Source organism: Adiantum capillus-veneris, chromosome 18 (genome assembly GCF_014529385.1).
Source record: "Adiantum capillus-veneris isolate H3 chromosome 18, ASM1452938v2, whole genome shotgun sequence".
NCBI classification, from domain to species: domain Eukaryota; kingdom Viridiplantae; phylum Streptophyta; class Polypodiopsida; order Polypodiales; family Pteridaceae; genus Adiantum; species Adiantum capillus-veneris.
Genome location: NC_140948.1, coordinates 141,079,509 through 141,223,687, shown reverse-complemented (window position 1 = coordinate 141,223,687; position 144,179 = coordinate 141,079,509). Strand labels below are relative to the sequence as shown.

The 144,179-nt window shown below is 42.9% G+C and overlaps 1 protein-coding gene and 1 pseudogene across 1 annotated transcript; one reads left to right on the top strand and one right to left on the bottom strand.

Annotated features, from left to right (window-relative positions):
• Positions 1-45,735: 45,735 nt before the first annotated feature.
• Positions 45,736-47,033, bottom strand: LOC147436539 (pre-mRNA-splicing factor ATP-dependent RNA helicase DEAH1 pseudogene; annotated as a pseudogene).
• Positions 47,034-47,722: 689 nt separating this feature from the next.
• On the top strand, positions 47,723-101,578 carry LOC147436538 (Coatomer epsilon subunit). The gene is made up of 7 exons (XM_086489410.1): positions 47,723-47,986; positions 48,131-48,220; positions 100,309-100,460; positions 100,620-100,755; positions 100,890-101,045; positions 101,142-101,221; positions 101,310-101,578. Exons 1-7 carry the CDS (start codon positions 47,822-47,824, stop codon positions 101,401-101,403), a joined length of 873 nt encoding a protein of 290 aa, XP_086345536.1. The 5' UTR covers positions 47,723-47,821; the 3' UTR covers positions 101,404-101,578.
• Positions 101,579-144,179: the final 42,601 nt, after the last annotated feature.

Sequence of the window (144,179 nt, the reverse complement as noted above, 5' to 3'; positions counted from 1 at the left end):
CCCTCAAAAGTATTAGGTCTTGAGTTTTGGATAGATTGTTGAGGTCTCTTGGGATTGTTCCTATGACTTAAAAAATCTCTTCTTCTTCTTCTTCTTCTTCTTCTTCTTCTTCTTCTCTCTCTCTCTCTCTCTCTCTCTCTCTCTCTCTCTCTCTCTCTCTCTCTCTCTCTCTCTCTCTCTCTCTCTCTCTCTCTCTCTCTCACAAACAACCACTCTACTACAAAAAAAACACCTTGTATTTTCCATGTTTCCATGGATGAACACACGGCATCCTTGCAAAACACATGAAAGCACATACAAAATATCGCTTACACATACCAAAAAATCTGACATAGAGGGTTAAAAAAGTAATTAATTAAAGGGTTGAAAGATGTTATCTTCGGTCCGTGAATGACTTGACTTGCCATATCCAATCGAACCTAAATAATTGCATAAAAATTCCCACAATTGTGATGAATATTGAATGTTAAAAAAAAAAACATAGTCAAATTTGAAGGTTAATTATCCATGGAGCATCCTACATCATGTGTTAAATCTTGAAAGATGATCCAACGATCAAGAATGCTTTGACCATGTTAACCATACAATAATTATTGTTTGATGCAACATAAATAATATCATTATATTAATGAAATGGGTAGAATAGTTGTATGTTGTTTATTTGGATTTGGTGTTATTAATGGTGTAACGAGGATTGAAATAAGTTTTATGATCACATTTATGGTGTTTTTGTTTAGCTAATCATTGAATGGTGTTGGATGGTTGGCGATGGCTTTAAGTATCAATGCGGACCAATTCTTATTATAGCAATTATATGTTGTAAATATTGTATCTAGCCGATTCCTACTTTACCCAAAGTGGATTATAGTTGTTTTGAGCTTACTCATCATCTATAAATTAAATACCTGCAAAAAGAAGAAGCTCACTTATGCACAGGGGAGAGATTGTAACCAATACTTGTGCCTCTTCTTCTCTTCTCTTTACTTCTCATCTCAACCTTTGTGTGCATGCAAAGCAATCCAATTATAGAGGTGAGCATGGTCTCTCTCTCTCTCTCTCTCTCTCTCTCTCTCTCTCTCTCTCTCTCTCTCTCTCTCTCTCTCTCTCTCCTAAGCCAATATGGAGGCAGTAAGTTGCCCTTGCAACCTGCAGTTCCTACCCTTGCAACTTGCGGCTCCTTGGTACGAGTTCCTTGCCCTTGCAACTTGCAACTCTTGCCCCTACAACCTTGCAAACCCCACACTCAAAGGCCTTTCTGCCGTAACATGCGGCTCCAATTTGCAATCTCCAGTCTTACTCTATCAAGGGTAATATTCCTCAAGAGTTGTTCCCCACTTAGTCCAAATCGGGAGCATTTGCAAGTCCCATGGTACAACACAAAGGGAGTATCCTCGACACAGACATGAACCTGATCCTTTGTGACCGCCCCCCCTGGGTGGACCCATTCAATTGTATCCAAGCCGAACTCAAGGAGTTGAAGATAGAGAATGCAGAGCTCAAGATACACCTCACCGCCCTCGAAGCATGGATCCAATCTCTGGAATCTCAGAAACAAGCAGACACAAACCACATTCTAGCCAAAACTAAGGAGGTAGAGGACACATTTATAAAAAACATGGCCTTATTAGACATTCAAATTCACGAAAATGCTACTGCCATCCCCTCCAAAGTGGAAAAGTGCTTGCAAGAACATGGCCGTCAAGAAGGTCTTGCATTGACCGTTCGCATCGGTAGCTTGCCTCCCACTTGGTGGGAAGAGGGTGAAAACTTTCTTTCCACTCTCTAGTCAAGCTCAACAAGGCCATCCAACCCATCAAGTTTTATGCTTCCACCACTAAGTGTGTACACCACGATCATCCCATCAGTGGCTTGCCTCTCACTTGGTGGGAAGAGGGTGACAACTTTCTTTCCACTCTAGTCGAGCTCAACAAGGCAATCCAACCCATCAAGTTTGATGCTTCCACCATTGAGTGTGTACACCACGATCACCACACCAACCAGGGGAGCCTTGTCTTTAAAACCAAAGAGGACCGCATGACACTTCTAAAGCAAACCTGCCTTCTAAAGGGCACGACGATTTGGATTAGTGAATCCCTCACGCCCATGCAACTCAAGATGAAGAGACAGAAGTAGGGCCTTATTTTTTGTGGCATTTTTTTGTTGGAATTTTGGAGCCTCTAGGCCAGTGTTTTGAGATGCAGGTGGCAAGGAAGGGCTCCTAAGTGCGCCTTGAAATGCACATGCTCACGTGAGGTGATTTCATATGGAGACACAACATTTTGATATGCGTCAAAGCAGAGGTAACTCTACCTCTAGCGGACTTGGGGGTGGCTGCAAAGGGCATTCTGAAATGCTAAGAGTGCATGGAGTAGAAATTCCTTGCGTTATGAGATGCTGACTTCAACAAATTCATCTCCAAGAGGGGCATTGTAAGACGCAGCCTGACAGGGGGTGGTGTGGACCCCATACCTTTGTAATCCTACATGAAGAGAAAAGTCGCTTAACCGTTAGCGTTTTGAAATGCCTAGAAGAGGAGCCAAGTGGAGAATCTTTAAAAAGCTCTTGGGTTTTGTTTCCCTGAAGATCAACACCAAAGAAGAAGAACTATTGGCTATGGAAAGTAGATGTGCTTGCACCTAGTTAGTGGCCTATGCTCGCCCAAAGTTCTCACGGAAGTCATCGCTTTGTTTGGCTTGAGATTGCAAAGTCAAATGCAATTTCACGAGACCCGTTGTTATAAATGCAAAAAGACACTTTGTTTGGCTCAAGAATGTGAAGGCAAAGGCAAAAGCATGAACTCACAAAATGACAAAGGCAAAGATAATCTGGAAAAAGATAATGGTGATAAAGAATTGACAAAGGAGATCGGCACGCACTCATGGTGGTGACCATATTGGCCATGACACCAAATTTCTAGTCAGGTGGTAGTTGCCGCAACAGACTTCAACCAAGGAGAGGCTTGTGAGCGGCAGAGAGAGGCAAAATGAAGCTCCCTACAAATGATTTGGACCCATGTGTTGGAGTTGAAGTTATCGGTGTTTGTTGAACTCTTGGGTCAAAGTTCAATGCACATGCATCTGGCAAGGAACCAATCAGATGTATCTAAAACACTATGGATGAGTGCACCAATCCATTATTGTTGGCCGGATTATGGACAGGATGTGTTTCAAAGTTTATTGTCTAGGAAGGTTTGGGTGTGATGTGTTCACAATTCACGAATGGGGATTCTTGGACCTAGGGTGGTCTACATTTCAATTTTCCATAAGGCAAACGATGCTCAAGATGGCATACTTCTAAGGTAAAAAGATTGGTGAAAGCAGAACCAAGGTGCATCTTCAGTGGAGTGTACAACTGCTAGGGTGTCCATGGTAGCTTCGTCATCGACTTGGTTGTTATAACATCTCAAGTGAATATCCCAACGTGAACCCAATATTTATGTTGGCATTACGTATTTATTTTACTTATTTGCCAAATCCTATGCAAAGCAAATTTGCTAAGGTGAGTATATAAGCACCACCTTGCCCCCTTTGTATCATCATCGATTCATTGCCAAGGTTGGTTGGTTCAACAGTCTCTCTCTCTCAGAGGACACTTGAGATGCAAATAACACGTTTGATGCAACTTGAAGAGGAAGTCAAGGAATGTAAACGCTCTCTTGTGGACTTGAATGCTTTGAAGGAGTGCATAAGAAAAGTAGAGCATGACCATGTATTGAAAGAGGAAAAATTTGACACCATGAGCTGGGATGTATGCGACATGAAAAATGTATGCACAAAGAAGTCTTGGGTTGATGTATGTGGTAACCATGTGGTTCCTAATTCCTCACTCGTGCAAGCTATGGCTCAAACAATGAATGTTGAGAATGTGGATGTTGAGGAGTTGAAAGAACGGGAGCGACGTTCCAAAAACATTGTTATTCGTGGAGTTCTCGAAGAGAAATTAGAGACACCTCTTTCTCTTGCCATCGTTATCAAATATTTCTTCAAAACCCACTTAGGCATGTCTGGAGTTATGGTCTATGGAGCACATAGAGTGGGTAAGCAAGGAGCTCCTCACTCGAGAGAACGGCCAATTGTATGCACCATGCCGGATGAGACCAAAGGAAAGATTATCCTTGATAATAGTTGGATCTATTTGAGGGATATAAAATGTTTTGTATGTGAAGATCGCATTATCAAGCAACAAAACATGCGTCGCAAGGCATATGAGGAAAATAATAAGAAAAACAAGGAGGTTTCTCACGAAGAAAATATGCTCGAGGAGGAGGCAAGTCCCTAGAGCAAATAAGGATGCGGGATTTATGAGGCCGAGTTACAATTGAAAATATGCTTTTGGAATTGCAATGGATACCCATGGAATGTGGGGGTTGGCATTGATGAACTAACAAGCAAAGCCGATGTTGTACTTCTTGTTGAAACTTGGGAGCATGATACACAAAGGATTAACGCCTTGGAGGATTACAATGTACATTCATTGATGTGGTCAAAGAATCTCAAGCAACAAAGAGGGCAAGGAGGGGTAGCATGTATGGTTAAGAAAGGATTGAAATATTTTGTATCAATTGTGAAAGAAGACAAGTACAAACGTTATGTATGGCTGAAAATTATGACACCAAAAAGAGCACCCATTTTTGTAGCCGGTTGCTACATTCCTCATCATGATTCCCCCTTTTTGTAGCCGGTTGCTACATTCCTCATCATGATTCCCCCTTTTATGCTTGCATGGATAGAGATCAACTATTTTTTTATTTAGAAAAGTACATTGCTTATTTGAAAGGCGGAGGTGATGTTATTGTATTGGGGATATGAATGCTCGCACAAAAACATTGCAACATGATACTCAACAATTTGATATGCCATACACTTCAAGGAAGTTGGAGGAAGTTCACTTGTATGTTCGTACATCAATAGATGAGAAAGAGTTGGATCACTATAGAAAGTTATTTTTACACATGTGTAATAGCACGAGTATGATCATTGCCAATGTGGTATCTTTGTGGAGTCGAACCAATGGATTTACATGTAGGAAACATAATGGGGATAGTGTGATTGACTATATGCTACTCTCTGAAGCCATCATGTATTTGCATAAAGAGTTTTGTTTGGCCAATGGACCCCGTAATCAAACCATTGGACCTTATGTATTGACCTTGCATGTGGAAGGGAAGAGAAGTTATCACTATGTATGGATTTCGAACGGGCTCCAATGTACATTGAAATGGTTGAGAAAAATTTATGGAAGACAAAGCTTTAATATGACGCACCATTAGAAACTAAATTTATGGAAGACAAAGCTTTAATATAACGCACCATTAGAAAAATTTATGGAAGACAAAGCTTTAATATGACGCACCATTAGAAACTAAATGGGAAGGTTTCAAGAAAGTTATTTTTTCTTGTGCCGAAGAATAATTTTCCATAAAGCATCTCCATGGTATCAACAAATATAGATCACACAAAAAGTGGTTTGATAAAGAATGCCAAGATTCTCGAAAGTCCTTTATAAAGCTTGATGCAACTATGGACAAAGACAACTATCAAAGTCATTTGTGTTAGGAAATAAGACGTAGCTAAATAGATTTTTGAGTAGATTACTTAATGGAGAGAGATAGATTTCACACACAAGAGATTATAGAGTAGAGAGAGAGAGAGAGAGAGAGAGAGAGAGAGAGTACACACGATATACGTGGTTCACCCAATGTGGGCTACGTCCACGGGAAAGCAGCCACTCAATGGCTTTAGCACTTCAAAAGAAGAAGTAGTTTACAAAGGGATTAAACCCTTAATAGAGCTCCCGCCTTGCTTCACTCTCACCACCTCACACTCACCTTGTTGGATGAACTTCACACTATGAAATGTGTGTAGAAATGGCCTCCTTTTATAGGCCAAAAGGGCTGCCCTCTCTCATGAGAGGCAGCCATGTGTAGCCGCCCTTGTGTAGATAAGTCCAAATCGGACCCTCCAATCCGCCCATGTGTGGCCGCCCTTGAGAAGACAAGTCCGCTTTTGAATTCGGCCACCGGCCACCACCGGCCATTGACTTCCGACCACCGGCCCCACCGGCCATTGTCTACCGGCCACCGGCACCGGCCAACCGACGGTTGTTTTCCGACCACTTTCCGTCCGGCCATAATATTCCGGCGAAAATGAATATTCCAGCGAGGGGGAAAAAAGTGTCTCAGGGGGCCTCTGCCCCCGAGGCCCCTAAAGCTGCCCCTGATTCTTGTCCGTGAAAATTTTGGTTTCCGGTGAGTGATTTTCCTTCACGCACGATGGCTTCTCCTCATAATGGGGGCCTTACAAATGTGCGCTTTTACCACAGAAAATTACAAGGGTAAATCAGGCTCCATACTTAACAATTTGCATACATACAAGGCATTGATTCAAAAGAAGAGAAGAAGATGGGAAGTAAAGCATAACTTTTTCAAGTACAAGAAAAAGCACGTGCATGTGAAAGATTTTGGAGAAACTTAAGTGGCAAACGGGTTGAGAGATAAGGTAACTAGAGTCTTGTGGATATGTACACACATTGTAAGCAATTGTATGAGCAACCAAATGCTGAAAGAATGTCATTTTATGGTTCACTTCCATGTATGCCCTCTTTTTTTACTTTTGAGTATGTATGTGGTGAGCTTGAAAATTTAGCCACTCGCAAAGTAGGAGATCTTCAAAGTATCAAGCCGAAGATGATCAAATGGACGCGAGATTTTACCCATGAGTGGATGTGTGATATATTCAACCTTGCACTTCAACATGGTATGCCTTATGATTGAAGTACTAATTGGGTTAAGCCTTTGCATAAAGGAGGGGAGATAAAGAATGTAAATAACTACTAGACTATATTGATTGGGTCTCTTATGGCAAATTTGTTTGGGTGCAAAATGGAGATGAAATTGAGTGATTGGGCTGAAGAGAATGACAAGCGTGCAAAAGGACAAGCGGATTTTTGTCGATGTCATAGCACCACTGATCATCTTGTCACTCCTTGTGTTCTCGTGGAAAAAGTCGGTTGAAAGGCAAGCGATTATATTGTTGCTTTGTGGACTTTAAGAAAGCCTTTGATACAATTCCATGTAACAATTTGTGGAGAAGGATGAAAGAACTCCAAGTGCCAAGTGAGTTTATGCTTGCGGTTTCTGGAATCTATGAGAAGGTGATATGTCAATTGCGCATGGGAAGAGGGAATTCGGAAATTTTTGTAAGCACTATTGACGTTAAACAAGGATGTCCGTTGTCACCAACTCTCTTTGGTCTATGCATCGATCAATTGGAACAAATGGTACTTGACTTTATGCAAGAAGAAGGCATTGAAGAGGCCACTATTTGCAATGCAGTAATCATGTTTTTTTGTATGCGGATGATGCAGTGCTTCTAGCACACACTTTAGAAGATACACAAAAGCTTTTGGTGGTCCTTGAGAAACTTTGCTTGCATAGTGGGCTGATTGTGAATGAACTTAAAACAAAGGCTATGCTTGTGAAAACCAACCATAAGGAGAAGCCATGCATTGTGTACAACAATGAGACACTTGAAGTTGTTGAGAGCTTTAAGTACCTTGGCCTTGAGGTTCCGTCCGATCACAAGTGACATGAATGTGTTATGCGTCATTTCGAATCGGGAAAGAGAGCATATTATGCATTTAAGAACATGTGTAATGCAGAAAACATCAAGTGGTGGGTTCTCAAGAAGTACATTTTTGATGCATTGGTGACACCGGTTCTTCTTTATGGAGTTGAAGTGTGGGGTGGGAGAATCTCAAAGTCTACTTGGAAAGAGTTTGAGAATGTCCAAGAGCATTTTCTTACAAACTTTCTGCAAGTCAAGACACAAACACCATAAATGCTCCTACTTCTTGAGTCGGGATCTCTTCCAATTAAGGATATGGGCATGGAAAGGGTTGTGGAGTACATGATAAAGATGCGTCAAAACCTCTCACATCGCCTTCCTACAATTGCATGGGAAGCAAGCAAAAAAGTCCAAAAGACGCATAAAAGCAAGATTTTGAGCATCGGATGGATGCAAGACATAAAGAAGTGGTTTGGGAGATGGGATGCATTACAATTGCTATATAATGCTTCAATTAACTCCCAAGTGAATCAAGCTTTTCTACAACGCCAATGTATTACGGCTTGGGAGAAATCCGGTGGGTCACGCCTATACATTACACCACCCATTTTGCCCCCAACTACAAAATCATGTTCTTTGCTAAAAGAGGAAACGATACTCACACTTACATGCTTGAGTCTATCCCCTTGTCGGTGATGTGCATTATCACAGCCATACAGCTTAGCTCCCATTCCTTTCCATGGGAAACAGGGTGTTGGGGCAATGGGGAAGAGTCAAAATTGACTGTGCACATAATGCTCACTGCAAGTTCGAGAGTCTGAGTACCACACACTACAAGAGTGCTCAGGTTTTGGTCACATTCGAGCTTGCTTCTCTCACATTTTCAGCCATGACTTAGACCTACACACTTTTCTCTCCCAGCCACAGCGTGGGCTCTCCATTGCGACTCTCATCACCACAATTTTGGAGCACGAGAGTCACTCATCAGCCATACACATACTACATCACATGTAACTTTGGTCACATAGGTCATATTTAACCTCCGAGGATGATAATAAAATCTCTTTCTCTCTCTCTCTCTCTCTCTCTCTCTCTCTCTCTCTCTCTCTCTCTCTCTCTCTCTCTCTCTTTCATGTATCCTTCCCATTGCTCTAACTTCTGCATAGTTGACTTTGCTAAAGTTATAGCTTCCCAAATGAATAGCCCAATGTGAACCCAATATTTATTTTGGCTTTAGGTATTTATTTTACTTATTTATCAAATCTTGGGTAGGGAAAATTTGTTGAGGTGAGAATATAAGCTCCATCTTACCCCCATTATATCATCATCAATTCATTGCCAAGGTTTGTTGGTTCAACAATCTCTCTCTCTCTCTCTCTCTCTCTCTCTCTCTCTCTCTCTCTCTCTCTCTCTCTCTCTCTCTCTCTCTCTCTCTCTCTCTCATGTATCTTCCCATTGCTCTACACTTCTGCATCGTTGACTTGTTAAAGTTATAGATTCTCAAGTGAATAGCCCAATGTGAACCCAATATTTATTTTGGCTTTAGGTATTTATTTTACTTATTAATCAGATCTTGGGTAGGGAAAATTTGCTGAGGTGAGAATATAAGCTCCGTCTTACCCCCATTATATCATCATCAATTCATTGCCAAGGTTGGTTGGTTCAACAATCTCTCCCCTCTCTCTCTCTCTCTCTCTCTCTCTCTCTCTCTCTCTCTCTCTCGGGTATTCTCCCCATTTCTCTATGCTTCCGCATCATTGACTTTGACATATTGCCCTTGTATCCCTCACCATTTTCTAGAAATCCTTCTTGCAAGGGCTAACAATAAGGCATGGACAATGGGCAGCTTTGCCCTCTTTGTCCCAAACACTAAAGGCCTACTCCTCACCTTACTCAATGATAGGGACAACCATCAACGGATTTATATATATATATATATATATATATATATCTATGAGGACTATGGCAATCTGATAGTCATTTTGGCAAAATATGGAACGAGGTCGAAGGAGGCCTCATGAGCTACCTCGTCATATCTCCACATGATGTTCCTTCATGCAAAGTACCTATGGAAGATGCATGAAGGGACAAAAATAATGACCAAATAAAAGGTAAATCCATAAGTCGAGCTTATTAACTTCAATCCAATAGTGCAATGGCTGCAGATTTGAAGAAAGTGCATGAAGAGAGAATATGCAATAGCAAAGCGGATTTTACCTTGGGAGAAGTTCTTGGAATTTCTAGTCATGAGTTCCATACAAAAAATTTTGACAATATCAAGAGGAGGCAAAAATATTGGGAGAATCTACCTATTTGCACTAATAGAAAGACCATGAGACCTTAAAATCACAAGGGATTCAAGGCTTTTAGGAGATGGAGAGGGCATAGGCGCATGAGAAGATGTGTTAGGAATTGTGGCATTTTGCAACCAGGTTCCTTGAAATGTAAAGCAAGATTTATTTGAAGTATGATGAAGAGATTTAAGTTTTTCATAGAATCCACTTTTTAAAAATTCATTGGGCCAAAGCTATGATAGAGTGTCTAGTTAAGGTGTGTGATCTTGAAGAGCCATATGTTGCATTGATAGATCATGGTTCAATAATTAATCTTGTGTCAAAAGTCTCTACACAAAGGGAAGTAGCCCATTGACACAAACCATGGGTAGAGAATTTGGGCCGGATTTAACTCATGAAGAGATATATATGATGCTTGGATAGTCACTTGCCATGGCTGACAATAACACATACATTGATGTTTGCTACATTTGACGATAAATTGGATGTTTGCTGCTGCTATCGAGGATAAACTGGTTGGGGATAACTACCCAATGTGGACTTACATGGTGCAACGTGTTCTTGTGTCAAAGGGTGTTTGGAATGTTGTGTAGGGCACTAATGAACGTCTGCCTTCTATGGATACAGGTTCTGTTGAGGATGTTGCATGGTTTGGTGGTAGGATTTTTGCTTCTAGAGTTGTTTACCCTATGACTGAGAAGTCTCGTTGGGATGTTAGAGATGCGGAGACTCATGCATTGATTGCATTATCTATGAAGCACACTATTGCTCCTCACATTCACTCAGCTAAATCTGCAAAACAGGCTTGGGATATTCTGGTTGGTCTTTATGCAAGTCGCAATGAGGCCAAAATTGCATTGTTGTGAAAGGAGCTAGAGTCAAAGATTATGCATGAGGCAGATGACATGGAAAATTTCCTTGCTGGTATCAAGGATATTAATGAGCAACTCATTTTTGTAGGCGAAGTCATTTGTGACAGTTCCCTTATGCAGACTGTTCTTGATGCTTTGCTAGATTCTTACCAAATATTTGCTAGTACTTGGAGACTTATGACCCAAGGAAATCTTGATGTTGTCAAGTTTGATGCATTATGTACATTGCTATTGCAAGAGTCACTTTCAAGAAAGAACAAGGCTAAACAATGTGCAATTGAACAGGCGTTTATTACTGTTCAAAGAAAAGGTGGTAACAACAATGTAGCCACTTCTCATGGTTCTTTAGCGAGTGGCAAATCACCTGTTTCCAATGCTTCTCTTAGCATTACCTCTTTTGGGAAGTCTGGTAAAAAAGGCAAAACGAAGATGTGTTGCAACTATTCAAAGCTAATGATCACTTGATTAATTAGGAGTGTCCTAAATTGAAGGCAAAAGAGGCCAAGAAGAAAGAGGTTGGTTCCACTACACATGCAGCTATTGTAGAATCTTCTGTGAAAGGAGATTGTGATGCTGATGTAGAAGTAGAGTGGGCATTTAGTGCAAAGTGCACTTATGATCCTTCTATTTATGATGCATGTATGTCATTTTCTATATATTCACGTGTGTGATACTTTGATTGTGGTGCTACAAAGCACATTACTCCACATTGTGACTTGTTTACCTCTCTCGAGTTTGTCCCTCATGAGAATACAATCTCTTGTGCAACCAATGCCTCTTATTCGGTCAAGGGAGTTTGAAAGATTGTACTGACTACTGCAAATGACAGTTCTTTCATACTTGTTGATGCACTTTAAGTCCCTGGGACATAAAATAAGCTTTTGTCTATATTTGCCCTTGCTCTATAAACTTGGACTTGTTGTGAAATTTGTGGATGACAGTTGTAAAATTCATGATCTTAGTTTTGGTGATGAAATTATCGCATTTGGAATTTTGTGTCGTGGGTTGTATAAGCTCACTTTGTATGACAAGTGTGGGTAGAATTTTGCAAATGCAGTCGTGGATTCAAAGGCTATTTTAGATGAAACTTTGGCATGCATGTGTTGGGCATCTGAATTTTGCCAGTTTGTTGCGTTTGTAGATCTTTGGTATGGTTGCTTATTTGCCGCCTCTTGAAGCACCTTTGAAGCATGTTTGTGAAGGCTATATTTTGGGTAAGATGCATCATTTGAAGTTTCCAAAGGATGGTTCAGTAAGGGTTACATGTAGGTTGTAACTTGCATAGTGATGTTTGTGGGCCTATGCAAGCTCCATCCTTAGGCAATCACTTGTACTTTGTGACTTTCATTGATGATTACTCCATGCATGCATGGGAATATCCGCTTAAAGCTTTGTATGGGTTGAATCAATCTCCTCGTGCTTGGTACAAGAAAGCTGACACACGTTTGGTCAAATGAGGTTTTTGTAACATTCCAACACAAAAGATTCTTTCATAAAAGTCCAACACAAAGCACATTGTATGTCAAGCGTGAGGGCGATGTAGTTCTCATCGTCGTTCTGTATGTTGATGATTTGTTGATCATTGGACCAAATGAGACACATATTGCTGAATTTAAGGCTGATTTGAATGCTACTTTTAGGATGAAAGACTTGGGGCTTTTGCATCATTACTTGGGCATATAATTTAAGCAGTGTGATGGTGGTATTGCCTTGTGTCAAACATGCTACAGAGAAACATTACTATGTAAGTTTGGACTTGAGAACTGTAATCCTATTGCTACTCCCATGGAAAGAGGTTTGAAATTAAGTCTTCTTGATGCTGGTGATCTTGCCGATGTCACTCTTTACCAAATTATTGTGGATGTCTTATTTATGTACGCAATACAAGGCCCAATATTCAATTTGCAATCTCACAAGTCTGCAGAATTATGCATAGCCCAAGGTCTAAGCATTGGTAGGTTGTCAAGAGGATTTTTTGCTACTTGAGTTGCACTTTACATCTTGGCTTGTTTTATCATAAGGGGGATCATTGCCACCAGATTTTCATGATTTTTTGGATTGAGATTAGGCTAGTTGTTATGACACTCGAGTGTCCACAAGTGGTTTGTGTTTCATGCTCGACAATTCATGCATATCATGGTTGAGCAAGAAGCAACCCGCTATGGCCACTTCTAGTTGTGAAGCTGAGTATAGGGCATTCTTCACATCTATGGTTGAGTGTGTATGTCTCAAATGCCTTATGGATAATTTGGGTGTTGAACAAGACACTGCTAACATAATCTACACTGACAATAATAACGCATTGGCAATTGCAAGCCAAATTTTTCATGCTCACACAAAGCACATTGAGGTCTATTATCACTATGTCAAAGAGAGATTCTTAGTAGGAGAGATCATCTTGGCTTATGTGCCAATGTAGGAAAACCTTGCAAATCTTTTCACAAAGGCTCTGCCTTGTGAGAAGTTAAAAGCTTTTCGCAAAGCTTTGGGCTTACTCCCCTTTGTGGATTGATCATGTCCTTAGGGTGTGGCACTTCCCTATACATTATGTGCCAGGTCTCATTCATTGCATCACTCCTAGGGGGGATTTGTTACCATATTTATGTGGTAGTGATGTGTGTGAACACAGTTAGGACCGTCGGGACATTTTTTTCCTCACTAGGAGGTTTTTCCCCCCATGCATTGTTTATACGCCATCACTCTAGGACTAACTTATCTTTCCATTGTGCACTAAGCAATATACTCTTTGTTGCGTTCCTTGAGCTTATTCGTCTTCTCCAACCTGTGTGTTTTCCCTGCAAGCCTATTTCCAATAGCACACTCAATAATACTACTTCTTTTGTGTATGCTCTTGAGTTTGTCCTTCATCTAATCCATCTTTGCATGCATTCCTACTGTCATACTTCCAACACATCAAAAGGAGTACAAGATGCCTAAAGAGTGCATGCAGTTCATTGCTCAGTACAAGGAAGACAACAATTTCACATGGGCCAAAATTTCTCAAAAAGCTATAGGTGTTTATCAAGGAAGCTGACAAAAAAATCAACAACAAGTCGATCGAACTGGAAACATTTTGACAATACTACTGCTTACAAATTAATTTCCAACAAACATGTCAGGCACTGCAATGGCAACATGCTCTTCTCAAGAAAAGTTACCATCAAAGTTATCTTGGGAGCTTGTAGTGGCTAATTCTATGCAGGTAGACTGTCTGGTAGAGAGGAATTCATAGGTGGAGCACTAGACTACGAAACAAAGGGGCAAAGAAAAAAATCTCTACAACTTTTTTCCATGAAGATTGGATTCTAATAAATCTATTTGAAATATCCATGAGGTTAGTAGATAAGTTTTAACTGTGCCATTTCCAAAAATTGGCAAATGCACAAAGTTGGATTCTTTATCAGTAGCACCAACACCATTGCTTGCCATCAACAATTGGGTCCCTGCTTAAAAGTTCTTTATCCCACTCACTAAATTCTACTTGCTCAATAAGGCACCATTACAACTCTTCCAACTAGTAAAAGGATTTCACCAGCCACATTGGCTAAGTAAAGAGCATGTTACTTTATGCAACAAAGATTTATAAAATTCTTTTGAAGCCCTACAAGTTCATAAAAATATCATGTTCTAGCCGTAGCTACTAGTCCACTGAAATCACCTCCTCCTACCTATGTGGAATTATGGGATAATTTATCCAAAGGTTGTAGATTGTGTACAACCAGCTAGCAAATGTTGATTTGTTAAGTGTTGCACCGACAAAATGAAGAACAAGTTGTTCAGTTTTTTTTGGCATTGGAGGCCGAGCAAACTTATGCAGAGTTGGCTCATCTTGAGAGTCTCAAGCCTATGAAGTGGCACTATAGCAAAAGCAACAAGCCACAAGGAGTCGATAAGTTGAAGAGAGGACTAAGCTACAAGCTATAATTGAAGGCCTATGCCAAAACAATGGCAAATGCCAAAGCCAAAGGTTTTAGACTCACCAAGCAATAGTAGCACATTAGATGGGAGTACAAGTAGTTTGTTCACAACCTAGTGCTAAAAGTGAGCTCCTTGGAAACCAAATGCAACATCTTAAAGGCCAAGGTAGCCACACCCAATGCCGATAGTGCAATAATGGTTGATGCGTAGTGTCTACAAAATTTGATATTGCATGTTGGAGAGATGCAAGTGGCTAATCAAATGCATGAAAAAGTTTGTTCAAGCTTATGCCCTGCCACACCAACATGTATGCTCAAACGGAGCTTGATGCTGAAGATGAAGACGAGTCAAATTTTGAGCATGCTTCAGCTGGATCAAGACAATGGGTGTGCCACTGATGCCCAGAATGCGACTATCCCTATTCCTCTAGCTCCATTAGGATAGAGCCAACAACAAGTATATAATATTCATATGGATTAAGATGTTGAAGAAATACCCGACGATAGCCAATAGAGTATTGGAAGCAACTACGAGCCCTACTTCCAAGCGAATGCCCAACCTTTCAAAGCACAATATTTCTCAAAGCGTAAAAAAGAGAAGTTCCATGCTAAAGTGGATGTTGTTTGAAACCTACTCACAAAGATGCGACTATCTCTACTCAAGTTCCATAACTTGGATTGTGCCCCTCAACACATGGTCGCATAAATATTGGAGCACACCACCAAGCTCCAAGTGCTCACTAAAATGCTATGGAAGTGCATGCAGCATGCCATCATGATAGAAGGGATTATCTCTCATTGCATGAGAATTCCACGAAGGAAATCAAGAAAGAGAATGAAGAGGAGATGGTTAAGTTATAGAAAATGTTCAAATAACTAGATATGCAGAATGCCAATTTGAAAACCAATGTGAAGGAGCAGGCATAGAACCTCAAGAATCTATCAATGAGCCACAAAATGCTAAATATAAATAAAGACTCTGATAGAATACAACATCCAAAAATTCACCGTGCTCTTTTGTTGGTGCAATTACATTCCCCCAATGGACTTTTGTACAAAAATTTTCATTCATATGATTTAGCATACTAAAGAGTTTTCTCTCCATGTGCAATGCCTTGTCTTTATCTCCTTCCCCTCATCATTTTAGTTGTGAGAGATGCATGTCACTATGAGTAATATTTGATTGCACTATGTTATTCCCCATACCACAACAAGGCTTAGTCGAATGGTCTCGATCTACACTATCAAGTTTAAAAACCTACAACCAAAATTAACAATGGTCATACAAAAATTTCAAAAGGTGTTTTACATTGATGGAGTGCATTGTGTTATTATAAGAAAAAATATGTCATTGTTGTTCCAAATTTTGTTGGTGATGAATTTATAACATCAAAGGTGTTGGAATTAGGGTTGCAGGGATGCACACACAACTTGTAGAAGATGAAGAAGCTCAAGGCACGCAATAGAGAGTGTATTGCTTAATGTGCAAATTAAAAAAAAAGGTTAGCCCTAGAGGGATGGGCCTATATACAATGCACAAGGGAAAAAGTTTTTTAGTGAGTAAAAAAGTGCCTCGGTGGTTCACATCCACCACATTGATGGTGACAATTCCCCTTGAAGTGATGCACAAGAGATGACACAAAGTGTATGTAATGGGAATGCCTATGAGCTTTGAGTATAGTGGAATTAAGAGAATTAAAGTGAGCATTTTTGTGAGATCACTTTGAGAACATAGAGGGTGAACTTAATTGATGGTAGTAACATAAACATAGTACTTAATTAACTCGGCATGAATAATACTTTTGCAAGAGAGAGAGAGAGAGAGTATTAGAGAACATGACAATAGTTGAGGACCGGATTTACTTGGAGCTGGTCCCCCCTCCAAAAGGCGTTTGTATTATAGATTCTCCCATCAAGAGAGACTTGGTACAATACAATCTTTGTGTTCTTGTAACCTTGGTGATGCTATGAAGATGGAAAGCTTCATGCATCACAAGCATAACATAAACTTTGCAAAAAGCATTAACTATCCCAAGCCTCAATCCCAAGGCCTTCGAAGGTGGAGAGAGCTAGCGAGGAATGAGGGTAGAAAAGAGGAAGAAGAATCATCCATAGGAAAAGAGAAATAGTTCCTCACTTATCATCACTCTTCTTGCTTAGCATAGCATAATAGCGTAGTAATGAAGATGAAGAAGATGGCAAGCTTAAGCATTGAAGCATGGCTCTTGGTTGGATTTGCATTCCATAGCCAAGGGTGTTGGTGTAGGCTCTCCATTTCTCAACAAGCTTGGAAGGAGATGGAGCTCTTGCACTTTGCACTCAACACAATGAGAGAGTATGTGTGTGTATGTGGGAGAGTATACCCCCTCTCATGCTTGATCCACCTCTCTCTCTCTCTCTCTCTCTCTCATATTATTTAATTATATCATTTGGACATGTGTCCTCTTTTTCCTCTTTGAGAGAAAAAAGTTAATTATTTATTTTTATGCATCTAAATTCTCATTGGACCCCTTTAAAGCCTATCCAACAGGATTCAAGCACATTACGAGGGTCACATGTGGAGGATATCTTAACATGTGTCTTTTATGCTTCTTAGGTCATTTTGTTTGAATTGAACACTTCAAGCACCTAGTCTTTTAACAATGGAAATCGTTTATGCCTCTTGAGAGTTTATCTTTGAATTGAACACTTCAAGAACCTTAGTCATTCAAGCATAAAAAACACCTGAAGCTTTGGGCAAGGTTCCCACAAAAACTTTAAGCACTTTAGTTAGCAAGCCGACAAGCACCTCATACTTGGGTAGGGTTCCCACCTCAAGGTCAGTCCTAGCTTGCCTAAGGTCAAATGACTTTTTAACAATAACTTTTGGAGGTCTTTAATGAAGCCAACCCTAAGGTCTTTTAAGCTCCATTAGATGCACGTTGCTCTTTGATAGACTACCTCCTTTTGGACCCCTATTGAGATGTAACCATCTCTCCTCTTGGTCCCTTGCTCAGGTAAATTTAAAAGCACATATTGCACATTGCTCTTTGGTAGACCGTCTCCTTTTGGACCCTTATTGAGATGCAACCATTCCTCCTTTTGGTCCCCTGTTGAGATAGGTCTAGAAGCACATATCTATATCCTAACTCTTGTTCCCCTTTTATCTTTCCATATTAAGTAATCAATTTAATATGAGAAAATAATTTGGTAAAGTTAGATACTATATTTTATGACAGTGTATAGGGGACTACCATGCCCTAAGGACATGATCAATTTCCAAAGGGAAGCAAGCCTAAATCTTTGTGAAAAGATTTGAGCTTCTCACAAGGAAATGCCATTGTGAACAAATCCGCAAGGTTTTTCTATGTGAGCACATAAGCCAATCTTATCTCTATTTGCAAAGAGTCTCTCCGCGACATAGCCTCAATGTGCTTTGTGTGCGAGCATGTAAAAAACTGGGTTCCTTTCAACTGCCAATGCGCTCTAATTGTCAGTGTAGATGACGTTGGCACTGTCTTGCCCAACACCCAAATTAGCCATAAGGCATCTGAGATAGTAGCTCGGAAGAATATCCTATACTCAGTCTCACAACTAGACGTGGCCATAGTAGGTTGCTTCATGCTCAACCATGATATGCATGAACTACTGAGCATGAATCAAAAACTACTTGTAGACACTCATGTGTCATAATAAAAAAGCATGCAAATGTGGTAGCAATGATCCCTCCTTGGGATAAAACAACCAAAGATGTAAATTGCCACTCTCAAGTAGATAAATATCCTTTTAACAACCTGCCAATGCTTAGACCATGGGCTATACATAAGTCTAATGACCTTTGAGACTACAAATTAAATATCTGGCCTCATATTGCATACATAAATAAGGTATCCAACAACATTCTGATAAAGAGTGACATATGCAAGATCTCCAGCATCATGAAGACTCAATTTCAAACTTGTTTCCATTGGAGTAGGAATATGTTTGCAGTCTCAAGTCCAAAGTTACATAGTAATATCTTGCTTGATGCAAAGCAATACCTCCATTGCACTGCTTAAACTATATGCCCAAGTAATGATGAAAAAGGCCCAAGTCTTTCATCTTGACAGTAGCATAACCTCGAATTCAGCGATGCGTGTCTCATTTGGGCCAATAAATAAAAAAACATCTACATACAAAACAACAATGACATATGCATCACCCTCAAGCTTGACATACAAAGTGCTTTCAACTGGAATGTTAAGAGAACCTTGTTGAACCAAATGAGTGTCAGTTTTCTCATGCCAAGCATGAGGAGACTGCTTTAGCCCATATAAAAATTTCTTGCGTTTGCACCCTTTTGTTTCTTGTCCTTCTTTGATGAAACTGCGAGGCTGCATTACATATACTTCCTCAAATATATCACCATTCAAGAAAGCAGTAACAATGTCAGTATGATGTACATTCCATCCAAAATGACCAATCAATGCATGTAGAAAACAAACATTAGACATATGACAAGTGGGAGCAAAAGTCCCTTCATGAGTCAATGCCTTCTGTTGTACATAATCTTTTGCAACAAGTCTAGCCTTCATCTAGCTTACATTTTAACTTGTACACTCACTTCATACCAATGGCCTTTCCGTTAGGCGGCAAATCACATAAAGTCAGTGCATCATATTCTAATTGCATTGCAACCATCCAATTTTTTAAATTATATGCTTCATCAAAAGAAAGAGGTTTCTCTTCACTCTCTCTTCATCACATAAACTAGAAATAGCCAAAGCATAACAATTTGATGCATTGTGAGAACCTGAACAATTATGACGACATAGGTGAATCCGATTTATGATAACGTAAAGTATGCACCAACCAATTTTGCATACCCCTAGCCTCTTAATTCTTAGCCCTTTCCACATCAAGTACATCATGTACATATGCATCAGTAATAGGCTGATCTGTAACATTTTTTGAAACCTCCATAGCTTGTAAGTGTAACATTTGCCTAGTTAGAACTTACAATCAAGTTTTCACCATTAAAACAAGGCAACAAAGTGTCATAAATATCCGATGATCTTACATTATTGTCTTTGGTACATGACAACAAAGGCTGCATTGCTGGGGTTTCCAATTGGCTGGAGCCATTACTAACCTATCACCTAACATCTAACCTCATTTATTGATACACAATAGAATAAGGAGCGGTGAGGCATTTGTTATCCTCACTCTATGCTCCACCCAAACTTTGTGCTCATGCTTCTCCCCCTTCCCCACATGCACACATGCATTCTCTTCACATGAAACAAAATCTTCCACAAATACAACATCTTCTGAAACGAAGATACGTTTTGTTTGTGAATGGTATAACCTATAACCTTTGCTTTCAGGATTGTAACCAACAAAAATTGCATTTGTTAGCCTTATCAACCAATTTCCTACGCTGCTTTTGTGGCAGCAAAGCATAAGCTAAACACCCAAAGCACGCATGTGATCAATAGATGGCTTCTTATCATGGCATGTTTCATAAGGAGTCTTGAACTTCAAAGATTTAGTAAAACACCTATTAATTAAGTACATAGGTAGCCACAAGCAAAGAAAAATGTGGTAAAGCTGACTCTTGACCATACATCATGCCATCTTCGTAAATAGTGACTCTTCCTCTCAGCACCACCATTTTGCTGAGGTGTATACGGTGGAGAGGGGGAATAGGAAACACACTCAAAACAAACATTCATGCCTCTCTATATCCTAGGGTATCCAAAGCACCCCTATCCTCTCATAAATACCTTAAAAACACATGATTCCACTAGCAAACAAATGGTTGCAAATAACTCAACACACACATACGCTTGTAGGAAGAACAACTTGCCACACACCCATATGCACACTCCAATCTTTGCTTTCCCTTGCACACAACATCTCTCTCTCTCTCTCTCTCTCTCTCTCTCTCTCTCTCTCTCTCTCTCTCTCTCTCTCTCTCTCTCTCTCTCTCTCTCTCCACAACACCAAGGATCGAGGGGCAAACGTGCACACACAACCAACTTAACCACGCAAATGAGTAGTAGAGAGGAAGGGAATGGGGGGACGATACAAGAGAAAAACGGCTTTCAATGAGGGACTTGCTTGCTTGCTTCCACTACAGGGCATTACAAAGAGCTCTCCTTCTTAGTTCTCCTTGTACAAGATCGGGGGAAAAACTCATATACATAGTTACAAAAAGGCCCCTTATATGAGGTGTTTCTACATTTTTAGTAAGTTCTCTTGTATCAGGCACATGTCCCACTTCTTTAGAAACCTTGCATGGTGATTTTTCTTTATAGAGCCGTGCCCCTTGTCGACTCTCTCTCTCTCTCTCTCAACCTCTCTCATGGGATCCCACCCCTACCCCATGAGCACTAGCGAGGTCGCTAGTGGGGGGGGGGGGGGGGGGGGGGGGGTTCCTCTTGCTTATCAAAAGGGGAGGTCCTTATACCCCCTATGTGTGAATCAACATGAATCAATCACCACCACTACGCAACCACCGCCTTCAAGACCCACCGCACAACCAGCAAATGCTGCTGCGCGCGTCAATGTCGCCCAATGTAGCACCCCACCAACAAGGAGGAGGTATCCATAGCTCTCTCTCTCTCTCTCTCTCTCTCTCTCTCTCTCTCTCTCCCTCAAATACTTCAATACTAGTCATGTCATAAAACATAATATCTAACTTTACCAAATGATTTTCTCATATTAAAGTGATCATTTAATAGGGGAAGATAAAAGGGGAACAAGAGTTAGGATATAGATATGTGCTTCTAGACCTATCTCAACAGGGGACCAAAAGGAGAAACAATTGCATCTCAATAGGGGTCCAAAAGGAGACGGTCTATCAAAGAGCAATGTGCAATAAGTGCTTCTAGATTTACCTCAGCAAGGGACCAAGAGGAGAGATGGTTACATCTCAACAGGGGTCCAAAAGGAGGTAGTCTATCATAGGTCAACGTGCATCTAATGGAGCTTAAAAGACCTTAGGGCTAGCTTCATTAAAGACCTCCAAAAGTTAGTGTTAAAAAGTCCTTCGACCTTACGCAAGCTAAGCCTAACCTCGAGGTGGGAATCCTACAAGCATGAGGTGCTAAGATGCTTAGAGTGGTTGTGGGAACCTTGCCCAAAGCTTGAGGTGATTTTTATGCTTAAATGACTAAGGTTTTTGAAATGTTGAATTGAAAGATAAATTCTAGAGAGGCATGAACGTTTCCATGCTTGATTGAACGGCTTGAAGTATTTAATTCAAACCAAATGACTCAAGAAGTATAAAAGACACATGCTTGATTGACTAAGTGCTTAAAGTATTCAAATCAAACCAAGTGACTTAAGAAGCATAAAAGACACATGTTCGAAAAATTCTACACGTGTGGCCCTCATGATCTGCTTGAATTCTATTGGATAGTTTTTAAAAGGGGTCTAATGAGAATTTAGATGCATAAAAATAAATAATAAAGTTCTTTCTCTCAAAGAGGAAAAAGAGGACACATGTCCCAAATGATATAATTAAATATTACTAGAGAGAGAAAGAGAGAGAGACAGGTGGACCAAGCATGAGAGGGGGGGTATACTCTCCTATACACACACACACACACACACACACATTCTCTCATTGTGTGGAGTGCAAAGTGAAAGAGCTCCATCTCCTTCTCAAAGCTTATTGAGAAGTGGAGAGCCTACACCAACACCCTTGGCTATGGAATGTAAATCCAACCAAGAGCCATGCTTCAATGCTTAAGCTTGCCATCTTCTTCATCTTCATTACTACGCTATTATGCTATGCTAAGCAAGAAGAGTGATGATAATTGAGGAACAATTTATTTTTTCCTATAGATGATTCTTCTTCCTCTTTTCTACCCTCATTCCTCGCTAGCTCTCTCCACCTTCGAAGGCCTTGGGATTGAGGCTTGGGATAGTTAATGCTTTTTGCAAAGTTTATGTTATGCTTGTGATGCATGAATCTTTCCATCTTCATAGCATCACCAAGGTTACAAGGAACACAAAGATTGTATTTTACCAAGTCTCTCTTGATGGGAGAATCTATAATACAAATGCCTTTTGGAGGGGGGACCGGCTCCAAGTAAATCCGATCCTCAACTATTGTCATGTTCTCTAATACTCTCTCTCTCTCTCTCTCTCTCTCTCTCTCTCTCTCTCTCTCTCGCAAAAGTATCTCTCTCTCTTGCAAAAGTATTGGTCATGCTAAGTTAATTAAGTACTACGTTTATGTTGCCACTATCCAATTCAGTTCACCCTCTATGTTCTCAAAGTAATTTCACAAAAATGCTCACTCTAATCCTCTCAATTCCGCTATTCTCAAAGTTCATAGTCCATTTCCATTATAAGTCATCTCCCTATATCGCAATATATATACTCCAGTCTAGGACCTCTAGCACCCGCATGTGGGCTTTGTTTGAAATAGGGTTGCAGGGTCACACACACAACTTGGAGAAGACGAAGAAGCTCAAGGCACACAACAAAGAGTATTATAATTTAGTAAGTTAGCCCTAGAATGATGGGAGTATATACATGCATGGGGGAAAAAACTTCTTAGTGAGGGAAAAAATACCCCATCGATCCTAAGTGTGTTCATACACATTACCACCACATATATATGTGGTGACAAATCCCCCCTTGGAGTGATGCCGTGAATGAGATCTGGCACATTGAGTATAGGGACGTGCCATGCCCTGAGGACATGATCAGCCCACAAAGGGGAGTAATCCCAAGCTTTGCAGAAAGCTTCGAACTTCTCACGAGACAATGCCTTTGTGAAAAGATCTACAAAGTTGTCTCATGTTGGCACATAGTTGTCTCATGTTGGCACATAAGCCAAGATGATCTCTCTTTATGAGAGTCTCTCTCTGACACACTGGAAACCATCCAATTGCATTGCAACCATCCAATTTTTTAAATTATATGCTTCATCAAAAGAAAGAGGTTTCTCTTCACTCTCTCTTCATCACATAAACTAGAAATAGCCAAAGCATAACAATTTGATGCATTGTGAGAACCTGAACAATTATGACGACATAGGTGAATCCGATTTATGATAACGTAAAGTATGCACCAACCAATTTTGCATACCCCTAGCCTCTTAATTCTTAGCCCTTTCCACATCAAGTACATCATGTACATATGCATCAGTAATAGGCTGATCTGTAACATTTTTTGAAACCTCCATAGCTTGTAAGTGTAACATTTGCCTAGTTAGAACTTACAATCAAGTTTTCACCATTAAAACAAGGCAACAAAGTGTCATAAATATCCGATGATCTTACATTATTGTCTTTGGTACATGACAACAAAGGCTGCATTGCTGGGGTTTCCAATTGGCTGGAGCCATTACTAACCTATCACCTAACATCTAACCTCATTTATTGATACACAATAGAATAAGGAGCGGTGAGGCATTTGTTATCCTCACTCTATGCTCCACCCAAACTTTGTGCTCATGCTTCTCCCCCTTCCCCACATGCACACATGCATTCTCTTCACATGAAACAAAATCTTCCACAAATACAACATCTTCTGAAACGAAGATACGTTTTGTTTGTGAATGGTATAACCTATAACCTTTGCTTTCAGGATTGTAACCAACAAAAATTGCATTTGTTAGCCTTATCAACCAATTTCCTACGCTGCTTTTGTGGCAGCAAAGCATAAGCTAAACACCCAAAGCACGCATGTGATCAATAGATGGCTTCTTATCATGGCATGTTTCATAAGGAGTCTTGAACTTCAAAGATTTAGTAAAACACCTATTAATTAAGTACATAGGTAGCCACAAGCAAAGAAAAATGTGGTAAAGCTGACTCTTGACCATACATCATGCCATCTTCGTAAATAGTGACTCTTCCTCTCAGCACCACCATTTTGCTGAGGTGTATACGGTGGAGAGGGGGAATAGGAAACACACTCAAAACAAACATTCATGCCTCTCTATATCCTAGGGTATCCAAAGCACCCCTATCCTCTCATAAATACCTTAAAAACACATGATTCCACTAGCAAACAAATGGTTGCAAATAACTCAACACACACACACGCTTGTAGGAAGAACAACTTGCCACACACCCATATGCACACTCCAATCTTTGCTTTCCCTTGCACACAACATCTCTCTCTCTCTCTCTCTCTCTCTCTCTCTCTCTCTCTCTCTCTCTCTCTCTCTCTCTCTCTCTCTCTCTCTCTCCACAACACCAAGGATCGAGGGGCAAACGTGCACACACAACCAACTTAACCACGCAAATGAGTAGTAGAGAGGAAGGGAATGGGGGGACGATACAAGAGAAAAACGGCTTTCAATGAGGGACTTGCTTGCTTGCTTCCACTACAGGGCATTACAAAGAGCTCTCCTTCTTAGTTCTCCTTGTACAAGATCGGGGGAAAAACTCATATACATAGTTACAAAAAGGCCCCTTATATGAGGTGTTTCTACATTTTTAGTAAGTTCTCTTGTATCAGGCACATGTCCCACTTCTTTAGAAACCTTGCATGGTGATTTTTCTTTATAGAGCCGTGCCCCTTGTCGACTCTCTCTCTCTCTCTCTCAACCTCTCTCATGGGATCCCACCCCTACCCCATGAGCACTAGCGAGGTCGCTAGTGGGGGGGGGGGGGGGGGGGGGGGGGTTCCTCTTGCTTATCAAAAGGGGAGGTCCTTATACCCCCTATGTGTGAATCAACATGAATCAATCACCACCACTACGCAACCACCGCCTTCAAGACCCACCGCACAACCAGCAAATGCTGCTGCGCGCGTCAATGTCGCCCAATGTAGCACCCCACCAACAAGGAGGAGGTATCCATAGCTCTCTCTCTCTCTCTCTCTCTCTCTCTCTCTCTCTCTCTCCCTCAAATACTTCAATACTAGTCATGTCATAAAACATAATATCTAACTTTACCAAATGATTTTCTCATATTAAAGTGATCATTTAATAGGGGAAGATAAAAGGGGAACAAGAGTTAGGATATAGATATGTGCTTCTAGACCTATCTCAACAGGGGACCAAAAGGAGAAACAATTGCATCTCAATAGGGGTCCAAAAGGAGACGGTCTATCAAAGAGCAATGTGCAATAAGTGCTTCTAGATTTACCTCAGCAAGGGACCAAGAGGAGAGATGGTTACATCTCAACAGGGGTCCAAAAGGAGGTAGTCTATCATAGGTCAACGTGCATCTAATGGAGCTTAAAAGACCTTAGGGCTAGCTTCATTAAAGACCTCCAAAAGTTAGTGTTAAAAAGTCCTTCGACCTTACGCAAGCTAAGCCTAACCTCGAGGTGGGAATCCTACAAGCATGAGGTGCTAAGATGCTTAGAGTGGTTGTGGGAACCTTGCCCAAAGCTTGAGGTGATTTTTATGCTTAAATGACTAAGGTTTTTGAAATGTTGAATTGAAAGATAAATTCTAGAGAGGCATGAACGTTTCCATGCTTGATTGAACGGCTTGAAGTATTTAATTCAAACCAAATGACTCAAGAAGTATAAAAGACACATGCTTGATTGACTAAGTGCTTAAAGTATTCAAATCAAACCAAGTGACTTAAGAAGCATAAAAGACACATGTTCGAAAAATTCTACACGTGTGGCCCTCATGATCTGCTTGAATTCTATTGGATAGTTTTTAAAAGGGGTCTAATGAGAATTTAGATGCATAAAAATAAATAATAAAGTTCTTTCTCTCAAAGAGGAAAAAGAGGACACATGTCCCAAATGATATAATTAAATATTACTAGAGAGAGAAAGAGAGAGAGACAGGTGGACCAAGCATGAGAGGGGGGGTATACTCTCCTATACACACACACACACACACACACATTCTCTCATTGTGTGGAGTGCAAAGTGAAAGAGCTCCATCTCCTTCTCAAAGCTTATTGAGAAGTGGAGAGCCTACACCAACACCCTTGGCTATGGAATGTAAATCCAACCAAGAGCCATGCTTCAATGCTTAAGCTTGCCATCTTCTTCATCTTCATTACTACGCTATTATGCTATGCTAAGCAAGAAGAGTGATGATAATTGAGGAACAATTTATTTTTTCCTATAGATGATTCTTCTTCCTCTTTTCTACCCTCATTCCTCGCTAGCTCTCTCCACCTTCGAAGGCCTTGGGATTGAGGCTTGGGATAGTTAATGCTTTTTGCAAAGTTTATGTTATGCTTGTGATGCATGAATCTTTCCATCTTCATAGCATCACCAAGGTTACAAGGAACACAAAGATTGTATTTTACCAAGTCTCTCTTGATGGGAGAATCTATAATACAAATGCCTTTTGGAGGGGGGACCGGCTCCAAGTAAATCCGATCCTCAACTATTGTCATGTTCTCTAATACTCTCTCTCTCTCTCTCTCTCTCTCTCTCTCTCTCTCTCTCTCTCTCGCAAAAGTATCTCTCTCTCTTGCAAAAGTATTGGTCATGCTAAGTTAATTAAGTACTACGTTTATGTTGCCACTATCCAATTCAGTTCACCCTCTATGTTCTCAAAGTAATTTCACAAAAATGCTCACTCTAATCCTCTCAATTCCGCTATTCTCAAAGTTCATAGTCCATTTCCATTATAAGTCATCTCCCTATATCGCAATATATATACTCCAGTCTAGGACCTCTAGCACCCGCATGTGGGCTTTGTTTGAAATAGGGTTGCAGGGTCACACACACAACTTGGAGAAGACGAAGAAGCTCAAGGCACACAACAAAGAGTATTATAATTTAGTAAGTTAGCCCTAGAATGATGGGAGTATATACATGCATGGGGGAAAAAACTTCTTAGTGAGGGAAAAAATACCCCATCGATCCTAAGTGTGTTCATACACATTACCACCACATATATATGTGGTGACAAATCCCCCCTTGGAGTGATGCCGTGAATGAGATCTGGCACATTGAGTATAGGGACGTGCCATGCCCTGAGGACATGATCAGCCCACAAAGGGGAGTAATCCCAAGCTTTGCAGAAAGCTTCGAACTTCTCACGAGACAATGCCTTTGTGAAAAGATCTACAAAGTTGTCTCATGTTGGCACATAGTTGTCTCATGTTGGCACATAAGCCAAGATGATCTCTCTTTATGAGAGTCTCTCTCTGACACACTGGTAATGTACCTTAATGTACTTTGTGCAAGTATGGAAAACTGGGTTCCTCACAACTGCCATTGCGCTTTGACTATCAATGCAGATGATGTTGGCAGTTTTCCGTCCAACACCCAAATCAGCCATAAGGCATCTAATCCATACACACTCAATTGTAGCTGTGAAGACTACCCTGTACTCAGCCTCACAACTAGAAGTGGCCACAATAGGTTGCTTCTTGCTCAACCATGATATGCATGAATTGTCAAGCATGAAACAAAAACCTCTCGTAAACACTTGTGTGTCATAACAACCAGCCCAATTCGTGTCCAAAAAAGCATGTAAATCTGGCGGTAAAGCTTGACTCTTGACCATACATCATGCCATCTCGGCAAGAGAGCTGTTTTTCATTTCAGCAACACCATTTTATTGAGGTGTATACGGTATTGTACATTGGTGTTTTATCCCACGAATAGCCAGAAATGCATTAAACTCAATAGACATATACTTTTCCCCTTATTTGAACGGAGGGTGTCCATAGTACATTTCATAGTCAAAAATTGCTTGAAGCACACAAAAACCCTAGAGTTAGCTTTAAGAGGATACACCCATGCGTGCTTGGAGTAATCATCAATGAAAGTCCTGAAGTAAAGGTGATTGCCCAAGGACGGGAGTTTGCATAGGTCCACAAACATCACTATGCACAAGTTGCAAACTCCATGTATCCCTAATCGAACCATCCTTTGAGAACTATGAATGTTGCATCTTACCTAGAATATAGCCTTCACAAACAGGCTTCACAGGTGCTTCAAGAGGCACAAAGAAGCAACCATATAAGATTTTTGCAAAGACAACAAACTGGTAAAACTCAGATGCCCGAAACGTGCATGCCAAAGTTTTGCATCTGAAACAACCTTTGAATACACAACTGCATTTGCAAACTTTTGCCCACACTTGTCATACAAAGTGAGCTTAAACAGCCTATGGCACAAAATGCTAGATGCAACAATTTCATCACCAAAACCGAGATCATAAATTGTACATCTGTCATCCACAACAAGACCAAGCCTAGCAAATGCAGATACAGACAAAAGGTTATTTTTTATCTCAAATACATAAAGTGCATCAACAAGTGTGAAAGAAGTGTCATTTGTAGCAGTCCAGCACGATCTTTTCAACTCCCTTGATCGGATAAGAGGCATTGTTGGCACAATTGATTGTATTCGCATGAGGGACAACCTCAAGAGAGGTAAACAAGTCACGATGAGAAGTAATGTGCTTTGTGGCGCCACCACACATGAGCATCTATAGTAACTCACATACATGCATCATGGATAGAAGGACTATGAGTGCACTCTGCACTAAAAGCCCATTTTGCATCAACATCAACATCACAATCTCCTCTCACAAAAGACTCAACAATAACTGCACTTGTAGTGGAACCAACCTCTTTCTTCTTAACCTCTTCTGCTTTCAATTTCGGACACTGCTTGATCAAGTGATCATTAGCTTTGCAATAATGGCAAATGCATCTTCTTTTTGCCCTTTTCATCAAAATTTCCAGATGAGGTGTTGCTAATAGAAGCATTGGAAACATGTGATTTTCCACTCACCAAAGAACCATGAGAAGTGCCTACATTGCTGTTTACCACCTTTTCTTTGAGCAACAATAAATGCCTATTCAATTGCATGGTGTTTAGCCTTGTTTTTTCTAGAAAGTGACTCTTGCAATAGCAATGTGCATAATGCATCAAACTTGACAACATCAGAATTGCCTTGGGTCATAAGTCTCCAAGTCTCTTGCCCGACGGTCCTAAGTGTGTTCACACACATCACTACCACATATGTATGGTAATAGGCTTAAGATTATAAACCAACCTCTGTTTATGCATAAATGACCCACGTTTATATGAGTATTTCAAAGAAATTACTAAGTCTCCAAATTTTGGAAAATTTTGCTAGAGTTTTTCCTATTCTTTGATAGGTTTTTATTAAAAAAACCATATGTCAAATCATCCAAAATGACCTCACAACAATGAGGACTTTTTGTTATTATTTTCTTATCTTAAAAAGAAAAACCCTAAAATCTCATAATGGACTTAATCCATCCAATCATTATAGATGCTCATAATTTAAAGTTTGGGGTTGATCCAACCAGGCACATTACTACTCATTAGCATATAGTATTGTTTTCTTTAACACATAAGCTTGTTGTCATAAGATCCTATCACATTCTAGCTATGTTTTGTTTCAAATATGTTTTCATTAAACAACTCTTGCTTGTTTAACCATGACATGCTCTTACATGCATCAATCTATCTTTTTGGAAACTATCTAGGTGTAAAGCCACCATTTTTATTTAACCAACTCGACCTTTTTATGGGATTTTTAAGTAAAAAATTACATGCATAACCGACCCATGCTTCTATGAATGCTTGTTGACCGCTGGGTCAACAACACAACATAACTCAAGTTTCGTACCAAAGTCTTATCTTTTGCGAGTTATGAAATGCTGCGGATTATGGCTATAAACGTCATTTGTAATGAGTAGTTATTCTAGTTTCAGAAGCCGGGGTGCAATGGCACTTCCAGATTGTAAATACAAAGCCATTTGACCCTTTCAGCCCCATTTTTGGTTAAACCTAAGGTAGCCTTAGTATATAAGGTACCTAGGTCATTTTGTAAAAAAGACTTTTAATCATAATCAAACTTTAGCGCTACCGTCTACTGTGTGTGAGAGAGAAAGAGAGTGAGCGTGAGCTTCATCCTCTCGCTACGCCCGGCTAGCTCAACGCATTGGAGATCCGACTGCACCATTGTTGTAGGCTCGAGGAGAGCTACGCGCCAATGCCAAGCATTCCACGCGAGACAAAGCGCACACGCCGACGCATCTACGAGCTATTTGTGGCCATAAGTGTATCAAACGATGTCTGTTTTCTACGTGCTAGTAGTCTATAGAATCGTGGCGACATAAGCTACGCATAGGTATTCATAAATTTCAGTTTCGGACACTTTCAGAATTCTGCTATGTCATCCTACGTGTTTTCCACAGATGGGTTTTGAGTGAGGATTTTGAGTGTAGAAGCTTAGGGACAGGTGTATCCTAGTGAGGGGATGGTGTTCCTTAAGTTTCGTAGGAATCTGGCATGATTAGGTGAGTTACCTTTCGTATGTGTGTATGTGGCTAGGTGGTGTAGTTGAGAGCAGTGAGGTTCTTGATTGTGGTTTAGTTGGCCTTCCAGAGTGTTGTATGTGTAGGATGGTCTCAGCCTGACAAGCTTAAGAGATTTCCTCCGTGTGCCTATCGTGTCATCTGTGTCCTCGATTGACATTATGTTGATCTAGGTAGTGTTTGCATGCACTTCATGGGTGTGTGAGTCACTCTCCCGTCCAACATTGGCGCCGTTGCCGGGGACACAAGGACCTAAGTAGGTTTCCTACTAACACTCGTGTGATGGTTGCTTGATTTAGTTTCGGCTAAAGAAAGCATTTTTCTTAAGTGGATCCGGAAGAGGATATTCCGTGATCAAGTGGATAGCCAGGAAGCGTGTGTCTTACCGAGGGTCTGCGACTAGATAGGTTTAGTTAGGATCTGTGGATTAGAGTAGTTGTTGGTGGTCGAGTAATTTGTGAGGTGATAAAAGCGTTTACTAGTCCGTGTGTGACAGTGAAGCGTTTTTCTACTCATAGATGCAAAACCCCATATGATTTGTAGAATAGCTTTAGGTAAGTGATCCGATTCTGATCTAGAGCTATTCATCATTGAATTATTTGCTAAAGTGCTTGATTGCATTTGAAATCACGGAAAAGTGTGCTTTTGAGGGTAAAAATGCATTAAACAATCTTTTGTGGATATTTTTGTATGACTGACTAATGTTGTGCATATAAAACAGCATATGCAAGGGTTCTGTGAAGAAAACTTGCAATTTTGTAAACATAGACATCCTACGCGTAGGATGTCTCAAGAGGGTTCTGGAGACCAAATTTTGAAATTTTGAGTGCACCAGTGGGTTCAGAGGTAGGTTTTACCCTAGTAACATATTGACTTGAGTGTTTTTCCCTATTTTTGTTGACCAAAAGCCAAAAGGTGGAGTCAGAAAATGCAAAATTTCAGAAAAGGCTTAAATTGAGTGATTTTTGCATGTTTTTGCAATTGTGAAGCATACTTGCACTAGCTGAGAGCATAAGGAAGCATCAGGGACACTTCAGTCTCAAAAAATCAGTAGTAGACATCCTACGCGTAGGATGTCTACAGGGTGATCTGGTGGAAATTTTGAAAATCTGAGGTTACCAGTGTGTTTAGAAGGTAGGTTTTACCCTATTTTCACCTGAAAAGTGGAAATTTGACCAAATTTTGACAGATCAAAGCCAAAAGACGAGAATTGCCAGACATCCTACCTAAATTGTGTCCAAGGCATAATTTTTGAAACCAAGCCATAGGATGACTCCAAAGGCATGTTCTAAATGTTGTATTGAGTGCATGTGATCAATTTCATCTCATTTGGGTCATTGAAAGGAAGATTGAACAGACTTTAGCACTTTTGACTGAAAAAGGCAAGAATAGCTAAAAATTGGGACTTTTGAAATCCAAACCAAAATCTAAGCATACCACTGTGTTACTGACATCAAGGGGAAGCTGTGGGACAAGTCTGGGGTCAAACAGGACAAAAAGACATCCTACGCGTAGTATGTCTTCTGTGTGATTTTGGACTTTAAACAAAATTTTGAGCATACCACTGTGATCAGCACCTTAAGGAGAGTCTGTAGTTCAAATTTGGGTTCATTCTAAGCAAAAAGACATCCTACGCGTAGGATGTCTCCTGCATGATTTTGAGACCAAAATTCTACTTTGACCATACCATGCTGTCGTATAGCCTTAGGCAAGGCTCCTAGTCAAATTTGGTCCAATTTGGAGTTGATTTGACTTAGGAATTCATCAGAACAGACATCAGGCTTTTGGAACAGATTCTTGATCATTTGACCAACCTATAGGTGTCAGAATCAAAAAGTAAAAATAGCTGTGAGTTAAGCACATCAAGGGGAAGCTACAGTGCAAGTTTGAGATGAAACAGAGCAAAAAGACATCCTACGCGTAGGATGTCTCAAGCTTGATTTAGGACTCCAAACCAACCTATGAGCACACCACTGTGATCAGCACATCAAGGAGAAGCTGGGGTGAAAATTTCAAGTCATTCTGAGCAAAAAGACATCCTACGCGTAGGATGTCTCAAGGCCATTTGTAGGTCCAATTGAAATTCTGAGCATACCATTGTGTTGCTGGACTCAAGGGGAGTCTCTGGACCAAATTTGTTTAAATTCTGAGCATATAGACATCCCACTACGCGTGGGATGTCTCCAGGCCAGATTTAGGGTCCAACTGTACTTTTGACCATACAGGAGTGTTCACAGTGTCACAGAGATCCCAAATATTTTTTCAAAATTGAATTTGGACTCATTTTGACCACTCCAAACTGCATTTCACTGTTTTGGCCATAACTTTCACAAACGGTATCGGATCGGAAAAGTTTTTATATCAAAACGTAGCCTGAGAGCGGCTCTACAAATCATAGAGCAAAACATCGTTTAAGGCCTCAAAATTCATCCGGAAGTCAGGGGTGTCTAGAAGCGACAATTTGCGAGAAATGTGATGAAACGGTTGCGGTTTTGGACATAGTTTCGACTTTTTCCTAACCAAAGCACTTGAACACAGTGGACTAAGTCTACTTGAACCAAGAAAAAGCTCTTAAGCCTAGAAATCATGTCTACCCTAGATTCAAACGTAGCTTACACAAGCTTGGAGATCCCGACAATAGAGGAATATCCTCCCACAATGGATCTTCCAAACTTGCAATTGATAAAGACCCATCTTGTTGAGAGAGTTTGGATGATTGGCCATGAGAGTGAAGGACTATATAGATACATTGACGACAATGAGGTCAATCTTTATAGGTGCTCAGATCCATACCTAGAAGAGATAAGGGATTACAAGCTCTTATATGTCTACACATACGGAGTCGACTGTCAATGGAGATCTATAGTTGTCGACAAGTATGGACGAGAATACAGAGTTGCAGAAAGCACAAATCCACACACTGTTCTAGAAAGAGGAGGATATTTGGTCAATGAAGGACCACAAATGCCTCCACCAAACACGAGAATACCTTTAGAAATTCCAAGAAGAGAGCCACCAGGATTCCCTTCAAGAGCGATAACGAGAGAAGGATTGGGAGAGTCTTTGGTTAGACTTGTAGACAATCGACGAGTTAGACCATCCCAAGTCCAGAAATGGGTAAACGGAAAATACTCTGGAGATAAAGATCCGAGAGATCACGTAGCGGCTTTCAAAAGAGTGATTAGAGCAAAGGAAGTTTCAGATTTTGCGACACAGTTTGCGGGATTTGGATTGACTCTAGAAGATGATGTAGCTACTTGGTTTGACTCGGTGGAAAAATGGGATTTTGAGACCCTAGAGGAGCTGTTTGAGGAGTTTATTGAAGAATTCTCGCCAAAAGTCATTGCTCACAACACGGTCTCGCAAATCCATAGATTCAAACAGAAAGAGAATGAATCAGTACGCAAAGCATCATTACGGCTCAAGAGATATATTAAGCTCTGTCCGAGAGAGGAATTACCTACGCAAGCACGACTGATGCTGATCTTTATCCAGGGAATGAGACTTGCGGGCCTTCAGAAGGATCTGCATATGATAAGGAGGATGACGCTAAACGAGTTGATCAAAGAAGTTCTTTATCTAGTGGATAACTGTGAGGCATACAAAAAAAAGGACTTAAAGAGTCAAGGAGATGACACATCCTCTCAGCACAATGTTTCACAGATAAGTGATTCCATTGCCAAGCCAACGGCACCTATTGATCAAGAAAAGCTTATCGACGACTTGGTCAAGAGGTTGATTCCTCTTGTAAGGTTTGATTCGAGAGAGCCGAAGTGGTGTGAAATTGAGAGAAAATGGACGAACCATACGGGGGAAGAGTGCTATTATAGCATGGAAAATGCTAGAGAGAGGTATGTACAACCTGTTCCAGAAGCACCTACTCCACCTAGATACATTACGGGGAATGCGCCAGGACCAGTAAGAGTTTTAAGGCCACAGCTTGTCTTAGGACAACAACCTCCCCTGCCAGGTGCTAGAATGCCGGTAGACATGAGATACATGCCAATGATGAAAGCATCAAATAAACCAATGCCAGTACCAGCTACAATGTGGAATAGCAACCAAAGTGAGTACTACCCTTCGGAGCAACAAAATGTGAGAGAAAAACAGGGAGTGGTGAGGCCGGTACAACCTCCACCTCCTGGGTTTCAGTCGAAAGAAAGAAGGTATGAAATGGACGAAAGGACATTGCGATTCATTGCAAATAACGGCTTATCTAGGTCAAAGCTTGCTTATAGCCAAGAGGAAATGCTAAAAGAATCTCCTCAACCACAGACAGATTGTCACAAAAGTCGTGACAACCACTTGGTCAAACAATGTCCTCATACAGAGATCACTGAAGTAAATGCCTATTGTCTTGAGTGTGGCATCACTCACTTGATCCCCGATTGCCCGAAAAAACCAAACCAAATCAGGAAAATCACGACAAATGTATCAGGGATTGTTCAGCTACCTAGTAGCTCAGAAAATGAAAATGTTGTACCAGTTCAAGTAGTTACGAGAGCACAAGCTCAAAAGAAAGCTGATGAGAATCCAGAGACAAAGAACACGGAAAGTGACACGAGTCCAAAGACAGATGATGGACCAAAGAAAGACGCACCTAGTCAGAAAACAAAGAGCAAACGAAATAGTTGGAAATCTAGAAAGACTAGGATGAAAGCTCGCAAGGAACGAGAGCAAAAATCCCTAGCTGAGAAGCTTACCGAAGCTGAGGAGAAGATAAAACAACATGAGGAAAAGGAGGCACCTTCTCTTACACAGATGGCTAAACCTCTAGAAGAACCATCCACGGATGAGAAATCGAGAAGTGCTAGTTCAAGAGGATCTGTGTTGGCAGAGAAGGTTAATGAGACATTAGATGCCCTCTTGAAAGCCTATGATGCGAGGCTCAAAAAAAACCAAACCCAAGAACAAAGGTGGATGACATATCCCTATGCGGCATTAGGAAAAGCAAAGATTGGAAATGTCCATAAAAAATTCTTCAAACACCCCTTCTTTACTAGAACCACCAGTTGCAAAACCTGAGGATGTGAGCCGTGTCATGCCTAAACAATGTAATCCACCAAACCAGGAACTAAAAGAGCAAATTCTAGTTATGAGCACAGACCAAACCTCAAAGACGCAGCATTAGAACCAAGGATAGTAATGAATACACACGGATAACTCTCTTCTGAGGGATTTCACCAAGCTATACCTGCGGATTGTAAAGAGATAGATGGTCTTGACGAATTGTGGAAACAAGTCAGAGAGGCCAATGAAACCGATGACCTAAGAAGACGAGTAGACAATACTGGTGATGAACGAGGAGTGTTTCTACCACCATAGAGGAATTTGAGACTGGATCTCAAATGAATCTAGATGTGCAATCGTGTTGGGGCGACAAGAATCTGTACAATCTATGGATAGTCAACCCCATTCGCTAAGAACACTACCGTCCTACATGGGAGAGTACGAGACCAAGTCAGATGTGGGTTGCAGTCCCATCACAGAGGACTGTCTCCCAACAAGGCCATCGATTCAAAGGGGCTAGTAGATATTCTATCTACCCAGTCACCTGTACAATAATGTTAGCCGAGTTGCTTTAGAATAAGACCAAACATGTGGGCTAATGTGGGTAAATGTCTAGAGAAATTTGGTGTACAAACCCAATGACTCAAATCGAGGAAGGCATCAAAGAGCTTGAAATGCCTCAACTAAATACTAGGCCAGTGCCATTAAACAAGGTAGGCGAGTATTCGAGGGAGAAGATGGAAACACCACCCTTCTGTGGAGTTCAATGGTGTAAAAACCACGGCAATCCTTGACAGTGGAGCTGGTGTGTCCATTGCAACCAAAGAGGTTTGGACAAAATGGGGGAAAACCTGCCTTGATATCACACGAATGACCCTGCAGCTTGTAGACGGACACAAGGAAAAGCCCCTAAGGACTGCTAGAAAAATTACTTGTTACTTCTTGTGGCATTGAATATGACACACTTTTGCTGTTGTTGACTTTGGCAAGATGAAACAACTATGACATCATTCTGGGAAGACCATTCATGCGACAATTGAAAATGGTCCAAGATTGGGGTTATGACCATATATACCTGAGACATATGGAAACCATAACAAAGGTAAACTTTGAGGGAATAGCTATAGGGATGGTGATGTGACGAGAACACCGATTGAGGAGTTTGATTCCGCCACAGTAGCAGGATCAGAACTTCCAGCTTGGTTAGGTAAGCCTAAAGAACTGTGGATGTGTGGAGCTTCACAATGTGGTAGCTTGAAACGTGAGGAATGTATCCTAGAGCGGGCTATAGAGGATATGGACTATATCCCAAAACCATTTCCTGAAGAAGAGTTAGAGCCTTTTGGATGGGAACACATCTTGGCTGCTCTAGACGTGTGCGTCGTGGAGGATGCTCCCACAACAAAGTTTTGTGATGAAAATGGCTATGATGTCGTTCCTTATTTTGCAGTGAGTGTAATCCAGGAAAACGAAGAGAACCATACATCAACAAGCTCTCGAAATAAGGATCAAACAAAGAAATGTGGAGAATCAAAAGATGAAGAAGACGACGAGTTCTATGACTCTGTAGAACACTTCGAGCTTCGAGAAGATCAACGACCCAAGAATCAATGTCATTGCTACACGAATAAAGTGCATCAAAAGTGGATTCCAAAGTCCTCAATGAAGACACAACCACCACAAGCATCCTCATACAGGGCTCCTAATAAGGATGCAAAGACTCGGCTAGGAGGAATACGACCAGAGCAACGAGCTAACAATGCTCTAATCAATGGGCTAGAAAAGTCCTCCAAGAAACTACCACCCACGAGCAAACAGGCAGTAAATTTCCACTACCAGCCAAAAAATCAAGGGAAAGTACAAGAAGTCAACCTTGCTGAGGATAGTAGCGATAGTGATGAATCTTACGACATCCCCTATCATCAACTCAGACCATCACTATCACCAACCCCTTCAACAACAACCATGACAGGTCAAAAGAATAGGACAACAAGTCAAAGCCAAAAAGCTTGACAAATCTGGATACCAAAAAGCCAGATCAGCCAAAAACAGATATGGATCAAGAAGACAAAGATCTCTAATGACAAATCACAAGATCCAACACCAAAACAAAAAAAAGGAAAGCGTGCACGAATGGGTAAGAATATCACAAAGTCGCAAGCTTTCACAAGTGAGGTTTGGGCTCCAAAAAAGTTGATTCAAGCACAAAAAAGTCAAGAATTCATTTGGATTCCAAAACAACCACAATATCAACTTTCAAAGCCTGAATCCCGTCACCAACCAAGCGTACAAGGGATGAAGCAAAGACCACTGTCGACTCACACAACAAAAAGGTGGATCCCAAAGAAGTCTCTTCAAACACAAACGAAGCATTCGCAAGTATGGGTTCCCAAACGAGCGTCAGCAACAAAACAACCAATAATCGCAAAGAAATGGGTCCCAAAGAAGATCAACAAAACTGCTGTCAGTGCATCGCCGCTTGAATTCTTACAATTCTTCCTACGATTACAGTACAATTAGAAGAGAGCAAGTCGCTTCAATCAAGCAATGATATAGGAGCTTCAGAGACCATTACATTGCTTAGAATAGGAAGCCTCACCAACAAATGCCAATAAGCAAATTGCTTATACCCACATCTTGCACAACATAAATCTTTTCCATGCATTGACTGTGTATGCATAATAGGGCTACATTACAAGGCCTGCATAGGCACAACTTTTTGCCCAAGCACAACACATACCCTTTGCGATACCCTGTCGTAAAGGATGACTCCAAATAGGAAGGGGGGAGGCATTCTGAATGCGGACCTAACATTATGACTATTAGAGGGCAATGTTTTGTGAGATGCATGGAATTTTTGCGTTTTATTGTGATATTTATTTTTTATTTTTTTTTAACGAAATTTAGAGTATATGCCCTCATAGTAGTGCTACAGAGAGTATATGGACAAAATCCATATATGAGCCGCTAGGGACATGTGTATAGTGTATATAGCATTTAGATTTCTATTTGAATTATTTTTCTTTTGTTTAGTTGTTTTAAGATTTTCTTTGTTTATTATTAAGAAAAAAAATAAAAAATCCATAATCCACGTGAAGAAAAGACTGACGAGAGGCCTGAGCACTACAAAGAGAAGAAGGTACAGGAAAACGATGAAACTTCACGAAGTATGTCTCAACAGCCACTACAATAGCCGAAGAACTTGTCACAAAGCAGTGTCAACATGCAACCGACAAGTCATACAAGTCAGAGTCGAGTAGCTATGCCACAAAATGAGTGAGGTGTTAGTCCCAAAGCTTCAAGTAATATTCTCTATGGTCTAAGCGTCTTAGCTATTCTAGGTACTGCTCAAGCTGGAAGAGTTGAGCATATTTACGTTGTGTCGCTCATGCTGGTATAGGTGAGCAAAAGAGTCGAAGTCTAAGTACTTAAATCTGGTGAAGTGAAGGAGAAGGTCTAAAAGACACTCACGTACTGAGCACAGTGAGATACGAGTGGAGAAACTTCTACATCGAAAACCCTTCTTGGAAAGGTGGAAGCTATTGAGACATCTTTTGATGTCACATGTGCTACATTTATTCCTCGAAACACCCATCATCTCCTTCTTTCACATTGCATGCTTTTGTTGACAAATTTCTCATATGCATATAGAGTGTCCCATAATTGGCACTTGCATCAGGCACTCTTTCCGTGTTTCACCCAAGCACACACCTTTCATGAACATGTACTTCACGTTCAACTGCTCAACTCCAATAAGAGCGTATACCAAAGGAATTTTTTTCCCACCGGTTTTTTTCCCTTTGGTCATCCAGGTTTTAGACCCTAATCTATAGACACCTATCACCATCCTCTTGTACATATTCCTTCTACATCAACAATAAGGAAATGCTACTCAAATCAATTGACAAATGAATTGGAGCACCAATTTCAGATCATAGCATACTTCTCCTCAATGGCGAGTCGAAGAATGGCCTACAATGACAAAGTTGCAGACAACACTAACAACATGATTGCACAGGAACAAAGAAGTCCCCAATGAAGAAGAGCAGACATAAAAGAAATCGGAGGATCTCAAAAGATGAATGGTTACGATGATAGACGTCCGCTCTAATGGATCATAGTTCTTGTTGTGGTTCGACAAAGATACAAGCAGTGCAACAGATGAAGCCAAAACAACAGCAAAGTGTTGACCGTTGGGTCAACATCACAACATAAATCATACAAAGTTGTCATTGGCTCACAAGATCAGAAAGCCAATCACTCAATTCTACAGATTGTAGAAGTTGTTTCTAAGAATCACAAATACTCCGAATTCACAGATTTGTTGGAGCAAGTGATGGATGGAGCTTTCTCTATCCATGATGATAAGAGTCAAGTTAAACAACATTGGGTTCTTTTGAATTTAGATCTGGCAGTAGACCTATAATGACAGAAACAGATGTTGCAGCTCGGAGCGTGGATGTGAAAGACATAAAGTTCGTCATCAATTATGATTTTCCTGAATCATGTGAAGACTATGTACATCGGATTGGACAAACAAGACAAGCTATTGCAAAGGCTATAGCCTATACTTTCTTTCCAACAACAAAACGACAGCAAAGACCACATCGCCATCGACAATCAGGTCATGTCGGGGACGACATGAACGCGAAAGGGGGGAATGTTGACCGCTAGGTCAACAACACAACATAACTCAAGTTTCGTACCAAAGTCTTATCTTTTGCGAGTTATGAAATGCTGCGGATTGTGGCTATAAACGTCATTTGTAATGAGTAGTTATTCTAGTTTCAGAAGCCGGGGTGCAATGGCACTTATAGATTGTAAATACAAAGCCATTTGACCCTTTCAACCCCATTTTTGGTTAAACCTAAGGTAGCCTTAGTATATAAGGTACCTAGGTCATTTTGTAAAAAAGACTTTTAATCATAATTAAACTTTAGCGCTGCCGTCTACTGTGTGTGAGAGAGAAAGAGAGTGAGCGCGAGCTTCATCCTCTCGCTACGCCCGACTCGCTCAACGCATTGGAGATCCGACTGCACCATTGCTGTAGGCTCGAGGAGAGCTACGCGACAATGCCAAGCATTCCACACGAGACAAAACGCACACGCCGACGCATCTACGAGCTATTTGTGGCCGTAAGTGTATCAAACGATGTCTGTTTTCTTCGTGCTAGTAGTCTATAGAATCGTGGCGACATAAGCTACGCATAGGTATTCATAAATTTCAGTTTCGGACACTTTCAGAATTCTGCTCTGTCATCCTACTCATTTTCCGCAGATGGGTTTTGAGTGAGGATTTTGAGTGTAGAAGCTTAGGGACAGGTGTATCCTAGTGAGGGGATGGTGTTCCTTAAGTTTCGTAGGAATCTGGCATGATTAGGTGAGTTACCTTTCGTATGTTTGTATGTGGCTAGGTGGTGTAGTTAAGAGCAGTGAGGTTCTTGATTGTGGTTTAGTTGGCCTTCTAGAGTGTTGTATGTGTAGGATGGTCTCAGCCTGACAAGCTTAAGAGATTTCCTCCGTGTGCCTATCGTGTCATCTGTGTCCTCGATTGACATTATGTTGATCTAGGTAGTGTTTGCATGCACTTCATGGGTGTGTGAGTCGCTCTCCCGTCCAACAATGCTTCAGAAAGAGTTTCCTAAATCCTCATATTTTTTGAAAATTTTGATAGAATGTCCTCTGTTTTTTTTTTAATCTTCCCAAAACTATAATGATAAATCACCAATGGCGACCTCACCACGAGGAGTTTTATAAATCTTTTCTCAAAAAAACATAAACCCACATATATTGTCATATGAACTTAAAATTAGCATGGAACATTGCTGAACGACAACATATAGTATTGTTTTTGTACCAAATAAGTTCCCAACTATTAAATTATATCAAAGTTCAATAATGTATACGTTTTTTTGTGTGTTTACATTAAACAACATGTCCTGTTGAACGCTATGCCCGCCCATGCATTTAGTACATCATTCATCAATATCAAACACTTTTTGTAGGTACATATCGCTACTAGTAGATTAACTATCACAAAAAAACTCTTCTCAGTAGACCTTGAAAGAGTGTCTACTTGGATTTGTGAAGCTCTACCATGGTGGAGATGTCGCTTTTTGACATTATTCGCAACTATGTCGAGTGCTACCCAGAGGGTACTTGGTCCAAGTTTGATCACCAGATTCTGTTTGTGAGTTTGAGAAGGTGTAGGGTTGGTATTATTCACTTTTCGTGATGGTGTAGTGTTCTTACACCTTGTGTGTATGTGTGTAGTGTGATGCACTAGGTAGAGAATCTTAAATCAGTAGGACTAAGGATTGGTTGAAAACCTATGCAAAAATCATAGTGTTTGGTGTGAGAATAGCAAGTGTAGGAGGATTGAAAAGCGTAGCTCAGAGTGTGCACATAGCGAGTGATGAGATTTGGGTGCAAGCTATCGCATGCAGCAGATGATAACACTGCGACAAGGTGAGGAAACATAGAGCACATGTGATTTTTTTATAGTGTTTTGATATCTAAAGGTGGGTTGTGGTGATTTAAAGGTGGTAACCATGTGTGTTAGATGACTAAGCTTGCTAAAAGGAGCTTGAGACAGCATCGCTGAGAGAGAGAGAGAGAGAGAGAGAGAGAGAGAGAGAGAGAGAGAGAGAGAGAGATGAAATGAAATGATATATTAACATCTTCAAAAGGCCAAAGTGACCTATGAGACAAAAGAGTCTACAAATGGTGAATCTAATACAATGTCTGTGTAAAACACTAAAAATTTTGAAAACTGAAACTGAATTGAGCTAAAGTGAAATGGAACGGAATGAAATGAAATGAATTAAAAGGTTGAGATGTTGGAATCAAGATCCTGTCCTATGATATCCAACATCGGTCTTTGGCAGAGCTCATCAATGTCCTCTTCAATGAGTACTTTGACTAGGCGTCTCCCATGTCGTGCTAGAATAGTCTGGACCCTCTGATGCAGCTTCCATCGATGTCTCGATGACCCTCGCAATCGTGGGCGCCTATATCTCCCAAGATCACTGGCCTTGTCAGTCAGTGTACCTCTGGTACAGGTGGACTCTGAAGTCTACTGTGTTGCCTGCTCATCTGAATGTTGCACATGTAGTCTAAAAAAATTAGTGATCTCCCTCTGTGAGTGTCTCCTACTGTTTGGTCTCCTCGAGAGGCTCTCCCTATGTCTGTGCAACTCCAATAAAATAGCCCAAGGGATCTTTGATCTTGATATCTCATAACTTTGGCTAGTAGTCCAAAACCCTCTCTGAATAGGTAGTGGAAACGGTCTCGTATCTCATAGTAGACTAGGCAGTGACAGATGTGATGTAGCTCTGTCTCTGGCTCTATATGGCATAACTGACAAATCTTGGCCTCTGTTGGTACTCCTCTAAATGTACCAGTCTCAATCTCTAATTGATGTGACGATGTGCACATTTGTTCAATAGCACAAGGTAATCCATGGGATAGATGAGTGTCCGTGTAGGCAGGTTTGGTCTCAAAACCATTCTCTGTAAGCTCAAGGAGATGCTCTCTGTAGAAAGCCATCTTCGTGCCAAGCACACACATAGGCTGTATCCATGTCCTCCTAGTGTCTAACTGAATCAAGTCCTATCTTACGAGCTGAGTGATCTTGGAATGTGTGAGAGACAAGGAGGGTGCGTCCAACGAATATTGGAAAGGGGGTAGTCTATCCATGTCAAAACCATGTAGCTTGAACGGGGGGGGAGAGAGAGAGAGAGAGAGAGAGAGAGAGAGAGAGAGAGAGAGAGAGAGAGAGAGAGAGAGAAAGAAAGAGAGAGAGAGATCATACAGCCCTGCTTCTCCTCCATCGATTCTCTTCCTCCTCCATGCCTTCTTCTTCCTCCTCTCCCCTCCCCTTTCTAAGCTTTGATACCAATCTAAGACCAGAGGGGACTAGACCAAGCAACTCTCCACCCAACATCACTATATATAGACTCATAGCCTACTAAAATATAGCACCCCTTGACCGCATATCCGTCCTAGCCCTTGGCATGCCTTGTCTTACCCTAGGCATGACAGAGAGAGAACGAGTTAGATAGATAGATAGATAGATAGATAGAGAGAGAGAGAGAGAGGGAGAGAAAAAAAAGATCGCTCTAAAAACTCTTTTTGGAACGAGCTTTGAGAGTGATATTTTTTTTATAGATTTGGTTAGTTGAATGATATTTGAAAAAAGCTCACGCCAAAGCTCGCTCTAACCCTCAACTTAGTTGAAGGGGATATTATTTTTACAGCATCATCCACAATCTAACTTACACAAAATAACAACAAACCCATGCTCTCCATCTTATTTACACCACATTTTTAAGTCGTAAGTTCACAATGGACAGCTTTGTTCTTAATTTTTTTTAAAGAGGGAAATCAACCACGGTTCACAATTTTTTTCCCCATTTTCTTACATACACCACTGCATTTGGCTCAACTTCGATTCAATGCAAACATAGCTTACAAGCTAGTTGCCTTGATTGTTTTATTGTGTAGATGAAAATGCTTCAAAAAGTGGTAGTAATGTAGTTTTTACCTCATGATATAACTTGCTCTTAAGGCTTCACAATATCTCTCCTCGAAGCTTTTGCCAAAAGCTCCATGACCTCGCAACACAAATGGCATTTGGCATTAACAAATGTGTGGGACAGAAAATTTACATATCATACTTTTTAAATATGGGGGGAGATGCATTTTGTGCATTGGGATGCTTGTGCCCATCAAAGAAAAAGAAAACGAGCACACATACAAATGGAGTATGTATGGTGTGGAGTTGGCATTGATCTCCACATTTATAATAATGCGCTAGGAAATGTACCTTTCTCCCCCACTGTAATCCCGTCTAGTGTTGAGACTTATACTTCTCCTCTAGTGTTGGAGGGCCTATTCCCTTTAAATATACAACTTTTAATTCTATAGAAATTGAGTGTTACCTTAGGACTATATTGTTTGGGTGGAGTATATGTTGTCCTTCATTTCCAGAGGAAGACCCGGCACTCCAACGCCTTAACCAATAAGATCCATGCATTGTGGTCAATAAATCAAACCCATCCACGAGAAATCTCTCTCTCTGTGTGTGTGTGTGTGTGTGTGTGTGTGTGTGTGTGTGTGTCTTTCTAACCTTCAAGAACACCTAATCCAAGATCTACTAATATATACCACAACCTTACTTATCTTCAAGTGTACTACGGCTCAAAGATCTTCACCTAATGAGAAAAACTCCTTTTACATAACTTGCATGAGTAATATAAATTGTATATATAATATATACGTTTGCAAACACATACTTAGTGATAGAAATAGGCCTTTCTTGCTCCATGAAAATATATACAATGTGGATAAATTGATAACATAAGTATGAAATCATGTACAAGGCAGGGGTATTGAACTCATAATCTCCTCCTAGCCTTTTGCCAATATATCGGCAACCTCAAGCCGATTTTGACACCATGGCCAAGTTTGGAGATTTATAGGAATCTATATAAATGGGCCCATGGTATCTAAGGAGATTGCATCCACATAACTTACATATAGTAGTGGCATTCCATTAGCTATATACTTGATTAACTCTCAAACCCCACGCAATCCTCAAATCAAATTGTGCAACCAACCTAATTCTTTTGCTATTAATATAACACATGAGAGAGAGAGAGAGAGAGAGAGAGAGAGAGAGAGAGAGAGAGAGAGAGAGAGAGAGAGAGAGAGAGAGAGAGAGAGAGAGAGAGAGAGATTGTTCTAGTGTGCATGGGCAAACAAGCCACAAGTAGAATGTGATGTGACAGAAAATGAGAGTGGGGCTTTTGAGGCTGTAAGAGGAGCTCTGCTGGTTGAACAAACATCCCAAGATCGCTATTGGGACTTCAACATATTGTCAAAGTAATCAAAAAACTTAATAGCATCAAAGGTGGCACTAGAGATAAGAAACTTCATGTCGGGGAGGAAGCAACATATGTCGTTTCACGAGGCCAAACAAGACATTCATTGAGACAGTGTCTTCATGCGCCTCATCCACCATTATGATAATGTAGCTTGCCAAGTTGGCCTCGCTTAAGTGCTCATGGAGAGGCATTCCATCAATCATGCACTTGAGGACATAAGTACAATCCTCAAACCGAATTGAGTAGTCCACCCCATGGCCAAGCTTCACCCCATCTCGTGTGCTACAAGTGAAACTACACTCATGGCCCCCACTCTCCTGGGATGTCTGCACCCAATCTTCTTCCCACCCTTGGTATACCTTGCCTCATGAAGGTAATTGTGGGATTTGAGTTGTTTTGCCAGTGTCTCTCCCATGGTAAAAAGGACATGATGATGATTGATGGCACTTAATAGATCCTCTTGACATGGGAATGTCGGGAGCATCTTCCGATAGTCCTGTAGTTGCAGAAATTTGTTGCTCCAGTTCTGCATCCTCGTACCCATGTCCCTGCAACAACTCAGCTTTGATGAATCTGGTCTTCAATGACATACCCATACTCATTTTTCTGCTTATGATCCTTTAAGCCAAACTTGAGCTCAGGTTGTCCAATCTGATGTTCCTCCCTAGCCTCTTGCTCGACAAAAGGATTGGGCTTTTCATTCACTCCATCCTCTTTGTATCCCTCCAAAGCCATTGCAAACCGTTGGCCCTGCTGTACCCCATTGTCCCCTCCGCAGGCTTCAGGCATCCTCTACTCTTTGACACTTTCCACATCCTGGGTTTCTTGATTGACTCAAAGAACCTTTCTCTATACCTATAATCCTCCAACTCCTTTGCTAAAAGATTCACTCCTTCGCAAAGGTATTGCTCATCTTCAATCTGATCCCTCAACTCCTCGAGCTTCTTATGTTCCCTTGACTTCAAGTAATCTTGCATGCTAGCCTCTCTTAGCACGGGAAATGTCTCCTTCCTCTCCTTGGTTTTGGAGCAGTGCTTGGTCTCTTCTAGTATGCCACACGGCTTAGTCCCCATGCGTTTCTGGGTGGCAACTTCATCCTTGGTTCTCAGACGCCTCTCTTTCCCTTTGGTCTTCTTCCTTTTCCATTTTCTTCTCAGCTTCCTCATCATCCTCTTGCCACTTTTTTGTGCTCTTTGAACTCACTTTATTGACAAGTCCAACTCTATTGTCATTGTCGCAACCATCGCTACTGAGAACAAATGTAGCCATGCACAAACAAAAGCACCCTCAGCAGGCGAGGGCAAGAAATGGACCAAATTTGTCTTTGAATAACCCAGCAAGTCCAAAACCCGCTTTCTTGCACAAAAGCCCTCTTTTCCCTTCATCTTGCACAAAGAGCGTCTCTTGCTTACCATGATTCTAAAAAAGCAATTTTTAGGTCATGCAGATCTTTTGCCATCTATAGTTTTAAGGGAAATTACCAAAATACCTCTCTAATTTGTGGAAATTCCCAAACATACCCCCAGCATTTTGTCATAAATTGCCAAAATGCCCTTCAAATTTTCCATCCCTTGGTTGTGAGATTAAATATTTCCAAAAATAAAAAATATTGTAGCTTTTCATAAGTAGACTGATTGCTATGAGTGCAAGATGCTAAAAGTAGAATTTGAGTTGATTAAACAGGTTCTATAGATGAATTGCTTCATTATTGTTACACATAAGTGCCTTTCTTTGCGAGGTGATTTGTGACAAATTAAGTTCTCAACACTCAAAAACGGATCTCAATTGCCAAAAAGGAATAAAGATTAGAAAATCTTGAACAATCCAACAAGAATAGATACATGGTTACGTTGGAAATTTTTGAAATTTGAGGGGTATTTTGGTAATTTTCCCTATTTTTAATTATCTCCCTCCAATGAAGTGCTGCCAAGTGGCAACCTCAAAAACGGTATTAGACGATCTAGGCAAACAGTTCTATAACGCCGACCAGTTGAAACTTTGAGATCTTCATTAGTTTCTTCTACTCACGGAGAACCGAGCTGCCTGTGCAAACGAAGATGAGCGGACCAGATGCTCTCTTCCCGATCCGTAATGCCTTCTACTTAGGAGCCTACCAGGCTTCCATTAACGAAAGTGCCTCTGTCGATGCTCTCTCTGAGGCAGAGGTGCTTGAGCGGGATTGCGTTGTTTATCGCTCATACATTGCCCTCGGGAGCTACCAGGTAAATCTTCTCTATGCATCAACTGGATCGGCAGCTTGATTCCTCATTAGTTCCATTTCCATTTGGATCTTTGATGCTGCGTTTGCTAGATCCATTTGTCGAAAAAGTTCAGTCATGCTCTTGAGTCGCCCATTGTTTTTACAGCTTGTCATCAATGAGATCAACGACTCTGCACCGACTTCACTTCAGGCAGTGAAGTTGCTGGCCAAGTATCTGGGAGAGAAGGAGAGAAGAGTAAGTCATTTTCTCCTTTGAGGTTCTAATTTGATTCCAGTTTTATTTTTTGATGGGGGGACATTTTTGTTTGGGATTGTGAAGAGTTTTTGTAAGTTCGATTTGAGATGTGGTCCCTAGAGTATGAGAAGAAGTCATGTTCCTAGAAGCGCCATGGTGGATAATCCACTTGCATCTCGCCTCTTGAACAACAGGACTCTGAGCATGGGAGAACAATTTCTGATGAAGAAGGGCTGGGTTTTTTTGTAAAATCAATGCAGAAATATTCTTTTCTTCAAAGGATATTTTTGTAACCAGCGGTCTACCTTTGACATGCGGTTACGTAATGTAGAATGCTTGAATTACAAAGGACTTGAAAGTTCAAAACTGAGATGACAAACTTTTGTATACAGAACTGTCTGCACATGTGAGGCAAAGTTCCTCTCGTAAAGCATTAGCTCTTAGGTAGGGCTCGTGGCGATGCGCATTTATATATCAGTCAATTAGCACACATGCGCTAGTTACAATTTGCACAGCACAGCACTTGCACTTGAGCACTCTTGCTCTGAACTTGTATTCAATGCAGAAGGATGGGTCTTAAAAGCAAGAGCCTAAAAGCTTGCTGCCCAAAAACAAGCAACCTAGACAAAATCAGGGGTGGGTATGTCTGTGTGGGGTTTTGCCTTCAAAAGAAACTTGTGCTGGGTCCTGTTTTTACCCACTAGCTCACTTTGCTGAGCTTTTCCAGCCTCACTTTGCTTCTCACCCTGACGATCAGCTGCCACTTTATTACTGCCAGATGCTTGTTAGGGTTTGGAGGGTCATGTCCTCGGTTTTTGTCTAGATCTAGGGAGTTGGGGAATTTTTGTGGTCGTGCCTGCCCTTGTGAGGACACTATCTCTGGTTCGGTCATGGGTATGTCTTAAATCGTGTCTTGTCGGATACGATGAGGTCCAGTTCAGTAGGGAGCCCTATTCAGGGCAGTGCGTATGTAACCGGCAAGCCACTCGCGAGGCGAGCAGACACACATCGGAATATGAAAACTATAACACTTTAACGATATAACAAGTTGAGTTGAGACATTTATCCAAATGTACTGGTCCCAAAGTCTACCATGCATTTATCTGGCAGAATTGACCCAAGGGCATGCTCATATAGGCACTGAGGCGTTAAAGCAAATGTTACAAAAGCTAGACGTCCTCAAAAGCAATGCCTCCAAAAGACATGGCGCCCTAAAAGGTCAGGGGAAACATGCAACGATGCCACATCTAGGGTCACAACTCCCCAAATGGGTATGTACATGATAGCGACCCTAGTAGCTGCTTTAGCATATGTAACAATATGTACATGATTGCTTTTATTCCCATGCATCAAAAGTGTAAAAGTGAGATGAATGTTGTTATTTCACATCGTGCACGTGCCACAACACGACAGCATGTTTTTTTTCTTTTGCTTCTCTTAAATACATAAATGTAATGATAAAGACGGTACATAAGTAGTAAAAATATTTAATAACAAAATTTACTTAGCTGTATGTTTGCCGCTTGTTTCTGGTCCACGTGTGTTGTACAAAAGCAAGGTTGAGTCCGGCGATTGGCTAACAGACTTGTGTGCGACAAGCTGATGCGAATGGAATCGTGCTAGCTAAGGTGGATGAAAGAGAAACATTGTGCACACAAGTGAGTGTGTTGGCTAGATTATCACTCAAGCGAATTAGGTTCCAAGATCAATTATCTTGGACTGATAAACACGATCTTGAGTATTTGCTAAGCTATCACAAGCTCACCATAGACAAGGGATATGTAATGCAAAATAGACTCGTATTTGCTTATTCATGCATTGCATGTGGGATAATTCCACCTTTCCTCTCCTTGACTCATACTCTGAGTAGTACTCTAGGACAAAGCTCACATTTTACAATCCTTCCCTTGAGGTTTGGACGAGGACAATACAATGAAGGTTCTTTATCCACTAAGGATGACACACGGTATCCACTAAGGATGTCAATATAAGAGGAATCCTCCCCTTGAACTTTTGGCTACAACTTGATGAAGAAAGACAACACTCCAATCCAGGAGCATAGACAACATACATCCCCAATCCAGGAGATGAACAACATAACACTCCAATCGAGGTGCTACACTCCACCCAGGAGCAAAAAACAACGATCTAATCCAAGAGCAAAATCTCGAAAAATGTTTGCTTTGCTCTAATCCAAGCGCTCCTTCGTCTTCTCCAAAGCTTTGCCTTCAACTGCTTTATGGTCTTTGTCTTCGTATCCTCCCTTCGAACAAATGCTTCTTTGAAATATTCCCATGGTGCCTTGGAGTGGTCTTTGCACTAGGAGACTCTCCAAGGCCAGTGTCTGCAACTCCGCGGATCATAAAAGCTCTTTTTATTTTGCTTTGAGTGCATGCAAATATGGATGCAAGAATTTGAATAAGATGCAAAAATAAAATTTGTGCGAAATCGTGTAAACTAAGTGCATAACTCATGGAAATTCATGATAATCCTTTGCTCCTCCACTCAAGCTTGAGCTCAACATAGATGCCTTAATAGGCATGGCATAACATAAACTTATGCTTGGTTGCAAATATTTTGACTTTGAATTTTTTTGTCAGGTGCAGTGGAATTAAAATGGTGAAGATCTAGTTTTACACTACTACAAAATCCTTTCCTTCTTTCCTTGCGTTAGTGAATGCTTTGTGTAAGGTGCAGCGGAAGTGAATGTTGAACTTTGCTCAAGATGAGTGCTCTGAATTGTGCTCAAGGGTTCCTTTTACTTACAGAAGGGAGAGCCTTCCGTTCCTTTAGTGAGAGAGTGCAAATGATCACAAACAAAGTGGAAAAACACTGTGAATGAAGGTGCTGAGACTGAGAGATAGAGAAGAGAAATACGACACTAGAATGTTGTCAAACCCTCCTCCAAGGGCCCCACTCTCTATGGCGAGAGAGGTCTATGCTATTGATTGCACAAATCTCGTACAATGGTCTAAATGCAATGGACTTGCCGACGATGTCGACGATGAGACGGGCTGAAATCTAAAAACGCTAAGGGATATAATCTGCAAATCTTGTATCTGTTGAATTCTGACTCTTATGTCGACGACGACGATGCGATGACGATGCGCTGAAAATGCAGATGCTGAAATCTGCGAATAGCGGGCTGAATCTGTAAATGTTGGGTGATCTGATCGTGCGGCGAGGATCTGTTCGGGAAGGTGAGATCTGCGAGGTTTGGGGGCAGTGGTACGGAGTCGTAAGTGCTGAAAATGCAAAACGATGGTGCTCTATGCTGATCTGTTGTCGGGAATTTGCAAAACGCTAGCTTGGGCTGCAATATGAAAAAACGCTAGGCATGGTCTGCTGTTTGCTGAAAAAACGCTAGGGAATTTGCTACAAATTGCTAACGCCAGGTTGATCTGCAATTTGTAAAACGCTGGGGTTGATCTGCAATTGCTGAAAGCGCTAGGCTTCTTGATGGCTGAAAACGCTAGGGATTGTGCCGGTCTTGCTGAGGTGCCTGTGAGTTGGACTCCTGCTGCCTCTTCTGCCAGAAAGTGCTAGTGCTAGTTTTCTTATATATATCCTTAGCCAAATTGCCCTACCCAGTTTCCCAACAAAGTCACTTGTTCGCGATCCAAGATTGACTTTCTTTCCTCGGCCATCAAGTGTGCTTGTTCACGCTCGCGATCCAAGGATGCCTCTCTTTCTTCGCGTTCGCGATCCAAGGATGCTTTTCTTTCTTTGTGCTCGCGCTCCAAGGTAGCGCGTTGTGCTTCTTGTTGTAACATCATGTCCATCATTGTCTTGACCAAAGCCTCCATAGGATTTGGTGCAATCCCTTGCGTAGATGGGGAGGAGGGAGGGTCGGAAAAACCTCCTGGTGGGAAAAATTCTTCTTCGCCGTTGCCATGCTCATCACCTCCATGCGAAGTATCCATTCCGCTTCGGGTGATGACCATACACTGAAGTCTTGGGTTCTTAAGTTCACGAGGAACTTAGGTTCTTGTGGTTCTTGAGGGTCTTGAGCTCTTGAAGGTCTTGAGTTCTTGAGGTTCTTTTTTAGCTTGCAATCTGTGCTAGAGAAGGATCTTCTCTTACCCGAGCTCTTCTCTTTCCCGGGGGCGCACCCATTGGCAGCCTTGTGCTCACACTAAGGTTGCTTTTTCCCACTTCGCGTCGATTGGCTGGCCGCTAAGTGCACGGTTCGCTCTCAATGAGTGAAAAGAGGAACAAGGGGAGGCTGGACAAGCGCTTCTTTCTTGGGTTTCCTATCACTCTTCAAAAACACGACTAGGAATCGACACGCCTAAGTGGACTTGGGTTACGTGAGACCGCAACAAGCAAAAAAAAATTCTTGTGGTTCTTTCCTTGAGTGATACAGAACACTGCCAAAGCTCCAATACCAATGTAAGGTGCAGCGGAAGTGAATGTTGAACTTTGCTCAAGATGAATGCTCCGAAGTGGGCTCAAAGGTTGTCACAAAGTGACGACGTGACGGACAGCAGAAACCCTAATTTTTGCCAAAAACCCTAAAATTCTTGCAAACCCTAATTTTCGAAAATCGCGGAGGCGGAATATTAAAAAAAAGGGAAATTTTGAGCGACGCAAATCTCAGCTTTTCGCTTTGATTTGGGAGAAAGAAAGAGAAAAAGAGAACTTGCTTTTTACCGACTCTCATTGAGAGAGAGAGAATCTGCTTTTGCTTTCAAGCTTTTGGGGCTTTGCTTTTGGGCATCCCTTGTAACCTTTAAATTAGTGGTGAGGGCCTCACTTCTCAGAGCATCTGGACGCAGAGTCTGAGAGTGAAACCCTAACCGCTCTCTTGTACTTTGATGATTGATTAATACAAAAAGAAATACCAAAAGGGGCGCTAGTCTTTGGGGCCAATATCTCTAGGCACGGAACTCCGCCGGGCCAGTGCAAATCTATTGTGATGTGTGAATTGTTTTGAAGTGGTTATTTGGTGCTGTCGCGATTGATTCTTGACTTGGAGTGTCCAAGTCTGTTACAGTGGTATCAGAGCACGGCCGATTTCTCTTCTACGGGAAATCCGATCCCCGAATTTTTTTTTTCCGCGGCACCTATGGCTTCAGGCAATGATCAGTCGACTCCCTCTGCATCTGGAGATGCGGGCTGGGATCACAACGAAGATTTTGGCAGAGTATGGCCCGCCTCGGCCTACTCAGGCAGAGCAAAGAGAGATGACGCGTCGTCAATTGATCGGCGATGCAACGAAGATGATGCTCAGTTTTGCCAAGGATCCGAAGATGGCAAAATATATGAACTGGACCTCTTTGAAAGAGGTACAGATGGAGTGGCAAAGAACCACAACACCACTCCCGAAACCCGCTCTCAAGAAACCTTATGCCTCCGAGAAATATACGGAGAAGGAACTGGAGAACGTGGTTGATGCACGGATTGCTCAACATTTGACAAGGCAAAGAAACAGAAGAAGCGTGCTCGATTTGAAGGAGTGCCCAGTTCTTCTTCTGACAGTTCTTCTAGCTCCTCGGATTCGAGCGAAGAAGACAGAAAAGGTAAAAAGCGAAGCAAGAAGCAACGCTTTGGAAAGGGCAAGAGAAAGGCAAAGAAGGCTAAATCTCGCCCAGAGATTGACAGTTCTATTGAGGACTCGTCTACAGACAGATACTTTTCAGGATACTCAGATGCTTCGAAGGCTTTGTCTTTTATACAGCAGTTTGACATCGCTTTCGCGGGAGGACTCTATTCAGAGCACTCCAAGATTCAGAGAGCTACCTCTTACCTTAAGGGGAATGCTCGTACTTGGTGGTCCACGCTTCTTTTAAACAAGAGTGCGCCAGTTAAATGACTGAAATTTGAAAAGCTTTTTATTTCTTCTTGGTTGACGTAAGAATATGAACGAGATATACGAGCTGCTTGGAACCATCTTCGGATAACCAAGAAAGACACGATCGATGCTTATTGTGAAAGATTCTGGAGCTCTTTTCTACCCGCCTCTTCATTCAAGAAGATCTCGTTCAGAGAACAGATTGAGCGGTTTACCTTGGGTCTACCTATAGAGATCCGAGATCATTGCTTGGAACAGAAGTCAGCTTCTATTCAGGAGTTGATGAGTCATGCGAAGCGGGGCTTTGCCATTCACTCTGGCAGTCTGACCTACCCCACAGATAAGGCCATGACACAACGAGCCGAACAGACTTCTGGGAATGAAAGTAGAAAGAAAAAGAGCAACCCAGAGGAAAAGGATGCACAACCCAAGCTTACTCCTGAGGAGAGAGCTCGCTTCATCAAAGAGGGGAAGTGCTTTGGATGCGGGGAACATGGACATATCTCCGCGAAGTGCCCTAAGAAGGCACAGAAAGAACAGAATGATAAAGACGACGACAGGTCTTAGAGTTCGAGAGCAGCTGAGGAATGTGGCAGAAAAGGCAGATAGAAAAGCAGAATTGGTACCACATAGAGTGGGACCTGCACCGAATCTAATGAATGAAAGTACAAACTTTGCCGCTTTTGGGGCAAAGTGAAGGATCAGGAAGCTCTTTTGAAGGAGCCAAGGCCAACTTCTTGTCACTTGGAATTGGCGGCTCGATTTGGAATTACGCCCGACACACTGACGCCACAGGCGGAGGTAGTTCGACTGGCACCCGGATGGGATGTTGCCATTACACCGAGCATTGGCAAACTTCGTTTGCAATGACAGGGGTGTTCAGGGCACGCGAGTGACGTTCTACTCAGGATCCCTTGGTACCACAAGAACTACGCCGTGGTTGACTACCGGGCCGAGAAAGCGACTTTGATAAATGAAGGGCTTAGAGATTGTACTTGATGAACTTCAGTTTCTTACTCATTCTTTTGGAAGAGAACTGAACGTTGGATAAAGGTTGAATATGTTTTGACCTGATCAAAAGAACGCCAAGATTTTTCTCCACACTCATGTCGATTGCTTTTTAGAGGGCCTGAAGATCAAACCATTGATCTGATACCTAGAAGCACGCCACCGAATCGGCCACCTTACCGTGTGAGCCGAGTACAGAATGAAAAGATTATGAACCCAGTGAAAGACCTCTTGGAAAAGGGTCTTCTCCAACCTAGTACTTCACCGTATTGCTCTCTAGTGTTGTTGGTTTTGAAGAAAGACGGATCTTGGAGAATGTGCATCGATTATAGCACTCTCAACGAAATCACCATCAAGAACAGATTTCCGATTCCTAGGATCGATGATATACAGATTTCCGATTTCTAGGCCGGAGATGACAACACAGATCTATGAGAAAGAGCTTTTGGCGGTTATCCATGCTCTTACTCAGTGGCGGCAGTACCTACTTGGAGCGGATTTTACTGTCTTTACAGACCATCAAAGTTTGCGCTACTTCTTGTCACAGAAGCAGCTTTCGGAGAAGCAGATGCGGTAGGCGAACATCTTGTCACAGTTCCACTTCCAGATTGTCCATGTGCAGGGACAGAAGAATGTGGTGGCAGATGCTTTGTCTCGGAAACCGTTGGTTTTGGCTATTTCAGCGATACATCATAGGAGCTTCGAGGATATGGTCGATCAGTATGCCGCAGATACAGATTTTGCAGATATTTTCACACGGATACGGGATGGGGAGACAGTAGCTGGATACTCCCTTCGGGAAGGCTACTTGATGAAAAAGACTATGTTGTGCGTTACACAGCCGTTGAGGGATAAGGTTATGACTGAATGCCACTGTCCACCTTTTACGGGTCACCGCGGCATTGCTACCACCATGAAAGGGGTAGAGAGATATTTCTTTTGGCGGAGACTCAAGAAGGATGTGGAAGAGTTTGTGCGCAGTTGCTTGGTATGCCAGAAGGTCAAGTTTGACAGGCATAAGGCACAGGGATTGTTACAACCTTTACCCATACCAACCCGCCCCTGGGAAAATATTGAAATGGATTTCATTTTTTTGATCTCCCGAGAACACAGAATGATCACGATGATTTTTCGATTACATGGCACGTCTGAGACGATTCTCTCCGACAGAGACCCCAGATTTATGAGTTGGTTTTGGAAGGCAATTTGGGAGAACATTGGCACGCAGTTGCAGTTCTCGTCATCGTTCCACTTGCAGACTGACGGGCAATTTGAGGTTGCCAGTTCAGTGATTTTAGATTTATTGAAGTCTTGTATCGGAAGAGTTAATGGGAAAAGAACTTACCTTTGGTGGAATTTGCCTACAATAACACGATACACTCTTCGACGAGGAAGACGCCATGTGTGATTGTTAAAAGTCCTGCGAAGGTTCCATCCTTCTTGAGCACGAAAGATTAGATATTGGAAGCGGATGAATATTCGCGAGATTTGGATACGGCTTTTGCCAAGGTTCGCGAGACTTTGCAGGAGTCTCAAGAACGACAGAAAAAGGCAGCGGATCGCCATCGTCGCGTCTTGAAATGAAGGAGGATGATTGGGTGCTCTTACTTTTGAGAAGGCACGCCTACGAAAGAAAAAGGGAAAGGAGAGGCTTTTTCCAAAGCTTAGTATGCGATATTACGGACCTTTCCAGATCACTGACAAGATAAATGATGTCTCCTTCCGATTGAAACTGCCAGATACTTGGAAGATTCATAATGCATTGCATGTGAGTCTCTTGAACCCTGTTAAGGGTGATGTGCCTGATGATAGGGAGCCTGATGAGCAACCCGAAGTGGAAGAAAACGAGGAGATCCTTGTTCTCGAACAGATTTTGGCACATAACGATACGAAGAAAGGTAAAGTCCGAAGGTGGGTTCTTGGTTTAGTTCAAGAACTTTCCTGCATTTGATGCGAAGTGGATGGAGGAGGAGGACCTAGCAGATACTCCTCGGATTGTGAAACTTTACCTCGATGTTTTGGTTTAGTATAGTCTACTCCAAACGAAACCCGGAAACTCAGTTTGGCCGAAGATCTGTTGCAGTGGGAGGCACAAGAGGGGAGTTACTCCACTCCTTTGTCAACGATGCCTCGATTTTGATACTAAAGTCATTGATGTCTCTTTGAGCTTCAGGGATACTGAGAGCTGACAATATTCTGCTTGATGACTTTATGAAATGGAATTCCTGATTATGATACTGATTTGTTCTTGACTTCTTGTGAGTGCAGGAACTGATAGACGAAATGACTGTAGCATTTTGGTCTACTTGATCTCGAATAGACATGGTTGCAATAGCGGTTAGTCAATCGTACATCGATGAGGTCCAGATTGGACCTAGATGTGATTGCTAGCTACATTGCCGATAAATCATGGTCTAAGATCCGAATGAATGTTGAATGTCATGTGATTTCCTGTGATGTCCTGTGATGTGACTGTCGATTTTGTACATGTGCTAGATGTGTGTTCCTAGTACGTAGGTACTAATAGTCAGTGTCTGCTAAGATGGTTTATGGCTTTTGTCGGTTTTGCAGGCGTAATCGCGGTCGATTACAATGCTTTCAAGAGGGGGGTATGTCACAAAGTGATGACGTGACGGACAACAGAAACCCTAATTTTTGCCAAAAACCCTAATTTCTGGAAATCGCAGAGGCGGAATATTAAAAAAAAAGGGAAATTTTGAGCGACACAAATCTCAGCTTTTCGCTTTGATTTGGGAGAAAGAAAGAGAAAAAGACAACTTGCTTTTTACGGACTCTCATTAAGAGAGAGAGAGAGAATCTGCTTTTGCTTTCAAGCTTTTGGGGATCCCTGGTAACCTTTAAATTAGTGGTGAGGGCCTCACTTCTCAGAGCATCTGGACGCAGAGTCTGAGAGTGAAACCCTAACCTCTCTCTTGTACTTTGATGATTGATTAATACAAAAAGAAATACCGAAAGGGGCGCCAGTCTTTGGGGCCAATATCTCTAGGCACGGAACTCCGCCGGGCCAGTGCAAATCTATTGTGATGTGTGAATTGTTTTGAAGTGGTTATTTGGTGCTGTCGCGATTGATTCTTGACTTGGAGTGTCCAAGTCTGTTACAAAGGTTCCTTTTACTTACGAAAGGGAGAGCCTTCCGTTTCTTTAGTAAGAGAGTGCAAATGATCACAAACAAAGTGGAAAAACACTGTGAATGAAGGTGCTGAGATTGAGAGATAGAGAAGAGAAATTGTCAAACCCTCCTCCAAGGGCCCCACTCTCTATGGCGAGAGAGGTCTATGCTATTTTTTTTTTGCGAGAAGAAGATTTCTATTAGTTACTGAAACTGCCCATAGGGCTACAACCACCTCTTGAAGAGAGGGCCATGGTGGGAGACTCTCCCAATGAAAAAACTAGCATATGTACAATGGGGCTAAATCAAGAAATGGGGGGAGGGAAAAGCCACACAGGTGGTCAGTAGTGCCATCGGAGTACACCTTGAACCATGGTGTAGAAAGGCCTAGGACGCCAGAGTCGAAGGAAAGCCTCTCTACGCTCCCGCATGCGGTCGGAGCTGCCTTGTAGTCTGTCGAGCTGTCCTCTGAGAGTGTGGATCAGCTCTAGCCAAAAATCGCGAAGTCTTTGTTGGTGGCACAGGGAGAGCCTCAAAGATGCGGAAGCAACGGGCCCGCGAGATGAACCAGAGTGTCAGGCCACTGATGAGCTCCCAACACTCCTCTCTCTCACTGCACCACTCCTGTGGAGTAAGCTCTATAGCAGGCTAGAGTGTAGGTCGCCCCTCCTACATCACTATCATCCTTCTGGTGGAAGATAGCTCAAACTGAAGTGCTGGGCCCGTGAGGGTGGACCAAGCCGTTGCTCCCCAAGTGTACTGTCGAGCCGTGGAGAGAGCAAGCATCAGTCGAAGAAATCGTAGCCACACCTACTGGGCCAAGGGGCAGTCCCAAAGACAGTGACGCTGACTCTCCACAAGATGGTCACAAGCTGCACATGCGGCCGAGAGACCACTATGCACTAGCCAACTCCCAACTGCTGTAGCTCTGTGTGCGACCAACCACTGAAACAAGGTGACTCGCCTCGGCTGTCTGGAGTCCCACAACCTCTCCCAGAAGGCTGCCAAGAACTCAGCTGTGAGACCCTCCTCTTGCCAATGAGGTGCTGCAGCGGGGCGGGCCTCTCTCTGTGTTGCAAGTATATGACGTCCTAGTCGAACAGTGTACTGAAAGAACGGGACACTTGGGTAGTCTGCAGAAGAGAAAGGGTCCCTCCAGAGCCACTCACCAGGATCCCACTATACTCGTGCCAGTGGACAACACTCCCAAGCCCACAGCCTCCAGTGTCCAGTCTCAAGAGCTGCTGGGACAGGATCGATGACACAAGTCCTCCCACAGATGCCCACTACTCGGATCCTCTGAAAACAACACTCTCCCACCTGCGGGGCCTCTACTGCAACTCGCTGTAGGCGTCCCCCACCCTGAAGCTCGAAGAAAAGGGTTGGAACAGTCTCTGAGCAGGCCCTGACGGAGATGAGAACCTCCAGTCGTGTGAAGGTTGCCATCCACGTGGGTGCTACTTGCTCGAGAGACGTGAGCCACTCAGCTGGAACTGCCTTTGAGATGTCCTGGCACCTCTCAAGCCTTGTAGCTGGAGACCCTGCACCTCCTCTGACAAGCCTGTGAACTCTAACCAGTCACCTAGAGAGCGCGCTTGACCCGTTGCCATGGGACCCCAGGAAACGTGAGGCCGACTACCAACCAAGTGGCCTCTCTGAGTGCTAACCATGGGGTTCCAGACAAGGGGCTGCCGTAGGTGCTCCTCCGTGCAAGTAGGCCGTCTCCAGGCCTCGCCGCAAGAGCTCCCAAGATCGAAGCAAACTCACAGCGAATCGGTCCTCCAGTCTCCTGCTCAAACCAACTGTGCGCATCTCTGTGAAGATCCATCTGGTCGAAGGTTGCCAGGGACCTCCTGCCTGAGGCACCCTAGCACGAAGCCGCTGTAGCAAGAACTCCTTCCAGGGCTCCTCACCTGGAAGGAGTCCTCTGACGATGAACTTCCCAAGAAGGGCTCTGCTCTGGGTCAATGATCCCAAGCCCTCCTTGTGAACAATGAAGAGTGATGACCTACCAAGCCACTTTGGCTCGGCCTACCTGATTGTCACGTCCTGACCAAAGGAAGTTCTTGATCAGCCTCTCTATTTGGCTGATACAATAACTCGAGAAGATCCAGCAAGAAGTGATGTACCACATAGTCGCCAACAACACCTGGTTGGCCACTACTACTCTGCCAGCCAAAGAAAGTCGTGCTGAGCTCCAATGTAACAACTTCCTCCTGATAGACAGGAGGAGGGGAGCAATCTGCTGCTCGGGAGACAAGTCCAAACCAACCTGATAGCCCAAGTACCGAACTGCAGTCCCTGGGGGGATCCACCTTAAACCCTCTCCTGGCATCCAATCGGGCATAGAAGCACTACCAACTGAGAAAGCCACTGTCTTTCTCCAGTTGATCAGTGCGCTCGATGCACAATAGAAGGTCTCCAGAGCCTGCTCACACCTGTGAATGTTGGCCTCGTGGCCATCTAAGTACAAGGTTGAGTCATTAGCTCATCTCCCCGAATAGGGAGTGCCAAGCCCCGTAGACCAACCTGCTGCAACACCAAAAACCTGCTCATCGCCTCCGCATAGAACAAAAAGAGGAAAGGGGCAAGAGGACAGCCCTGTCTGACTGAACGTGTGAGCATGAAGCGATCACCTCTACCTCCTGCCAAAAGTACCTGATTGTGAGCCTGTTTGTACAAAGCTAACACCCGTATGATCCAAGCATCTGAGAAGCCCATCTTGCGTAGAGTGCCCTCTAGAAAGTCCCAGTCAACTCTGTCGTATGCCTTCTCAAAATCGAGAAGAAGAATCACTAGGTCCTCACCACAGAGCCGTGCTAGGGCAGAAGCCTCCGTAAAAGTAAAGATGTTGTGAAGGATACTGCGTTCCTTGACAAAACCTGTCTGAGTCCCATGTATAAGGCTCTCTAGAAGTGGCTGAATCCTCAAACTCAGAGCCTTGGCAAGAATTTTGTAGGTTGAGTTGAGGATGGTGATGGGGCGCCACTGTCGAATCTCATCCAAGGAGCCACCATCCTTGGGAATGAGGTAGATCACGCCCTCACTCATGCTGTCAGGCATCACTCCTGTGTGCAAAATGTACTGAAAAGCACTACAGAGATTTGGGCGAAGCAGGTCCCAGTACTCCAAGAAAAAAGTGGGAGTGAGCCCATCCTCACCTGGACAACTACCACAGGGGAGGGCCCTTAGAGCCGTGTGCAGCTCCTCAAGCTGAAGTGGCAGCTCAAGTCTCTGACGCATCTCCTCAGTCGCAAGACAAGGCATCTGTGCCCAAACCTGCTCCCTGCATGCATCCTGACGCTCTGACTGGGGCTCTGCAGACAATAACTCACGGTAAAAGTCAGTAGCAACTGCATGCATATCCTTGGGCTCAGAAGCAATTGACCCGTCGGGCCTCCTCAACTGACTGACCTTGGCATGCAAATGCCGAGGTCCCACTGCCTCAAAGAAAGCACCAGTCACTCTGTCGCCCACCTGGGTCCCCATTGAGATGCCTGTCGGTGGAAAGCAAACTCATGTCGCCTCTCCTCTGTGCTAACAAGCTCCTGTCGAGCCTGCTGTAGCTGCTCCTCCAACCAAGGACTGTCTGGATGCTGCTCCTGCATCCTCTGTAATGAAACAATGCCCCGTCTCAGACGCTGCTCCTCCTCTCTCGCTGCAGCCCGGCTAGCCAAAGACTCCTGGAGAAAGAAACGGCTAATCTGAGCTAATCCTGAGGCCACTCTGTCAGCAGGAGAATCCTGCCTGTCCAAGCTCTCTGTCGAGAGAGCCTCTACTCGCTCTCTGAGTGCAGAGTCCAACAAGACCCTCTTTGGGATGCGAAGCATCGTGCTCCCATTCCTCTGCCTGTCTGCCATTGTGAGGATCACTGGTGCATGGTCCGAGAAGGAAGTCCCTGCCAGGATGCCAACTGTCCCTCCCAAGTCACTGAAATGGACACTAGTGTAGACGCGATCTATCCGCGATAGATTCACTCCTCCCACTCTGCGGTCCGAATGAGAGAAGGCAAGGCTGTCTGGGGGCCTCACAAAACTAGAGTGCTGCCAAACATTCGAGACCCTCCGAGTCTTACAAAACCTCTCCCAAGCTGCCAACTCAACTCCATGCACGGTAGCATGGCTACCACCAATCCTGTCAGAAGGATCCTCCAACATGTTGAAGTCCCCTCCTATGCACCAGTGTTTTGCCTGCGGTAGAGACTCAACTATCTGTGACTAAAACTGTGCTCGAGCACTCGCCACATTTGGCGCATAGATGTTCAGGAAGCCCACCAGGCAACCCTGAACCTGCATAGTAATCCACTGAGCCCTGCCTGGCACAATAATCCCTCTGCCCACAATGGCCTGCTACAAAGAGTCAGCAATAGTTATACATACCCCACCCTGGATGCCTCCAGGTTTAAAAGCAGCTGACCAAAAAGTATCATATCGTCCACGCAAGAGCTGACCACAACGTCTAATGCGGCTCTCACATAGATAGTGCTCTTGAAGCATAAGGAGATCAATCTCTCCTCCCACAAGGCATCACTGAAGCTTGTGATGCAGTCGGCCCCGCTGACGCTGAAACTGAGGCCCACCTAGTCCCTGTACGTTCCATGAGACGATCCTCATGGGGAGCGAGAGAGAACAGATGCTGCCGCAGCAGCTAGACAGGCTATCTTCGAGGCTGGCTTGGATGGGGAGTAATCCGCATCCAAACGTCCTCTAGATAGGCGTGACTGCAACGAGTGCCTGGCCAAGACCAAGCAGTGCGAGCCGTACGTAAAGCAACCTCCTCTGTCCAGGAGTCCTCATGAATGTACACATAGCATGGCAAGCACTGTGTATCGGCAAAGAAGTAAACCACAATGTGTCTTCATCCTGCTGTATCTGGAGGTGTCACCGCAAACTTGGCCAATGGCCACAAAGTCTGAAGCATGTCTGTAACTCCTAGTTCTCCCATGTGGTGAACTCTAGGACTTGTGTGTGGAACCATCCCAACACTGAGTCAAGAGTCCACTCAGTCTGGTCCCTGCCACAAATGGGAAAGGAGAAGCCAACTGCTGAGTCCAAGGCCTCTGTCACCCTAGCTGCAAGGAACAGAACATGGATCCTGAAGCAGGCTGCCTCATGGTTTGTTGAGGGGTCACCGAGAAAACGGGTAAAGTCGTAGTCGAAGAAGTCCCAAGGCGGCGGGAGCAGGAGGCGGGGGGGAGGATGATGAGGAGGGTGGGAATTCTAGGGGGGAGGGGCTGTCAAGGGTGAAGCTGGGGTGGGGGCTGGAGCAGGGACCTCATCCTGCTCAAGAGGACCAAACCAGTTCCCCGTGGAAACCCACTGCTGCTGAGTAGGCGCTTGAAGACCACTTTGAGTGCTAGGCTGTCGCTGTGGCCCCTGTCGTCGTCGACCACTGGCCTGTTGCTATACCTCCTCTGATGGAGCCCCAAGCTTAGAGGGTGGCTTTGCATGTGTGCGCTGTGCCTCTGTCTGTGTCTGTTGGCCAGCCCTTGCCGGCTGGGGCTGAGTCTGTGGTGTAGGTCTAGGCCTCCTCCATGGACAGGCCTTCGCTAGATGGCCCATCTGTCGACAAATGAAGCATTGGTTCAGGAGGCCCGAATACTCCACACTCTGTCTAAACCAACCCCCACTCACCCGAGACAAAAGAATAACCTTCGGGAGCGTGTGAGTGTCTCTGACCAAAACGCGAACTGAAGGAATGCCAGCCGCGTTGGCAACTACTGAGGCTGCCGTGCGAGGTGTCTCCAGGACAGTCCCAATGGCTGAGCCGATCCTGGACAAAAGTGGTAAGTACTCCCTCCGCAAACCCGGAAAGCAGACGGAGATGGGGATGTCTGCCTCCTCTACTAGAACATCTGAAGTAGGGTCGAAACCATGTCTCCACTGTCGAAAGTGGGCTAGTGCTACTTGGATGGTCAATGGACTCATGGCGATGACCTTGGACGCCATCTCGGAGGTCTCAAACTCGATCTGATAGTAACCTCGTCCGAGTATCTGTACGTCCAAGATCTTGCCCACCTCTGCGAGAAGGCGGGCTTGGAGAAGGTCACGCAGCTCTCCTCTGCTAGGTCGGGTGCCGAGAATCTTGCAGATGACAGAAGTCGCCTGCAAGCGCTCTACCTCTGCGGCAAGGCTCGCTTGCTCTGTCGGTGAAAGAGCAAGTCGAATGGTCGGCTTAGCGGGGTCCGGCAAGGGGGCTTTGGACGAGTCCCTCTGTGGAGGAGCTGGAGCCTCCATCTGTGTCTACTGCTGTGGCGAAGAAGCGGACGGAGAAGAGACTCTGCAATCGAGCGCGCCGAGCACTGTCCAAAGAAACAATGCTGCCAGAGCCAATTGCAGGAGTCTTCGGGAAAGAGGAAGACGGGGGGGGGGGGGGGGGCGGGGGGGAAGTGTATAAGGCGGGCAAGGGGGCGAGAACTCAAGAGGTAGCGGGTGGGGAAATGGCGGCGCGAGAGGGCAGCGAGCGGGGGTGGGGCGGCGCGAAAGGGGGCAGCGGGTGGGTACGCGCAGCAGGTGGGGCGGGCAGGCTGGGCTGAAGGCAGCGAGAAGGGGGGGGGGGGGGGGGGGCGTAGGCAGTAGCGAGCACGCTTGTTCTCGAAGCACGTGATTACGAGGTCTATGCTATTGATTGCACAAATTTCGTACAATGGTCTAAATGCAATGGACTTGCCGACGATGTCGACGACGACGAGACGGGCTGAAATCTGAAAACGCTAAGGGCTGAAATCTGCAAATCTTGTATCTGCTGAATTCTGAATCTATGTCGGTGACGACGACGACGACGACGATGATGCACTGAAAACACAGATGCTGAAATCTGTGAATAGCGGGTTGAATCTGCAAATACTGGCTGATCTGACTGTGCGGCGAGGATCTGCTGCGGGAAGGTGAGATCTGCGAGGTTTGGGGGCTGCGGTACGGAGTCAAAGTGCTGAAAATGCAAAACGATGATGCTCTATGCCGATTTGTCCGCCGGGAATCTACAAAAACGCTAGGCATGGTCTACTGTCTGCTGCAAAAACGCTAGGGAAACTACTACAAACTGCTAACGCCAGGCTGATCTGCAATCTGCAAAACTTTGAGCGGCTGGGGCTGATCTGCAATTGCTGAAAGCGCGAGGCTTCTTGATGGCTGAAAACGCTAGGGATTCTGCCGGTCTTGCTAAGGTGCCTGTGAGTTGGACTACTTTGCCTCTTCTGCCAGAAAGTGCTAGCGCTAGTTTTCTTATATATATCCTTAGCCAAATTGCCCTACCCAGTTTCCCAACAAAGTCACTTAATAATAATAAGTGAAAAATGGCTAAAATAGGGAAAATAGTTTCTGTGCACTGTAAAATGCTCTTGATGGGTACTGATTGTAATCTGATGATCATGCTCTGTGCAATTAGAGGAAATGCAACTACTCTAAGTGTCTGGACATGTACGGTCTGCGAACAGACTCACAAAGGTGCTATAACACTTCTTAAGCTAATTGAACTCTTGTCATGAAGTAGCTTGTTCACATGCACATAGGGTTAGATGTGCACGTGACACTTTGTGCTTCAATGAATGTTCCTTTTATGTTCCCCTGAAGAGAGGGGCTGAGAGAATGCAATAGAGATGTGTAGAGGGAGAGAGAAAGAGAGAGAAGAGAAGAGCGACACCCGATGGGGTCCCAACGAACCCTCTCAAGGGCCCCCACACTGTTACCGATGTGGTATTTGCTTTAGATTGCGTAAATGGAATGTATACACAATGCAATACCTCAATGCAGACTCTGTTGACTTGACGACGACAAATCACCGCGGTAACTCCTCAGGAAGAGGCACCTCCGGGACTGATTTGATGCACCTTGTATCCTTCTCGATGTGGGAATTGCAAATGACCACCACGGGCTGATTTACATTCCCGATGAGAGAGGCTGAAGACGCTGATCACGACGAGGTCGATGATGGACAACATTGGAGCACTCGATGCCGGCGAGAGAATGGTTGAGGGGAGGCTCGATAGACTGCCGAAGTATTGGACCGCAACTGGAAACTCGTGTAGGCAGAGTCAAGCCACTTTCCGGCGAGGGGAAGGGCTGAAAACTGAAAATGCTGGCCTGATTTGGCTGAATTCTGCTAGCGCTAGGGCTGATTATTGGAATCGCCGGCTGATCTGCTGTGCATGTGTCACAAGACGGGCACCACCTGCCAATAGAAAAGAACAGACTGAACAACTTTAAGCTTCAAATAACAACTGAACTGAGAGTGAGAGAGACAACACGCGACACGGAGTGGCGGAATTCCACCCCAGAGAGTATTGGCCCCAAACCTTGGCGCCCCTTTCGGTATTTCTTTATATTGCATCAACATAGTACAAGCCGGTACTCTAGACTTTATATGTGAGTTTGTTCGCAGACCGTGCACGTCCAGTCACTTACGAGTAGATGCATATCCTCTGGTTGCACACAACATGATCATTAGCAGTACCATCAGATTCCATCAGGAGCAGTTTAGAGTGCAGAAAACCTATTTTCCCTATTTTAGCCATTTTTCACTTATTACTAATTAGTGACTTTGTTGGGAAACTGGGTAGGGCAATTTGACTAAGGCAGTATATAAGAAAAGCTAGCGCTACGGGTTTCTGGTAGGGACCAGGCGTCCGACAGTGCACCTTCTCAGTAAGACTCCCTGGCAGGCAACCTAGCGTTGTCCAGCCAACAGACCAAAGACCAGCCTAGCGTTTTTCATCAAGGACAGCCCAGCGTTTTGCTGACAGTAAATCAAGCCTGGCGTTAGTAGATTTCCACAGTAGGATCCATAGCGTTTTTGCATCCGACATCAGACCAGCCTTAGCGTTTTTGGAGCAGCATTTCAGCCTAGCATTTTGCAGATTCTCGGTGTCATAACCATTTTCTGCATCAGCATTTTCAGTTTTAAGCATATAGACTCCGCACCGCAGCCCCCGAACCTTGCAGTTCTCACCTTTCCGCAGCAGATCCTCGTCGCACGGTCAGATCAGCAAGAGTTTGCAGATTCAGCCCGCTGTTCGCAGATTTCAGCATCTGCGTTTTCAGCGCATCGTCGTCGTCATCGCCGTAGACATCAACATAGAGTCATAGTTACAGATTTCAGCCATAGCGTTTTCAGTTTTCAGCCCGTCTCGTCGTCGTCCTCATCATCATTGTCGGCACATCCATTGCATTGTAGAGATTTGTGCAATCAATAGTAGACCGCTCTCGCCATAGAGAGTAGGGCCTTGGGAGGAGGGTTGGACAACATTCTGGTGTTGTATTCTTCTCTCACTATCTCTCAGTCTCAGCACCTTCATTCACATCGTTTGCCACTTTGTTTGTGATCATTTGTACTCTCTCACTAAAGGAACGGAAGGCTCTCCCTTTCGTAAGTAAAAGGAACCCTTGAGCACAGTTCTGAGCACTCATCTTGAGCAAAGTTCAACATTCACATTTGTTGCACCTTACGTTGGTATCAGAGCTTTGGCAGTGTTCTGTATCACTCAAGGAAAGAACCACAAGAATTTTTTTTTGCTTGTTGCGGTCGCACATAACCCAAGTCCACTTGGGCGTGTCGATTCCTAATCGTGTTTCTGAAGAGTGACAGGAAATCCAAGAAAGAATGGCTTGTCCAGCCTCCCCTTGTGCCTCTTTTCACTCATTGAGAGCGGACCGTGCACCAACGTCACCATGAAACGCGTTTCAACAAGTTAGGAGAGGTGAAACGTTTCGGACCTTGAAACGTTTCGCTCACCAACACAAGACGTTCCACTAGCAACAAGCTACCATAGTTTTAGTTTCAAAGTCGCTAAATGCACGTTTCGGTCTCACGTTTCATTGTGCTCTCATTTTGGACTGAAACGTTTCGTGGTGAAACGTCGCGTTTTAGGGTGAAACGTTTCGGCCTTGAAACGTTTCGCGGTTACGTTGCCGTGTACTTAGCGGCTGGCCAATCGACGTGAGGTGGGAAAAAGCAACTTTGGTGTGAGCGCAAGGCCGCCAAGGGGTGCGTCCGCGGAATAGAGTAGAGCTCAGGTAAGAGAAGATCCTTCTCTAACACAGATTGCAAGCGAAATAAGAACCTCAAGAACTCAAGACCTCAAGAACCCAAGAACCACAAGAACCCAAGTTCCTCGTGAACTAAAGCGGAATGGATACTTTCCATGGAGGTGATGAGCATGGAAGTGGCGAAGAAGAATTTTCCCCACCAGGAGGTTTTTCCGACCCTCCCTTCTCCCCATCTACGCCAAGGATTGTACCAAATCCTATGGAGGCTTTGGTCAAGACGATGATGGACATGATGTTACACCAAGACGCGCACCGTGCTGCCTTGGAGCGAGAGCGCCAAGAAAGACAGACATCCTTGGATCGTGTGTCACGTGACACATCTAACTCTATGTGCACGTGGACAAGCTACTTCATGGCAAGGGTTCAGTTCAATTCAGTCAGTCTAGAATAGGAAGTGATCTGGCACTTTTGTGAGCCAAATCCTATGGAGGCTTTGGTCAAGTCGATGATGGACATGATGTTACAACAAGACACGCACCGCGCTGCCTTGGAGCGCGAGCGCAAAGAAAGACAAGCATCCTTGGATCGCGTGTCACGTGACACATCTAACCCTATGTGCACGTGGACAAGCTACTTCATGGCAAGGGTTGGGTTCAGTTCAGTCAGTCTAGAATAGGAAGTGATCTGGCACTTTTATGAGTCTGTTCGCAGACCGTGCATGTCTAGACACTTAGAGTAGATGCATATCCTCTGGTTGCACACATCATGACCATCAGATTTCCATCGGAACCCATTAGGAGCATTTTTACAGTGCATAGACCTATTTTCCTTATTTTAATCAATTTTCATTTATTATTTTTAAGTGACTTTTGTTGGAAACTAAGTAGGGAAAATTAGCAAGTGAACTATATAAAAAAACCCTAGCGCTAGCATTTCTGGCAGAAGAGGCAGCAGGAACACTTTGTTCAACGGGCAACTTCTCAGCAATACCCCCATCAGCAAACTGCAAGCGCGAAGCAGAGGGTACCGGTAGGTGCGCGTTGCGATGTAGTGCAGGATTGGGGCAAGAAGCAGGAGGTGCAGTGTAGCAGAGAGGAAGCGCTAGGCATCGAAGGAGAGACAGAGAAGGTAGGCTCGTTTTTGGGGAAAACTCAATAAGTGATTTTTGGGTTTTCCCACTTTTATTATAAGTGACTTTAAAAAAATGTATCCAGGTTCAATGTGAACCTGAACAAAGTATAAACATGTACAAAAAGGGGTTATTTAGGCCTTTAACCCAACAACCTCCCACTTAAAGGCATAAATGACGTCTTTAAGTTAACCAACTCTCACTAGCTGTATACAATGCTCATGGTGAGCCTTAGGAAGACTCTTGGTGAGAACATCTGCAAGGTTATTCTGTGTATGGATCTTAGTCAAGGTGACTAGACCATCCTCCAATACCTGACGTATGAAGTGGTACCGCACATCTATGTGTTTGGTATGCGCATGAAACATGGCATTTTTGGCTAAATAGACAGCACTTTGGCTATCACAACCCAACACGGGTGTATTAGCAGGCATGCCAAGTTCTTTTGCAAGTCTGCCCAACCAAATGGCCTCTTTTGAAGCATCTGTGGCTGAAATATATTCAGCCTCAGTAGTACTCAATGCCACAATTTTTTGCAACCTAGAACACCAAGAGACTGGACCATCAGCCGTGGAAAATACATATCCACTGGTAGATTTCCTGGTATCCATGTCACCTGCTATGTATGCATCACAATATCCCTGCAACTTTAAGTCACTTTTCCATAACAAATACACTTTGATTGTGTACCTTTCAAGTATCTCAAAATGCATTTGACAGCTTCCCAATGCGCTTTGCCAGAATTCGACATGTATCTACTAACAACACCCACTGCATAAGCAATGTCGGGACGAGTGGCAACCATAGCATACATAAGAGAACCACAAGCTGATGCATATGGGAGTCCCTTCATTGCTTTCAATGCCACCTCATCCTTTGGGCAATCTGCTTTGCTAAGCTTAGTGTATGGAGGTAAAGGTACTCCAAGAGGCTTAGCATCAGCCATATTAAACATGTCAAGTACTTTTGCAATGTACCTTTCTTGAGATAAAAACAACAATTTCAGCTTTCTATCTCTTTTAATACGCATGCCCAAAAATGCTCTGCATCACCCAAATCCTTGATAGTAAATGCTGAATTTAGCTTACGTTTCAGAGCATCAAGACTAGTCTTATGTTTCCCGGCAAGCATCATGTCATCAACATAGAGAACAAGAATGACGGGACTACCATCTTCATCCCTTTTCGTATACAAACTATGATCTGCATGGTTGCGTTTAAAGCCTTGAGACAGCATAAAAGTGTTAAACTTCTTATATCACTGCCGTGATGATTGTCTCAAACCATACAGAGTCCTTTTCAGTTTGCATACAAGTTCCTCGCGTGTAGGAACTACAAAACCTTCAGGTTGTTTCATGTATATATCTTCTTCAATGTCACCATGCAAAAACGCTGTCTTTACATCCATTTGATTCAATTCCAAATCAAGCACCGCAACGAGAGCAAAAAGGATACGTAAAGTTGTAAAACTAGTTGTAAGCTTTACAACAAGAGAAAAGATTTCTTGAAAATCAATTCCTTCTTGCTGCGCATATCCTTTTGCAACCAATCTTGCCTTGTACTTGGGTTTTTCATCCACAATCTTAATCTTGTATACCCATTTGTTAGGAAGAGCCTTTCTCCCTTTAGGCAATGGCACAAGATCCCAAGTATCATTTGCATACAAGGATTTCATTTCCTCTTGCATTGCAAGCTCCCACTTACTGCTCGACTCACATGACTTAGCCTCTTTATAAGTAAGAGGTTCACCCTCATCTGTCAACATTACATGATGCAAAGAGAGATTAAATCTCTGCGGTTGCCTTCTCAAACGAGTTGACCTGCGTACCCAATGATTTACTTTCTCAGGCAACGGTTCTACATCATAAGGCAACTCATTTTCAGCTCTATCATGTTGTTGAAAATCATTTTCAGCCAATTCAGGTGGCTGTCCATCCTTATTAGGAGCATCAAAATCATGTCCTACCTCTTCTGACTCAAGGTTAACAACTGATTATCAATTTCAGCTTGTGGTAATGCATCATGAGGCTCTTTTTCAACATCAATGGGTGGCACGGAAGGTTGAAATCTGACTGTTTTCTTGTCAGCATCAGATTTTGTAGCATTCTAAGCAAGTTTGCCTCATTGAACACTACATCTCGGCTGCGTATTACCTTTCTAAACTGTGGTAACCACACTCTATAGCCCATTTCACTTTCTTCCCCATAACCTGGGAAGACTTCTTTAATGGACTTCATATCAAGCTTTGTTCTCAAGTCATTCCGTACATGAACTAAAGCTTCGTAGCCAAAAATACTCTCAAATGATAAGAAGAGGCAGGTTTGCCAGATCAAACCTCCTCTGGAATGTCATTTTTCAATGTACTATTAGGAGAGCGATTGCAAATATGAACTGCAGTTTTCAATGCCTCCCCCCAAAACTCTTGGGAAAGATTAGCGGTGGACAACATGCAATGCACTCTCTTGCATAAAGTACGATTATACCTCTCAACCACACCATTACAAGACAAATTATAAGGGGCTATCAACTCCCTTTTAATCCAATTTTCATCACAAAAACGCTAAAATTCAACAGATACATATTCTCGTCCATTATCAGATCTGAGACATTTAAGCTTAGTACTCTTTTTTTTTTTTCCCGAGGAAAAAATCCTTCTATTAGTTACTGAAACTGCCTATAGGGCTACAACCACCTCTTCAAGAGAGGGCTACAACAACCATAGTGGGAGACTCTCCCAATGAAAAAACAAGCATATGTACAATGGGGCTAAATCAAGAAATGGGGGGAGGGAAAAGCCACACAGGTGGTCGGTAGTGCCATCGGAGTACACCCTGGACCATGGTGTACAAAGGCCCAAAACGCCAGAGTCGAAGGAAAGCCTCTCTATGCTCCCACATGCGGTCGGAGCTGCCCTGTAGTCCCTCGAGGTGTCCTTTGAGAGTGTGGATCATCTCTACTCAAAAATCGCAAACAGTCTCTGTTGGTGGCACAGGGCGCGCCTCAAAGATGCGGAAGCAACGGGCCCGCCAGATGAACCAGAGGGCCAGGCCACTGATGAGCTCCCAACACTCCTCTCTCTCACTGCACCACTCTTGTGGAGTAAGCTCTGTGGCAGGCTGGAGTGTAGGTCGCCCCTCCTGCATCACTATCATCCTGTCGGTGGAAGATAGCTCAAACTGAAGTGCCGGGCCCGTGAGGGTGGACCAAGCCGCTGCTCCCCAAGTGTACTGTCGAGCCGTGGAGAGAGCAGGCATCAGCCGAAGAACTCGAAGCTACATCTGCTGTGCCGAAGGATAGTCCCAAAGACAGTGACGCTGACTCTCCACAAGATGGTCACAAGCTGCACATGCGGCCGAGAGACCACTATGCACTAGCCAACTCCCAACTGCTGTAGCTCTGTGTGCGACCAGCCAGTGAAACAAGGTGACTCGCCTCGGCTGTCTGGAGTCCCACAAGCTCTCCCAGAAGGCTGCAAAGAACTTAGCTGTGAGACCCTCCTGCCAATGAGGAGCTGCAGCGGGGCGGGCCTCTCTCTGTGCTGCTAGTATATGACGTCCCAGTTGAACAATGTACTGAAAGAACGGGACACCTGGGTGGTCTGTAGAAGAGAAAGGGTCCCTCCAGAGCCACTCACCAGGATCCCATTGTACTCGTGCCAGTGGACAACACTCCCAAGGCCATAGCCTCCAGTGTCCAGTCTCTAGAGCTGCTGGGTCAGGATCGATGACACAAGTCCACCCACAGATGCCCACTACTCGGATCCGCTGAAAACAGCACTCTGCCACCTGCAGGGCCTCTACTGCAACTCGCTGTAAGCGTCCCCCACCCTGAAGCTCGAAGAAAAGGGATGGAATAGTCTCTGAGCAGGCCGGTTGAGATGAGAACCTCCAGTCGTGTGAAGGCTTCGAGAGGCGTGAGCCACTCAGCTGGATTTGCCTCTGAGATGTCCTGGCACATGCTCTGCACCCCTCTCATGCCCTGTAGCTGGAGACCCTGCACATCCTTTGACAAGCCTGTGAACTCTAACGAGTCACCTAAAGAGCGCGCTGGACCCGCTGCCATGGGACCCCAGGAAACATGAGGCCGACTACCAACCAAGTGGCCTCTCTAAGTGCTAACCATGGGGTTCCAGACAAGGGGCTGCCGTAGACGCTCCTCCGTGCAAGTATGCTGTCTTTGCTCCAGGCCTCGCCGCAAGGGCTCCCAAGATCGAAGCAGACTCACAACGAAGCGGTCCTCTAGTCTCCTGCTCAAACCAACTCTGCGCATCTTTGTGAAGATCCATCTGGTTGAAGGTTGCCAGGGGCCTCCAGTCTGAGGCATCCTAGCATGAAGCCGCTGTAGCAAGAACTCCTTCCAGGGCTCCTCACCTGGAAGAAGTCCTCTGACTATGAACCTCCCGAGAAGGGCTCTGCTCCGCTGTGCTGGGTCAATGATCGCAAGCCCTCCTTGTGAACAAGGAAGAGTGATGACCTGCCAAGCCACTTTGGCTCGGGCTATCTGAGTGTCACGTCCTGACCAAAGGAAGTTCCTGATCAGCCTCTCTACCTGGCTGATACAAGAACTGGAGAAGATCCAGCAAGAAGTGATGTACCACATAGTCGCCAACAACACTTGGTTGGCCACTACTACTCTGCCAGCCAAAGAAAGTCGTGCTGAGCTCCAGTGTAACAACTTCCTCCTGATAGACAGGAGGAGGGGAGCAATCTTCTGCTCGGGAGACAAGTCCAAACCAACCTGACAGTCCAAGTACCAGACTGGAGTCCTTGGGGGAATCCACCTAAAACCCTCTCCTGGCATCCAATCGGGCACAAGAGCACTACCAAACGAGAAAGCCACTGTCTTTCTCCAGTTGATCAGTGCGCCCGATGCACAACAGAAGGTCTCCAGAGCCTGCTCACACCTGTGAATGTTGGCCTCGTGGCCATCTAAGTACAAGATTGAGTCGGCGGCAACTCAGCGTCCAGTAGCTCATCTCCTTGAATAGGGAGTGCTAAGCCCCGGAGACCAACATGCTGCGACACCAAAAACCTGCTCGAGCACTCGCCACATTGGGCGCATAGATGTTCAGGAAGCCCACCAGGCAACCCTGAACCTACATAGTAATCCACTGAGCCATGCCTGGCACAATAATCCCTCTGCCTACAATGGCCTGCTGCAAAGAGTCCGCAATAGTCATACATACCCCACCCTGGATGCCTCCAGGTCCAAAAGAAGCTGACCAAAAAGTATCATATTGTCCATGCAAGAGCTGACCACAACGTCTAATGCGGTTCTCACACAGATAGTGCTCCTGAAGCATAAGGAGATCAATCTCTCCTCCCACAAGGCAGCGCTGAAGCTCTTGACGCAGTCGGCCCCGCTAACGCTGAAACTAGGGCCCACCAAGTCCCTGCACGTTCCATGAGACGATCCTCTTGGGGAGCGAGAGAGAACAGATGTTGCCGTAGCAGCTAAACAGGCTATCTTCGAGGCTGGCTTGGATGGGGAGTAATCCGCATCTGAGCGTCCTCTAGATAAATGTGATTGCAATGAGTGCTTGGCCCAAGCAGAGCGAGCCGTACGCAAAGCAACCTCCTCTGTCCAGGAGTCCTCATGAATGTGTATATAGCATGGCAAGCACCGTGTATCGGCAAAGAAGTAAACCACAATATGTCTATATCTTGCTGTATCTGGAGGTGACACCGCAAACTTGGCCAATGGCCACAAAGTCTGAAGCATGTCTGTAACTCCTAGTTGTCCCATGTGGTGAGAGAACTCTAGGACCCGTGTGTGCAACCATCCCAACATTGAGTCGAGCGTCCACTCAGTCTGGTCCTTGCCGCAAAGGGGAAAGGAGAAGCCAACTGTTGAGTCCAAGGCCTCTGTCCCCCTAGCTGCAAGGAATAGAACATGGACCCTGAAGCAGGCTCCCTCATGGTTTGCTGAGGGGTCGCCGAGAAAACGAGTAAAGTCGTAGTCGAAGAAGTCTCATCGGCGCCGGATGTCGATGCTCGTCAGACCACCAGGGATAGATGCAAGGGGAGACGTCTGTACCTATAGAGGGGGTCGCAAGAAAGGCTGTCCCTCTCTCGCCAAGCGACTCGTGGCAAAGGCGCTGCCAAGAGATCTCCTAGCAGCCGGAGAGGGCCCTGCTCCCTGGGTCGACTGTGGAACTGGAGCGGGAGGGGGGGAGAGGGAGCGGTGGAGAAGAGGGGCGGGGGGGGGGGGGGGGGGCGGCAGAGGTAGAGGGGCGGGAGGATGATGAGGAGGGGGGGAATTCTAGGGGGGAGGGGCTGTCAAGGGTGAAGCTGGGGTGGGGGCTGGAGCAGGGACCTCATCGTGCTCAAGAGGATCGAACCGGTTCCCCGTGGGAACCCATTATTGTTGGGTAGGTGCGTGAAAACCACTCTGAGTGCCAGGCTGTCGCTGTGGCCCCTGTCGTCGTCGACCAGGCTCAGAGGGTGGCTCTGCATGTGTGCGTTGTGTCTCTGTCTGTGGCTGTTGGCCAGCCCTTGCAGGCTGGGGCTGAGTCTGTGGTATAGGTCGAGGCCTCCTCCGTGGACACGCCTTCGCAATATGGCCCATCTGTTGACAAATGAAGCACTGGTTCTGGAGGCCCGAATACTCCACACACTGTCTAAACCAACCCCCACTCACCCGAGGTAGAAGAATGACCTTCGGGAGCGTGTGAGTGTCTCATACCAAAACGCGAACTGAGGGAATGCCAGCCGCCTTGGCAGCTACTGAGGCTGCCGTGCGAGGTGTCTCTAGGACAGTCCCAATGGCCGAGCTTATCTTGGACAAAAGTGGTAAGTACTCCCTCCGCAAACCCGGAAAGCAGACGGAGATGGGGATGTGTGCCTCCTCTACTAGAACATCCGAGGAAGGGTCAAAACCATGTCTCCACTGTCGAAATTGGACTCGTGCTGCTCGGATGGTCAGTGGACTCATGGCGATGACCTTGGACGCCATCTCGGAGGTCTCAAACTCGATCTGATAGGAACCTCGTGCGAGTATCTATACGTCCAAGATCTTGCCCACCTCTGCGAGAAGGCGGGCTTGGAGAAGGTCACGCAGCTCTCCTCTGCTAGGTCGGGTGCCGAGAATCTTGCAGATGACAGAAGTCGCCTGCAAGCGCTCTACCTCTGCGGCAAGGCTCGCTTGCTCTGTCGGTGAAAGAGCAAGTCGAATGGAGGGCTTAGCGGGGTCCGGCGATGGGGCTTCGGACGAGTCCATCTGTGGCAGAGTTGGAGCCTCCATCTGTGTCTACTGCTGTGGCGAAGAAGCGGACGGAGAAAAAACCTCTGCAACCGAGCGCGCCGAGCATTGTCCATAGACCAATGCCGCCAGAGCCAATTGCAGGGAGACTTTGGGAGAGAGGAAGGCGGGGGGGGGGGGGGCGTAGGCTGGGCAGCCGCGCGTAAGTACCGGCGGGAAGGGGGGGGGGGGGGGGGGGGGGGGGGGGGGGGTCGGCAGCGCGAGGGCGGGCGGTGAGAGAGGGGGAGGGGGGTGCTAGCAGTAGCGAGCTTCAATAGTGTGGTTCCTCTTATCTTGCGCTTAGTACTCTTTTGCGTAGTGACAAAAGTATGAAACTTCTTAAAAGCATGAAAAGTCTCACTCTTACTTTTCAACAAATGCAACCATTCTTTCCTAGTACAATCATTAATGAATGTAACAAAATACAATGCACCACCAAAAGACTTAACATGCATATTGTATACATCGTAGTGAATCAGATCGAGAGGATTAGCTTTGCGAGAGACACCAGAGTAATAAGAAGATTTCTTTTGCTTTCCATAAAGACAATGGTTACAAAAATCCCATAAAGACAATGGTTACAAAAATCCAAGTTTTTGCCTTTTACATCAACCCTCTTCAGAGAGGAAAGCACATCAATACCCTTTTGGCTTATATGGTCAAGTCTCTTATGCCACAATTCCGTGTGTGAAGCAACTTTAGCAACAACAAGAAACTTGCCAGGCAAAACTTTGCATCGAAGATAGTACAAAGTACCTTTTTTAGACCCTTTTGCAACAAGCATAGAGCCCTTAAGCAACTTCCATGAACCTTTAGCAAAGATGGTAGTATAACCATGTGCATCTAACTGGCCAACAGATAGCAAACTTTTCTTAATGCCTGGTACAAACCTGACATCATTCAACACAAGCTCTTGACCATTGTTAAGAGCCAAACACATAGTACCCATTTCCTCAATATTGCAAGCAAAATTATCACCAAGGTACACCTTGCCATAATTGCCTGTAGCATATGTAGCAAAACACTCCAAAGATGGAGTCACATGGAATGAAGAACCAGAATCCATTATCCATGACTGGGATAGGCCATCATTAGCACTGAGCAATGAATCAATGACATCTTTCTTCGAGATAAGCATGTCTTCTGCATTAGCTATCACCAAATCCGAGGGGCATGAAGCCACAACCAAGATTTCCTCAACGTCTGACAACTCCTCAATGACCACACTAGAGGATACATTTGCATTCTCAGCATCCCTGGAGGAATCACCTGCTGATTTTTTCCCCTTTTTTCTCATCTTTCTTCTTCTTATCTTGCGTTTCCTTCTTCCTTTCGTGCTCTTTCTTGAAATACTTGCAATCGGGTTTCTTGTGACCCTTTCTGCCACATTGATAACAAGTGACATCCTTATCCTTTGTCTTGCTCTTACTTCTATTTTGAGTCCTATTGCCCGCATCACGCTTTTGATTTCTACCTCTTGCATTGTAGGCAGAATTGTCACCTTCCCTTGTAACAAACTGCTGACGTGTCAAAGCCTAAAGAATGGAGCCAACTTACAGATGCTGGCTGAGGGGCCTAAACTTTAAGAAGAACAAGCAACAGAAGAAGTGTCACAGAGTGCTGACGTGGTTGCCCGAGTGCAAAAAACCCTAACCCTAATTTCTACCAAAAACCCTAATTGCTGAAACCCTAATTCTGAAAACCCTAACCCTAAAACCTGCACACCCTAACCCTAAAACCTGCAAACCCTAATTCTGGAAACCCTAACCCTAAAACTGCAACAACGTGGTTGATTTTCGAAAATTGCGTTGGCATGATGACGTGGCAGGCTGTACGGATTTCCGTGATTTACACTGATTTCCGTGATTTACACCGGCAGCTTTTGGGATTGCTTTTTGGACCATAAGCTTTTGAGTTTGAAAGCTTTTTTTAAAACTGCTTTTTGGATCATAAGCTTTTGATTTTGAAAGCTTTTCATGTAAACTACTTTTTAGGCCAAGGGCCTTTAAATATGAGGCTAGGGCTCATTCTCTGGCATGCTTCAGTACGAAGGTGCAGAGTCTGGAGTACCGGCTTGTACTTTGATGATGCAATATAAAGAAATACCGAAAGGGGCGCCAAGGTTTGGGGCCAATACTCTCTGGGGTGGAATTCCGCCACTCTGTGTCGCGTGTCGTCTCTCTCTCCATTTCAGTTCAGTTGTTATTTGAAGTGCTTAAAGTTGTTCAGCCTGTTCTTTTCTATTGGCACGTGGTGCCTGCCTTGTGACAGTGGTATCAGAGCATCAGGCGTGTGCTTTTTTGAAAGCATACCGGTCCTTCAAAAGAGCAGACAGAGCTTTATTCGAGGATATCTTCGCCCTCCAACCCGGACTGCCACTCCCACCCTTACTTCATCGCGCATCGGGTGCGCTCCCGTCATCACCGCAGTGTCTTACAGGGCATAAGCCAATTAAGATCACTTACAAGAGAAGGATCCAGATTTGTTTCAAGTCACTGTTTTTCTTAGAAGCAGTGCCATGCAGATGTTGATGTCTACAGCTACCAAGCAGCATACTCCAAGTACTTGGCAAGCTTTCAAGAAAATTTTTGCCCGAAGTTATATGGTTTCTGACATCTTCCTTCGGAGTGCAACTTCTGGCAGAGTGGGTGCTTGCCATGGAAACCCTAGCAGATTATAACTTGAAGTTTCTCGACATCTCCTAGTAGATGTCTCTTCACGAGCAGATGAACTTGGAGACCGAGTGCGATTGCTCTCTTGGCACTACCATCGCCGCCAAAGAAACACTGTTTGTCCAAGAGCTGATGGACCATGCTGTGCTCGGCTACGACCTTATGGAAGAAACCTAACCCTAATTTTTGGTGCAGGTTTCAAGATGGAAAGTCAGTCGACTTTTCGAGCTCGACTGATGTCGAGATTGCTTTTTAAGTTTGAGTTCTGTTTGAGCTTGTTTGGTGATCCTGTTTGGAATTTGTTTGAAATGGATGGTATCTGTTTTGAACCTGTTTTGGTGCCGATTTGAATTGTTTGACTCTGGTTTGATACTGGTTTCAATGATTGGTGATTTTACTCCTGGGTGGAGAAGTGAGAAATACTGTTTTGGTATTGTTTGAACCTTGGAACGACGCAGGCTGCGGTCTGGGGGGCGTTTGGTTGTATGTTTGAAAACCTCCGAACGACGCAGGCCGATGCCTAGGGAGCGTTTGGTTGTATGCTTGTAAAATAATTGTTGGTGTGACTCCCGGCCCGGACGTGGATGGTTACGCGGGAGGAGTATTAAGAAGTCTGAGCAGTGGTTACTCTTAGCACCTCCAAACGACGCAGGCTGCGGTCTGGGGCGCGTTTGGTTGTAAAAGGCCTCTATATCTCCCGGCCCGGACCTTTTTAGGTTATGCGGGAGGAGTGATGAGGGAGTCGTTGAATATCTCCCGGCCCGGACCTTGTTAGGTTATGCGGGAGGAGTGTTGATCGGCGGCTTTATGTTTCTATGTCTTGTAACATCATATGTGAGCATTTGTGTTGCATTGTGATGTGCCAAACAGTGAATGTTCCTAATTGGATGAGATTGCCTGGGTATGTAATTTTAGTACATCAAGACACCTGAGGAAGATCAGTATATGGTCTGGGCGTGATGGCTAATTTTACTACGCCGGAATATCAAGAGTTCCGATCTGGACGAAAGGAGACGCTAACTCCTTGATCAAAACAGCCGATAGGAGCAGCTAGCTCCTTGATCAAAAGAGCAGAAAGGAGAAGCTAACTCCTTAATAAAAAGAGCAAACTGATTGTCCCTCGGAAATTTTTGAGCTAACTTGAGTTGTTTTGCAGATATGCTGTAATCGCGGACGATTACTCTCTTTCAAGAAGGGGAGATGTAACAAACTGCTGACGTGTCAAAGCCTAAAGAATGGAGCCAACTTACAGATGCCGGCCGAGGGGCCTAAACCCTAAGAAGAACAAGCAACAGAAGAAGTGTCACAGAGTGTTGACGTGGTTGCCCGAGTGCAAAAAACCCTAACCCTAATTTCTGCCAAAAACCCTAATTCTGCTGAAACCCTAACCCTAAAACCTGCACACCCTAACCCTAAAACCTGCAAACCCTAATTCTGGAAACCCTAACCCAAAAACTGCAACAACGTGGCTGATTTCCGAAAATTGTGTTGGCATGATGACGTGGCAGGCTGTACGAATTTTCGTGATTTACACTGGCAGCTTTTGGGATTGCTTTTTGGACCAGAAGCTTTTGAGCTTGAAAGCTTCTTTTTAAACTGCTTTTTGGATCATAAGCTTTTGATTTTGAAAGCTTTTCATGTAAACTACTTTTTAGGCCAAGGGCCTTTAAATATGAGGCTAGGGCTCATTCTCTGGCATGCTTCAGTACGAAGGTGCAGAGTCTGCAGTACCGGTTTGTACTTTGATGATGCAATATAAAGAAATACCGAAAGGGGCGCCAAGGTTTGGGGCCAATACTCTCTGGGGTGGAATTCCGCCACTCCGTGTCGCGTGTCGTCTCTCTCTCCATTTCAGTTCAGTTGTTATTTGAAGTGCTTAAAGTTGTTCAGTCTGTTCTTTTCTATTGGCACGTGGTGCCCGCCTTGTGACATCCCTATTAGACTTGTATCTAATCTCTTCATTGAGAATAGACCCTCTCACACCGTCATAAGTGAGGGTGGGATTGTTGCTCAAGGAGACAATCAAAGTTTCCCAAGTATCTGTCAATGTCATAAGCAAGAAAATAGCTTTTAGCTTATTATCGAATTGCTAAAGCCCACTGTCCTGCAACTGACTCAACACACCTGTAAAAGCACTCAAATGTTTAGAAGCTGACTTCGAGTCATCAAAGTGCATATTCACCAACTTTCGCATCAAGTGCACCTGGTTCACAGGCGTTGTGTTTTCATAATTGGACTTCAGCTTTTGCCATATTGCATAAGCAGAGTCCAAACGCTTGATGTCCGTCAATAGGTAATCATTGTTAGCCATTTTGATGTAGGCCATAGCCTTCTTATTTAACTTGGCCCACTCTTCGTCAGACAAACTTGGTGGCTTATTCTGTTTCAATGCATCTTCACAATCCTTTAAGAAAAGGATACCTTGCATGCGTTCTTGCCAAAGATCGAAGCCTTGACCATCGAACCGTTTGATTTCCATCAAACTTTTAATGTCAGATGCGGAGGAGGAAGAAGCCATCTTAATTCAACCACAAGTGTGTATACAAGAGAGATGCAATAGGCTGAAAATTTCAGCAAATAGGAGCAATCACAAGACTTTGCATACAAAGAGCCACAGTTTCTTTACATGAAACATTCCAAATCTGAAATTTCAGTTGAAATGTGCAATTTCAAGCACATGTACTCAGCTTTTCACTCAATTTGTCGCGACAAACATCAATACATGTGATCCCACAACTTTGGTACACCTGCGTATTGCTGTCTTGACATGTAATAACCTGTAAATCACCTGTTTTGACCTAAAAACAGCCTGTTTTGGGTTGTTTTGGCAGTTGTGGTGACCTTTTCGACCGGGAAGCAAGGGGCTTCGCGATGGAAGCGAAATTTGAACGCGGGAGAGCAAATTTAACTCGCTGTCCAGCAAACTGCGTAGGATTGTTTTTTAACCCTAGGGCTTTGATACCAGTTGAAAGCGCGAAGCAGAGGGTATCGGTAGGTGCGCGTTGCGATGTAGTGCAGGATTGGGGCAAAAAGCAGTAGGCGTAGTGCAACAGAGGGAAGCACTAGGGATCGAAGCAGAGAGAGAGAAAGCGTGCTCGTTTCTAAGAAAAAATCAATAAGTGAGTTTTGGGTTTCTCAATTTTATTATAAGTGACTTTAAAAATGTGTCCAGGTTCACATTGAACCTGGACAAAGTATAAAAATGTACAAAAAGGGGTTATTTAGGCTTTTAACCCAACACAAACCTAGCCTTTTTGCTACAATAGAAGCCTAGCGTTTTCCCCTACAGCAGCTTGGCGTTTTTGCACAGCAGATCAGCCTCGGCGCAGCAAGATAGCAAATCATCCCTAGCATTAGCACATTTCACCGCAAGACAGTTTCCAGCTCTAGCGTTTTTGCATTGGCATAGCGTTTTGCAGATTCACCGCGACGGAACACCAAGAAGCATCATCATTTTCAGTTTTCAGCAGTCAGACATCGCAAGAGAAGTCCCAGACCTCGCAGATCTCACCTTTCCGCAGTAGATCATCGCCGCACGGTCAGATCCATCGAAGTTTGCAGTTTCAGCCCGAAAAACACAGATTTCAGCATCTGCGTTTTCAGTGCATCATCGTTGCATCGTCAACATCGACATCGTCACCGGCATAGAGTCAAAATTCAGCAGATAAAGATTTGCAGATTTCAGCCATTAGCATTTTCAGATTTCAGCCGGTCTCGTCGTCGTCCTCATCGTTGTCGACATTGTCGGCATGTCCATTGCATTGTAAGATTTGTGCAATCAATAGTAGACCGCTCTCGCCATAGAGAGTGGGGCCTTCGAAGGAGGGGTCGACAACATTCTGGTGTCGTATTCTTCTCTCTCTATCAGTCTCATGCACCTTCATTCACAGTGTTTGTCACCAGCGTGTGACTACTATCTATCCTTTTTGTTGATTTCTTTCTTATTATCTATTTACTTTCAGAGCACTAAGGTTGGACAAGGACTATGGTTAGCCAAGTGGGGTCATTGACTAGCCAAAGTGGAATCCTTTGCTACAGAGGCCTACATTTCAGTTCTGGATGTGGCCGTAGTGTACAAAGAGGGTCGGATGACCTAGAAAGATACAATGGCAGCATCTCCTAAAATTTAGGGAACTGCTATTTTGGGACCTGAAAATGTGTTGGCGTCATTACCTCCGGAATGACAAGGGGAACATTTTCTTACTCTGCCGTGAAGTCAACTGGGCAACCGGTTGGGATATTTTTAGACGGCAACCCCGAAACTGGAAAATGCTTGTAAATGTGCCAAGTGGCACCTTCTGGTGCACTTGCCTCATGCAACAAGAAGTGGCGCTGAATTTGAAGGAGAGAGAGCCTCATTTTCAGATTTGTCACAGGTTAAGAGCTATGGAGTGCTTGCTTTCCCTTTTATGCACAGTGCGGTGCCAGGAGTGATGCCCTGCACGCTACGCATTGCCCTCTCTCTCCCCTTTGGCAGTATGTTATGCCCCTCTAGTGGGCTCTTCATTTGACCAATGTACAGTTGTGTGGGTTCATGCGCGATTGCCGAGGCAAGAGCCTCTTGCACAGGTGCTGGATTAGCTAGCGGCTAATCCCCCCGTAGGTACAAGTGAATTCGGAGAGGTTTCACGCCAGAAATCTCGTCCGATTCAAAGGGCAAGTAGCCCTACAGGTGCGGGAGCTCGAGGACTTGCTACGGATGCGACCGGCACGCGGAACGGAGCCCGAAACAGTGAATTACAGCCTGCTGTGTATTTTTGCAGGTTTAGGGTTTTGGCCCTAAACGGACCCTAATACCCCCAGGAGGTTCGGGGACGCAAGGGGACTGCTGTACAGGTGATCTGGTGCATTTTCAGGGCTGAAAACAGAGAATTCAGCGTGCTGCAGATTCTTGACAGGTTTTGCAAAGTGCCCGTATGCGTCAGGAAAGTCGGTCAATGCGTGGGAATACTGACTGTGAAGGGTTCTAGTACAGTTATGCTGCCGAAATCGGGTTGGAACAGTGGAAATTCAGCCGAGTTTGTGCGGGGCAGCTTGTAAAGAACCACAGCGTATATTCCCTCTTTTGAACAATAAAGAAATACCGAAAGGGGCGCCTAAGTTAGGGGCCAATCTGGTGTCCGTCTACTCATACAGGTGCAATCTAGCAGCCTGTATCCCTCTCCCCTTTGTTGTGTCTTGAAAGTACAGGTAAAATAGACGACTAATAATGGGTGAAAGCTAAATCAAGGTTTGAAGTAAAGTCTACCGCCCTTTTTGGATTGAACAGGCCAGTTTCATGGTTCAATCGACGGGATTAAATCACTTTTTCCCATAGAAGTGAGCCTTGGTCAGTTTTGGGCTTGAAGACAGAGGGGATCATAGACCAGACACAGGGAATTGCAATTATGGCTGACAGACCAGATGCTGTGACTGAAGAGGTTTCCTCTTCACAGGGTCAACAGACACATGAAGTGGGTGAGTCCTCAAGACCACCACAGACAGATGACGATATATTCAGGACCCAGTTGGCTACTGCTGTGGCTATGTTCACACAAGTAATGCAGAACCCGAGGTTTTTAGCCTTTCTGCAACCTCCTGTTCCGTCTCAGCAAGTTGGGTCATTGGATCATATTCAAAAGCCTGTTAAGGCTCGAGCACAGGTGATTCATACCGCACAGTCAATGGAAACACCTGTACACTTAACGGAGAACATGCAGTCTCCACAACCTATGCCTAAGGTGCAAGAACAAGTGGCTGAGATGCCAATTTTTCAAGCTGTATCAATTCAGTCGCCACCTTTCAGCAGCCTATAGCTGGTTCTAATGGGCAGGGAAGCAACCTACAGGCTATGCAACAGGTCTTCCCACCACCTTCAGTACACCCTGGCTATTTTGGAGGTGGATCCGTATTCCAGAGCATGGCTGGTCATGCACCTAGAAATCAGTTTTACACGCCAGGAACAGTGTTCGGGGGTGCTCAAATGATGATGCCTAACCCATGTACAGTGTCACGGGTATGCTACCAGGGTTTCAGAGCACTCAGGGCCAATTTGGGATGCCACAAGCAAATTTTGGTATGGCTGGAATTACAAATCAGCAGCCAAATATGGCGTTTCCAGGTCAAGTTAATAGTGACCAAGGAACACAGACGAACCCTAATAGTGTTCCCATGTTTCAGTCACTTCCATATGACAATTTAACGCTGCTGGAGAGGCCAACTCCGTACAAAGAAGGTGGCAAAGGTGTAACTTTCACGACCTTTACAGGGTTTGATGACAGAAAGAAGGCTCTCTCATTCCTCCAGCAGTTTGACAAGGCCTATGCAGGGGCAAACTTTACAGAGGCTTCAAAGGTCCGGTAGGCAGTCACTTTCTTGACAGGGAATGCGGGACAATGGTGGACAACTTTATTGCTTCAAGGGCAAGCTCCGTCCACATGGATTTACTTCAAGCAGATTTTTGCAGCAGCATGGTTATCTGATGATTTCGAAGCAGATGTCATGACAGAATGGCACCAGCTTAATGCTGCCACTTGCAGAAATCTGGATGATTACAATCGGAAGTTTTGGAAAGCTCTACTTCCAGTAACTTCCTATAGGTTTGTGCCATTGACAGAACAGATTGAAAAATACTGTTGTGGCCTACCCAAAGGATTGAGAAAGTACTGCACGAAGACAAAAGTCACTACTTTGACGCAGCTCATCGAGGTAGCAAACACTGGCAATGGTTTGCTCAAGGGAGAAGATTGTGAATTTAACACTGGCGTCAAGGCAGGATCAGGCAAGAAAAATTCAGCCAAGAAGCACGTTCCCAATGAGGCTCCTAAAGGGACTCAGGAGTCAGCCAACGCAGGGAAAGACAAAGCTACGGCTGAATCAGAAAAAGGACCAGCAAAGAAATGGAAAAGACGTTTTTCTCGCAAGTCAGAAGAGCAAAAGAAGGTCCTGAGGACAGAGAACAAATGCTTTATATGTGAGCAGCCTGGCCACATTGCTTACAACTGTCCTACAAAGAAAAGGCCAGCTGATTCTGATGACAAGGAAGACAAGAAAGGAAAGAAGCCCATGGCTGGTCTAGTGCCAGATATGGTGGGCGACAAGCCAAATTCAGATGCAAGTGAGCTTTGCAGAGCATGGGGAAAGGTCAGGGATCAAACAATGCTTATCTTCTTTGATCCAGGTGCCAAAGCCAACTTTATTTCCCCAGAATTGGCTTCAAAGTTGGGAATCAGACCTGAAGAGATGGGGTATGCAGCAGAGGCAGGTTTGGCATGTCCTGGCCATACAGAGGCTGTGACACCCATCATTGGAAAGTTGCGTCTACATATCCAGTCCTATGTAGATGCTGAAGAATTTTACATCATGCCACTGGACGGATGTGATGTGTTGTTAGGTATTCCTTGGTTGTTTCGTGTACAGGGAATCATGGATGCCTACAACAAAAAGATCACTGTACAGAGCAGGGGAAAGACTCACATTCTGGATGTAAAGCTTAAAGGGGAGTCTATTCCTACTGTATCAGCTTCTGCTATTACTTCTGTAATGAAAAAGCATCTTTCTGCGTACTTGGTTTTTGCACGTGAAGTGTCAGATTGTGATGAATCAAATTTATCTGTGCTAGATAAAGAAAGGTCAATGTTTTTACAAGAGTACAGTGACTGTTTTTCCGATTCATTACCGTCTCAATTACCGCCAGAGAGACCCGAGGACCATGCGATAGATTTGGTGCCAGGCTGTAGCCCACCAAATAAGCCTCCGTACAGGGTTAGTGCGGCTCAGCAGAAAGAGATAATGGGCCAAGTACAGGAGTTGTTAGAAAAGGGGCTGATTCAGCCCAGTTCATCTCCATTCTGTTCTCCAGTGTTGTTGGTGCAGAAAAAGGATGGCTCATGGCGTATGTGCATCGACTACCGTGCACTGAACAAGAATACCATCAAGAATAGGTTCCCTATACCTAGAATTGATGATATTATGGACAAATTAGAAGGAGCAGCTATGTTTAGCAGGATAGATCTAAAGAGTGGGTACCATCAGATCCGCATTAGATCAGAGGATGTGCACAAGACTGCTTTTAGAACGACGTTTGGCCTTTACGAATTTTTAGTGATGCCCTTTGGTCTCACAAATGCTCCTGCTACGTTCAATAGGATGATGGACAGAATTTTCCGTCCACACCAGCAGTTTGTTGGTACCTTCTTTGATGACATGATAGTCTACTCAAAGAATGAAGAGGAGCATAGGCATCACTTGGCCATTGTGTTCAAAGAGCTACGCAGTCATAGGTTGCTCATCAATGCAAAGAAAAGTGAGTTTTTTCTGGAAGAGATTCACTTTCTGGGACACATTGTCTCAAAGGATGGTGTCAGAATGGATCCTGCAAAAGTTGAAGCGATCAAGTCATGGCCAAATTTGAAGACGATGCATGATGTCCGAATCTTTTTGGGACTATGCTCCTATTACAGAAGGTTTATCCGAAATTTCGCTGAGATTGCTTCACCTTTACATGCTCTTCAAAAGAAGGCAGTCACCTTTAGATGGACACAAAAAGAGATTTCAGCTTTTAATCTCTTAAAGGAAAAGATGACTTCGGATCCAGTCATTGTGTTGCCAGATCTTAGGAAGTCATTTGTGGTCCAGTGTGACGCCTGTGGTAGTAGCATTGGTGCAGTGCTAATGCAAGATGGTAGGGTAGTAGCCTATGAGAGCAGAATTTTGCAAGGGCCAGAGATGACCATGTAGGTCTATGAGAAAGAGTTACTGGCTGTGATTCATGCGCTCTTAAGTTGGAAACACTACCTGCTAGGTGCAGACTTTGTTGTCCAAACGGACCATCAGACCTTGCGATACTTCTTGACACAGACAAAGTTATCTGAGAAGCATATGCGATGGGCAAATATCTTGTCCATGTTCCATTTTCAGATTGTGCATGTGGAAGGCAAGAAGAACGTTGTGGCTGATGCCTTGTCAAGGAAGCCACAAATTTCAGCTGTGTCGATTCCTTATCATCATGAACTTGATGATATGAGAGAACAGTATGCAAATGATGAAGATTTTGCAAGGGTCTTCGAGCAACTAATGGATGGACAACGTCATGAACACTATCTTCTCAAAGATGGGTTCATGATGATGCATGGCAGATTGTGTGTCACAAAGCCATTGCGACGCAAAGTTATGGAAGAGAGTCATGTCCCACCGTATGCAGGGCATCGTGGTATCGATGCTACAGTTAAAGCGGTTGAGACATTCTTCTATTGGCCTACATTGAGAAGGGATGTGGATGCCTTTGTGCGGGAATGCCTAATATGCCAAAAGGTCAAGTTTGACAGGCAAAAGGCACCAGGGTTATTGCAACCACTACCTATTCCAGATAAACCATGGGAAAGTATTGCTATGGATTTTATCTTTGATCTTCCGAGAACGCAGACAGGAAACGATGGTATTTGGACCATTATTTGCAGATTCAACAAACAGGCTCATTTTATTCCTGTCAGGAAGAAGATAAAGCTAGATCAGATGGCACGCTTGTTTATGAGCAATATTTTCAAGTATCATGGCATGCCACAGTCGATTGTTAGCGACCGTGATCCACGCATGACAAGTTTGTTCTGGAGAGGCTTGTTTGAGAATATGGGCACCACGCTCAAATTCTCTTTGTCATTTCATCCTCAAACAGATGGGCAGTCAGAAGAGGCAAATTCTACTGTCCTAGATCTGCTGAAGTGCTATGTGTCAGAGCATAAAGGAAAGTGGGAGCAGTATTTGCCATTGGTGGAGTATGCATACAATAATACAGTGCATTCATTAACTGGCAAGGCACCCTTTGAGATAGTTGAAGGTGGCAAGAAAGTTCCTCCCATACTGCATACAAAGGACAAGATATTTGAAGCAGATAAGTATGTTCAGGACATGGATGAAATGTACAAGAAGGTCAAAGTGGCCTTAGAAAGGACTCAGGCAAAGCAAAAGAAAGCAGCTCATCGTCACCGTCGTGAAGTGGTATATTCACTTGGTGATTGGGTGCTTTTACGCTTTGAAAAGGCAAGGTTAAAGAAGATGAAGGGCAAGGAAAGACTGTTTCCAAAGCTCAGCATGTGTTACTATGGGCCTTTTCAAGTGTGCGACATAATCAGTGATGTTGCATATAGGCTGAAATTGCCTGACAGTTGGAAGATTCACAATGCGTTTCATGTGAGTCTTCTCAGACCCTATGTGGGTGATGTGCCAGAATATATGCCAGTTGAAGATCAGCCGGAAGTCGAGGAACTTGACGAGATCTTGGTCCCTGAACAGATTTTGGCACACAAAGAAAGGAAAGTGAAAGGCAAGGTTGCTAGGCGTTACTTGGTAAAGTTCAGAAACTATCCACCAATGGATGGTAAGTGGATGGAAGAAGGTGAACTTGCAGAGTCACCAACTGTGTTATCCCTTTACCTTGAAGCCTTCGGTTTGCAACCTACCTTGACCCCTTGAGTTTCAAAGCTACATGGATTGTCAGTGTGACAATGGCTTCTGAAACAAATGATGTACATGGTATTTAAAGTGAGCTCAAATGAAATACCTGTTACATGAATGTTAGAGCTGTACAGATTGTCAGTTTGGCAATTGCTCTTATGGAATGTCCAAAAGTTTGGTTAGTGCTATAGAAGTGAGTATTTCTTGTAAGTTTGTCAAGGATACAGTGATTGCTTCTATTGAAGAGTACATGTGTAACTGCATTCTTAAACTGTCGGTTTGGGTATGCTCAAAAGTGTTACGGGATCCAGCGTGTACTATAAGACAGTGGCAAAATGTGCAGCTACCATTTTGTCATTGGAAAGTTAGTGACTCAAAGCAATGGCAGAGTGCGCAACTACCACTATGTCATTGGGACAGGGTTCACACTCAGGCAATACATGAGTCGACGAGGTGTTGAATACACCAGGGTTGACAATGAGCATGTATGTGTCGTATATGTGTCGACAGGTGTTGAATACATCAGTGTTGACAGTAAGCATGTACGACATAGATGCAAACGAGGACGTTTGAGATTTCAAGAGGGGGGTATGTCACCAGCGTGTGACTACTATCTATCCTTTTTGTTGATTTCTTTCTTATTATCTATTTACTTTCACTTTTTGGAAACACCCCTCGGGAAATCTAACTGCCCTGCATTGCATAGCTAGTGTGGAACTGTCCAGAGGGAGTCTAGGCCTGAGGGCAAGAGAGCACTAAGGTTGGACAAGGACTATGGTTAGCCAAGTGGGGTCATTGACTAGCCAAAGTGGAATCCTTTGCTACAGAGGCTACATTTCAGTTCTGGATGTGGCCGTAGTGTACAAAGAGGGTCGGATGACCTAGAAAGATACAATGGCAGCATCTCCTAAAATTTAGGGAACTGCTATTTTGGGACCTGAAAATGTGTTGGCGTCATTACCTCCGGAATGACAAGGGGAACATTTTCTTACTCTGCCGTGAAGTCAACTGGGCAACCGGTTGGGATATTTTTAGATGGCAACCCCGAAACTGGAAAATGCTTGTAAATGTGCCAAGTGGCACCTTCTGGTGCACTTGCCTCATGCAACAAGAAGTGGCGCTGAATTTGAAGGAGAGAGAGCCTCATTTTCAGATTTGTCACAGGTTAAGAGCTATGGAGTGCTTGCTTTCCCTCTTATGCACAGTGCGGTGCCAGGAGTGATGCCCTGCACGCTACGCACTGCCCTCTCTCTCCCCTTTGGCAGTATGTTATGCCCCTCTAGTGGGCTCTTCATTTGACCAATGTACAGTTGTGTGGGTTCATGCGCGATTGCCGAGGCAAGAGCCTCTTGCACAGGTACTGGATTAGCTAGCGGCTAATCCCCCCGCAGGTACAGGTGAATTCGGAGAGGTTTCACGCCAGAAATCTCGTCCGATTCAAAGGGCAAGTAGCCCTACAGGTGCGGGAGCTCGAGGACTTGCTACGGATGCGACCGGCACGCGGAACGGAGCCCGAAACAGTGAATTACAGCCTGCTGTGTATTTTTGCAGGTTTAGGGTTTTGGTCCTAAACGGACCCTAATACCCCCAGGAGTTCGGGGACGCAAGGGGACCGCTGTATAGGTGATCTGGTGCATTTTCAGGGCTGAAAACAGAGAATTCAGCGTGCTGCAGATTCTCGACAGGTTTTGCAAAGTGCCCGTATGCGTCAGGAAAGTCAGTCAATGCGTGGGAATACTGACTGTGAAGGGTTCTAGTACAGTTATGTTGCCGAAATCGGGCTGGAACAGTGGAAATTCAGCCGAGTTTGTGCGGGGCAGCTTGTAAAGAACCACAGCGTATATTCCCTCTTTTGAACAATAAAGAAATACCGAAAGGGGCGCCTAAGTTAGGGGCCAATCTGGTGTCCGTCTACTCATACAGGTGCAATCTAGCAGCCTGTATCCCTCTCCCCTTTGTTGTGTCTTGAAAGTACAGGTAAAATAGACGACTAATAATGGGTGAAAGCTAAATCAAGGTTTGAAGTAAAGTCTACCGCCCTTTTTGGATTGAACAGGCCGGTTTCAGTGTTTATCCACTTTGTTTGTGTCCAATGCACTCTCTAATTAAAGGAACGGAAGGCTCTCCCTTTCGTAAGTAAAAGGAACCTTGAGCACAGTTCAGAGCACTCATCTTGAGCAATGTTAAACATTCACTTCCGCTGTACCTTACATTGGTATTAGAGCTTTGGCAGTGTTATGTATCACTCAAGGAAAGAACCAAAAGAATCACATAATTTTTTTTTTGCTTGTTGCGATCGCACGTCACCCAAGACCTCTTGGGCGTGTCGATTCCTAATCGTGTTTTTGAAGATTGAGAGGAAACCCAAGAAAGAAGGGCTTGTCCAGCCTCCCCTTGTTTTTCTTTTCACTCATTGAGAGCGGACTGTGCACTTAGTGGCGGGCCAATCGACGTAAGGTGGGAAAAAGCAACCTTGGTGTGAGCGCAAGGCTGCCAAGGGGAGCGCCCGCGGAAAAGAGAAGAACTCGGGTGAAGAGAAGATCCTTCTCTAACACAGATTGCTAGCTAAAGAAGAACCTCAAAAACCTCAAGACCCTCAAGAACCTCAAGAACTCAAGACCCTCAAGAACCCAAGAACTTAAGACCCACAAGAACCCAAGTTTCTCGTAAACTTACGAACCCAAGATCTCAGTGTATGGTCATCACCCGAAGCGGAATATATACTTTGCATGAAGGTGATGGGCATGAAGAAGGTGAAGAAGAATTTTCCCCACCAGGAGGTTTTTATGACCCTCCTTCTTCCCCATCTACGCCACAGTTTGCACCAAATCCTATGGAGGCTTTGGTCAAGTCGATGATAGACATGATGACACAACAACAAGAAGCAGATCTCGTTGCGATGGCACATCTAGAAAGAAAAGCAGAACGATAGGAAGCCATGGAGCGAGAGCGTGAGCGTGAGCAAGGGCGCGTGGTTGTCGAAGAAAGACAGATAGAGCGTGAGGAGAGAACTACACATGTAAGAGTTGATCCGACATGTCCTCATCTCGAAGTCCGAGCCAGCCAAAGATGTTGGTAGTTCATCAAGTGGCGCAAGCCGAGATTCGGACTCCAACAACCCCGTCATAGAGAAGATTCAGTTCAGTAAGTATGATGGTAAGATGGATACTATGATTATTCATTCTTGGTTGCATCAATTTAATGCTTATTTTGTGACAACTAAGAAGACAAGAAATAGCAAGGTTTTGACGGCAGCTATGTACCTTGCCGGTGATGCCATTAATTGGTACCACGCATAGCAAGAGGCACAGTTGATCGCGCACGTAGAGGAAGCCGATGATGGCGCACCCCCTTCTTTCAATTGGGCCGACTTCCAAGACAAGACAAAGGCGCGGTTTATGTCCGCACAGTACCTAGCACGGTTGAAAGACGATTGGCGCAGTCTCTAGCAAAATGGTATGTCCGTTGTGTTTTTCTCTAATCGTGTTTTGCAGCTCGGAACCCAATTACGCAAATCAGATGATGAGCGCAAAGAGGCTTTCATTTTTGGGTTGGACGACTATATCAGGTTTGATGTCGAAGTCCTCGACCCAATCGATCTCAACAAGGCATTTTAGGAGGATACGTTACGTCGGAAGAACAAAGCATTTATTCTAAGGAAGGTCGTTGTTTTCATTTGTCACATCAAGGGTCACATAAAAAGAACATGTCCTAAGCTTGACTCTAATGAATCCAAAAAACCCACAGAACCCACATCCTCTGTCAATGCAATAAATGAGAACACGAGTGTGACCCAAATTTCTCACGGTTCTCCCATTGATGAGTCTCTCATTAAGTGTTATGGTCATGTGAAGGGTCAGTGTTTTGTGATATTGTTTGACCCAAACAGTATGCATGATTTGATTAGTGACTCTCTTGTTGAAAGAGCCCGCTTGGAGGTTAGCAAGACATCTCCTTGCAAGGTGTCGAGCTTCGCTGCCGGAATGGACTCTCTCATCATGCAAGAGTGCCTTGATGTTTTGTTCACTATTCAACAAGCGTCCTTCCGCAGGAAATTTGTTGTCTCTCCTCTTTCAAGATGTGATATGCTTTTGGGCATTTGATGGTTTCGTGAGCATAACCCTCTCATTGATTGGGCGGAAAATACGTTCACTTTCAATGCCAAAAGTGACTCTCCCATTGTCATTTGTGGGGAGCAAGTTGTTCATTCTTCATCTCTCATTTCTAATGTGCAGGCGAAGATTGAAAAGAATCAGGAGAAGGAGACTCTCTCAGTCTTGTCTTGTCTAAAGCAAGACACACATGATTTGCATGATATAGATGTGATTATCCACAAGCATGATGAGTTGCAGGATAAAGATGTGGTTGTTCACAAGGATGAGGGTTTAGTTGATACCTTTTCTAGTGAAGCTAACCTCGTTGCAGATTCGATCAATCGCGAAGAACCGATCTTGGCTCTTGAGTCGAGGTCCCAAGAACTCCCACAGAAAGTATTATGTGTGCGTATGATTAGTCAACACGCATTGTCCGAGTGTTTCATTCGTGATGGTTTCCTTTATTTTAGTCACCGTCTTTATGTGACCCTTTTCATAGACATGCCATATTTTATGATGAACACGTTTCACTCATGAATGAGCACGGATGTATGCGGATCACTCATGAAAAGATGAAATGTTTGCATTCAAGGAATTCACATTCCATGTCTCTTCCTTGGCATGATACAGTATCCAAAAGAGCGAAGAAGGATTGAGCATCAAGCATCGGCATTTTCATTGTGATTTGCCACAGTTGAGTGATTTAGATCAGAAAGTCAAGATTCGATCTCATTTTTTGCGTGTGTTTGATGAATGGTTTGGCACTCCATCACTTTGTTCATCTGCATTGCTTGCACAGTGTTTTCGAAAGCATAGAATTTTTCCAGTCACTTTACATGTAATGGGTATGTTCATGTTTTTGTGTTGGAAGTGGTTTCATGAATTTTCATCCCAGAGATTCTTGAAGGAGGTAGATGCATGACTATAGACGAAGTTGAAGCGTTGAAGAAGCCATAGATGACTTTGTGTCGCTTTCGGCACGGCCCATAGAAGCAAGCGTTGCAGACCTTTATGAAGTTCAAGTATCGCACGACCCACACATCCGAGTGGGCCAGCGAAGTGTCCTTCCGAAGATTCATCCAGACGTTGTTGGCGATCTCCCTCGACGCCATACAGTTCAGTACCAGTACCTCACTTTGAAAAGGAGGGGATGTCACGTGCATAGCTAACCCTATGTGTAAGATTTGCGTGGGTGTTTATTATTTATCATTCAAACCATAAGTTGAGTGGCCCTTTTAATTAATGTGAGTGGCTGGCCATGTTGGATAATGTAGTAACAGCTACTCGGAGAAGAGAGTGTGCTGATCTATTGTTGGGCTGTGCTCGTCTGCAAACCAGGCATTAAGGGGTAGCGAAACCATGTTGTGGGCTAAGGGTGGGTAATTGCCAATATCCGTGGTAATGGGACTTTCAAATCTGCTGAACCCACGCTGGGTTTTGTTTTCCAGATTTGTTGCGGGCTCAAAAAGTTATATGCTGGTTGGCTGACGTTTTTGCAGATCGGAGTCTTATCAATCACGCTGCTGCTCGTTGGTCAATTCGAATCCGCGCATGCTACAAGAGGGCTCGTTGGTCTTCTTTTTAACGTATGCAAGCAAGAGCAGCATGGGTGTTTATTATTTATCATTTAAACCATTAGTTGAGTCGCCCTTTTAATTAATGTGAGTGGCTGGCCATGTTGGGCAGCCAGTTTGGGATTTTAATTTAAAAAAAAATGCGCTGCTGAAAAAAAACGTTACGTTGCTGCTGCTCTTTATTGCGTAGAACGTTTTGACGAAGAGTTGCCAGCGTCGAGATTTTACGAAGGGCTGCCAGCGTTCTGTGAGGATTCGCCAGGCTGCAGCCAGTGCTTGGGGAGGTATGTTGAAGAGGCGCGGTTGCCAGCAGGTCATACGCCAAGGGGCACGGCAGCCAGCAGATCATACGCCAAGGGGTGCGAGCACGTAGAGGCACGCCGGGCGGGAAGGGGTGCGAACACAAAGGGGCAGCCAAAGGTTACATCCCGCGAAAGAGCAACAACAGGGCCACCAACATCACCATCCACGTGTACTACACCTTTCTTTTGCTTCCATGTAACTCGGGGAAGGGGGGAGAGGGTAGTGGCGAGGGTGAGAGGCTCACAACCTTCGGGTCTCGGAAAAAATTTGCTCTAATACCACTGTAAGGATTCTAGGTACTAATCCTTAATTAAGTACTTAAACTCATGATTAAGACTTACGAAACTTGAACTGAACTCAGAAACAAGACTAAGAAGATTTTGTGTTTGATTGATAGGACTGCTTGAAACTGAGTACAATAGGCTCCTTATATAGGAGACGAAGAGACACAAATGAAAAGACATGTCTCTTGGTGAAGAGACATGACTTTAGACGCAAAGACACATCCTTTCGACGAAGAGCTGCAACCATTGGGCAAGAGTCGCAACCGTAGAGCGAAGGGGTGTGACTAGTCGTCGAAGGAGTGTGGCTTTTGGCGAAGAGGCACGTCTCTTGAGCGGAGGCTCGTGACCATCCAAGCGTAGGGGTCCTCCTTGGCATGGCACTTTGCGTATCTGCAAGTAGGAGTAGATGTATTGTTGTTAACATAGTCACAATCGTGACACTATGTGTATGGGGACAAACTACTTCATGACAAGGGTTCAGTTCAGTTAGCTTAGGAAGTGTTCTGGCACTTTTGTGAGTCTGTTCGCAGACCGTGCATGTCCAGGCACTTAGAGTAGATGCATATCCTCTGGTTGCACATAGCATGATCATCAGCAATACCATCAGATTCCATCATGAGCATTTTACAGTGCAGAAAATCTATTTTTCTTATTTTAGTCATTTTTCACTATTTATTATTAAGTGACTTTGTTGGGAAACTGGGTAGGGCAATTTGACTAAGGCAGTATATAAGAAAAGCTAGCGCTGGGGGTTTCTGGTAGGGACCAGGTGCCTGACAGTGCACCTTCTCAGTAAGACTCCCCGGCAGGCAACCTGGCGTTTTCCAGCCAACAGACCAAAGACCAGCCTAGCGTTTTTCATCAAGGACAGCCCAGCGTTTTGCAGACAGTAAATCAAGCCTGGCGTTAGCAGATTTCCACAGTAGGATCTATAGCGTTTTTGCATTAGACATCAGACCAGCCCTAACGTTTTTGGAGCAACATTTCAGCCTAGCGTTTTGCAGATTCCCGACGTCATAACCATTTTCAGTTTTAAGCATATAGACTCCGCACCGCAGCCCCTGAACCTTGCAGATCTCACCTTCCCGCAGTAGATCCTCGCCGCACGGTCAGATGAGCAAGAGTTTGTAGATTCAGCCCGCTATTTGCAGATTTCAGCATCTGCGTTTTCAGCGCATCGTCGTCGCCGTCGTCATCAACATAGAGTCAGAATTCAGCAGATACAAGATTTGCAGGTTTCAGCCGTAGCGTTTTCAGTTTTCAGGCTGTCGTCATCCTCATCGTCGGCAAGTCCTTGTAGAGATTTGTGCAATCAATAGTAGACCGCTCTCCCCATAGAGAGTGGGGCCTTCGGAGGAGGGTTTGACGGTGTCGTTTTCTTCTCTCTCTATCTCTCAGTCTCAGCACCTTCATTCACAGTGTTGCCACTTTGTTTGTGATCATTTGCACTCTCTCACTAAAGGAACGGAAGGCTCTCCCTTCCGTAAGTAAAAGGAAGTCTTGAGCACAGTTCGGAGCACTCATGTTGAGCAAAGTTCAACATTCACATCCGTTGCACCTTGCACATCTATTGCATGACTCTTTATAGGGCGGGTTCTCACTAAATATGTACAATGGAGCCATATCGGCTTATGGGAAAAATAACTACAACACTCTGCAAAAATAAATGGCCGAGAAGTATTATTTTATTGTTGGCGTCTTCTCCTCAGTTCCCAGAGTTCCAATCTACATAGCATCAACTACACAACATCATTCACTATTAGTGAAAATAAAAGACAACACACTATAACCATCACACGCCAGCTATCCCAATTGTAATGCTAACCACATACAACAAGAGATTGCCCAATATTGTAACAAAAGTAAGATATGAATTAAATGTATTATGTACTCAGGAACTTGTGGATTATTCGAAACTTGACTTCACATAGAATAGATGGAAACCACACTAGCGAAAATTCGTCTTTAAAGAAACTTAATTTTTTAAAAACGTTTCCTCAAGACCTTTTGTGGAAGAAAACGGGTTCCCTGGCAATTATGCCTGTGAACTCTTTGCTATGTCAGAAGTGGTATTGGATGATGGATGGCGGCGCTGGTGCAAGTTCACTTCCCTTTTGCAATGGGTAGCCTTCTAGAAAGGACGTAGACAACCTCTTAGAAATAGTATGACCAGCCGATACAACACCATTTAGATGATCACCTCATTAAATCTTGTCCGTGGCCAGTATCTCCGCAAAACGTCTTACCTGAAACACCTCTACTTACATATATCCACATGCATGCAAACATACATAAACATGGACACACATATGTGCACACATATGCATGCATGCAGCCTTGCACAATACATACATTTAGACATATAGCCAATTTTTTTTATAGAGTTCACATCTTCGAGTTTCTCCCACAGAAATGCAGCATACCATGTGGTGATTATTTATTAGCTGCCATCCATTGCCATCATCTCCTCTATCTCTTGCTGCCATTGCTGCTCAGTATTCGGTCCTTCTCCTCCGCTGAAATCGGTTATTTTTCTCTTGGTGATTCTTACTACCTCTGCATATGGGATTGCCTTGTCGGGCTCCTTGATTGGTTTTCTGTATGATGGACCCGTGCTGCTCTTGGCATGTTAGACGCTTCTTTTTGACATGTTCCTCTCGATGTGGGATATTTTTGGCATGTGGATGCCTGCTTTAGTATTTTCCTACATATTGATTCTTCGTGGTTCTCTAGCCTTGCCTCTCTTTGGTGGAGCTTCTACCTTGCTTCTCCTTGGACTTATGCCTCCTACCGCTATAGTTTGGATGTACCTATGCAACCTTGATCAGGTGAAGATCTTATGGATGATTCCTGCTTTGCCCATCTGGCCTCGTCTCATCCGACAACACTCCGTTTCTCAATCTCAGTGGTGATTGTCACTGATGGACTATTTTTGATGCTCATTTTTAGCCTCTTCCTATGATTTTTCAGCAACTTGTTCCGTAGTTGGCCACACCATTAGCTTCCTTCTTGTTCGGTGTCATCTCAGCCTTTTGTCATTGTCATAGTGGTGCTATGGGGTTCTCATCACACGTGGGGTTCACCTTCCACTCTTCCTGCTTACACGGTTTTCATCACACCGTGGTGGCCCTTGGTTGTGGGTTGGCCTCCTGTACACGTGCTGTACAGGGATTTCAGACACACACAGACCCTAGCATGCAAGCAAGGGACTACTTTACTTGTTGCTGATACACAAGGTCATGTTTAATGCTTTACAATTAGCTTCTGTCTTGCAGGCTCAGCAAGGGAGGGAGAAGTCGACGGTGGAGGAATGAGAGATGAACTATGCTATGCACTATTAAAAGCATCCATCAAAAATCAGCAACGGCAATTGGATAAGCTTGAAAAATGTAGTTTCCTGTCTAACGTCGTCAGTGCCCAATAGTGGCATTCGAGCAAGGGACTACATTACTTGTTACTGATACACAAGGTCATGTTTAATGCTTTACAATTAGCCTGTCTTACAGCCTACAGATTCAGCAAGAGAGGGAGAAGTCAGCGGTGGGGGAATGAGAGATGAACTATGCTATGCACTATTAAAATCACCCACCAAAACGGCAATTGGATAAGCTTGAAAAGTGTAGTTTCCTCTCTAATTGGCAATAGAGAGGCTTTTGTTCTCAATGTTTCTCTCATTTGATCCTTTGATGACGGAGTCCTTAAGATTTGGGCAAAACTCTTGAGGGCCACACACGTCTATTGGCAATGCCTCTTTTCAGTGTGATTGGTGCTGTGAGAGCTACAACTCTGAATACAAGACACAAAAGTAGGACAACAAATCAATGGCTATGGAAAAAGCTCAAACAAGGGAAGATTGTAGTAGCTATGTGCACAAACAAGATACACTCGTGAACTCACGTCGCCTTCTAAGTTACTTGGGGTCATGTTCAGCTTGTTTTTTTCTATTATTTTAACTATCAGATGCCTTTTGAGATGCTTTGCTAACGGCTTTCTGGCAAAGGGTCTCAAAAGGCATCTGATAGTGAAAATAATAGAAAGAAACAAGATACACTCGTGAACTCACGTCGCCTTCTAAATTATTTGGGGGACCATGTTTCATGTTCAGCTTGTCTTTTTGTAATAATGTCACTATCAGATGCCTTTTGAGACCCTTAAGTAGGCTGTATAGCCTCCATGCACTTGTGTTCTAGGCCATGGATGAGACAGTAAGTTATGTTCTTGTGTGAATGTGCACCATTCTGTTTTTGAAACCGGGTGCAAGGTCATGTTTTTGGGATTTGAACCATCGAGTGATCTACGCTTTCTGCAATTGGCATCATTGGGGGAGCCTTGTGCTGCCTTTTTGTAGAGGCGAGAGTGCAGTGACCTATGCACTTGGTATTGCATGATGTTAATCAAAGTGTCCAAGTTCAGTCACTGTTTTAATATCTTGTTTCTCAATGTGTCAGGAAGAAACACTGTCGCATCTTAAAGAGTGGCTTGCTGATCCTGCCTTGGCAAGTAACCCAATCCTGCAGCTTGTTGGTGGGACTGTATATGTGCACGAGCAAGATTATAATGAAGCCCTGAAATATACACACGGTGGACAAACGTTAGAGCTGTAAGTAAGCACCGCAAGCAGATGGTGTAGGTTGAAAGCTTATCACTTGTATGGATTGTTGTGCTTCAGTTTTGTGGGTCCCATGTTCTACTGAAATGGAATCCTTCATAGGTCGGTATATACACAAGCGCAGAATAAGGAAGCTTGTTTGTGATGCAGGTGTGCGTTGAATGTACAAATATACCTGAAAATGTTCAGGAATGATCATGCCGAGAAACAGTTGAAGTCAATGCAACATATTGATGAGGATCATACTCTAACACAGCTTGCCAATGCTTGGCTCAATTTAGCTTTGGTATGACATCCCCCTCCCCCACCCCCCCCTTTCTTTTGCCCCCCTTTCTTTTGAAAGAGGTTTCGTATGGGCCCTTTTGCTACTGCATTGGTGCTTGCTTCACGTGGATCAATGTTTCTGATGTTTGGCTGTAGGGTGGTGCAAAAGTCCAAGAAGCATATTACATATTCCAAGATTTCTGCGACAAATACGTGCAGACACCGTTGCTTCTGAATGGGAAAGCTGTTGCTTGTATGCAAATGGGGCGTTTCGATGAAGCAGAGCAAGCCTTACTAGAAGCCTTAAACAAGGTGCTACATCAGTTGCCACGGCCCATGCTAGGTTATACAGGGGCTTATTGCTGAAGTGTATTATGGTTATTAATGTTGTGGGGTTGTTCTCACCAGGATGCCAAAGATTCAGATACATTAGCAAACCTAGTCGTCTGCAATTTACATCTGAGCAAGCCAACTAGCCGCTATTTGAGGTGTGTACAACTTGCTCAAGTGCATGCTTCTGCTGAAATAACAATGTGGCAGTATTGATTTCTCACACAAGTCTCCTCTTTTGTCCAGTCAATTGAAGATGTCATTTCCTGACCACTCATTGGTAAAGCGAGCAAGTTATGCAGAGGCTGCTTTTGACAGAGCTTTGCAAGCAATTGCATAGAGGCTTACATTCAGAGTCCGATTATGAATCAGAAGCTAGCTATTTGATGTAGCTTCCGTTACTTGATGTGGCCCATTTTTTGAGGGGTTAGAAGCCTAGTGCAGCTTTTTAAACTACTCATGTAAGGTTTCTTTCTTGGATGCAATTGAATAGCCTCTGATTATCTTCTACATAAGTCGCCACTGCAGTAGCTTGAATGTTGTGAATAATTGTGCATAGTAGAATTTTGGCTTAAAAAAACATTACTGCAAAGCATCTACTTGCAGTCTCACAAGTGAGCAGATTTATGCGTAGTCCAGGGTCTACGCACTGAAATGCAGTTAAGGTGATCTTTCGCTCATGCTGCACTAAACATATCTGGAGCACTTGCTCGTAAGCAAATAGAGTGTATTTGGAATCAAATGAACACCCAACCGCATGGTCCTTGCTTCGGCTTAACGAATATGTTGGGTCATTTAGACATTTGGTGCCTGAAGTGATCCTTCTCAAGAACAGATTGTCCTATTGTGACATTGCCAAATTCATGACACTGTTTTAGGGCATTTTCATGATTTTGTATTTAGGTGATATTTTACTGAAGTCCGATACATTTCGAAGTGTCGTTGCAGAAGCCATGCTATGTTCTCTAAGGGTAAAATATTAGGTAAGGGGCTAGTGATATCTCTACCTTCTCACCACATGTATCAACCATTTCACTGTTGGAGCTTCATTAATTCATCTTCTTTCAGCACGCCTCGTTTTTTGCTCTTGTTTCCTTTGCATACCGGCTCTTAATATCCTTGCATCCTTGCTTCCTGTGAAATCTGTGATAGGCCTTGGGAGACATTTACGACTGTTATATGAGTTTATTTATGTAGCTTTCTAGCAAAGTTAAGGTGGAAGCTTGAAAGATATGATTATAGATCAAGATCCAGTATTTAAATGAAATGAGGCCCTCAATGTTAGATACTGGTTTTTCGGAAGAGCAATTTTACGATCGCGTGTTGAGAGAGAGAGAGAGGGAGAGAGAGAGTGTCTTTTAAGGAAAAAAGAACTTCCTAAATGTGGGTTGTAATTGAAGTGATTGTGCACCTATTGCTTTGTTGTTGGCAACGACATGAAGATAGGTCAACTACGTGACATGGATCTAGAAACCTCTGAGGACGAGTTTTCTAGTGACTCTTCAACCACTTCAGAGGAGTCAACAATGACCGAAGAAAGCGACAACACCATTGAGGTGCTGGGGATCATTCTCAGGGATCCTAAGATGGAGCAACTTGATGCATCATCATCAGACCAAGTGCAAGCACAAATGTTTTGAGAGATTCAACAATAGCTAGAATGGATGCCGTAGTTGAAGCTACTTTAACCTTTTCAAAATTATGACGTTGCTCTTACCTCGAAGTGAAGGCTTTGCCTTAATTCTTTCATTGGTTTGCCATAAGAACCGGTATCTTGCAACAGTCTTTGATAAACACATTGATCTTTGGTTGGATCCAATTCAAGATGAACATAAGAGATTACATTTCCCAAGTAATTGAATTTTAAGGAAATCATGGTTGTTGAGCTTTGCATAAAACTTATGCTCTTGTAGTAGATCAAACATCAACTTGAGGTGTCTTAGGTGGTTGTCTTTGTAGGATTGTAGATCAAATATCATAAAAAAAAACAATGATAAATTTCCTTGAATATGGTTGGAGCGTATTGTCTATCACGATCATGAAAGTTGCAAGAGTTCATTAAACCAAAAGGCATGACTAAGAACTTGTAATGGATAGATATATGAAAGGAGTCTTGGAATATTTGCCAAATGTATGCATACTTGATGAAAGGTGGATCTTAAATCTATTTTAGAGAAATACCGAGCTTCCTTAAGTACTCTTGGGTGAGGATACTTGTTCTTAACAATTACTTCATTTAAGGTATGGTAGTCTATGCACATGCGCATAGAATCATTCTTTTTTTTTACCAATAAAATTGGTGCTGTCTTGTAGAAGAACTTGATTGGATGAAACCATAGCTTTAGTAGTGGGTAAGTTGCGTCCTACACCCATGGACTTCATGTAACTTAGGTTGTAAGGAGACTTAAGTAGTGGGTAAGTTGCGGTCCTACACCCATGGATTTCATGTGACTTAGGTTGTAAGGAGACTTACTTATAGGTTCGTCACCATGAACTGTGTCAATGCCATGTTGCACTTCACGTTTTGGTGGTAGCTTTGGAGGCAAATATTGAGGGGAAACATCCTTGCAATTGTGTAACGATTGTTGGTGGAATAGTTGTGCTATGTGCTTAGAGACATGTGTCTAAATGTGTTTATGAGTAGCCATAGAAAAAGAATAAGAATGCGGGGTTTAGTAAGTTGCTTCATGGACACATTGTCATCAAAACTTAAATTCGATAGTGCACGAGACAATAAGTAAGACAGAAAGACTTCTTTATTTTATTGTTGTCATACGACTTTGAAAGTTCTATAGAACATATCAGTGTAGATTGAGGTGCATCGTGTTCTCCTATCAACAACACATCTTCCATTGGCAAAGAATTGAAAAGAATTCTACGCATAGCTCTTACCGAAAGAGAATTGAAACCATGTAACTATTTGCTATTAAGGACCACATCATTACGACTCATGTTCATCACTTAAAAATCAAAGTGCATGAGGTCTCCTTAAATTTTCAAAGGCTTAACCTTCGTATCTTACACCTCCTTGTTGTTCGTATTCATAAGGAACACAACATAGCGGTGTGACCTTGGAGTGTGTGGTAGGTTAAGCTTCTTAACCAGCTTGTAATTCAAGAAACTTTACGTCGCATCATTATCAATCAAAATATGCACACGTGTGCCTTGAATAGTGCCATGTATAATCATAAGCTAATGAGGTATGAAGGAAGGTTGCCACAACCCAATAGTCAATTAATACTCATGGAGATCTCTTGTGTGAGTAACCGCCACATGAAAGTACTTGAAAGAGGACTTTAAGGGTAGTAATTGCACTCTGTTTAAGGCCTTGCCTTTTCCCTCATTATTTTTGTAATAATGGAATTTTCCTTTGTGAACCAATCATTCTGTTCATACTTTCCAAGGCAAATGAAGGAGAACCACTCTTTCTTGGGTGTCTCAAACTCTTTGTTTGAGAGGTCCTTGAAGCTCATCTTTGAGGATTCTCTTGTAGAAGTAATTGATTTTTTTTCTTGCTAGATACTGATGAATGTGCAAAGGATTGCGCAAGTATCTTATTCTTTTTTTTTGTTTGCTCGTGTCTTACGGAGAGTATTGGCACGGATTTGTGCATGCTTAATAGCTTCACTTAAAAGTTTTGGGTGATGTGTTTCAAACTTAGTCTCATTTGTGGATCAAGTCCATGGATAAAGCCTCCCACACCTTATAAAACTCATTAATACCTTCCAATTTTAGAATGATCCTTCTGTAATTGGCTATGTTCACATACTCATTGCACACATCCTAATTCAGATCTTGCTTATTATGTGGAAAAAATTCCTTGTGGAATGCAACATTGAAAGGTGCCCAAGTTAGCTCATGAGGCTCTTTTAGACTCATCCTCTACTTGTAGGTGTTTCCCATAAGAGATAGACTAGTCTCTACCTATTTTTCCTATGTATGCCTGAGCATGTGAGTATTACTCCACTCACAGAGAAAGGTGTTCACGGAATGCTTATTCCACTTACGCTCTTCCTCCCTATAAACTGACGGTGTTATGTTCTTAGCTTATTACCAACATCAATGGAAGAGGAGGGAAGCACACCATTAGGTAGTGTATCGGTAACAAGCGCATCGGGAATTCCTTGAGAACTAAGCCCTTGGGTAGAAACCCTTGAACATCCTTACCCTTTCTCAATAACAAATGGAATTGTAGCACCCTCTGCAGCCATATTTGCCATAAATTGATTCAATAATGTAGTTAATGCAATGACATTTGCATTCAGTGAGGCAAAATTATTCTCTAAGGTGGTTTTGTATGCAAACAAGCAATTAAAATCATGATGAGCAACCAACCCATGATCACTAGCCGATGGTGGTTCCTTACCAGCATGCGTCATAGACACGTTGAGAGGGTGGTTGTCGAGTAGAGGATTGATGCTCGCACTAGAATTATGTTGTGCTAGAAGATCTTGTATCATGCTAGGCATGCATAAAGTATTAAAAAAATGGGGTTTACCTTAATCTAACATATTTTTTTTTTGGCTATTTTCAAGCTTTGTGCACCGCTTGAAATCCATATGCACTTTATCTTTGCACATAATACCGATTCCTCTATGTTCGAGTGCTGATCCTCGATCCTTTAGCTTTGCAGATTCTTGCCTAACGTCAATTGAACTCCAATTCGAACTCGAATCAAAAATCTAATACCAGTTTGGGACCGATGAAATATTCTAGTTTCGTGCATATTTTGCAGATTGTAGAATCTTGCTCCTTGCTTGCTTGATCAGGGCTTCAATGCCTATAAGCTATAGTACTTTCCAAATCTTGCAAGAGACACACCCTTGTTGAGTGGGAGGGGGCCCGTAAGATGGCCCCTTGGGTACCTTGTGTGTCTTTCTTGATCTTGAGTTCGAACACAAGCTCCACTTCAATGGCATGTAGACGGCGAAGCCAAAGAGAGAGAGAGAGAACTATTGCACCCACTACGTCCCTCCTCTGAGCGTGCCGCAGGAACGTGAATTGCTCCTTTTTGCTTACAACCTCACCAAGCCCACTGGATCACAAAATAGAACAAGTCGACTAAGTGTGTGTGTGTGTGTGTGTGTGTAAGCTTTTGCCCACCCTCCTCAAAACTCCTTGGCCAAATATCGTTGCAAAGCATGCAAGATCCCTACTTTAAGGAGACTCCATGCCCCCTTTTCTCCTTGGTTGTTGGAAGATTCTAACGACAATGAGGGCCAAGTGTGTACCCAGAGCAATTTTTATCTTTGTAATCCCGATTGATTGTAATATTTTTGCCAAAACCCGTACTTGCTATCGTTTTGTTATTCTAAAGACATCAATATCATGAGCCTAAGATGTAATTTTTGTTAATATTACGACAAATTCAACCTTTGTACCATAAACCCGAAGCCAAGGTATAAAAGGCACTTTGTAAAGGTTTTAAGAGGCATTATTATGAATAAAGCGAGCAGATAAGGTATTTTGTACGTTGTGTGTCTCCTCCTTTCTACTATAAGCTTATCTCTTTGCATTGCACTACACGGTTGTCGCATCTGAATTCCGAGGGCAGCATTGTATTTGTCTCATTGAGCTCTATGTGTGGATACCTACATTGTATGCGCTTTGTGAAAAGCGAGCAACAACTTTTGTAACCCTGTACGTGACATATCTCACTATAGGAGTGTTGTATTGTGATGTTGTCTATTAGACAAAGATTGTCGACACTTAGGAGAATGTAGTAGGCAAGTTCGATACTTGAGTTGACAACTTGTAATTAGCCTTCTAAAAAATATCGTGTTTTCTTAGTGTCCAAATAGTGAGCCTGATGACCCCATTTTGTTTCGAATAGCTTAAGGAAGTTGTAGATTGAGTTTGGAGTGGCGGGGAGTTGATTCGCTAGTGGATTTTCATGTGGATGTGTAAAGAATTTAGAGGAAAGATTCTAAATTTTTGGTAGATAGAATGCGCAATGAACGTCAAAGTGGATCGTACCGTATTCAATCAACATATTGAAAACCTCTTGGCATGCCTCCAACCCGAGTCACTTGCTTCCCAGGATTGACATTTTAGTCTTGGTTCTGTCTCTTTCTGAGATGTGATAGGTGTTGACGGTTATGGTCGTGAGACATTTGATATGAGTGATAGAACAAGGGAAATGAATTGCTATTAACCACCTGGGAATCTTCACTCGACTCTATGGCTGATCCTACTCGATGGAAACTACGGTGATTCACCGCAATTACAAGCCAATATGCACATTGATTTCCCAAGTTCAATGAAGCACATGGGCTTAAACCTTCCAAATTAGTATCGGTGGTGTTAGGAAGGATCATCTACAGTTCAAGATTGGTGGCAAAGCTTTATCACCATGAAAGGGTCTACGAAAGGGGGAGAATTGGCACCGGTATGATGCTTTTTCAAAATTTGTAGTATTCAAGTAAATTTTGTTAGGTTTTCTAATTTTTCTACCATTCCATGGGCTTTTTAGAAGCTCAACAAAATTTTAAAAATCTTTGAGTTTTCTTTGTTGCATATGCGTGAGTAAACTCAAAAGGTTTTTTTTGAGTAGGGTTTTCCCCTTTTACATGTATCTATGCATCTAATTGTTGTTAAGAAATAGGGTGTAGCTAAGTAGATATTAGAGTAGTTTACTTAATGGAGAGAGATAGTTTTCACACGAGCGAGAGAGAGAGAGAGAGAGAGAGAGAGAGCGAGAGAGCACATGATATACGTGGTTCACCCAATGTGGGCTACGTCCACGAGAAAGCAACCACTCAATGGCTTTATACTTCAAACTAGAAATTGGTTACACAGGGATTATACCCTTAATGGAACTCCCACCTTGCTTCACTCTCACCACCTCACACACACCTTGTTTCAATAACTTCAGAATGTAAATTGTGTGTAGAAGAGGCCTCCTTTTACAGGCCAAAAGGGTTGTTCTCTCTCATGAGAGGCAGCCGTGTGTAGCCGTCCTTATGTAGACAACAAGTCCGATTTGAATTCTCCCATGCGCCCATGTGTGGTCGCCCTTGAGAAGACAAATCCGCCTAGAAATCGACCATTGGCCATTGAACTTGGCCGCCGGCCAAAGACTTTTGCCCATCGGCCACTAGCCATTGACTACCGGCCACCGACCAGCCAATCAGCCATTTTCCAGTCACTTTTCGATCGTCGTTTGGCCATCATATTCCGACAAAAAGAGAATATTTCGACAAATATTTGATTTTTTGGCGAGTGTTTTTCTTACGCACGATGGCTTCTCCTCATAATGGGGGCCTTACAAATGTGTGTTTTTGAGACTAAAAGTTAACAATTGTAAATCAGACTCCATACTTAACACTTGTAACATAAGGATTTTTAGAAACTGCCCATATCATTGGCTACAAGGTGAGACCATATCACCTTTTACATGTATCTATGCATCCAATTGTAACATAAGGGTTTTTAGACACTGCCAATATCACCTGCTATGAGGTGAGACCACCCTCTGCATGGTGTGTTTCATTGATAACCACCTTTCATCCTATGGTTTTCACCTTGATTTTAATTTGAGGGGTTATAACACGTAGGCAGACTCCAATCATGGACAAAGTAATCTCCCCCTATCAATGTGGATTTATCAAAGGAAGATCGATTCATGAAAACAATCTTGAGGGGTTATAACACGTAGGCAGACTCCAATCATGGACAAAGTAATCTCCCCCTATCAATGTGGATTTATCAAAGGAAGATCGATTCATGAAAACAATCTTGTAGCAATGAGCAACATCGAGTATGCCAATTTCACTAAGCACGAATACATCCTCCTTCAACTTGACCTTGACAAGTCATATCACATAATAACATGGCCTTACATTGCACCTATCATGAAGGCGTTGGGATTGGGACGTCAAATGTGTGCAATAGTTCACACCCTTGGGGATGGTAGTTGTTTTGAGCTCCTCTTCAACAACAGGATGATGGGAATGTTTGAAGTACATTGCCATTTCCCCCACTACCAAGGTGTCTTTTCTTTTGTGTTGTTTATCCATAAGAATCGTTTGATAGGCTTCAGAAATACTTTCCAATGGAATAACTGATGTTCAAAATCAGAGAGACAAATGAATTGTAAGGGATTATTAAGGAATTGATCACAGTCACTCTGCTATGAAAGGGGAGGAGCACGTGCTCCTACCTTCTCATTTTACTATTTTTAAGGACTTTGTTAAATCTTTTCTTACATGAGACTTCCACCCTAAGTGGAGCAATGAGGTGTCTGAAAACTTTGCCTTTTAAGATAATCTCCCTAGACCAATCGATGGGGTCAAACGAGTTGTTTTTCATGAGTGATCTCAATCTTGATTTTTCAATGTTGCATTTAGAGCCCAAAGTAGGTGCAAATAATTGGAAGATCTTGAGTGCCCTTCTTAGAAATTGAGAATTGGTTTTTATGAAGAGCAACAATTCATTTGCAAACAATTTTGCTAGCAATTGTTTTCCCCTTGGTAATGAGAGCCCTTGGCATTCATAGCATTGTCCTCAAGCAAAGATACAAGGGGATGTGAGCCAATTGCAAAAACTAGTAGGGCAAGGGGACAACCCTCCCACTTGGGGTGCCTTCTCCATCGACCTCAACATCTGTGCATCAGTCATGGTGATCTAGAATCCGCCTCCCATGAGGTCAGACAACACGTTGCTCTCTGTTGCACATTGATGACCAGAGATCCCACCTCTTGTGAAGTATGGGTTAGCCCTTGATGGATTGGGATTCACAAAAATGGAGCCTTCCTTATGGCGGAAATCGGCATCAGATGTAGCCTTTGGACATCCACCAACACCCGATCTATGATCGGTTTGACAACGATGATGATGACATTATAGGTGATTGCCTTTGAGCTATAAATTGTTTATCTCAAACTTTTTTTGAATTGGGTATAAAATTTACCATTTCTTTGCAATCTTTTGGTCCATTTACTATTGGGTCTTGCCATCCTTTGATATGGCTATATGTTGACTCCATTTTATTTGAGAAGGAACATTAATCACCATTAGATAAATATTTGATTCTTATCACCCAAGTTGCTAACTATACCTGACCCATTGTTTTACTCTATTTTATAGGATCCTCTTATCTACTATTTGGCTTGAGAATAATGCAAGAGTTGCTTAGACTGATATAAAATTATGGTTGCTTTCCATTCCCCAAACACTCAGTTATTGTACCCATGGTGTGTATCTACCCTTGTCTACATGGAGCCTATGGGACATTGAGACGTGACTGTCATGTCTTGAAACATAAGTAACTTATCTTTATTAAATTTTTACAGTGGCATCTCTCACCATCATGGTGAAAGAAGTGTTTGCAAAGTTTTTTAGATGATCTATACAATGTCTTTCAAGAGTGTGTGCGTGCCTTTAGGTGTGAATGTGAGAAGAGTGTGTGTGTGTGGCTTCTTCTTCCTTACTATTTAGCTCAAGCATCTTCGGTTCCAACGAGGTCTCTATGCAAGAGACTTTTGGTTTGTTATCTTTCACAATGAATGCATATCGATCAAAATTCCGTATTCAATTAAGCAAAACCCACGGAGTCTCAAGTTTCAAATGGCATACATTCATTAAAGAATGCTTACAAGATTACTTTCAAATAATGAGGGGCGTGTTGGCCAAGAATCCATGCTTGAGGTTTAACTCTTATTAATCTATCTTATGGATCTTATTATGAGGTATTTTTTGAACACTGTTTTTATCTTCTCTTTAGAAAAAAATGTCTTTTGAGCAAGGTATCGTACAATGGGTCGATTTTTTACTCAAATGACAAGAAATGTGGTATGCTCTTGGTGCAAGAGGTTTATTTGGTCAATATGGTAGCTGAATGTCAGCTATTGAAAATGTCCCCTTTGCTTCTTAACACACAAATGACATGTGTTTTCTCATAGGCCCTTACTAGAGATTACCAAACGTTTATTAACCACAAGTGTCACATTTGGGAGGGGATTGACGATGTGCTGCATACATGGAATCAATTGCTTTTGCTTTTGGCTGCACAATTGGGAAAGTAGTTTGTCCTCTCAACATTGATGCAAACTCAAAATAGATTTTGTGCGTTGTGACAGAGAGCTTGCCTACTTCATGGCATACTAGTCAATGTTGGGTATATGGCTGCATGATTGTATGTGAAGATGGAGAAGATGAAGGAGAAGCTCAAGAGCACACACACATTAAGTAGTATTACTAGTGTGCTAATATATAGATAAGGCTTACCCTAGAATGACTAGCTTATATACAAGCCAGGGGGAAAGACCTCCTATGAAGGGAAAAAAGTGTCTTGATGATCTTAAGTGCTTTCACATAGATCACTACAGTAATTGGTACAGATTCCCCTTGGGAGTGATGCAATGCACATGATTTGGCACTCACTCATGGGGAAGTGTTTGACCCTATGTGATTAGTAAACAAAGGGGAGTAAGTCAAAAGCTTTTCCAAAAGCTTCGACCTTCTCACGAGGCAAACCTATTGTAAAAAGACAACTAGGGTTTTTCTGTGTGTGTAGTCACATAAGCTTATGTGTAGGCACATAAGCTTGGTGCATAGGAACATAAGCCAAGATAACCTCTCTTGTAGAGAGTCTCTCCTTGACATAATGATAATGCACCTCGATGTGCTTTGTGAAAGCATGGAACACCTCGATCTTTGCAAGTGCAAAAGCACCTTGACAAGATCGTGGTGACAGTCAATTGCCCAAAACCCAAGTCAATCAAAAGGTATCTCAACTGAATGCACTGAATAGTAGTTGTGAAAGATTCCTTGTACTCAGTCTCACAACTAGAAGTGGTCATTGTAGGATGCTTCTTGCTCAACCAAGATATGCATACTACCAAGCATGGAAAAAAAACACTAATGGACACATGACGTCATAGAAGCCAACTCAATTCAAGTCTCAAAAAGCATGTAAATTTGGTGCTAATGATCCCTCTTTGGGATAAAGTAGTCGCCCAACATAATGTAGGAGTAATAATAAGCTTGCAATTTTCAAGGAAGAATCTATGCACCAATGTCTCAATCTATTGACACAAAGCAAACCTCCATCCAAAGGATGATGTAAAAGCCCCAATGTGACATCTCCAAAGAGGCATTAAAATTAGTCTTAAATTCAATAATATTTCTTCATTTGTTTCAGTGAGAGACATGCCATCACATAGAGTACAATGATCTGTAAAACATAATCCGTATGCTTGACATATATGTGCTCTTATTTGGGCTATTTTGAAAACCATGTGTAGCTAATTTAAGCATGAACAATTTTATACAAAGCATGTGGAGCTTTCTTCAACACAATGTTTCTAAGCTTGCACACCTTATTTATCAAACAAAACCAAGATGTTACACGACATATACTTCCCTATGCAAATCACGGTTCAAAAACAGAGTCTTTATACCCAACTAATATACATTTCAACCATCTTGAGCTACGAAGCACAAATGCTATGAATGTTTGTCATACACAATAAGTGGGAGCTGAAGTCTCATAAAAAAATCAATGTTCTTCTCGTGATTATACCCTTTTTCTACAAGTCTAGGGTTGTAGCAATCCACAATACCATCATGCATAAATTTGAACGTGAAAACTTACTCAGTACCAATGGCCTTTTGACCGAGAGGAAAATTACACAAAGACCATGTGCCATTCTTCATAATAGTATCATACTCAAATTGTATTGCAACCAAGTGTAGGGCAAACCCTAGCCATAGGGGGTTTCCCTCCTACCTTTTCTCATGAGGCATACATGATACATGCCTTGATTGATGATACATGAGGCCACATTAAATTAGCTCATGCCCTTCATCTACAATTGGAGTTTCTCTCACTAGACACAACACATGCATCTCCAAACCAAGATGCCTCCTCCCACTTGCAAAATAGCATCATTGCTTAGCTCAATAGATAGGCTATCCCTTTTGGCTAAATAATCCCTGTGTATCAAGCTCTTATCTACCTAATGCATTGCCACTCTATTTGCATAAAAATTGAGTCCATCTTTTTAGCATTGTGCTTAACGTCCATGAATGCTACTAACACTCACACACTCTAACCTTAACCTCTACATCTGTTATCAGAGATTTACAATGGATAACCTAATTTCTTAGCCCACTTGGTATCCTAGGCATTTTATTGCTATGATAGATCAAGCGATCCTCTCTCCCCCCATTGCTTGATTAAATCATGACTTTGTTTTGGTTACTTTTTAGGAGTAGGCATCTTTCTTTTGATTGGGCCTTCCAAAATCATATGAGCTCAAGCTAATTTTAAATTTTTTTGAAGTCAATGTTTCCAAATGGATTTGTATCAACATGGCCCCTCACCAAATAGGCAGCTTCTTCTTCATGTTGCATGCCGTGTCCTCCACAAAGGCTGCTTTCAAGAGCTTATGCACTTTGTAGCAACAACACCAACTTGATTGAGGGTGTTCATCACCCTTGGCACTCGCAACCCTACAAGAGAATCCCCTCGACCATCTTTTGTGTGCCCTTGCTCACCTCTTCTGTAGGAATAATCATGGAGCATTCTTCGACTACTTGCAACCTTGTCAATCACCCTTGCAAGCTCTGGCTATTCTTTGCATGCCTCGACTGCTTAAGAAATTGCCAACACATTTTCTCTGCTGCATAATCCACCCAAGGCAACCCTATCAAAGAAGAGAGCACACAAGTGTGCCAACATCACTGGCACCACACGGATTACAAGCTTTGGCTTCAACCTTCCATCTTCTTGGGTCCCTTCTCAGCAGACAGTTTGATAGAGCCAATTCAAATTTGTTAATTGATTTTTTAAACTTAAAAACCTTTCAAATATTAACCTTCCAATTCTCAATAAAAGGTTCGAGAGAACCACAATTTACTATTGTCTATTGTTAGAGCATTGCTCAAGGGGGAGCATCATTTCCAATAGATCATTCCTATAACTCTATATTGCTCTTCTTTTATGCCCCACATTGTTATGGGTTAGACACTACCAAAAGAAGAGTCTTTGGTAAGATGTCCCGAGTTTAAAAGTAGGCAAGGAGTCTCTAGCAATATTCAATGGCCAAGGTTTTCATACATGGAAAGCTAAAGTAAAGGGGTACCATATGAAAAGAACTTGTGGGGAATAATGAAGCCACTAGTTGAGAAGGAGAGGATAGAAACTAAGGCAACCACTGCTAGGTATCAAAAGAGAGAGATGAGCAAGCCTATGTCATTCTCCTTATCTCTCAATGATAACTACATCCACTACCTAGAGGAATGCAAAACTTCTCAAGAAGCATGGCTCACCCTAGAAAGGCACTTTGGATCAAAGGCTAAAAGGTCTAAAATTGCACTAAAAAATGCAGCTTTATGCACTCACAGTGGAGCTAGGAGAAGACGTAGCTTCCTTAGTCAATAGGATGAAAAGAATTTGCACACAACTTATCTACATCAATACCCTATTGACAATGAAGGTAAATTGGATGTACTTCTCAAGGTTGGGCCGCCCAATAGTACCTTTGAGCATAGTGACGGTCCTTATGGAGCAGGATTGCATACCTAGCTTGAAGGACACCATCAATTCACTCGATTGTGAGAAGAAGAAGGACCCAAAGAAGGACACTGAAGGAGCATTTATGGTTTCATCCAACGAGCACAAGAAGTGTGGGAGAACCAATCTTGCTACAAAGGATTGCTACATGATCAATCCATGCAGTATTTGCGAGAAGACAAAACACCCACCTTTCAGATGTTTCAAGAAAGACCAAGAAGAAAATGAGGACCATGACTACCCCAATGAACCTTCTACTTCTACCACTTTTGGATAATGTCATTACATTGAGCACTATTTTGATTATGATGATGTTCTCTAGTTTTGAACTTAGGGAAGACGAGTGATCACCTTGTAAACCATGAGCTAATGAATCACAATGACCCTACATGACTCATATTCTAGAGTATTTCCCATGACTAGGCTTAAGGGGGTGTTCGTAGGTGGGTAAACCTTAGCCATGGGGTTGCCCTCTTACCTCCTCTCATGAGGCGTACATGCCTTTCATGACACACATCCATGATATATGATACCACATTTAAATGATCCCATGAACTTTATCTCTACTTGCAAATTCTCTCACTAGCCACAAACACATGCATCTCCAAAGCAAGGCTCCTCCTTTCACTTGCCTAGTGACACCATTGCTTAGCTCAACATATAGGCTTTCCATTTTGGCAATATAAACCGTATGTGTCAAGCTCTTTTCTACCTAATGCATTGCTATTCTATTTGCATACACATTGAGTCCACCTTTTGACTTGTGATTAACACCATTATGCTTAACGGCCATGAATGATACTAACACTCATCTACCCTAACCCTAACCTCTACACCAACCCCTTTTCTCAATTTTGGGCTTCATCAAATGACAAAGGTTCTTCTCATCATACATACTAGACAAACCCAAACCAAAACAATCTTCTATATGGGGAACATGAATGAGTACAAATAGACCAAGATGTATCCAATTTACTATTACACAAGGTTTACACTAGCCATTTTGGCATACCTCTAGCTCGATCTTTTTTAACCCTTTTCTCATCAGTAACATCTTGTATATATGCATAAAAAAGTGACTGACTTGTAACATCATCTGAAACCTGCTTAGGTTGCATGTGATGTGCCTCACTAAAACTTATGTTTGTACTCTCATCACTAAACGGATGCAACACCACATACATACATTCTTTGATCTCATATTTGTTCCCTTTCTAGGAAGGTTTGGATTATATCTTCCACAAAAACAATGTCTCGATTGATCAAGATACGCTATGTTTCTAGGCTAATGAAACAACCTATAACCTTTGCTTTCTAAATTGAAACCAACAAAAGTACATTTGATAGCCTTACCATCCGATTTAATGTTGTTTCTCAGGGCACCAACACATCATTTCATAGACATATCATCCCAATTCTGAGTTAGTGCTCATGCACCATGCAACCATATAAGTGAACAATACTTTGCTTCTTGCCATGCCATTTTTTTTTTTTTTGTGGGCCATACTCACAATTGTGAGTTGAGAGATATTATATTAGATAAAAAAGAATACGATTGCCCTCAAACCCTACATGTACCTTGGAGGGGCTAGGGTTCCAACAGAGGCTTGCACACAAACACAGAGGAAACAAAACCAACGATAAAGAACCTACCCTCTCAAGTGTTCTACGCAACTCAATGCATGAGTCCATTCTTTATCCTTGTTCACTGACCCTCTTCTTGCTCCAACACCATGGATGAGCTCAATGCTCATGCGCACGATATCATCAAAACAGGCCACAACCAGTTTGGCCTCAAAAATCCGAAGGTTTCTAGACTTCCAGACCTGGTTCAAGTAGCAAAATCTAGTAATTTGGGTGCACACCAAAATGGCGTAGCTTTGAAATCTATGCCTTGCCATGCCAATCTTAATATGGAGTGACAAATTGCAAACCTTTGGTGCGATGCCTATTTAGTGCATATGTAGCACACATGATAAACTAAAGCCAAAGTGCATGTGACAAAGGTTTGGTTTTAACCATACATTGTGCCATCTATGTAAGTGATTCATTTTGCATCTTGGTAATGCCATGTTTTGGAGACAATGAAAATTGGTGTTTTGTCCTGCGATGGCCCCGAAATGCATTGAATTCTTTAGATTCTACTCTCAATTTGGTCACAATGGAGAGCATCCATAGCACACCCGTATACATTTTCAACCATAAGAAAAAAATCCTTAAAGCACATAAGCACTTTGGACTTTGACTTAAGCGGATATACACACATGCATGCCTAGAGTGATCGATAAAAACCACGGAGTACAAGTGATTCTCAAAACATGGTCTATGCGTTAAACCACAAATGCGACTATGAACAAGCTGCAATCTACATAGAACCATTCTTATGAAACTTAGAATGTTGCATTTTGCCCAAAATACAACGTTCAAATATATGTTTCAATGGTGTTTCAAGAGAGGGCAATGAAGCAACCACATCATATTATCACAATTGTAACGAACTGGCAAATTCAAAAGACCCCAAAACGTGTCTGAATAGCCTTTGAGTTAAAAGTTGCGTAGGCATGGACAATGTGTATGAATAGAGATAAAAATATGTAGACAACCTTGCTTTGATGACACACTTTGAATGTTGTTTTGATTCTCAAGGTTTTCCTCTTTAACTTGCCAAGTCAAACATCTCTTGACAATTTTGGGTCATGCCATCCATAACATGGGTAGTCTAATGCCCCTCAAATTAGTTGAAGAATAATATATTGATTTTATTGTAATTTTTTAAGTTTCACAAATATATTGCCTCCAGACTGGACAGATGCTACTGCTCGCACCAAGCTGACTGGATATCGACATTGATGGAAATGAAGGTAGTCCCAACAACAATCTTCTCGGATCACATTCCTCTGCACATACATTTTAAGAAGAATAAAGAGGAGGAGCAGGCCCCAAGAGGTAAAAAAACAATGTTGGTAACAAGGGCACACCTATTCAAAGACCCTCTTTTCAGGAATCTAGCCAAGAAAGCAATGGGTAAGCTAAAAAAAGATGTCAACCTCAACAAACACAGTGCGTGGGACCTCTTTGCTCGGAGCATCCAGAAATCAATCAAGACCTCGGGCCCCCGAATCAAGAAAGCTAGGGAGGATCACCTTTTGCATTTTTCAGCGGAGGTACAATTGCTTACCGCTATAAAAGCCAATGGGCATGCTACTGAGGTCGAACACAAACGATGGCTTGAAGCCAAATCGAACCTCGCTAATGAGTAGTTAGAAGATATAAAAAAGGCTAGACTTCTCTCTAAGGAGATTTATTTGCAACCGGAAGCCTCCAATCAAGCTCAATTTTTTAGGGCTTTAAAAATCAAGAAGAGCCGGGGCCACGTCCGCTCGCTTGATGATGAGAAAGGGACAGCAGTTCATACCAGGATGAAATGGATGGTATGATGCTGATCTATCTAAGTCAAATCATTGGACGGCCGGAGACCAGTTCCAAGAAGTGGAAGAAGCGAGAGGGACCTTACTTCAGAGTGTTAAAAAGGAAATTCCTCACTCAGAAGCTAATAACTTGGAATGGGCATTTTCCGAAGACGAATGTTCACTAGCATTGCAAGCCCTTGGCAAGGAAAAGTCCCCTGGTTGGGATGGGATGACGGTGGAATTCTATACAGAATTGTGGGATGATCTCAAGGCCCCAATCACAAGTTTGGCCAATAAAGCCATGGTCGAAGGGTCGTTGGAGACAAGTGTGAAGAGAGGGCTTATCAAGCCCATCCCAAAACAGATTTGCTGCTCTAAACCAAAACATTGGCGCCCTATAACGATGATGTCTGTGGCCTACAAAATTATAGCTAAAGCAGTGGCCCTCAGACTAGCCCCCTTACTAACCAAGATCATCTCCCCCCATCAACATGGTTTCATTAAAGGAAGGTCCATTTACGATAACATCTTGGCAACAATGGTGGGCATAGAATACGCAACTGTCACAAAGCAGGAGTGCATTCTGCTGCAGTTGAATAACATGGACATATATAGAAGCCATCATGGAAGCTCTAGGCTTTGGGCCACGCCTCTGTCGGCTGGTTTGTGTAATGGGGCCTGGAAGCTAGTCAGAGCTCCTATTTAGCGATAGAATTGTGGGCTCTTTTGAGGTCAAAAGGTCTATTAAACAGGGATTCCCTCTTGCCCCCCTACTTTTCGCCATAGGATCACATCCACTAATCACGACGCTCGAAGCTAGTGCTGAACGAGGGGAGGTGCAAGGCCTTGTTTTACCAGGAAATAGACAACTCCTGGCAAAAACTTTTTGCAGATGATTCTCTCCTCTTCTTGAAGGTGTGCCCCCAGGTCATCAGAAAAGCTCTAGAGATTGTACAAATGTTCTCGGTATCTTCGGGGTCCCAGTGTAATATAGAGAAGTCAAGGATGATTTCCCTATCGGAAAATGACTCATTTGACCCTTCTGTATGGTTAGGGGAGATTTTCACAAAAGGAAATATCTTCAGACATCTGGGAGCCCCCTTGGGGGTGGATGTAACTCACAAGCAAAGATTCGAGTGGGTGCTTGAAAAAATCAAAACAAAAATGAGAAGGTGGGAGTATGCTCTTCTCCCATTCCCAAGTCGGATAAAAGTGATAAATGCCTTTATGATTCCTTATATTGCCTTCACTAGCCTGCTTCTAAAGATGGCTAAGTGTCACTGGAAAGAGTTCTTAAAACCAGTAAAAACATTTTTATGGAAAAATAACACGAAATCTTCCAGGCCATGGCAATGAGCCCGTTGGGAATCGGTTGCTTCGGCAGGGGAATCAAGGAGGCCTCGGGATTCTTAACCGTGTGACCCATGCAGAAGCTTGTTGCACCAAATTTGTTGTTTCCTTGGCTAAACAGGATCAAGTTTGGGCAGTCATGATCAGAGATATGATAGAAGCAGTTAAACTTGGCTCGAAGGGAGGAAAGTGGAGAGGGGTGGAGGTTCATGACAAACTGCTAGCCCCGGCGTGGTCTACCTTAAGACTAGGGGGCAGCTCAGGAGAATTGTTAAGCAAATGCAATAGAGTAGCAGGAGTCTTAAAGTGGGGGGAAGAAGCCAAATACTTCAAGAACTCCATCGTGCATTGGCCCCCCTAGCTCTCCAAAGTTGTAGATCCGCCACAAACTCCCTATTGGATTGAGACAGCTAGGAAGCTGAATAATAAGGGTCTGATCTGACTTGAGCACTTTTGGGACAGTGTCAACAAGAGTTGGAAAACCATTGACCTTATGATTGTCCAGTACCAAATCAATAGCTTGGAGGTCTTGCTTGTCCACAAAGTGATGAAAGAACTTGACAATCTAGTGATGCCAATCTGTGATTTAGAGTTGGACTGGAATGCCTGGAAATGGCCCGGAAGCAGTCTCTTGTGGAAAACCCATACTAAAATCATTTATCAAACAATGATGCAAAAGAAGAATTGGTCTGGCCCCCTTAACAAGCTATGAAAAAAGTAATGGCCGGAGGAAAGGTGGGAGCATGTAATGGAGAACATATGGAAGCAAAAGGTTCCACAGTACATAAAAGGTTCCACAGTACATGAAGGTTTTCTTATGGAAGGTTATTTGGGGTGCTCTACTGACGGGGGTGAAGATTCAGGAGAGAGGGATTGGGTCAGATCGATGCTTGGGGTGCAGGTTAGCTAGTGAAGATCTGGCCCACATGGACTGCCAGCTATAAAAGGCCTCGCAGGGAAAGTATGCAAGTGGGTCCAGAGAACATGGAAAATTAGTTTTTTCAAGATTGACCTATGCCTTGGAGGTAAAAATTCAGGTAGTCTTGCACTCCTCATCAGCACTCAGATTGTCAGATACTTCTTCTTTCATAATGTATGGCAAACAAGGAACCGCCGTGTTTTTGAAGGAGGATTTGAGGTGGCAAGCTTCGCAGAAATTATACAGGAAAGCAAAGTGCTAATATGGGCACTCGGATGCAAGCATCACTCGGAGGATTGGTCTAGGACTACTTATGCCTTGTCGTCCAGCTGATGGAATGCTTGGGATGGGGGCAAATCTTGGCCATCGGTAATTAAAAGATCTCAGAATGACAAGAGTATGGACCTTGGGTATCAAGGATGTGGAGGTGGGGTGGTAGGGGTGGCTGCCCTAATAGCCGTTGTAATTATGATCCCTGGATGTTGTCATGGCTTAACATGAGCATGACAAAACCTTGTAATTTTTTGGGCTGCTCAATATAATCCACTCACAATTGTGAGTTTTTTTTTTTTTTTTAAAGTTTCACAAATATAACCTTTGTTAGCCCATGCTACAACGTTCGGTTGCATTTTGATAATAGATTTTGAGGACAAAATCCCTTCTTGAAAGAAAGGCCAAAACATTATCAAGAGGAAAGAGTTGATATTATCAAGGTTCCTTATACATGTGCAATTGATATTCGATATAGTCCCTCCTCGTCAGAACTCATGAACACATGCAGCCACTGCAGAGAAAGTTGTTATACAAATGTTTGGGAAATTAGGGTAAGAAGCAAATGACGTGAAAGAGCTGTGCATTTGCTTTAAAAAGGAGGGGCATCATTGGTTACACATATAAAAATTATGTAGGGAATGCAGACAATAGAAGATCTATTGCATGCTATGGATTTACTCCATTGGTGGTGCAAGGTAATCTTGTTTGTAGGGTTGCACATCTTTCCTTCTGTTGAATTTTTCAAGTCCAAGCATTAACAAAAAAAATTTATTGTAGAGTCTACCAAGTAGCCTCTATGAGAAACTGGGAAGATAGACATGCCAATAACCACCCAACCATACCTATATGTAGGCCCCTGGCCCAAAAACTCAACTTGATCGTCACACTGAAATTGTGTAGTGCTAAAATAATGCCCAAAAAATTGCTAATGGCAAGACTCTTGCTTGTCCATTAGAATTAATGGGTACTCATTTGAATAGAATTGTTCGATTTTGAAAGCAGTCACTTATGGATTACAAATATATGGCTCTTAGCCTTTCCAAAATGGGTGGTAATAGATGGCGCTTAGCCCTTCCTATTGGCTCTTAGCCCTTCCTTTTACCGTTTAGAAAGATGTTAATAAAATCATACCTAGTTTTACCTTTCCCGTGTAGAAGTTGGAGAGAGAGAGAGAGAGAGAGAGAGAGAGAGAGAGAGAGAGAGAGAGAGAGAGAGAATGCTAGGTTAAGAAAAACCCCTTACTCCAATGTGTTGTATGCCCCTTGCATATGCTCCTTGTACAACGCTCTCGTAGAGAGAGATACCATAATGCACATTTGGACCCACCTATCGTATATGTGGTCATGACTGTAATATAGTGACTTAGGTATGACACTTTGCCCCAAAAATAAAAATATATTGTTTTAGGATGTCAATAACTTACCTCGGCCTTGACATAGTAGCTAGTGTGATAGCGGAAGCGTATATATTGATGGAGTGTCATACGCCCACCGTACTAGTATGCCGTGCATACATATAAAAAAATAGAATAATAAGCACTTGGCTTCAATGGCAATCTCAACCATGTGAGCCTCTGGTATACGTGCCTTGCACGATTACACTGGCATGGATACATCACAGTGCAATGTTTCCTAAACTATAAGCTCATATCCACGTACTGCTAAAGATGTGTGTCATTATCGATGATCGAAAGTCAATCGATAATAACTTTACACATAAGAGAAGCCTTGCTTTGCATGAAATCTGGCAAAGCACTTTGCTTTGTACAACGACTTTGTATGAAGGCTGCCAAAGCACTTTGCTTTATAGAGCAGAGAGATATTTTGCAAAATGAAAAGTAAAAAATAGACAAAGCAAACATAACTTGAAATATACTAACCTTGTCGCCCACTTGTGGCCAGGTATCTGGTAGTTCGCTCAAATCCGGCTCAAAGCCATATATGCGAATAACTTGAGAACTGTTATGTCCTGCACATGCTTCTTGGCTTGGTTTAGTCCGATCTCTATTGAGAAAACTTGCAGACATGCTGCAAAGACTCCCAAGTTCGTATGCTGGTAGCATATTCCGAACTTCAAAAACTGCTATGCAGTATGTCATAGAGTGAAGCCTTGCTTCCTAGAAGTCTATCAGTAAGATGAGATAGAACTGATACTGAATGCTCATAGCAAACATGTACGCTTGTTGACACACATGTGTCCAAGTAGAGAAGAATCGACTTTGTCAAAATTTCATAGAGAATCGGCCTTGCCAAATCGTACACTTTATTGAGAATCGTGAGATTGCCCAATATTGATAGAGATAGCATCTACAGCTTAGCTATTAAGTGTCAAATATTGCCAAATAATGCTTGATCAAAGCAACAGGTTAACATACCTATTGACTGCCCTTGGCAGTGAAAGTCATAGCATCCTATAGTATGGTTGTTGACTTGGGGTTTAGCTCATAGCTATGGACTTTGCCTATCCTCTGCAAGCTATAGATGCTTGGACATGATCATGCACCCAATACATATATACATAGGGATTCAGTCCCTCGTAGTCTTGGTGGATAGAGCCTTTCTCCCTGGGTAAACATGATTGATGTACCCCTTTTAGAATCGACCTTGTCGACATGACTTGTGTTACTTCTACTGCTAGTCAACCTTGGCTTGTTGTAGCACCATGAAATCCCTTGTATGGGTTAGCTTTGTTGGAGCCTTTCTCCTTAGTCCAAATTGTGGTAACACCATCTAAATCTGATCGAATGAACTGACCATGGTCAGACTTGACCCCTAGGTAGTCTCTCAGGGCACCATGGCCAAGATTAAATAAGTGCATGCTCCTGCAATACAATCATATACATAAAGCGATGAAAACTACAAGAAGGTGAATCTCAAACCTTATAATCCATCCATGTTGGAATATTTGACAAAGGCCTTGCATGCAATTCCCTTACCGCTGACAACACTTTGCATGGCTTCTTAATGGTGCTCGATCTCTTCAAATGCTACCGGATTCACCATGAAGCCTCTCCAATATGCCAAACAACCTTTAACTCTATAGAATTTCGTCAGAAATCCTTGAAACCACAACCTTGTCGTGCATGGTATGCTTGATAGGCCTTGCCCTTTGCTTGCTATGTCAATTTCAAATCCATTGAAACCCTTGCTAAATATTGAAAGCTTATGCCATCAAAACTTGAAATTTTTGACATCCTTAGCTCTTCCCAAAGCTACTGCTCATGGTTAGTTCCTGCAACCTTGAGGGTCGTCCACCCTCGCATGGTCGCACAATCCCCGCACGTTTGCATGGTTGTGTTTGTGGCGCATGTGGGTGGACTGGCATGTTGCAGCGGATGGGAAAGGCCCCCTTGAAAGGGGATGGCCAATTTACCCAAGCCCCAAAGGGCGGTCGATTTGAACAAGCCAAGGAAATCCATGGCGTCGACAAAGATAGGGCACAATCGAAGAGCACTATGATGAGGACATCCGCTACATGCGGCTTCTCCCCACGCTACAGTGATGAACCCTGCTCAGCTTGCCCTCGCGAACTCAACGAGCCCACCCGCGAGTGGTTGCATGCAATTCGAATTCGCTCCACTCCCCGGCTAAGCCCACCTTCCCACAGTCTTCTTTTTGAGCGTCGGCTCTGTAGGGCTGGTGTCCCATCACCAGAGAGAGAGAGATAGATAGATAGATAGATAGATAGATTCATTATCGTCCACTGAGGTCACATATGACCCATGGGACCAAAGATGCATACAAAATAGATTTCCTTTCTAGAAGAGGAGGGTGGAAAGTACGTCCTCTTCTCGTGAGAGAGGGCGGTGTTCACATCCTGCAATGGAGAGGTCTTACTACTAGCCATCTCCTAGACAGACTTAGTGGCAGTGTCTAACTCCGTTTTACAAATAGAAGAGAAACTCCTAGTTATGTGGTATCATTAGGGGTTGTCTTGGTAGACCGAAAGTCCTCAATGATTGCACGTCCTCCACGGTAAACTGCCCATTTCCCAGCTGCTCTGGCTTCACGGACCTTGGTAAGTTCTTCTCTCTTACATCGAAGTTGCAAAGGAGTCAAATCCTCTGCAAACCAGAACTCTGTGTCTTTGAGATTTTTTGATTGGTACAACATAGTATCACGGGCTACTTTGGACTTGAATGTTATGATTCCATGAGAGACACCATTTTTGGTGACATATGAGGCTATGGAATGAACCTGCGATGTGTCGAGCGCTGTATCCCACTTGACTGTTGGCATTAAACTAGCAAGCTGATGTACTGAAGCGTGAAAATTACCTGATGTGTACCACTGTTGAGGCAATCCTCCAATCCGCAGGTTGAGGGATGCAACATCTCGGCGTTTGAACTCGCGTATCTCCTTGTTAACATAAGTTTTGATTTGGGATGGAAGACTTGCGGTGATCTCTTGAACCTGTGCTTGAACGGTGTTTAAGGCTTTTGCCTCCATCTCTCCTTCGTTGGTGGAGTGCTTCTGTTCGAGGTTCGTGAGACGTCCTTCAACTGTATCTAGGCGTTGTCGAAGGAGGAGGTTCTCCTCTTGTAACGCCTCAATTTGTGCTTGGAGGGCATCCCAGTCCGAGGTTCGTATGTCGGACGGTTTCTTTGGGGTACACAACACAGATGCTAAGGTTTTTCTCCCAACCGTGGTGATGGTGCTGGAGAGGGGGGTACTTGGAGACGATGCCTGGTTCAATACTGAACTGAGGGAGCCGATTGGGCGGCTGTGTGTCGGCATGGGAACAGGCCCTCGTCCAACCTTAATAGGTTTTTTGAAAGCCATGGCTTGTGGCTAGGTCGAGCGGGAGAGAGAGAGAGAGAGAGAGAGAGAGAGAGAGAGAGAGAGAGAGAGAGAGAGAGAGAGAGAGAGAGAGAGAGAGAGAGAGAGAGAGAGAGAGAGAGATCATGCAACCATGCATGCAAAAGACATGCAATGCTCCCTCCTCCTCCATAACTCCTCCCTCCCCCTGAGCTTTGATACCAATATGAGAGACTGGGAAGATAGACATGCCAATAACCGCCCAACCATACCTATATATAGGTCCCTGGCCCTCTGGATCTTAGCTATATATAGCCCATGTACTGCATGTGTATCCGTAAGCCCTTGGCTAGGGCCGTGCCCTCCTAGTCCTACCCTTGCCATGGCAGCCTCTTGAAGTTTTGGACACGTCAGTGTGCTTGAATTTATGAAGCTTAGGGTAGAGGAGGCAATAAAAGGAAGGGTCCCATGTTGTGTAAAGAATTGGGCTTTTGGTAATGGTACGTTGCTAGGTACTTCTAACTAAGTTGTGATGTATCCATCTGGCCCTCAAGGCTCGGCATGAGCTTGAGGCTGATTTGTATATTTCTTGGTGGCATTCTAATACAATCACTCACAATTGTGAGTTTTGAAAAAAGAAAAAAAGGAAGGGTCCCAAAACTAGGATAAGGTTTGAATAAATGCATCGTATTTGTTTCATTATTTGTGTACGTGATGAGGTGGACATTTTGTACTAAGAGAGTTTCACATCAACTATCTTTGGCATAAGTTTGATTCAAAATCATGAAATAGCATAGGAGATTGAGCTGAGAAGATTTGAACATCGTTAAGTTGGCCCACGCAATTTGAGCATGCGTGTCCCTAAGCTGGCTCCTCTACTGTAGTATGAACCACTTTCAATTGACAAAAAGTTCCTCAGCTTTAGTAAACTTTTATGGGAATGTTTCAATGAACAATCTTAGAGTTTGGGTCGCACTTACATAGAGACTGATTGCTTTGGAGGCAAAGGCAACCTTGTGATATCATGATGAAAACTCCATTCCTTCATTCTTTCAACAACGTATGGATTGTGGAGAAATTTTGATACTTTGGAAAGCCACAACTTTTTGCTCTTCAACCTCCAATTGCTTTCATATTCACAAAAGTATGAGGAAAAGCTCCCTCATCACATGACCCCAACAACACTTGCTGGTGGGTCCAATGAATGCAAACACTGTCGTCATAGTGGCCATGCTATGCTAGTGTTGCTAACATGCACTTTGAAGCTTGGGTCCCCCACACAATGGACAAAAAGAGTAGTGATGCATTTGCTCTACAAAAAGCTTCTTAAGAGTTGACATTGGTAATGGTAGCAAGTGGGACGTACATGGAAAAAAATTAAAGGTAGACGTGAAAAGGAAATGACACAAATTGTCAAGCAAAGATAGATTTGTTTCCAATCATTCCAAGATCTCATGACAATGAAACACTCTCTCTCTCTCTCTCTCTCTCTAGGGTTGAGTCTTTTTGGACTACATAAGTAGTCCTTAGTAAAGCGTTGGATTTTGGGTGCATCTCTGGATCATTGGATAAACAACTTGCGAATTAGTGCCACATGGCAAGCTAATGATGATACACCATTTTTTATTATTTCTTGTAGGTTTTTGTGACAGTGTTGACATTTCTGTACCTCTTTTTGAGTATTGTTTTATTTTTTATGTTTTTGAAAAATACTGTAATCTAAATAGTTCAGTGCTACATTTTTCCCCAAAAAACATAATATTTTATTGTGATACCATATGTTTTAAAATACAAAGTCACTTTCTATTTTTCTCTCTCCTCGTATTATGAAATTCTTCTCAATAGCCTTATGTAGGTCATAATGAATTTTCACCTTGTTAGTCATTGTTACTCAAAGATTTTACATATTTTTGGGTAATTTAGTGTATGGTAGCTCACATGTTTATCTGTAAAGACGAACAAAATCAGCTCCGCCCTCCGCTCGTGTACGGCCTCCCTTTTTTGGCTTTCTAAAAGAAACCCTTAGTGTTGTGTTGGGCTAGATTTTGTATTATTTGTTTTTAGAATGCTAAAGTGAAGCTTCACTTTGCATAATTCTAATAAACTCTACACACAAACACATATACTAATTAGTTCTTTTTATTTCACCTTTCATTTCACAACTTCGCATTTCTTGCATTTTATAGCTTGATTCCAGTCACTCTTAATGTTCAAGAAAGTCTCTTTTATTAAGCGGCTGCTGATCGAGTTTTCTCCTCACAAAGAAGAAAATCGAAAATACTAGCAAAAATTTTAAGATTTGTAAAATTTTTGGACGACTTTTTCACATATTTCATCGGTTTTTCTTCCGTTTACCATGGTTTGCTGCTAGCTAGTCTCGATTTTCAATCGGCTCAAGACTAAGCTAAGGAAATCCTTTCCCAAACATTGATACCGGTTTAATTCAACCTATCACTTGTTTTCATAGTGCACAAAAGCTCACAAAGAACTTTTCTTTTTTGCAAAAACTTTTTTTTTTGTTTTTTGAGTGGATAGTATTAAAAAGCCCAATCCTTTACACGGCATGGGACCCTTCCTTTTATTGCCTCCTCTACCCTAAGCTTCATAAATCCAAGCACACTGACGTGTCCAAAACTTCAAGAGGGGTCATGCCAAGGGTAGGACTAGGAGGGCACGGCCATAGCCAAGGGCCTATGGGTACGCATGCAATACAGAGACTATATATAGCTAAGAGCCAGAGGACCAGGGGCCTATATAGAGGTATGGTTGGGTGGTTATTGGCATGTCTATTTTCTTAGAGATTTGGGATTAATGATGAGCAAACATGTTGTGAACTTTTATAATGATCTTGGTGCCATCCAGCTTACGTGACATGGACGATTTCAGTAACAACAAAATGTTGAAGATATTGAGTCCAAGAAAGCAGGGAAGCGATTTTGGCTATTGGGAACAGAAAGAACTTGGATGAGTGGAATAATGTAATTCTCGTCGTTATGTCTGCTAATGGTGTGGGAGGATATGGGTTTGGGCTAGTTCTTGTTAGGTGCCCAGTATAGTTTCTTGATGTATTGAGCGATCCCTCAAGGCTCGTTTTGAGGTAACGATGTAGTTATTATAGAGATTTTAAAACATTCACTCACAATTGTGAGTTTGTCCTTTCTTATCGTTTTTGACCAGTTTTGTCTCATAACCAATGTTCATTCAAAGTTATTGTGCTGGCTTGATTTTGGGCTCTAGCAACAAATGATCGGGTAGAGGCTTATAAATTAATTTATGAGAAAAAATTTCATGCATTTAATCAAATCAATATTTTATTTTGTCGCAAATAAAATAAATAGTAATTTTGTATTAAGCCTCAAGCACAATCTGTGCCTTGAGGGATATGGAAAAAAATAAATTTAGCAATGAATTTGTCCATTGAAAGTTGAATAAATAAATATCTACAAGGATGACTTTGAGTCAATCTAGCGTTTCAAAATTAACAAGGAAACTCTACCATGTGCTAAGCCTACTCATCATCATCTGCCCGAAGTCGTGCCATTTGGTGTTTTTTTGCACTTGGGAAGGATCGAGAAGGTAGTGGGCATTGTGTGGATTTGACAGGATTTGATGGCTCGTTGATCAAGTTCTTAAGCGGTGAGATATGCCCGTTGGAAGTTTGGTGCAATCGACGGTGAGAAGTTGTCAGACTAGTTGCCATTTTGATGGCCTCAGGTGACGGGCTCGGAGAAGTCCTAAAGCAATGGAGTTTGCAAGACAGTGGAAGTTTCAACTGGCTTTGACGGTTTGAAGATCAGAGGACTGAGCGAGGAGCTATGGTAGTTTAAAAATGGTGGGGAAGAATGGTTTTTTCAAAGCTTTGTGAGTAGTTTTTATGGCTTCAAAAGGGGGAGGCCCTAGGTACCGCCATGTGGCTTGCTAATGCCTCACATGCGCAACTGAGAAGGAAAAAACTACACTATATGGGGCGGGCTGGTCCCTCCTTTAGGTGTACGAGTAAAGGGGATGAGAGTCGGAGCTCCACTCTCCATGAAGCTATCGAGGCATTGTGCAGCTCTGCACAAAGGCGCACTAGGCAGAGATGGGTAGCGTTTTGGTCGTTCACGGTGTTGACGGGCAACGGTCGATGGATGTCAACTTTTAGTGGGGATGACATGTCAAGGCTGTGTTAGGGAGGTGTCGCGCACCCATAGGCCCCCCCAAAAATTTTAAAGGTAAAGTATATGGGAGGGAGCACTAGCGACCTCGCTAGTGCCCCACCAAGGTTGAAAAGGAGGGGAAGAGTCATGTGAGAGGGCATATGAGAGAGAAAGAGAGAGAATATGGGAAGGTGAGCCCGAGGGACCACAAAGAGAGAGAGAGAGAGAGGGATAAAACCTTCAAAGATAAAGTAAAATGGCCTTCGTCCAGGCGGGCAGTTCAAGGCCAAATTGGACAAAGAGATGGGCTCAAAAGTGGCAAAGCAAGCCCAATCAAATGTTGGTCAAAGTAGAAGTTTCAAAACAGATCTGGGCAATCAAACGAGGTAGACCAAAGGTGAAAAATGGAGAGGGAAAAAGAGGGATAAAAGAAATGACAAAAAGATAATTAAAAATCCCAATGCAAGGGGCACTAGCGACGTTGCTAGTGCACCCTTCTCTCAAGTCAAGTAAAGAGAGAGTAGCTAGAGAGCAGATGAAAGAAGAGTAGCCACCTCCCAAGAGATGCCAAATTAAGATGCCAAGTGGAGCAATTAAAGAGTAATTTCCAAAGTTGAAGACCCCCCATATAAAAGTCAATTTTTAATCAAGGGGCTTTTTTGTGCTTTTTGAAGCCTACAGAGTGGAGTTTTTTGACAGAGGAGTGTGCCTATCAACCCCCTTTGTATCTTTTCATGAAAATGGCCATTGTGATGGCAATGAAATCTTTGTATGTGCCTTTTGAAGTGTGATCAAGGCACTATTGCCTAGTGTTGCTATCGTTTCCCCTTCCCTCTTTCTTTTTCTCTTGCTCTTGTGTTTCCCCGCGGTGCCGGTAGTGTGGATGTGTGTGTCCCTAAGACCGGCGGTGCTTTGTGTGAGAGAGTGAGGTTGAGCGATTGTGTGTGTGTGTGTGTGTGCAAGTATTGAGCGGTAGACTGTGGTAGTAGGTGTGAGTTGTGTTGTGGTCTTGTGGAGTGTATGAGCATTGGGAAGTGAGCAGACGGTGGTCTTCTAGTGCAAAGTGTGTTTTTTGAAGGTGTTTCTAAGAGGATAGGGGAGCTATGGATACCCTGAGCTATAGAGAGGCATTTGTTTGTGTCATAATAATCAATATCTAATTCTCTTAAATGATTTTCTCATATTAAACTGATCATTTAATGTGGGGAAGTGCCAGGGGAGAAAAAGCTAGAATATTGGTTAAGCTAGCAGACCGGCCACAGTAGGGATCCAAAGGAGGGAAAATAGGGATCCAAAGGGGGGGCCATCTGCAAAAGATCCATGTGCAACAATGGGCTAAAAAGACCCTAAGTTTCAGCCCATTAAGACTTCCAAAATGCTAAGGTTCCAAAATTCAAAGGTTGTGTCCAAAGGGTTAAAGCTTAGGGGGAATTGGATGCTTTGTGTGCTCTCCAAAGTCAATGCACATCCCTACATGGGAGGGGGCGAGCCCTTCTTCTAGGGGATGAGAGAGAAAGCCACACACACACACACACACACACACACACAAGCCCCTTTACACAAAGGGAATTAGGGACACATGTCAGCTCCCTAGCCCAGATGCCCACAAGATGTGCCCAATTCCTATTGGATGACCCTTGAAGTGGACCAATGAGAATTAAGCTAGAGTAAATCTAGTTTAATTAAATGAAAAAAATTTAATAAAAGAAACCAATAAGAATTAAGTCTCCTAGAAGACTATCGGGCAGTCTCCCAAAGGGTCCAATGAGCATTCAGGAGCCCCATGGCTTGCCTGATTCCTATTGGCCAGGAGGCAAAGGGGTCCAATGAGAGTTTGGTTTAATTATTTAATTACCTCAAGCTCTCACAAAAGGGGAAAGGGGGACACATGTCAGAAGACTATCACTTATGCTGCTTAATTGTAATTGGCTTGACTTGGGGAGGGCCAATGAGGCTGCAGGAAGAGCAAATAGCAAGGGGGCTCGCCCAAGAGAGAGGGGGGGCTGATTTTTGCTTGGCATTATCACACACACACTCACACAATCTCATGTGTGAAGAAAGAGAAGACTATCTCTTCCCAAGCTTTAATGGAGAACTTATCACCTACTCCAAGCTTGTGAGATAGAAGCCTACCTCAACATTCTCTTGGCATGTGGATGCAAATCCAACCAAGAGCCAAGCTTCAATGCATGCTCATCTCCTCTACCAAGCTAATTACTAAGCTAAGCTATGCTAATATGGGTGATTATGTGAGGAGATGTACATCTTTCTCGTAAGATACTCCTTCTTCCTCTCAATCTACTCTCATACCCTGCTAGCTCTCACCATCTTCGAAGGTGTGTGAGGTCTTGGGTCTGAGAACGGGGATAATTCAAGTTGTGTTTGTTAAGTGTTTTGCTTAGTGCATGAAGCTTCCATCTTCATTGCACTAGCTAGTCTTGAAGGAGCACAAATAATTGTATTGTACAATGTCTCTCTTGATGGGAGAAACCATAATACAAAGCCTTTTGGAGGGGGGACCGGCTCCATGCAAATCCGGTCCTCAACTGTTGTCAATAGCTTAATTTCTCTCTCTTTTGAAAGTATTGTTGATGCTATCTAACTAGGTGTTATGCTTTTTGTTGCTCTCTCCACCCAAGCACTCTTGTAATTCTCATTAGTAATCTATTCTAATGAAATGCCCACTATGTTCATGCTAATTTCCGCTACAACAATTCCTAAACTCTCACTAATATTTTATATGCTTTATGTTTTCATGAGGTCAATTGATATAAGACTCATACATAAGGGTATAAGGAAAAGCGAATATTTTTGGTGCAATTCCTTTATTATTGAATTGAATTGTTGGAGTGTGTGAGCATTGGGAAGTGAGCAGACGGTGGTCTTCTAGTGCAAAGTGTGTTTTTTGAAGGTGTTTCTAAGAGGATCGGGGAGCTATGGATACCCTGAGCTATAGAGAGGCATTTGTTTGTGTCTCTTCATTCAGACAAAATTCATTCATCCAAGGCATAGCCTACACAAAGTATGAAGCTCTCCAGATGCCTTCTCTAATAACAAGGTCCTGCATTGTATGCTCGGATAGACACTCAGCCACGACACTCAGCCACATAGAAGCCTTTGCCAAGAGGTGTGAATTGGCAGATAGAATCTCCACCGTTCGACGCAGCTGCTGCCCCAATCCCATAATCCTTTGGAAGACATCCACCGACCCATAAAGTACATGACCACCGAGTGGGAGTAGCATGCCTCTAGGCACTGTAGAGCTAGCTCTTGGTTGAAGTTACCTTGCATCACAAAGCCATCTCCAACCTTGTTGAGGCTGAGCATATTCACTCCGTATAGAATTTTTGCCGTCAGGATAGGCTCACCAAAAGCTGCCGACGTCATAACCTTCTCAGGCCTGAAAGCGTTGACATTGCTCGCCCTCTTTCTACCTTCCACAAAAAACATGAAGTCCATGCGGACAGACCTGCCCTCACCCTCCGGGCTCGGTCCTTCCCTTGGCGAAATTCCTCCACTGTCAAGGTGCATCTTCATCGAGCAATCACTGGTGAGATCTCTCCCTTAACAAAAGGTGTGCAACGCTTTACCTCTCTCCTTCTCTCTCTTTTTTGGCCTTCAAAAGGCCATAGCAGAGTGGGTGGAGAATTGATGCACTTTCTGGACTGTCAAGTGAGCTTGTTTTATAATGTATATGGATCTTTCCATCATTGTAACTTAGTCCCTTCTTTTAATGCTCAATTGACTTCCTTGTTTTATAAAGGTTATATCTTCTTTTTATAAGATCTTTTCATCATTGTAATTTGGTCCTTTTATTTAATGATCAATTGACTTTTTTTCTTTTTTAAATATTTGTTTAGTTTATAAGTTTTATAAAGGTTATATTTTCCTTTTATAATGTAAGTGTCTCTTTTCATCATTGTAACTTGGTCCCTTTATTTAATGCTCACTTGATTTTAAAAAAATAAATCTTTATTTAGTTATAAATGGATTTCTTCATGTAAGGATCTAATGTTTCTTGGCAACTTTTTGACTTAAAACATACTTTTTTTCTTGTAAATTTTCTTTTCATTTATAGAAAATTTCTAACTAAAATTTTATAAATTGTCCTTAAATGAAAGAATTTTTTCACCACTAATATTGTTTATTCAACTTTTTGTTTTGATATGCAAATGTCTCCTTATTACTTTAGTGCATGTATTATTATTAGGGATTAGCTTTAGAATTTTTTCACAACTAAGATTTTATTTTTCAACTTTTTGTTTTGATATGTAATGTAACTTTGTTACTTTAGTGCATGTATTATTATTAGGGATTAGGTTTAGACATTTTCAATATTCATTCCTATTCTAAAAATATTATAGATTTCTTTCATTTAATAGCATGCACCATTTTATTGTGTGATTTGTAATATTGATATATTTATACAAGACTTAGATCAATTTCTAAACTCTCACTAATATTTTATATGCTTTATGTTTTCATGAGGTCAATTAATATAAGACTCATACATAAGGGTATAAGGAAAAACGAATATTTTTGGTGCAATTCCTTTATTATTGAATTGAATTGTTGGATGTTTTTCATGTGGCATTTAAATGTTTTTGGATTTTAATGTGTGCATATGGGAGTGCCCTCCCACTCTCTCACTTTGCTGGAGTCTCGCTCTCTCTCTCTCTCTCTCTCTCTCTTCAGTAGGCTGCCGTAAATCTTTATCTTGTTTTGTATGGATCACGATCTGTGGACTAGCCAATTTATTTATTTATAAATCCTGATGGATCACGTACGGAGTTGCGGAAGAGCCTTTCTCAAAAGTAAAAAGCTACATCTTTGTGCTAATAGGAATCCCAAACGAAGTGAATACATGCACCTGTGTCTTCAGTAGCCTAAGTCACTTTGATGCCTTGCCTGGTACTAATCAAGCAATTTGTCATCGATTAGGATCCAAGGCATGGATCGCAATGGTGGGGATGCCCACCCACACTCAAGATACCAAGGGAGATCCCGCTTTTTGCAAAAATCTCAATAATAGAGAAAATCCAGAATTGGTGGCTCAAAGCATGCCCATTCGACGCAAAATCCTCAATTTCTAAGTAGTCATCACATGACCCTCAAATTTGCACCAAGTTGGCATTAGGTCTCCCCAATCTAGAAAAAATAAAAATCCTTTCAAATTTTTTAATTTTAATTTTCTGAAAAACTCACAATTGTGAGTGATTGTATTAAAATGTCATAGAGAAAAATACAGACCGACTTCAAGCTCATAGTGAAATTACATCATATTCAAGCTAACAAACTATTATCAAGAGCACTGTTAAGGGCTCGTCCAAATGGTACGGGTCGCCTGAGCCAGTCATTCGAGTTGCAACTTTTACCTATCACATATATAAGCTCCTCACTTTCTTTTACAATCACTGAGAAGATCTCTCAAATAGAAGGACCATACATGACTTATTTGGAACTCAAGTACTAAACAGCTATTTTCGACGGGGCGATACTTTATTAGATTATTCTAGATTCTATTATTGTGTTTCGAAAACATTTAATTAGTTGGGTTGTAAATCTGGTACTAGTTATTTGAGCCGGATGAGGGGAAACGCTCTTGTCCGATTCTGGGGGGGGGGGGGGGGGGGGGGTCGGCCAACCTATCCCAATCTAGACAACCCGTTTCGATAGACTTGACTCGTGGGGGAACCATTTCTCGAGTCTAATCCATCTTTGAAAAACTTCTCCGAATTGACTCGATCTAATACCAACAGATTCCGACGAGGTTGGGTTCGCTGATGATCCGACCACGAGTCGGAGTTTCTCGACGCCTCCTCCAAAGAAACTCCATCATTACTACACGAAAATAGGAACGAGTCTGTCGCTTCACGGGGGGATGAGCTCAAACTTGCCAGTAACCCAGTCAGATCTGAAATAGAATTGGGAAGTCCATCCAAATGAGTTACTATGGTCGCGGATTCATGCAGGTTAGGCGAAATAAGTTGAATTGGTGTGAGTAAGTGATCAGCTACCTCCCCTGCCGTTTGTTTTGAAAAATTGGATGATAACGAATCTGACAATTGGAGGTGAATAAGTGAAAGGATATTAGATGAGGAGATGGCTTTCTCGTCGGAGCTCAAATAAAAGTTTTCTAACACATCGAGATAACTATTGCTACAGTTCCCGACGAAGAAACCCCGTTTGATTCTCTGGATAAAGTTGTTTCCAGCCCGGCTCCGTATAGGTGAGTTGTTTATTTCATCCATTTGATCGGAAATGTTTTCTGGAAGACTCTCACCAATATTCCTAATTAAATTCCCCCAACGGTTTAAATCACACACAAACAGATTCCAATTTTGTCTCCCCATAATAGAAAGAGCCTCACCCGAGAATCCTGATCGGATAGCTTCGATGCAAGACAACCCGAGAGAGGTGAAATTCGACGCAGGTTTTAGCGAAGTCGAGGAGTCTACCAATTTTTCACTTGTTAACAGTCTAGACTCGACTAAGAAACTTTTTCTTTCTTCAAGAATTGTTTTGAAAAGAAGTATCTCTTCGTCAATGTAACCATCGGATAAACTTGAGAAAAAATCAAGCTCAATACGATCCATTTTGTTCAATTTTTCAAAATATATGTCGTCCAATTTTTCGATGCAGTAATCAATGGTATCTATCAAAATTTTCTGGCGAGTAGCCTCAGCAACAATCATTTTGGAAAGAAATAACACATCGAGAAATCGGTGAAAATATTTCTTGGTATGTCTATTGGTACTACGGAGACTGACACCAGTCTTATTTAGCAACTAGTTTCCCACTAGTGACACACGGCAGATTAATTCTGCCAAGTTGTACTTCATTGCTTCTCCCAAGAATTTCTTAACAGGCGAAACATACAAATTCCGTGTTGCATCGAGCCGTCTATACAGATTTGATTGAACATTCCTACACTGACCAATATGGGAGGTAACATATTCGTTCGATAGACGCTCTACGTCATCCTTCCACTTGAATACTGTTTCTTCAGTTGCAATTCCCGTTAAACTGATGTATACTGTGCCACCCGTCCAGCCATCCAACCAATATTTGATTCGGAAGAAATATTTAGTGGATAACGCGCAAAAATAATCGTAGAGAAGAAATATGTATGTTGAGTAGAGAGGTATGATTCTATTTCGCCCATATAATCTAACTAGAGAATAAATTGAATCTAGGTTCCCCCCTCCTTTCAATTCGTCTAAAAAATTAGTATTTCCATTTTGATTAGTTGTTTCCCTAGGTCTCTCTAAGGATGCTTTAAAATAGGTTGGGAAAATCTCAACCAAGTCGAAGTATCCGCCACTTGCTAACCTAAGTTTCTTGCCATATATTTTGGTAAACGGCATATTTTTTTTCATTCCCGATGGAAAAAAGACTCTCTCGGATTTGATCCTATTACTGACGTCAATAACTATTTTCCCACCAAGAGGAAGGTTTGATTTCCTAATTATCGAAAGGAAGTTGGTGAGTCGGTTTATTAATTGATTTTCTAACTTGTGAATAAACATGTAGAACGGGAAAGCCTCCCTCATCTTCTCCATAATCTAATCCAGATATAGAGTTGCGAAACAATATTGTTTTCTCACGAGACGTAAACGAATACAAGTTGGAAAAGACTTCTTGCTCAGAGGGAAATGCCGATCCGTCCCTCCAGGGATCGGCTAAATCCGCGGATTCAGATTCAAAGGGGTACAATACTACGGAACTTAATGAATTGTTTCCCAACCGTATTGCTTGTAACCGACCTAGATCTTGCTTGTCACAGATTTCCCGGAGAAGCAACGAATCAAAATTGTTTTGGTGGCAATCACTTCCGTTTTTGGAAACTACCAAGTTTTTATAGAATTTGAAAAACCTAACTAAATCTTGCAGATACCTACCCCCACGAACCACTTGAATCCCTTCAGTTTTCCCCTTGAATCTATCCCCGCTAAATAGTAGGGAATCCCTCCTCATTATGCGTGCCTTCCACCTACCGGAAGGCAAGGGAGTCGTGACATCATAACGGATTTCTCTTTCCTCCTTTGAAGAACTTGCAGAAATTGAAATATCTTTGTTCAAACCTAAGTAGTAGGGCTCCAATATTTCTCTCTTCCCATCTCTTCCGACGGATAAAAATCTCTTGAATTGGAGGAAGCAATCGTAGGAGAAATTGCCATAATTTTCCGTCTGTTTCTTTCTTATCCCCTCACCTCCATCAATGAATTTTTCTAATACAAAACCCCTATCAATCGAATTTTTGTAACTCAGGCAATGCATAAAAATTGGTATCGCCAGCAACATCAGTATTTCCAAGGTGACGCCACTACCCCTCATTATTGAATGACACAGATTACGTAGAAACAGTAAACATAGAAATCACAAGTCAGATAATCTGATGAAAGGTTCAGCAGTGGAAGCTGGACTAACTACAAGTTCTTCGAGATAGTGGTTTTTCAATGATTCGGAGAAGTAGTTTAATGCATCGATTTCTAAGAAGTCCCAAACTTTAGATGAATAATCTCGGCCCCTTACTCCTCTTCCTTTTTCTATCACCTTTTTTACCATAGCTTTTTTCCCATATTAGTTCTGAGACTACTTATCTATCTATTTCCCATATTTATTATACTAAGAATTTCGAACATTTCAAGATGTGATGGAGGAAATCTATTAGACGAGTCTGGTTCTTTCCGTAAATAGTTGCATCCAAAGCTGGAATGAAATTGGGAATTCTCAGATGTTATTGTCGAGGAGACCCGCATATATCCCACCCAACTCGGCAAAATTTTCCCCGCCTTAAGCGGGTGGAGCAGTAGTATTGAATTACTCGGATGGGCGAACGACGGGGATTGAACCCGCGCACCTACCACAGAAAGGTCGTTATCAAAGACACGACAGTTCCTGACCTTCCAGATATTATAAAAGAAGAAAAATCCAACAATTTGGGTACAAACAAGAAGGACAATACTTTGAAACTATTCCCCCCCTAAACACATATCATTCTTGAAGAAGCCTATCTTCCACGTCTTTGTATCCACTTGCATACGTTCCCCGCTATTTCTCTAATAGTCAGACAATCCATGAAAAGGTGTGCGAGGTCTTTGCTAGCCCCTCAACATACTTAGCAACTTTGGATCCTATGCCCCGTGCCTAAATCTTGATGCCCCCCCATAGCACCTTCCACAAAAACACCTTCATATACTGGGGTCATTGTGGCTCCCAAATGTTCATCATGACCATAGCGCAACGGACTTCCGACCATTGTTTTTTCCACTATTTGTTCAAGGGGGCAAACCGATCATCTTTGTGCATGAGCTCTTGATAGATGTTCTAGGTGTGAGGTTTAATACTAGTTCTGTAATTGGACACTCAAATGTCCTAGAGCACTAAAGTGTCCTGCTTTTTCATCAACTTTTGACATTTATTTCTATAAGTTATCAATTGACTTTTGAGTTCTTGCTCATTGTGTGCATAGGTTATGAGGTGAAAAAAGTACACCATTTTTTTCTACATCAAAATATTTACTATACCAAAAGATATATGTAAGTTTTACAATGAAAATTCACGCAAATTTTGAGTTTTTTTGGTAAATAAAATAAACTCTGTAACTTCCTAAAGAAATTATATTTTTAAAACTTATAAAATTGTATTGATAGAAAATGCCATCTTGAATGGAAAATATCATGGTTGAAAGCTTATATTTATCATTTACTATAAGTAGTGAATGAGAAATTGCAAAATGCTACTCAAGAGATAATTTTCATCCTTTCAAAGCTCTTTTCAGACATTTGTGCTACCTTTTTGCAAATTCATGTTCTAAGCTGAATTTAGGGGTTAAAACCAAGATACTACATATTTTTTGGAAACTTTAGAAAGCATAAATCCTCTGAATAAATTTGGATTTTGAAATTTTATAAGATACGCTTTATAGTTGATTTACTCTTTTCATCTAAAAAACCAATTAAATGAGTATTCAAATGTCCCAAATGCCTCGTTATCAAATATATAGCTATACTTTACTAGTTTTGTCAAAATTTTCAAGTATTACATGGAGTTTTCTAGCTACTATCTTGTACATAAATTATCAAGAATTTCTAGCGTGCGCAGTGGCACAACAAAAAAAATTACCTCATTTAGTTTCTTCAACGCTCTTCAATTATAATCTCCCTTGAAATTTAGAATCATACATGTATATATAATGCACATATATAATGTGTCTTATTTTGTATATAATCCAATTTATAAATCATGCCAATTTGACCCACATAGCTATGCATAAGTAAATACAAATGTTCTTTGAGTAAAAGCCTACATAATTACATAGCATTGGTATAAATGAGCAATCTAAAACTCTCCTAGGCCTTTGGATTTGTTTTTGATGCTTATGGTGCCAATTCTTTGCAAAATTTGAATACAGATTGGCGCGGTTATAATCATGGGTCAATTTGGTTATCCTTGTAGGTTCAATGTACGCGTATGCCGCACATGTCAATGCAAGGAACTTGCCGATACACCGTGTGCGAGCCACCAATGGCTCCAAGCACACAACAAGCCTAAACTAGTAAGCTCAAAGACGGCGTTGGTGTGTCACTCACCGCTCTATGCGTCCCGTCATCGAGGATTCCGAAGAGGGAGACGCCGCTACGTGGCGCTCAACCGCCTCGCCGCCGTTGTGCCGCCGCAATGCTCTCTCTCTCTCTCTCTCTCTCTCTCTCTCTCTCTCTCTCTCTCTCTCTCTCTCTCTCTCTCTCTCTCTCTCACGCGCGCGCACACACACACACACACACACACACACAAGGAGATAAAGAAGAAGAAGATGGAGATGAAGCAAGAGTACTCTTCAATTGCACAAATGAGAGAATGAGTGAATTTTAGGTTTAGTTGACTTTTATATGAGCTCGTCCCATTCACACTTGGGCACCCATGCTTAGCCAACTAATCCCTTGAATATTCCAGTTAAAATGCACCTCTCATCGGCGATCACTCTTACCCTTTTCCTATTGGACCGACAAGCCCGGTACCTGACTCTACCAAATAAATAATATAATGTCCGTCGTAGGTGATAGGAATGTGCGTGAGGGTTAACATGCCCCCCTTCCTGATGTAGATTTCATCCTCGGAAGCTATTGAGTTGAAGCTCGTTCATCGACGTGGAAGAGCTTTTGAGATGAATGTCCTTAGCTTCCTTCAGCCACTGCAAAATCAAACAACATTGGCACAGTAATTGCATTCTCATAAGCAATTAAAAAGCATATGCAGTTGTAGGCAAACAATTTGATTGGTAACCGAATTTTAAACCATTTGTCAGCAATAAACATTAAATTGCAATATAATCAAATGCATAAACAGCTATAAAGGTAGAAAATTAAACAAGTCTGGGGTCGCTAATTTAACAGTCCAAAGGCACTAAAAATTGACTATTAATACCATGGGTAAGCTTCTTAATTTTCTCTGGTCAATTAAGTTGTTTAATCGCGAGAGCCAAGTATTTCATGTTCGAGAGTTGACTAGAGGCTATACCTAGAAGGCCTTGTAGTTAAGCTATGATAAAAGGAATTGCTCATGAAATCATCGCCTGATTTATTTCCTTTTCTCTGACCCCCCAAAGTCTTTTCACAGTGATTCAATTTTGATGTGTGGGCTTATTTTGTATGCCTTGGGTTTTTTGCTTTTCAAGGAAAAGCGCCCACATTGGGAACCTCTAGGGCTCTAGTACCATAGGTGATACATGTGAGTGAAGTACCAAATCAAGCTGAGATTTCTCTTCCAGCTTAAGATTTTACATTGTGGCACTTTGATTTTTTGTTTGTTCGTTTTCAGCATTTTAATTTTGTAACTTTGGGGGGTCATATAACATTGTTACCCTCCCGAGGCTCATCACACTAGTAAACTCCCTTTATAATACTTAAGCTAAAGGTCAATAGGGACCTAGAAAGCCCTAGTACATTTCACACAATGCTGCCTAAATCGGATTCAAAACCTAAGTAACCATTGATTATTAGGAAGGCATTCCCCACGGTATTAAGAGAAGATCTCTGACACCTAGCTTGGTCAAACTAGCTTAGTCGGACTGCTTGATTTTTAAACCTAGACAAGTGATTATGACAAAAAATTACATTGAATTTAATGTTTGATACTAAGCAAATGCACTGAATATTATGCTACCAATCACAATTAAAGCAGACAAACATGGATGCAAAATAGATAAGGGGCAATGCTAATGGACAAGAAACACCTGTTTGTGTTGATGGTCACGCTTGATTTGAAAAGTGGATGAGAGAAAGATTCCATGAAGGTCCAAATCCTAACAACAGCAACATGTTCCTGTACACACTAGGAAACACAAAGAATACCTCTAGAAGGCACATCAGTGGGAAAAAAGAACTTTGCTAATCATTAAACTCTAAAACAGAAACACTCCTCTCATACTAATCTTATCTAGCCTCCGTCACTCGAGTCATGAGGATCAAAGGTGTTTGATGACAGGTTTTTGTTTCAGTGTACTGGATGTGAATGTGTGGTCTGGGTCAATGTTTTGACTTTTATTGTGCATACTCGTTTGCTAATTACTTTTTCTCTTTATTATTTTTGTTTTTGTGAGTATAAGTCTTTATATATACATTCCCTAAGATTGGGAGATTGAGAGGTCAGGGAGGAAGGTTGAGAGGGGAGTGAATGAATGATGACTGTCAGCAAACAGTCCCCCCTTCCTTGGGTAGATCATACCGTTTGAAATGATGTCGTCACCCTTTGAAACCAGTTGTTCCGAGTTGTTATAGGTGAAGGCTTTAACCAATAGTTTTTGACCGCCCTATGCATTTCATCTAGTTGCAAGGGTGGTAAGGTACTCTCCCATGATTTTATTTGCAACATTGTTGTAGGTGGTGAACTTACAACGGGAGGTGCAAACTCTTTCTTGCTTGTATGGATATGTACAATGGTAGGTGGAGGTTGTGTCAAAGCTTCTATTTCCGTATAGGAACTACATGAAGAGCAAGAAGCTTCATTTGATTTCCATGTTCTTGAGCTAGGTGGAACAAATCGTTCTTTCTTTGGTACCCAAACTAGCTCTAGAGCAGGTGTGTAGCATTCTGTGATTTTTTTCTTTCCGCGATCGTTGATTCATTTTGGAGCTACAGGATTGGGCGCACATGGGTCAGGTGACAAGTAAGAACACAATCTACGTTTTGGCACCCATATTTGATCATTTCCTTGATAGTAGCCTTGGGCTTCCAATAGTTTTTTAGGAATCCAACGCCATGTTTTCTTACTTTTCTTGGAGCGAGTGGGACGTTTCTTACAAGGCTTCTGTTTTTTAGCACTAGCTATGGTCGCTAAAGAAGCTTTAGGGACCCACTTGTATGTTTTCTTCGTTATATTGGGATGGGTCTGGTCAGAAGCTATATGCATTGCTTGTAGCATATTGAAGGGTACGGGCATTTCATCCCCCTCAAGTGTTACCCAGGTTGTCCCCATGTTTTCCCAAGTGTCTATGGTTGTTGCTAGGTGGACCCAATCCACTTTGTCCGACTCAGTCATCCCAGGTAGTACATCCATATAAGGAGAATCTTCCCCAACATCAGTGTCCGCTTTACACGTGTAACAATACTGCAATGGGGCCAAGTGAACTGTGGTGTCAGATCTATGATCAATTATAAACCTGTTTCCTAGGGGATGTGCTTGACCAGTCACAAGATCCACTCGAATGACAGAATCTTCGAACTGCAAGTAGACATGGTTTTTAGACCAGTCATGCACCATTTTTGCTTCCCTCATGAAAGGACGTCCTAAGATCATCTCCTATGCCATAGTGTGTTTGGAGAAATCCATAACAATGAAGGTAATCCTTATTTTATGTCCAAAGACCTTGATCTTGAGATCTTCTAGCATCCCAATAGGTTTAACAATAGACCCATTGGCCATCTTCACTACTATGGTTGTGGTCGTAAGGTGAGGTCTTCCCATAGTTTCCCAGCAATTTTTAGTCACAATGTTAACCCCAATGCCACCATCAAGGATTCCCTTCCCATTTAATCCCTTAGTAGTGATTGGTATGGTCGCATTGGATTCATCACCCTCAAAGTATTGTCCCAACTTGTTAACAGGTATTTCTATAACAAGGTTCTCATTTAGGTTGGGTTGTGGATCTAAGTGTTCCTCCTCTGTTGGCATCTCGCCAGCTCCTCCATATGTGCAAATTGTGGTAGCCCAAACTTTAGTTCTCCATTGAGGAAGGCTTGAAGAGCTGAGACTAGCTCATGGTTTATATAGTTTGGACATGATGGTGGCTCTAACTTCAGAAGACATGAAATCCATCAATTTGGCAATGTTTAACGGCACCTTTTGGACTTCAGTCCCTTGACATGGGGAAGATGGGATCTCCATTTCTTCAATAGGATCAAGTAATCCCTCTGTAAACATTCTTTCCATCAAGAAGTGAGTACGCCCACTTTCCCATGACTTTAAGTCACTTTCTTCTTGGATGACACTAGGTATGGCTAAGGGTCTATGGACTTGGTGAGGTTGTTGTTGCGTAGGGAATAAGGTGTCTCTAATCTGGATCTGCCTAGGTGCTGGTTCTTGACCCCTTTGGGTATCTTCTACCAAACTCCTTAATTGCTTGACTCACTCAATCTCCTCTGTAGGGTTTGGATAAGTTCCTATCTTCTTCTTGGATCCTGGCCATTGTGGATCATGAAGATCTTCCTTGTTGGTTTCTATCTTAGTGGTCGTTTTGGTCTCCATGGTT

What these genes read in the sequence shown, in the direction of transcription:
- LOC147436538 (XM_086489410.1), top strand. Translation starts at nt 47,822, where the DNA reads ATGAGCGGACCAGATGCTCTCTTCCCGATCCGTAATGCCTTCTACTTA. An exon ending in TGGGAGAGAAGGAGAGAAGA is followed by an intron (nt 48,221 to 100,308) that starts GTAAGTCATTTT and finishes TCAATGTGTCAG; the next exon opens with GAAGAAACACTGTCGCATCT. An exon ending in TACTAGAAGCCTTAAACAAG is followed by an intron (nt 101,046 to 101,141) that starts GTGCTACATCAG and finishes TGTTCTCACCAG; the next exon opens with GATGCCAAAGATTCAGATAC.